This window comes from Pristiophorus japonicus, chromosome 3, assembly GCF_044704955.1.
Source record: "Pristiophorus japonicus isolate sPriJap1 chromosome 3, sPriJap1.hap1, whole genome shotgun sequence".
Lineage (NCBI taxonomy): Eukaryota > Metazoa > Chordata > Chondrichthyes > Pristiophoridae > Pristiophorus > Pristiophorus japonicus.
Genome location: NC_091979.1, coordinates 119,539,359 through 119,683,537, shown reverse-complemented (window position 1 = coordinate 119,683,537; position 144,179 = coordinate 119,539,359). Strand labels below are relative to the sequence as shown.

The 144,179-nt window shown below is 42.7% G+C and overlaps 1 protein-coding gene across 1 annotated transcript; it reads right to left on the bottom strand.

The window, feature by feature from the left end:
- Positions 1 to 35,994: 35,994 nt before the first annotated feature.
- Positions 35,995 to 131,751, bottom strand: mtx2 (metaxin 2). The gene is made up of 10 exons (XM_070875762.1): positions 131,580 to 131,751; positions 114,241 to 114,288; positions 113,445 to 113,491; positions 79,039 to 79,111; positions 64,516 to 64,592; positions 57,142 to 57,234; positions 56,909 to 56,947; positions 56,082 to 56,207; positions 37,204 to 37,280; positions 35,995 to 36,525 (listed from the first exon to the last, which is right to left on the bottom strand). Exons 1-10 carry the CDS (start codon positions 131,617 to 131,619, stop codon positions 36,315 to 36,317), a joined length of 831 nt encoding a protein of 276 aa, XP_070731863.1. The 5' UTR covers positions 131,620 to 131,751; the 3' UTR covers positions 35,995 to 36,314.
- Positions 131,752 to 144,179: the final 12,428 nt, after the last annotated feature.

The following is a 144,179-nucleotide window of genomic DNA, read 5'->3' as shown; positions in this document are numbered from 1 at the left end:
TCCCATAAAAGGTTATTGCACAAGATAAGGGCTCATGGGATTGGAGGTAATGTATTAGCATGGATAGGGGATTGGTTAACAGACAGAAAACAGAGAGTAGAGATAACCGAGTCTTTTTCAGGTTGGCAGGCTGTAACTAATGGTGTGCTGCAAGAATCAGTGCTGGGGCCTCAGTTATTTACCATCTATATTAATGACCCAGATGAAGGGACTGAGTTTGCTGATGATACAAAGCTGGGTGGGACAGTAAGCTGTGAGGAGAACAAAGCGTCTGCAAAGGGATATAGATAGAATAAGTGAGTGTGCAGTAAGGCGGCAGATGGAGTATAATGTTGGGAAATGTGAGGTTATTTACTTTGATAGGAAGAATAAAAAAACAAAATATTTTTTAAATGGTGAGAAACTTTTAAATGTTGGTGTTGAGAGAGATTTAGGTGTCCTTGTGTAAGAAACACAGAAAGCCAGCATGCAGGTACAGCAAGCAATAAGGAAGGCAAATGGCATGTTGTCCTTTATTGCAAGGGGGTTGGAGTATAAGAGTAAGAATGTCTTGTTACAGGGCCTTGGTGAGACCACACCTGAAGTACTGTGCACAGTTTTAGTCTCCTTATCTAAGGAAGGATATACTTGCCTTGGAGACGGTGCAACAAAAGTTCACTAGATTGATTCCTGGGATGAGAGGGCTGTCTTATGATAAGAGATTGTGTAGAATGGGCCTATACTTTCTGGAATTTAGAAGAATGCGAGGTGATCTCATTGAAACGTACAAGATTCTGAAGGGGATTGACAAGGTAGATGCTGAGAGGTTGTTTCCCCTGGCTGGAGTGTCTAGAACTAGGGGGCACAGTCTCAGGATAAGGAGTAAGCCATTTAAGACAGAGATGAGGAGGGATTTCTTCACTCAGAGGGCTGTGAATCTTTGGAATTCTCTGCCTCAGAGGGCTATGGCTGCTGAGTCTCTGAATATTTTCAAGGCTGAGATAGATAGGTTTTTGGAGTCTAGGGGAATCAAGGGATATGGAGAACGGGCGGGAAAGTGGAGTTGAGTTCGATGATCAGCCATGATACTATTGGATGGCGGAGCAGGCTCGAGTGGCCGTGAGGCCTACTCCTGCTCTTATTTCTTATGTTCTTATGTTCCATGGCCTCGCCGCTCCCTATTTCCGTAATCTCCTCCAGCCCCACAATCCCCTCAAGATGTCTGCACTCCTCTAATTCTGCTCTCTTGAGCATTCCTGATTATAATCGCTCAACCATTGGTGGCTGTGCCTTCTGTTGCCTAGGCTCTAATTTATGGAATTCCCTGCCTAAACCTCTCCACCTCTCTTTCCTCTTTCAAGACACTCCTTAAAACCTACCTCTTTGGCCAAGCTTTTGGTCACCTGCCCTAATTTCTCCTTATGCAGCTCGGTGTCAAATTTTTAAAATCTCATAACACCCCTGTGAAGCACCTTGGGATGTTTCACTATGTTAAAGGCACTATATAACTACAAATTGTTGTTGTTGTTGGGTGCATAAATGATATTATTTGATGTTTCTTACTCCCTGGTGCAGTGTGTTGTGTCTTCAATGTGCTACTCTAAGTATATAAACATATATATTCAAACACAAATGATGTTTCACTGCTGTCTTACTCTATTGAGACAGGGTAACAATAATTAGTAGGTTTGAGACTCCTGGGGCTTGCCTAATCAGCTGTGAAGGGTTGGAGAAGTATTTTTGCCTGAATTAACTAACCTACCGGCCTTTCTTTTGCCTCTCCTAGGAGATGGGGGTGGTGGTGGGGTGGTGGGGTGACGGTGAAGAGAGGAAGGACGTGTTGGTATTTGGGGATGGAATTAGTCATAGGATGGGGCGAGCACATAGAATCATAGAATAATAGAGCACTGAAGGAGGACATCTGGCTCACCATACCTGTGCCGGCTCATTGGTAGAGCTATCCAATTAATCCCACTCCCCTGCTCTTTCCCCATAGCTTTGTAATATTTTCCCTTCAAGTGATTATCCAATTCTCTTTTCAATTTTACTATTGAATCTGCTTCCACCACCCTTTCAGGCTGTGCATTCCAGATCACAACAACTCGCTGTGTAAAAAAATGTTTCCTCATGTCACCTCTGATTCTTTTGAAAATCACCTTAAATCTGTGTCCTCTGGTTACCGAGCCTTCTGCTGGAAACACTTTCTCCTTATTTACTCGATCTAAGCCGTTCATGATTTTGAACAGCTCTATCAAATCTCTGCTTAACCTTCTCGGCTCTAAGGAGAACAACCCCAGCTTCTCCAGTCTCTCCACGTAACTTAAATCACTCATCCCCAGTACCATTCGAGTAAATCTCTTCTGCACCCTAAGGCATTGACATCCTTCCTAAAGTGTGGTGCCAAGAATTGAACACAATACTCCAACTGAGGCCTAACCAGGTTTTTATAAAAGTTTAGCGTAACTTCCTTCCTTTTGTACTCCATTCCTCTATTAATAAAGCCAAGGATCCCATTTGCTTTTTTAAAAAAGCCTTCTCAACTTGTCCTGCCAGCTTCAAAGATTTTTTGTACATACACCCCCAGGTCTCTCTGTTCCTTGTGGGCTTGATGGCCTTTTCTCATCCTGGATACATAAAAATAAACAAACAATGAAATCTCCCAGTTAGCTAATGACACTAAGGTACAGGAAATAATAAGAAATTTGAAACTTATTAGTTTTTAGTTTGCTTTTAAATGATCTCAAGAAGCTTTGAAAAATGTTACTTACCCCTGTTCAGTGTTACATATGACAGGCATGGAACGAACTACCTTAGCAGCAGTACAATGTGATCCACCATACTTTTCAGGGTTGGCCTCATTAGATTCTGTGGCCGAGCTCCAGGTATTAAAAATAACTATGAGTGGGAGACTGCCCATTCCAGCCGTCATCTTCATCCAGGCTTTTCTGTGTCAGGAATTCCTCACTTTAGCCTTGATCAGCTGAACCTGGCAACTGCTGCACCTTTTGGACCTCAGTTCCAGAGCGCATTAGGAGTATAAAATCAGGAAGATGGGAGTGGCAGTGCTACTTGCCTTCACCATGACATATGCAAATGAGGTCAGTCGGAACTCGGCAGTCAGATCACAGAAGGCTCAAAAACTGCAAGACAACTTGGGAGAAGTGCTTTAATGGTGGAAATTGGGCAGAAACAGCTTGCACCCGATCTTCCGGCCAAAGCTTTTTTCCTGCGCTGTTTATCAACCGCAATGTGTTGAAAATGGTGAGTAAATTCAACCCCAACGAACTTAAGCACACCACAAATGCTTGTCTTTTTTTACCACTTCACCTTTCCATTCATTCCAGAGGTACAATTTACAGCATTTTTTTTGGCAATTTTCTCCCATCCTCCACTCCAAGAAGCATTGATTATTTCTGTGCTACAGTTCCATTGGAATCAGTCACTCTCCCAATTAATGAAGTCAGGCTTTTTTTGATTTGCCCACAACTCCAGCTTTGCGCTCCAAACTGCTCCTCTGACTGTCCCATGAAGTTTGGAGCGCGAGGCTGGAGCTGTGGGCAAATCAAAAAACGGCCGACTTCATGGGACAGTCAGAGGAGCAGTTTGAGAAAATCAAAAAAGCCAGCCACTGCAGCAGCAGAATCAACAATGCAGAGGTCGGAAGCGGCGAGCAGCGGAGGTCCGAAGCAGCGAGGAGCAGAGATCAGAAGCAGCGAGGAGTGGAGGTCGGGACCGGTGAGGTCCGGAGGTCGGTATTGTGTATGGAGAAAGAGTCAGACTGAACACTGTGAGCTCAAAGTAAGAGTGACCTTCGTCTTTTATTGCAGGTCTCCAGAGTGTCTCTCCAACCTGTGAAGCCTCCTTAAATACCTGTGCTCCCAAGGGATTATGGGGTCCCTTGGGACTCCAGGGGATGAGCCCTCTGGTGGCTGTAAATACAAGTATAGAGATATAACAACACTCCCCCCCTCGCCCACCCCCAAAATCAATAGTGTAACTATTTACAATGTGAGTCGATCTGGGGCCCTTCTTGCCCTGGTTGATCGTCTCGGTGTGAAAGTTGGTGTTGTTGAATCATTTGTTGGGCCCTCACTGGGCTGCTGTGCAGCTGGCCTTGCTGGACTGCCTGATGTGTTGGGCCCTGCTGGGCTGCTGAGGATGATGGGTTCTGCTTCGTGGTCGACCGTGGTGCCAGTTGCCACTGGTGTGTATGTTGGGACATCAAAAAAGGTAGGGTCCAAGGTGGGTTGCTCAGGATAGTCCATGAATTTGAGTTTGATTTGGTCCAAGTGTTTCCGGTAAATGAGTCCATTTGAAAGTTTGACCCGAAACACCCTGCTCCCCTCTTTGGCCACAGTGCCGGAAAGCCATTTGGGACCTTGTCCATAATTTAATACAAATACAGGATCATTGATTTCAATCTTGCGTGACACATTTGTGCTATCATTGCATGCACTTTGTTGAACCCGCTTGCTCTCTACCTGTTCATGTAGATCAGGGTGAACTAACAAGAGCCTTGTCTTAAGTGCTCTTTTCATGAGCAGTTCAGCAGGTGGGATCCCAGCGAGTGAGTGGGGTCTCCTGCGGTAGCTAAGCAGGACTCGGGATAGGCGAGTCTGCAGTGAGCCTTCAGTTACCCTCTTCAAGCCTTGCTTGATGGTTTGCACTGCTCTCTCTGCCTGACCATTGGACACTGGTTTAAACGGGGCAGATGTGGCATGTTTGATCCCGTAATGGGTCATGAATTCTTTGAACTCAGCACTGGTAAAACATGGCCCATTGTCGCTCACCAGGACATCGGGTAGGTCGTCTGTGGCAAATATGGCCCGAAAGCTTTCAGGAGTGGCAGCGGACATGCTAGCCGACATTATCTCACATTCAATCCACTTGGAGTACGCGTCTACAACCACAAGGAACATTTTACCCAAGAACAGGCCTGCATAGTCAACGTTTACTCTAGACCACGGTTTGGAGGGCCAAGACCATAAACTTAGCGGCGCCTCCCTGGGTACATTGCTTAACTGCGAGCATGTATTACATCTGTGAACGCAGGACTCTAAGTCCACATCGATACCGGACCACCACACATGGGATCTGGCTATCGCTTTCATCATTACGATGCCTGGGTGGGTACTGTGGAGGTCATTGATGAAGGTGTCTCTGCCCTTCTTGGGGACCACTACTCAATTGCCCCACAGAAGGCAGTCTGCCTGTACAGACATTTCATTTTTGCGCCGCTGGAACGGCTTTATCTCTTCCTGCATTTCCACTGGGACATTGGACCAGCTCCCGTGAAGCTCACAGCTTTTGACTAGAGATAATAAGGGGTCCTGGCTTGTCCAGGTTTTGATCTGCCGGGCAGTAACGAGTGATTGTTCACTCTCAAATGCTTCCATAACCATGGCTAGATCTGTGGGCTGCGCCATTTCCACCCCCGTGCTGGGAAATGGCAGCATACTGAGAGCATCGGCGCAGTTTTCTGTGCCTGGCCTGTGGCGGATGGCATAGTTGTATGTGGACAACGTGAGCACCCATCTCTGGATGCGGGCCGAACATTGGTATTTACTCTTGGAGAACAGGGATATAAGTGGCTTATGGTCAGTTTCCAATTCGAATTTTAGCCCAAATAGATATTGATGCACTTTCTTTACCCCATAGATACACGCTAACGCTTCTTTCTCAATCATGCTGTAGGCTCTCTCAGCCTTAGACAGACTCCTGGATGCATAAGCAACCAGTTGCAATTTCCCGAAATCGTTAGCTTGTTGCAATACACACCCGACACCATATGACAACGCATCACATGCTAGTACAAAACGCTTACATGGATCATACAACACAAGCAATTTGTTTGAGCATAACAATTTTCTCGCTTTTACAAAGGCATTTTCTTGGCTTTTGCCCCAAACCCATTCATCCCCTTTTCATAGTAAGACATGCAGTGATTCTAACAGTGTGCTGAGACCTGGTAAGAAGTTACCAAAGTAGTTCAGGAGTCCCAGAAATAACCGCAGCTCCGTCACGTTCTGTGGCCTCGGTGCGTTCTCGATTGCCTCCGTCTTCGCGTTGGTGGGCCTGATGCCGTCTGCCGCAATCCTCCTTCTCAGGAACTCCACTTCAGGTGCAAGGAAAATGCACTTCGAGTGTTTTAACCTGAGCCCCACGCGGTTGAGTCGACTAATAACCTCCTCCAGGTTCTGCAGACGCTCGACTGTGTTCCGACCTGTGACCAAGATTTTGTCCTGGAAGACTATGTTGTGTGGGACCGACTTCAGTAAGCTTTCCAAGTTTCTCTGGAATATCGCCGCCACCAATCAGATTCCAAATGGGCATCTGTTCTTAACAAAAAGATCTTTGTGCGTGTTGATGCAGGTGAGGGTCTTCGATGATTCCTCCAGTTCCTGCATCATGTAGGCTGAAGTCAGATCCAGCTTCGTGAATGTCTTTCCTCCCGCCAGCATTGCAAAGAAGTCGTTGGTCTTTGGTAGTGGGTATTGGTCCTGCAGGGAGAAACGATTGATAGTTACTTTGTAATCGCCACAGATTCTGACAGTGCCATCTCCCTTGAGGACTGGCCGACTCGTTGAACTTGATCAGGGAAATTATGCCCTCTCTTTGCAGCCGGTCTAGCTCAATCTCTACCCTTTTTCTCATCATGTACGGTACTGCTCTCATCTTGTGATGGATGGGTCGCACCCCCGGAATTAGGTGGATCTGCACTTTTGCTCCTTGGAATTTCCCAATGTCTGGTTCGAACAGCGAAGGAAATTTGTTTTAAGACCTGGGCACACAAAGTCTCGTCAGCAGGCGATAGCGCTCGGACGTCGTCCCAGTTCCAGCGTATCTTTCCCAGCCAGCTCCTGCTGAACCGCATGGACCATCGCCCGGTACCACCCAGAGTGGTAGCTTCTGCATCGCTCCATCGTAGGAGATCTTTACGGTTGCACTGTCGATTACAGGAATCAGTTCTTTCGTCTAAGTTCTTAGTTTCATGCAAACTGGAGTTAATAATGGCCTTGAGGCCTTCTTGAATCATAACCTTTCGAAAGTCTTTTCGCCCGTGTCCAGCTCCATTGACATCGGGAGTCCATTTAATTCAACAGTCAGCATTATCGGGAGACAATTCGTGGTGAATGTGTACATCCCATGTACCTCTGCCTCCTCGATCTGAGGCTCTGGTTCATTGTGATCCACCATGGATCTGTCCTCCTCGGCAACATGGTGGTTTGCAGGTTTAACAGGCTTTGCAGCTCGCCTGCACACTCGTTGGAGGTGTCCCATTGTTACCACAGCCCTTGCAAATGTACCCTTTGAATCAGCATGAATGGAAACGATGATCATCCCCGCAGCACCAACAAGGTGTTAATGGCCTTGCATTCATCACCCTTGATGGTGGACTCTGAAATATCTGCGGACGTGTAGCTGCAGGTATGTGTGACCTGCCCTGTATGTTACAATTCAAAAACATCATCACTTTCTTCACAGTACTTGTAGCAGCACTTGTGTGCTGAGAGATTTGCTTCGTATTGTCACTGGTGGCAATGAACGCCTGGGCTATCGCTATGGACTTACTCAAGGTTGGGGTCTCTACAGTCAAAAGTTTGCGAAGTATGGTTTCGTGGCCAATGACAAGTACGAAAAAGTCTCTGAGCATGTGCTCCAAATGTCCTTCAAATTCACAATGTCCTGCAAGGCGTCTTAACTCACGACAGAACTTGCCACTTCCTGGCCTTCAGACATTTTGTAAAACCGATACCTCGCCATCAGAACGCTTTCCTTCGGTTTCAAATGCTCTCGGACCAATGTGCACAAATCGTCGTACAATTTCTCCATGGGTTTCGCTGGAATGAGCAGATTCTTCATGAGGCCATACGTTGGTGCCCCACGGTGAGGAGGATCGCTCTACGTTTGGCAGCATTCTCGTCCCCATCTAGCTCGTTGGCCATGAAGTATTGGTTCCACAAAAGTTTTCCAATCATGTCCATCTGAGAATTTCTCCAGGATGCCCACTGTTCTCTGCATCTTTGGGTTCGCTATCTGTGTCTCATCGCCAGTTGTGTATGGAGAAAGAGTCAAGCTGAACACTGTGAGCTCAAAGTAAAGCGTGAACTTAGTCTTTTATTGCAGGTCTCCAGAGTGCCTCTCCAACCTGTGAAGCCTCCTTAAATACCTGTGCTCCCAAGGGATTATGGGATCCCTTCCAGGAGATGAGCCCTCTGGTGGCTGTACAGAGTAAATACAAGTATACATATATAACAGTCCGGACCAGCGAAGTCTGGAGGTCGGAACGGGCGAGGTCCGGAGGTCGGGATCGGCGAGGTCCGGAGATCAGAAGCAGAGAGGAGGGACGGACAAGGCACGGAGGAGCAGAGAGGTTCGGAGCCCAGAGGTGGAGCAGCGTGGACAAGACCAAGGGAAGGTGCAGCATGGGCCTATAGCGAGGCTGTGAGGTCGTGAGGCTCAAATTGCGTACTATGAATTCCACGTAGAGAGAGGTTCTGTGGGAAGGAAGAAGGAAGGAGGACAGTAGGAGTATGTTTGAGTTTGTGTGTATGTATTGGCACATGCAGCAGAGAAACTGGTCTCCAGTCGTCTTGAATCCCTTGCCGCTGGACCAAGACCTTGCTCCGTCAAGCCCGTGTGATGGCTGGTGTGCAACGGCTACCCCACATTAAAAGAATTCACACACAGACATCCTCCACCATTTAAAATTAGTTCATCAGTCACCTGAGTACTCATTTTTAATGTGGAAGCAAGACATCCTCGATCCCGAGGGACTGCCTGTGATGATGATAATTAATGGTGGGTATCACCATGGAGATTTGACTGTAAGTTATCACAGCCAAACTCTAGTCCACCTTCATACAACATCCACACATAAGCACTTTCCAGGAGGGGTTACTGAATAAGGATCGGGAACAGGAAGCTTTCATGAGCCCATGGATGCTGTGGGGTACTGTAGGATCCCTACTGCATTGCAGCTGTGATGAGTTAACACAGCGCTGTCCAGGAATCAAACTTGAGGCTTTCTGGTCTATATTGATGCCTTTACCATTTCGGGATTCTTTTCCTTTTTGAACACATTTTTCAAATGAAAGAAAGACTTGCATTTATATAGTGCCTTTCATGACCTCAGGATGTCCCTAAGCACTTTACAGCCAATAAAGTGTAGTCACTGTTGTAATGTAGGAAATGTAGCCATCAATTTGTGCACAGCAAGCTCCCACAAACACCAATGTGATAATGACCAGATAATCTGTTTTTGTTATGTTGATTGAGGGATAAATATTGGCCAGGACACTGGGGATAACTCCCTGCAAAATAATGCCATGAGATTTTTTACGACCGCCTGAGAGAGCAGACGAGACCTCAGTTTAATGACTTATTCAAAATTGGAGGAAGTAGGGAAATGTCCTTTGTACTTACCAGCACCCACTATGACCATTTTAACCCAGTCTGAAATACAGACTACACAGCAACACAGTTATCTAATTAAGAGCTAAGTTTTGCGTTGCTTTATACCTCAGTGGAAAAACTAGGAATGAATTCCAGTGCAATGTTAGAGTTTTGCAATCTTTCTCGTCGCCATGCTCCACCTCACAGGCAGCAAGCTCCCCGCTGGAGTGGAACTAAGCTACAGAACCAGTGGGAACCTGTTCAACCTGTGCCGTCTCCAGACCAGGTCCAAAACCACCCCAACCTCTGTCGTTGAGCTACAGTATGCTGATGACACCTGCGTCTGCGCACATACAGAGACTGAACTCCAGGACATAGTCGACGTATTTACTGAGGCATACGAAAGCATGGGCCTTACGCTAAACATCCGTAAGACAAAGGTCCTCCACCAGCCTGCCCTCACCGCACAGCACTGCCCCCCAGTCACCAAGATCCACGGCACAGCCATGGACCACTTCCCATATCTCGGGAGCCTCCTATCAACAAGAGCAGGTATTGCCGACGAGATTCAACACCGCCTCCAGTACGCCAGTGTAGCCTTCGGCCGCCTGAGGAAAAGAGTGTTTGAAGACCAGGCCCTCAAAACTGCCACCAAGCTCATGGTCTACAGGGCTGTAGTAATACCCACCCTCCTGTATGGCTCAGAGACATGGACCAGATACAGCAGACATCTCAAGTCGCTGGAGAAATATCACCAACGATGTCTCCGCAAGATCCTACAAATCCCCTGGGAGGGCAGACGCACCAACGCCAGCGTCTTCAGTCAGGCCAACATCCCCAGCATTGAAGCATTGACCACACTTGATCAACTCCGCTGGGCAGGCCACATTGTTCGCATGCCTGACAGAAGACTCCCAAAGCAAGTGCTCTACTTGGAGCTCCTTCACGGCAAACGAGACAAAGGTGGGCAGCGGAAACGTTTCAAGGACACCCTCAAAGTCTCCCTGATAAAGTGCGACATCTGGGAGTCCCTGGAGTCCCAAGACCGCCCTAAGTGGAGGAAGTGCATCCGAGGTGCTGAGCACCTCGAGTCTCAACTCCGAGAGCATGCAGAAATCAAGCGCAGGCAGCGGAAAGAGCGTGCGGCAAATGAGTCCCATCCTCATCATCATCATAGGCAGTCCCTCAGGATCGAGGATGACTTGCTTCCACACTAAAAATGAGTACGCAGGTGACCGATGAGCTCATTTTAAACAGTGGAAGATGCCTGTGCGTGAATTCTTTTAACATGGGGTAGCCATTGCACACCAGCCACCACACGGGCTTGACGGAGCAAGGTCTTGGTCCAGTGGCAAGGGGATCCAAGACGACGGGAGACCAGGCTCCGCCATCCCACCCAACCCTTCCCTCAATGACTATCTGTCCCACCTGTGTGGCTGAGTCTGTGGTTCTCTTATTGGACTGTTCAGCCACCAAATAACTCACTTCAGGAGTGGAAGCAAGTCTTCCTTGATTCCGAGGGACTGCCTATGATGATGAGAGTTTTGCAACTAGTTTTGCTCATGCCACTCCAGCATTTCTTATGGAGACTTAAGGATTTTTTTAAATGGCTTTTTCCTTGCTGTAAGTTCCTAGATATTTTTACAGCCTACATAGCCATGTTATAAATTCAATTGGAATCATCTAACAGCATCAGACTTGTGCATAACACTCTTCACTTTGCTTCAAAATATATTTTAATATTCTGCATTAGGTGCACAATAAAATAAAAACATTTTAACAATCATCCTCAGAGAGAATCAAGTGGTCAGTAGTGTAGGTTTACTTTTGACATAATAAATAGGAGCATTTTGAAGGTGAAGCCAATGTAAGTGAAAAGATGAAGAGAAGCTTGTAGTTTTTACAGTTGTAAAATATTGGCAAAGGTTAAAACATGATGGTTATAGAGCAGAAATGAGTCCTTACAATCCAGTATTATGCTTATGTTTTTCTATAGAGACTTTGTTCAATCCTATGCATGTTTGTAGCAGTAAAGAAATTCAAAGACCTAGAAGATTCTGAGACCAAGATATGAGCAACAGATGAGTTTGAATGCCGATAGTTTAAAATCCTTTCGATTTGAGCTTCATGAAAAGATATACTGGCCAGACTTTTCAATTATTCACGGTCAATAGTCAGGATAGGAACAGGAGTAGATCATTCAGCTTATTCCGCAACTCAATGAGATCATGGCTGATCTATATCCTAATTCTAGCTGCCCGCCTTGGCTCCATATTCCTTAATACCCTTGGCTCGCAAAAATGTACCTATCATATATTTAAAATTATTAATTGTGCTAGCATCTATTGCTTTTTGTGGGAGAGAGTTCCACACTTTAGCCCATTGCTTCCTAAAATTGAGCCAGTTTCTTAAAAGGGAGTGGAATGTCAGAATTGTTTTTATAGTATAAGATAAAAAAAATAAACCTTTCAGACTAAATTATCCAACTGTAAAACTTCTTTCAACTTTACTGTTGTATAAAAAGATCATTGCGATGACTCATTCCAAATAAAAAAAGGTGTTTAAGTTCTACACTTTGGTCACTACAGAGCCTAAGAGTTTGAATACTTTCTTAGTAAAGATAGTCAGAAGTCATTCCTTTGAGAAGACAGTAAAGAAGAAAAAGCCTTTTCCTTTGTGACCCATGATATCTCACAGACTTTACTGGAGCATGATAAATACTGGGTGAAACTGGCTATTCAGCACTGAAGCAGTACAGTCTGTCCCTTGGTACACAGGAGATGGAAACGCTTTGTTCTGAAACACCATTAGTCCAGCCAGGAGAGGCTCTTCCTCTGCATGAGTAATTGCCAAGTCAGTACAGTAGTAAGAAGTATTTATTGCTTGTAAGTAAATAAAGCTTTTTTTCACCACAGCAGAATTACTGTGGTTTTATCTTTTCCTAATGGATTTCATTGGAAATAAATTAATGATCAGCCCATTGATATTTTATAAAATAACTAGTTGTTATAAATTATAATAAAACAGATGTCTTGTCAAAGCATTGGAACTTTTATTTATATCAAGCACTGTTTGTGTTGAATTTCAGTAACCCGTTTGGCTTAAAGCACATTCTTTGGCTCTCACATCTCAGAAAAATGCTTTGTTTAATTTGCAAATACTGTATTTGTGAAAAATTCCAAAATTTGGATTCAAAATATCGCAGTTCAGGCAGAGACAAATTAAGGATTTGCGAAGTCCCGGGCACTCAGAATATTTGGGGCCCCTTCACATCTCTTGCACAACCCCCACTCCCGTCAACCCTCTATCCTTTATAACGCAAACATGTAGCAAAATACATGAAGAAATAATCTCATAAAATGTTTACACACTGCATTAATAATAAAGCAAATCAATATACAACACTTAAATGGAACTGATCTTGTAGTTGTCTGCAGTTTTACTGTGTATGGTGAGTTTTACCTGGGGCCTCATATATTGCTGGCACCCCTGGGTACAGGCCCCATAGGCCTATGCTTTAATCCGCACCTGAGTTCAGAACTGAGGGACCAGGGGGAAAAACCTAACCGTGCATCTACCAGGAACAATTCATAGTGCTTTGTTTATTGTTTCTTTAATTTAACTTAGCCTCAAACACCCTCAAAATAATGCCTAAAAGAGAGGATTGTGGAGACAGATATTTAATCAAGTATCTTTTTGATTGGGTTTCTACAAGGTGTCAATCTTCTTGTAATTATCCTATATTTGCAATCCTACTACAATATTGGTTAGTTTGAGGTTACTAATGGCTACAAATGTGATTCTGTGTCTCTGTCAAATTAGGAATTTATTCCTGCCTCCCACTGGCAAAAATCACCAGAAACATAAGAGTGACACCCTTTACCCAGAGGAAAAGGGGAAGGACACAGTCACATGATCATCTGGTTGGTGCTAATATTTTCTTATGTCACAAACAACACAGCTTGATATCTGTTTCTCTGATGAATTAACTGATAAACGATTTCATAGCAATAATTACCCAGGAAAGTGAATTTTTCATATCCATTTATTATTGTTTGCTTACATTCAATAATATTTATTGTTGTGTTATTTAGATCATTAAAATTGTTTACTGGTACTCTTGCTTGATCATAAATGACTTTTGCTCCCAGCTGGATTCTTAAACTGGATGCCATTTCTCAAATTGAATAGACTCCTGATATGTACTGTGCATGGGAATATATAAAGTAAAATAACTTTAAAAATGTTAAAATGAAATACTGCGAAGGATCGTGTACCATTGCAATCAGTTTGTTTGTGTCAGGCTATGAAACATTAGTCTACACAGAAATTAAAAACAAAACACTTTTTTTGTTTACCATTTTTTCAGCTCCCTTTCTCACTGACAGCACTGCCTCCTTACCAGAATATGGTTCCTCAGGTATGGGGCTCTCTGATATCCCACCCAACTGGCTATTATTCATGTGCGAGCCTTGACAGTAAATGTTGGCAGCCTATCTACTGTTGAACCTTCACTTGATATCTACATAAGTGAACTTCCAGTAGCGATTAATAGACAGTGATCAGGAGTGACGCTCTGGACAATTTTTCTCTCCTTAACCAAAGGATTCAGGGGCTATTTTTTGCACCCTAATTACTGTCCCAGCTGAAATGAGCTAACTCAGCACAAATTGGGAGTTGTATCTGGAATCTTTCTGGTCAATTTGCCTCAGCTAAAGTCATATTATCATTGGGGGAACATAGATCATTTTTTATTAAGTATTTGTGCTTCTTTAGACATTGTACTTAATTCCAAGAATATGTATGCAATCAGCAATTGCTGTCAGCACCTATCATACCTAAACACCCTTGTGGCAGCTCCATCACCACAAGAACTGCAGCAGTTCGAGGCCCACCACCATGTTCTCAGGCCAAAGAATGTAGACTTGCCAGCATCATCCGCATCCCACAGACAAATAAATGCCAGTTGGAAAAAGCAGATCAATCAAGAAATAAATAATTTTGGCAACATAGAAATTAAGAATAATACTTCATAACTCCATCAACAGTGGGGCCAATTATGCTGCTATACTTGTGATTCATTCTTAACTAGGCACCTGAGGACAACCGTGGAGGAATGCATCGTACTTTCATTTTATTCTATGTTCAGTATGCTGCTGTATTTAAGCACAGAGAGATAGTGACAAAATTGTGAGGGCATCTGCATTGAGCTGACTTGTATTGCCGGTCAGCAAAGTTCTTGAGATGAAAAAAGATCAAATTAGAATAACAGTTCTGATGTTCTTATATATAACTATCTACCAGAAGGTGTGCAATGGGCAAGACCAGTGTGGATGACTTGTCCTCTTCTGTTTCATTTCCAAGGAAGCATCTATATTGAGCTTCCCAGGTACCATAGGAAGTGCTGCTTAAAATTTGCTCAGCGACAAATCCTCCAGTCCAACTCAGGAGCAGTGGGCTGCACATGATCCAGAATGGTGTGCTTTTCCAATAAATTATCCTCCTATTACTTGGAGGAATGGTATCAAAACTGTACTGTTTCCATACATTTTTAGGTTATCTTTTTGACAGTACCCAAAGAGAGTACACAAAAGATGCTTAAAACCTCACAGAAGCAACTAGTCAAAACCCAATGCTGGGAGCTTTGACATCACCTCCATTCAGCAACTCCTAACAACTTGTCTTACATATGGAACTTACTGTGTAGGTAGCTGATGAGCTATGCTGGTAACTCATCATTCTGTAATATGGCCATTTAACTGGTCAGAAATTGTTTCATAATGGCTATTAACAGTGTGTAAAAACATGCTGTTTTATGCAGCATTTAGTAAGGGAAATATGTGAGGAATTGTTGCAATATGTAGTGGTTAATTAGCTGAAATTGTAAGATGTTTAATCTGGGCATAATTTAACCACATTATCTCTATGGTCCCTTGCCAAACCTTATTGATGTTATGTGAAAAGATAACATTGTTTTTTCCTGACCTGCCAGTGACTAGGGTTATACTGGAGGGAATATAAAAAGGCTCGGTAATTGTCTGATTTTATTCACAAGAGAGACTGATGTATTTCCTCTTTCTGAAATATTGTGATTCAAGTCACTGTGCAAAACCCACAGAATAACAAACCACACCCAAGCCACTTAGTTTCATCTGATCTTTGAAAGAATAAATCCATGAACTGGTACAACATAGGTTCATATCCATGATTCTCCAAATGGTGAGTTCCTGCTCTCAGCTGAGTTATCTGGAGGGAGACACAGAAAGGTATAATGTTAAAAACTGAAGAGTCAATCTGTCCCAGTTGTGAATACCTGCTGGGCACTGATTGAAATCCGCTGACTGAGGCCTGGGAGAAGGCAAAATTTGTGTGGAGGGGAGGGAAAAGAGATAAAGAATTTAACATTGGAGAGAAAAAAACTAAAGCTAACCCCTTGGTCTAATAGCTTTTTTGATATTAACTTTACTCCATAGTTCTATATTGTGGTCTTTTTGTCAACATTTTTGTTCCTGTAATTTAGATAACTTTTTCTTCCTGATATTTTTATAGCTCATGATTATACATATGAATTACATTTTTAAGAGCACTAATAAGACCAATAGGGAGACCATATCAAATTTGAACGCTTTGCTCTCCAGGTCAAAGCATTCCTTATCAAAAGTTATTTATTGAAAAGCATATTTCTTAGCAAATCGGAAACTTAAGCTCTTCTGAGTGTAGAAGTGTGCTCAGTAAGTCAAGGAAACCATTGGTCGCTAATGGGGTAAAAATGGTTGAGAAGATATATCCCAGTTTGAGGCTACTTTGACAGCACACCTGATGAAGCGATAGAAGGTTGATTTATTTCAAATCATGCAGAGCAGACATATTTAAAAACAAGTTTACTTGGAAGAATGTGAGGTAAAAAAAATGAAAGGAGAGTGTATAATTAAATAATGTAATTTGTTGATCTAATCTTTGATTAACTGTTTAATCAATGTAAAGAAGGATGTATGCAATCAGACATACTCACTAAAATGAAATCAGCTGTAGTTACAACACATCTGGAGTGTGTTCTCTCAATGAACATTAAATGGTTCTTTTAACTTGGTTGCTATAAAGCAGCTACTGGGCAATAATCATCAAGAGAAATAGCTTCAATGTTTTTTTATTGCATAAGCACATTTCGTAGTGTGCATTCTAAAAACATTATTGACCTGTATTTAATTAAGGATATTAAAGCCTTTGTTGCATCACTGGAGGCAACTGCACTCAGTTTTCCTGTGTGGCTTTGGTTGTACATTTTTATACAGGCTATTAGCCCATTTAGCCCAAAATATGTTTCACTAAATTGTATTCTGCTTTGCATATGCCTCTTGTTTTGTGTAACAAAAGTGATTTTCAGAAGTTAAAAGCTTTATGTAAGTTTGATCATTTCTGATTTTCTTTTCACATTGCAAAAAAAATCCACATAATTTTACAAGGAACACCAGTGATTTGTAAGTGGAGTACAATATGGAATTGATTTATGTTGCAAATTTTATGACTCTGGGACTACAGTGGTTATTAATATTGAAGTGTCATTAAGGGGCGTAGTCCTGCCTTTTACAACTGCATTAATATTTAGTTACAGAAGCACCCCTTTGATTTCCAAGTTCAAGGAAAATGCACTAAGAACACCAAGACCATTAAAAAGCAATACAGCTGTGAGGCTGTGATAATAGCTCATTTCCTGACCATTAATCTAGACATCATTTAATCACTCACAGAAATCCATTTTCTTCACTGCTATTTTGAGCTCGGTGCCCCATTGTCACAGGTGCAGGCGATCTGTGACTCAGTGGTATGAGCCTTTCTTTAAGTTAGGACAGTGCTGACATCCCTTTGGACACAACCGGTTTTCCTCTGAGAATCTGTCATGCAGTTCCAGTACACGAGCATCAGACTCTAAACAAAGAATCTTTCATATAAGGACAGCTGTTACAGAAAAGCAGTGCAAGGAAACAGAAGCTTATGGACCATAGGCAAATGGCTAAGTTCCTGTCTATGCAGCTCCTCATAGACTGGCACCATTTAGTTCATTCCCTTGTTTCCTGTCATTCTTTTGTTTCCTAACTCAGTACAATGAACATCTGACATATTCACACAACAAACTGAATGGTAACCGTTGAACGTTTTTGAGGCTCATCTACTAAAGCTATGTATAATTTTATATTTCAAATTTGTAGTGGTCTTTACATTTGTGAGCTTGCAGTTATTATTGTAATTATTAATTCCATTCAGAAAGACTTGCTTTTGTATATTAGTCAGATAATTCTCTCCTCTGTAAATCCACAAAATTCAGATTCTCTTTCAAAAATCCGATTTCAAAAGACTGCTTGATCATTGTTCCGAATCTGAAAAACAGAGAACTCGGGGAAATCTGTGGATATAGAAGCAGAGGTTGCCAAACTTATTTTCTGCCACCCGCCCCCTCCCCACCACTCATCTTGAGAGATTCATGCCCCATGCATACCACTCTCTTCTAAGAAACAGTATTTTTGTATAATTAATGTTAGTGTAGATGTAACTAGTAAACCAGAATACTTCAGCAGTTTTGTCACGTGAATTGTTCTAGTTCTGCTCCCTTTACAATTTTGGGTTTTAATATGAAGTCCAAGCCGATCATTAGTATTCCCTGGATGGAAAATTCCTCTGATCTGCTTCTGCTTCACTAGTGTTACTTTGCTGGAAATTCAGCAGAAACTCTGATAGAAGCAGAAACGGGGATTCCACTGCAAATCCAGCCAAGTAACAGCGCTAAAATAGGAGCAGATCTGAGGAATTTCCTGCCCACTTCATTTTGATTTTTGTTTGTATGCTTGACTTTCTATTGGATCTCTGTCTTGCTCTCCAGGACATGGAATAGCGGTGGACACAAAATCCGTAATAGCTTTTAAATGGGAAGTGGATGAATATTAGAAAGAGAGAAATGTAAAAGGGTATGGGGAAAGGCCAGGGGGATGGGAGTCATTGAATGTCTGTTTCACAGTACTAGCACGGTAAGCCAAATTGCCTCCTTCTGTGCCATAAAATTCTATGGCCCGGATTTCGCAGTGGGTAATGATGGCAAATTGTCAGCATTCGCTGTCATTATTCCTCTGAAACTGACCACAACTTCAGGATTTAGCACATGCACATCTAAATGTGGAAATCCTGAAATTGCAGTCAGTCATTCACTGCTCCGACAGTAGCTGCGATGTGGAACCCCACCCATAGCTGGCAATCAGTGAAATCAGTAGAACTGATGAAAACTTGGGCTTTTCCTTGCAAATATCGGTGTTAAATACCACTTCAAATGTTCAGCTTTGTTGGAATAGGTGTGACTAGGGTTTTAACAGTATATTGACTACTAAACAACCATTCTGACTCTGAAAAACAAATTTTTATATTTGTGGAGTGTTAAATCTTTCCATTGATAAAAATTTGACTTTTTTAATAAAACTTGATTTTTTTTTAAGTTTGATCTTGATAGTTCAGCTTCTACCTTATCCCCATATGAAAGTCCTAATCTTTATTTCGCTCTCTAACATTTTTAAAAAGTCTGGATAAAAGCTGATTTTCATTTCCTGTTTTGCTGTCTGTGAGAATTATTCAATGTGATTGGCTGCTTAGACAGCTTGTTGACATCATTGCAACTCTTCGCTGCAAACTCCCATCACCAAGCGCTAAAATCAATTGCACATTGAAAAAGTCAAACTCCTTGGCACAGAGATCACAAGGCCAGCGGCGAATGGCTTTGCTTCGCCACTGACCTCAAATTATGGGCCTATGAGTCTTTGATATCTGCAAAATCCCTTTTGTGTGGATGAAGTCTTAAATCCACTGAACTGTTTTGGTTGCACATGCTACTTCTTTCACAAGTGAGTTGACAATAATAACTTGCATTTATATAGCCTCTTTAATGCTGGAAAACATCCCAAGGCACTTCACATAAGAACGTAAGAACATAAGAAGTTGGAGTAGGAGGAGGACATTTGGCCCCTCGAGCCCGCTCCGCCATTTAATAAGATCATGGCCGATCTGATCTTGGCCTCAACTCCACTTCCCTGCCCGAACCCCATAACCCTTGACTTCCTTATCGTTCAAAGATCTGTCGATCTCCATCGTAAATATATTCAATAACCCAGCCTCCACAGCTCTCTGTGGATAGAGAATTCCAAAGATTCACGACCATCTGAGAGAAGAAATTCCTCCTCATTTCCGTTTAAAATGGGCGACCCCTTATTCTGAAACTATGCCCCAGAGTTCTAGAATTCCCCCCCCCCTCTGCCTGAGGGAAAACATCCTTTCTACATCTACCCTGTCAAGCACCCTCAGAATCTTATATGTTTCAATAAGATCACCTCTCATTCTTCTCAACTCCAATGAGTATGGATCCAATCTGCTCAACCTTTCTTCATAAGACAACTCCTTCATCTCAGGAATCAACCTTGTGAATCTACGCTATAAAGCCAACATTCCATTTGCCTTCCTAATTACTTATTGTACCTGAATGCTAGCTTTTTGTGTTCCATGTACAAGGACCTCCACATCCCTCTGTACCGCAGCATTTTGTAACTCTCCTCATTTAAATAATAATTTGCTTTTTTATTAATTTTCCTACAAGTGGATTAACCTCACATTTTCCCACATTATACTCCACCTGCCAAATTTTTGCCCACTCACTTAGCCTATCTATATCCCTTTGCAGATTTTTTGCATCCTCCTCACAACTTGCTTTCCCACCTATCCTTGTATCATCAGCAAATTTGGCTACATTAAACTTGGTCCCTTCATCCAAGTCATTAATATAGATTGCAAATAGTTGAGGCCCCAGCACTGATCCTTGTGGCACCCCACTAGTTACAGTTTGCCAACCTGAAAATGACCCATTGTTTTCTGTTAGTTAGACAATCCTCTATCCATGCTAATATATTACCCCCATTCCTGTGAGCTCTTATTTTGTACAGTAACCTTTTATGTGGCACCTTATCGAATGCCTTCTGAAAATCCAAATACACAACATCTACAGAGGAGGACTAAGGGTTTAATTAAGACGGGGAAATTGGGTACGATAGGAAGCTTGCAGGGAACATAAAAACTGACTGCAAAAGTTTCTATCGAGATGTGAAGAGAAAAAGATTAGTGAAGACAAATGTAGATCCCTTGCAGTTGGATGCAGGTGAATTTATAATGGGGAACAAAGAAATGGCAGACCAATTGAACAAATACTTCGGTTCTGTCTTCACGAAGGAAGACACGAATAACCTTCCAAATGTACTAGGGGACAGTGGGTCGAGTGAGAAGGAGGAACTGAGGGATATCCTCATTAGGCAGGAAATTGTGTTCGGGAAATTGATGGGATTGAAGGCTGATGAATACCCGGGGCCTGATAGTCTGCATCCCAGAGTACTTAAGGAAGTGGCTCTAGAAATAGTGGATGCATTGGTGATCATTTTCCAACAGTCTATCGACTCTGGATCAGTTCCTATGGATTGGAGGGTAACTAATGTAACACCACTTTTTAAAAAAGGAGGGAGAGAAAACGGGTAAATATAGACTGGTTAGCCTGACATCAGTAGTGGGGAAAATGTTGGACTCAATCATTAAGGATGAAATAGCAGTGCATTTGGAAAGAAGTGGCAGGATCGGTCCAAGTCAGCATGGATTTATGAAAGGGAAATCAGGCTTGACAAATCTTCTGGAATTTTTTGAGGATGTAACTAGCAGAGTGGACAAGGGAGAATCAGATGATGTGGTGTATTTGGACTTTCAAAAGGCTTTTGACAAGGTCCCGCACAAGAGATTGGTGTGCAAAGTCAAAGCGCATGGTATTGGGGGTAATGTACTGACGTAGATAGAGAACTGGTTGGCAGACAGGAAGCAGAGAGTCGGGATAAATGGGTCCTTTTCAGAATGGCAGGCAGTGACTAGTGGAGTGCCGCAGGGCTCAGTGCTGGGACCCCAGCTCTTTACAATATACATTAACGATTTGGATGAAGGAATTGAATGTAATATCTCCAAGTTTGCAGATGACACTAAACTGAGTGGTGGTGTGAGCTATGAGGGGGATGCTAAAAGGCTGCAGGGTGACTTTGTCAGGTTAGGTGAGTGGGCAAATGCATGGTAGATGCAGTATAATGTGGATAAATGTGAAAATGTGAGGATATCCATTTTGGGGGCAAAAACACGAAGGCAGAATATTATCTGAATGATGGCAGATTAGGAAAAGGGGAGGTGCAACGAGACCTGGGTGTCATGGTTCATCAGTCATTGAAGGTTGGCATGCAGGTACAGCAGGTGGTGAAGCTAGGGGATTTGAGTATAGGAGCAGGGAGGTCTTACTGCAGTTGTATGGGTTTTGTGAGGCCTCACCTGGAATATTGTGTTCAGTTTTGGTCTCCTAATCTGAGGAAGGACGTTCTTGCTATTGAGGTCGTGCAGCAAAGCTTCACCAGACTAATTCCAGAGATGGCTGGACTGTCATATGAGGAGAGACTGGATCAACTGAGCCTTTATTCACTGGAGTTTAGAAGGATGAGAGGGGATCTCATAGAAACGTATAAGATTCTGATGGGACTGGACAGGTTAGATGCGGGAAGAATGTTCCCGATGTTGGGGAGGTTCAGAACCAGGAGACATAGTCTTAGAATAAGGGGTAGGCCATTTAGGACTGAAATGAGGAGAAACTTCTTCACTCAGAGAGTTCTTAACCTGTGGAATTCCCTGCCGCAGAGAGTTGTTGATGCCAGTTCATTGGATATATTCAAGAGGGAGTTAGATATGGCCCTTACGGCTAAGGGGATCAAGGGGTATGGAGAGAAAGCAGGAAAGAGGCACTGAGGGAATGATCAGCCATGATCTTATTGAATGGTGGTGCAGGCTCGAAGGGCCGAATGCCCTACTCCTGCACCTATTTTCTATGTTTCTATGTTTCTACTGCTTTTCCTTTATCCACCCTGCCCGGTACATCCTCAAAGAACTCCAGAAAATTTGTCAAACATGATTTTCCTTTCATAAAACCATAATGACTCTGCTTGACTGTATTATGATTTTCTAAATGTCCTACTACTACTTCCTTAATAATGGACTCCAGCATTTTTCCAATGACAGATGTTAGACTAACTGGTCTATAGTTTCCTGCTTTCTGTATCCCTCTTTTCTTAAATAGAGGTGTTACATTTGCAGTTTTCCAATCCGCTGGGCCATCTCCAGAATCCAGGGAATTTTGGTAGTAACCTTTTTTGATAGCACAGAGATGTAATCAGACAAAAATGGACACAAACCAAAGGAGGAGATTTTAGGAGGGATGACCAAATGCTTGGTCAGAGGTGAGCTTTAAGGAGGGCCTTAAAGCCGGAGAGGTGGCAATGCGGATGGGTTTGAAAGCAATTTCAGTGCATGGGGCCTAAGCTGGCTGAATGTATGACCACCCAAGGTGTAGCAAAAGGAGGGAAAGCATAAGAGGCCAAAGTTGGAAGAAGAGAGATTTCTGGTGGTGGTGGGGAGGTGGGGGTGAATTGTAGCGCTAGAGGAGATAGGGAGGGGCAGGATTTGAAGGATTGAAATAAAAGGATGAGATTATTAAATTGGAGGCGTTGGGGGACCAGGAACCAATGTAGGTCAGCAAGAAGAGTGATGGTTGGGTTGCACTTGGTTAGGATAGATTACAGGCAGCAGAGTTTTGAACGCTCATATTTATTGAGGGTGGAGGGTGGGCAGGAGAGCATTGGTATATTCGAGTCTGGAGGTGACAAAGGCAAGCATGGATGAGGGTTTCAGCAGCAGGTGGACTGAGGTATGGATGGAGGTAGCAATGTTACAGAGATAGAAGTAGGGGGTGTTTATGATGGACTGGAAACTCAGCTTGAGTTCGAAAAGAACACCAAGGTTGTGAACAGTCTGGCTCAATCTGAAATAGAGGCTGGAATGGGGATGACATTGGTAATGAGGGTATGGAGTTTATGGTGGGGCCAACGACGATGGCTTCAGTTTTCCTAATGTTTAACTGGATGAAATTGTGGTTCATCCAAGACTGGATATTGAACAAGCAGTGGAGGAATTGAGTCTGGTGGTGCAAATGTAGAGCTGGTTTTATCAGTGCACATCTGGAAACTGATCCCATGACTTTGATGGTATCTCCAAGAGTCAGCATGTAGATGAGGAAGTGGAAGGAGCCAAGATCCTTGCGGGAGTCCAGAGGTAACAATGCGTGGGTGAGAAAGGAAGCTATTGCTGAGATGCTCTGGCTATGATTGGGTAGGTTAAGAGTGGAACCGAGCAAGGACAGACACATTGAGTTGATAGGCTATTGAGCTTCCTTCCAGAACTTGTATAAAAAAAAATTGTAATATGCTGGCCAAATTTGTTGCCGGATGCCACACAGGAAATTATTGTTCAAACTGAATAGAACAGGCCAGAAGTGTGACCACTGTAATATAGTAGATTTATAGCAGCAGTCAAGATGGAATAATTCTAATTGCAATATCATAAAGTGGGATAAATCATGTATCACACTAAAGTGCGATAACATTTATTTTGTTACCTTCTCCCCTACACTCATTTGATCTCCCAGCATCCCACGGCATTAATGGCTGAAAGACTTGATAAGAAACTTGCTCACATTCCCTGCCAAGGCTGCTTTGGAACCTATCAAAAGGAGGTGATTAAGGAGTTCCCTGGAATAACTTCCTCTAGGATTCCCCTTCGAAATGCTCAGTTGCTACTCAGGTCTTCCCGTGTAACACAGCTAAGATTGGGAATTCAGTGTTTTAGGGATCACAAACATAAACCTTCATTATATGTTCCTTCTAAGTTGTGCGACCACGCAGTAATGGGAAAGGTCCTGCGCAGGCCACTCCCCGGCTTTTACATTGTAAATACCGCGCGTGCGCAGAAATTTAAAGGGGCCTCACATTAAAAGAAACAGGCTGCGCAGAACCAAGTGCAGCTTCGAAGGAACATTGGACAGCACTATCATATCCAACAAGATTGTTTAAAATACCTTCCATATAATAAAAATATATTTATTCAAGTATTCAAGGTTTGGATTTGTGCAACGAACTTTAAGTAGCTTTCAACTCTTTTAATAGCCTTCAGGTACGTTCTAAGATGTTAGATCAAGGTCAAAAAAGATGTAAAGACATTCAAGATAGAAAAGGGGGAGATAATTGATAAACTAATCAAAATGAGAGAGGATAAAACCCCTGCTCTGGATGGATTGGATCCGCACATATTAAAAGAAGTTAACAAAGGATTAGCAGAGGCACTATTACATATATATAACTCATTAGAAACGGGAATAGTGCTCGAGAACTGGTGAACAGCTAATGTGATTCTTATGTTTAAAAAGATAGAACAAGTCCAGGGAACTATAGACCAATTAGCTTAGCGTCGGTGGTAGGAAATATAATGGAATCCTTACTCAACGATGTAACAGAAAAGGTCTAGAAGCTGTAAATATAATAAACCATAGTCAGCATGGAGTTTAAAAGGGAAGGTCGTGTTTAACCAACCTTATTGAATTCTTTGAAGAAGTAACAGAAAGGGTATACAAAAATAATGCAAGCGACATAGGGCTAGAAATTGGCTAGCCTTGTGCCCATTTTTCGGTGATATTTTGCCGTTTTTGGCAGACAAAGGTGATCAGGTAAATTGGCCAAAGTCTTGCGCCGGTGGTTTTTAAATACCGCTGAAAATTGGACCACCGGCGTGCAAGCCGAAAAAAAGCGGTATCACTTTAAATTAGCCATTCGGCACACCCTTATTCTAGGTGAAAAAAACGAGAAAAGCCTGCGATGCAGCCCCAAAAGTGGCGATATGCATGAAGACCTGCAAAAAAGGTAAGTTAAAGTTTTCATTTTTAAATTTTTTTGCAGTGATTGCTTAGTTAAGGGTTAAGGGTCTTGTAAATGTTTTGTGATATTTTATTTTTTGCTTTTTTTTTTGTGTGTTTTCCTCCTTCCCAGGACCTGTCTTTTAGCGGTAATCGGCCTCAGGCTAAAGTTGGCGAGGAGCACGGTTTTCACTGTGAATCCTTGTGCAATGCTGATTTTTACCACTGGGTAAGTATTTTTTTTGCCAATTTTAGGCATTTAAAAAATGACGGTGTGATTAACGGTATTTTTGCCGAAAAATGCTGAAAAAATACCGATCACCAAAAGACCAATTTGTAGCCCAAATTTAGATTTTCTAAAGGATCTTCGATAAGGTACTGCTTAGTAGACTCATGACTAAGTCAGAGCATTTTGAGACAGAGGAGTAGTGGTAGAATGGATAGCAAGCTAGCTTCATAACAGAAAACAGATAGTACTTAGTCGGTGCTGAGAACATTTGTTCAACTTTTACATAAACGATTTGGACTCGGGAATTGGAATCCAATTTCAAAAGTTGCAGACACCACCAAATTAGGGGCTATATAGTTAATTCAGAGGACTGTGACAAAATACAGGAAAACATATATAAACTTGCAGAATGGATGTGTAATTGGCAAATGAACCTCAATATAGATAAGTATGATGTGGTACATTTGATAGGAAGAATAAGGAGGTCACATACTCCTTGGAAAATAAGTGTATAAATGGGGTAGAGGAGCAGAGGAATCTGGTGGTACAGCTACACAAATCACGAAAAGCAGTGATGCAGGTTAATAAGGCCATAAAGTAAACAGCAAAGCACTAGGGTTCATTTCTGGAGGAACAGAATTGAAAAGCAAAGAAGTTATGTTAAACTTGTATAGAACTTTGGTTAAACCACACTTGGGGTACCGAACAGTTTGGTCTCCATATTATAAAAATAATATAGAGGCACTGGAGAAGGTGCAAGAAAGATTTACTAGAATGACACCAGCACAGAGGTTATACCCATTAGGAAAGATGAGACAGGCTGGGGCTCTTCTCTCTAGAAAAGAAAAGACTGAGGGGTGATCTGACAAAGGTCTTTTAAGGTTGTAAAAGGGTAGATGTAGAGAAGATGTTTCCACTTGTGCGGGAAAGCAGAACTAGGGGCTATAAACATAAGATATTTATAATACAAGATTCCCCAATAGGGAATTCAGGAAAAACTTCTTTACCCAGAGAGTGGTTAGAATGTGGAACTCGTTACCACAAGCAGTAGTTGAGGTGAGTAGCATTGATGCATTTAAGGGGAAGCTAGATAAACACATGAGGGAGAAATAAAAGGATATGTTGATGGGGTTAGATGAAGAAAGTTGGAAGGAGGCTCCTGTGGAGCATAAACACCGGCAGGACCTGTTGGGCCAAATGGTCTGTTTCTGTGCTGTAAATATTATGTAATACTATGTGATATACTTTTCAGAGAGTTGGGGCTCCCTGATGGCTCAGTAACTTTATCCAGTGAGTACCTGAATTATACAAATCATAAAAGTCTAAGGTTCAATTCCGGGTACAGTGCTGGGTTAAGTAATCTAAACTACAACAGAAATAGGGGTGCTATAATTTGCCTCAGTGCCTGGGTTAAGGAGAGTTTCCTGTGTGTCCAGACAGGAGCAAGCTAGGCTGTGAAATCCCCAGCCGTATAGTAGCCTGTTGACACTTAGACTTAGATTTTCCTCCTAAATACTGTTCAGATTCAGTTGAAAATCTCAGCAGGGAAGCCTTCTGCCTAATCCCCACCACCAGAATTTTCCTCCATTTCCTCCCCCACCCTAAATAAGAAATTTGGACTTCTTGGGCATGGAAATGCATGAAATGTGTTCCACCAAAGCTCATAATCTAGATCTAAGGTACAATCTAACCATCCATTTTAATTCGGACATGTTTCACATACATAAACGGTACATTCCAAACACCCAAAAGACTGGATTCATCTACTCTTCACCAATTTTAAAAAGTCCTTAAACATTACCTACATTTTCAAATTGTTAATTTAAACTTTTGCAATATTTTTATTGCACGAGGAAGTCAGTTAACATAATTGATTTTAAAAAAACATTCCAATGGCTCTAAATTGAATTCCAAAACAACTTCAGAAAGTCTAAAATAGGACTGTGTTCCAAATCAGTTTGTGTAGCTTTAGTATCAGAGAGCAGGGTAGAAAATGGCTGCTGTCATCTCAGTAAAAGCTCGACAGTATGCATCAACCACAACAGCAGTGAGGTGTGGTTGAGATTTTGTAGTAAAATGGAAGTAATTAGCAGGGTTGCTTGCTAAAGCACACCAAAGTATGACCTCGCATCACTCCGCCCAGGATGCAGGAATTAAAACGTACATTGAAACGGATACAGATGCTTTAATAAATTAAGAAAGCTTTTTATGATTATGCAATTAAAAGTGCATAAATTATTCTTATCGGTAATTGTTTTCTACATGAGTACACCATATGGATTCTGCTGATAATTTGGGTTTGTATATATTCAAATGCTTTTACTGGTTGTGCAGAAAGCTTTTTACTGCCCTTCCTCTACCTATGTCACTGGTAATCAGCTACTGCAATTAGAGAGCCTCGTCCAAGCGGACTTGTAATGCACCTTTTTATCAATACATGTGAGAATTCAATATTTTCTGGGGGAAAATATTTGCCAATTGATATTAGCATCAGCTTTTTTACTAAAAGAAGTTTTGTGTAGATTAAAACACTTTCAGTATAAAATACTTTTGTTCAAAAAGACTACTTTATCTTCCTTAACTTATTTTGTAAATGTGAACCTTTTAGAGGAAGGCTGCTTTTTACACAGACTAAATTCTAGAAGAGCAGATGTGCGTAGTTGGTATCAGCTATATAGACATCTGCTACACAGTATGGAAAAGTATAATTTTAGTTCATGGATGTAAATTGGGAGCTAGGATTAGTTTCCTAAACCAGTAAACCTAAGTTTTATTGCTGGCTAGCTGCAAATACATCAACATTGTGTGTGTATCTCTTGAGGAAATAAAGGCCTCGAAATTCAATTATTCAATGTCTGTTTTTCAGGCTCCGTATGGCGTGAGAACACTCAGTCTGCACTAGAAATGCACTACATACCACATTAGTTAGGGTGCTCTGTAATCGTCCAGGGCAATTGCCTGAAACTGGTCTTAGGCCCATAGCTTATGCAAATCAACAGCCCAACGTCTGTTTCTGGCCTCTGTAAAATGTGTTTGCCACTAACCATAGCATATGCTCTTAAGTCCTGCATGTTGCAGCCAGTTTCCTTAGGCATACAGCAACAAAACCACCGGTCCTTAAAGGGACCTCTGAAGGCTGCCTCCCAAAAGGTAAGTTTCAAGTTATTTACTTACCCAAATGTGGAGCCAGGAGCAGGAGTGCTCAGCCTGGCTCCACATTAAAACTATGGCCTGCTGCCAGCAATCACTTGCCCCCGACTCCCTGCACCCCACTGGATTTGCTCGACAACCATGGGCAGTGTCCCAAGAGGCCAATTTATCTCCTTCTCTGCACCTAGCAGCCTGCCTCGGACGCAATTCAATAAGCTTTTCCCACTGGATTTGTATTTAAATCCCTCCATGGATAATTCTGTATCTAGTTTTTTCTCTGGGTCTCAGTGGGTTTTATGAAGTTAGATTTGGTGATTGTTAGGGTTCACTCATCAGCCAGTAGATGCAGGAGGAGTCTCCCCCGATGTTAGAGATGACCAGAATGATTAGACGTTGAGTGTTTAAATTTATCCCATACAGCATACGGTGATATATTAACATATGCCCACACCTTCAGCACATTCTTGCAATTCATTTTAGTTTAACGACTTTACAGACTGCAAAATGTATCTGTGAATGTGTGAAAATGATTGAACCCATTCACATCAATAGTAGCCAACTGCTAGTTCAGTCTTGTGACTGGATCAATGGCATATAATGTTTGGATATTTACCAGAGATGCTGATAAAAGACACTGTCCAACTGACCCTGATCCTCTCCCTTGTTGGACAGTGCTCAGGAGTGGAACCCTTGGCTGATTTTCCCATCTATCCAAAGGCACTGTTGACATTAATACAATAGCCTATGGTGAACACCAAATCCAATCTCTAGAATATTCCACTGAGCACAACTTTTCAGGAGAACTACTACCAATGACTTTTAATTCCTACTATATAGCCAATTCATTATTCAATTTACAACGTACATCTTTATTCCCAAAGGTTTTCATGTTAGCTATGTGTGAGGGATCTTATCCACTAGTTTCTGAAAGTCATAACATGTGTTAACCATATGACCATCAATTAATTATTACTTTTTGTTTATAGCATTCAGATAGATTTGCTGGATACAAATACAAAAGCAAAATACTGCGGATGCGGGAATCTGAAATAAAAACAGAGAATGCTGGAAATCTCAGCGGGTCAGGCAGCATATGTGGAGAGAAAAAAGAGTTAACGTTTCGGGTCGATGACCCTTCGTCAGAACTGGCGAATGTTCAAAATGAACATCTGAAGTCGGCCCCTCATCTGTTTTGTCTCTTAAACCTCTCCTGTCGACCACCCGATCACAGACCTTCCCTTTTGTTCTTTCCTCCCCTTCCACTTTCAGTGCTCCTTAAGAGTTTGTTTATTTCGAACATTCGGCTGTTCTGATGAAGGGTCATCGACCCGAAACATTAACACTCTTTTTCTCTCCACAGATGCTGCCTGACCCGCTGAGATTTCCAGCATTGTTTTTATTTGCTGGATACTACCTACTTTAGAGCCAATGAAGGACTTTTGAAATGTAGCCACTAGTGTAAGTTTCCACAAACAGCAATGGATAAATGACCAACGAATCTGTTTTAGTTATGTGATCAAAACAGAAATAACTTGATTTTTTTTATAGCATCTTTCATGACCTCAGGGCATCTCAAAGCACTTTACAACCAATTTAAGTACATTTGAAGTGTAGTCACTGTTCTAATGTAGGAAACGCGGCAGCCAATTTGTGCACACCAAGGTTCCACAAACAACAATTAAATTAATGTTCAGATCATCCGTGTTGATCGAGGGATAAATGTTGGCCAGAACACCGGGAGAACTCCCCTACTGTTCTACGAACAATGCGATCTTCTACTTCCACCTTAGAGAGCAGATGGGGCCTCGGTTTAACGTCTCATCTGAATAACTGCACTTCTGACAGTGCAGCAATCCTTCGATACTGTCCTGAAGTGCCATCCTTGATTATGTGCTCAAGTCTCTAGAGGGGGTGTTTAAACCTACAACCTTCTGACTGAGAGGAAATACAGCCACTGAGCCAAGGCGGACATCTAAAACTGAAGGAAACTAGTAATCAATCCGACTTGGATATTTAAATGAATCATAATTGGATCCAAGTTTGATATTTATTTTCAAATTCACCTCTTTTGAGGACCAAATGCAAAGATATGGAATGGTACGAACATAAATCTGCTTTAATATGTTCTACAGAATGAGTTATTTTTGGTATTATTACAGTAAGATACTTTTTTTTTTTAAAGTTGCACATCAGGGTTTCCAAGGCACCTTAAACAGATCTTTTGAGGCAACAAGATGTCCGAATGATCAGGTGATGAGGTTGAATTCCAACTGTGGCAATATTAAAGTACCTGCTCCAATCTTACTAAATATTACTAACTAGAGTCAAGCTTTTCTGTTATATACTCCTTCAATTTAGTTCCAGTATAGATGATTTCTGAATAACAGATTGAGAAGACTCGTTCCACAAGGTTGATACCAATATTGTACACAAGAGGCATGAAAACACAATAAATACATTTTGGTGATTCATGTTTTTGTGTACAGTTAAGTAGATTAAAACCTCCTACAATCACAGCAAACAAAATGTGGTAAGGCTTAAGTTGCAATTTTCTTGCTGAGGTTTTCCTGTGATGTAGCCTTCAGAGGTGAAGACAAATAGTTAGGCAGCAATTAACTTATAAATGAAGCAGTTGTGTTCTTATTCTGGACCTACTGTGTACAAGACCAACATTTTAAGCTATCATCTCTCTAATGAATAACTAAGTCTTAACACCAAATATTTTTTCTCTGCTAACACAATCACATTTTCTTCTCCAAGCACCTCTGTGCGACCAATGTTTATCTTTTTATAACAAAGTAAGAGCACGGAAAGCTTTCACAGACAGAAGTAAAATCTACAAATGACAAGAGTTGAAGGGCTTTACCAAATTGTTGCAAACTGTAGTGGCACTGTCAATATCTTAAACTGACACATTGATACTTTGTGTGAATGATGCCCTGTAAATGTCAAACTATTTGCAAATTATTTATGTCACTTTTCCACTATTGTTTCAACACAGCACATAAACTGCCTCTCCAGTATAACACTGCCAACAAAAAAAGCTGAACTCAGCTTTTTCCTATAGTTGGGTGCTGAGCAATCTGCACAGGGATGAACGTACACAGGGCTGTCATTTGTCCAAGACTGTACATGATCTGAAGGTTTTTCACTTTAAACGCCAACCTATGTGGCAGATGATGTATGTGTTTCTTCAGTTCTGTGATTACCAGCTCAGAGCTGTGGTGCAACACTCTTCACCTCATCAGTTCCAGGAGCTGCGCTCCAATGTGGGTGAAATATTCGCAGCAAGATGGCTTCTGACATTCAGTGAGGAGGTGGCATTCTGCTGTAATTTTGGTTTATAGATTTTTGAACAAACCTGCTGCTGCTGGCCAACTAAAACAATGTGTCTGCTGGACTATTAGTATCCATACATTATATTTGTGGATTTATCTTTTCAAAAACATCTAACTTTTACAGAAAGTTACTATCACTGTCTGGAGGTAGCAACAGACACAATTCTTCAAGCGCATAACCCAGTTTGGATTTGCAAGACCAGATAATGAGCAGCAGTTTTTCTCTATGGTGAATCATTAATCAGAGAAATGATCCTTGCTGGTGTTTAGATGTTTTACTTAATTCCTTACCTCTGGCCTGCTGCCCCACTAGTGCCAAAATTATTATTTCTCACCCAGCAGGTGATAAATAACAACTTCAGCCATGATTAATACTGTGAATTTCTCAACCAGACTAATGTAAAAACCAAAACCTGCAGAACAAGTGGGTGATAATTGTTGTGAGGGCCATGGGAGCTGTGGTCTTGCTTGTAAAAGAAACTACAGGAAATGAAGCTCACACTAGTAGCCCAGCTGATCCTAAGAGGCATCATTAGAGGCACATCAACTAGCAGCCTCCATTTGGAACATCCTTTTTCTTTCTTCCCCCAATTGTATATTTGGTCAAAAATCAGTTTGTATTAGGTTTGATTTTTATATCTGGTTTAAGCTCAGTGAAAAGATTCACAAAATCATCTGGACAAAATTCTACATCTAAAGTGTTGCACTAACAATAACCTTTATGCCTTGTTATAGTCATGAACGTTGATTAGCAGACAGCTACACTGATCTATCACAGTCCAGCTATCTTTGAGATGTAGCTTCTTTCAGGATAACCATTTTATGACCTGAGGAATGAATTGCAATGGATCAAAAAGTTCTAGATGTTTCAAAAAGTTTAAAATATCTTTACATTCTCTGTATTGTTACAACTAATATAGATTTTTCATTATCTGCTTGGATTTGACGTTTAGGAATTTTATTCTTGGCCTTTGGGCTGCAGTTAAATTGTGTTTCAAGTTTATTGTTGCTATTTGCATTTGTGGCATGATCTGCAACATTAGATTATTGTAAATTTATTTCAATTCTGGCAGCAATGCAAATTATGCAGCAAAATACATTTTAATGCAGAACCAAGCAAATTGTGCTGCAAGCAGAATCAATATCTTGTTACATTAAAAAAACTGCATTTTCTTCAATTATTTTATACATTTCATAAAAGTTTACAGACCACACGGACTTTTGTTCACCCGTTCCTTTGTTTCTGCATTACATTGCACTATTTTTGTTCTTTGATCTTTTAGCTTTCTCTCTAAGCATTCAAAAACCCATCTCAATTTCCTGTGGTAGATTTGCAATGGGAATTCAAAACATACCAGTCACATCATTAGCAATTTAAATATCTGCAAACATTGAAATGAAGTGCTGAGGAAGATTAACATAATTCTATTTTGTATTTTGTTTATAAAAATCACACTGCAAGCAGTTTCCCACAAAAATATCAGCAAAATACAAATGCTTGAGAATTACTCTACTAAATTGCTAGAGTGCATAGTGAAACAAGTCCAAATTGACCAATCTTTGGATAAACTCCATTCAGACTTTTATGGATAGGCAAGTCTCCAAGATACAGGTATAAAGATGGATTATTAGTTTGTCATTGGGTCAGATTAATGATTACTATATACTGATGGGTTTTAAACAGACTGCAACAAAATTACATTTTCAGTTTTTTGGCAGCATCTAAAACTAAGAAATGAAGTATCATTGTTGTAAGATTAGTTTAGTTTTCAAATCATGTCTATTCCACACTGAAGCAGAGCTTTAGATTTTGTGTAGAAAACCTAATTTTGACTCATTAACTAAACCAAAGATATTAGCTTATCGCGTTATTATGCTTTTCATCAAAACAAGCATTTCTTTACACAATAAAAGCAATATGTATAACATTAAAGAAGAGGGTTCAGTAAAAACTAGGGCTCACAGCTCAAAGTGCATGAAATGAGGTGATGACAGAAGATCGTGAATTTTGGAGAACCTTCCAAGTTCAGAAACAAAAACTAAATGTCACACAAATCCTAACAATAAACCTTCCTCTGGAAATATTAGAGAAAAGGAATGACTGTCTCAATTTTGTACATCTCTAACTTTGTACTTAGAAGTGGTTCAGTGTCCCAGTAGATGTTTTCAGTTGAATCTCATGTTGTATTTCATTAAATATATGTTAGTTGTAGTTATACTATATTGCTGTTGAGAGACAGCCAACAGACCAGTAACCATCACTAACACTGCATACCTCTCCCTATAAAGTGCCATCCAATCGATCACCTAAGCAGTTTTTAAACCCAGCTTCACACTGGATTGTGGTTACACTCCACTCTATGTGAAACCTAAATGGTACGAGTCAGTTAACCTGGAGGGATCCTGCACTTTACTGGCTTAGAAATCAGACAGAAACTTGACCCTTATCTGCCACTTTGTTTTGAGGCAACCTTAGATTGCTCAATGTTTTGCCATTTCTTTTAAAATGTACAAATAAATGAGCAGAGGGGACACTGAAATGATGTCCCCGGTGAAAGGAAATATCATTTATATGGTTCACAACTGAAAATGCATATGAATATTCCATAAATATTCTGCAAGTTCAGATATTTAAAAGGCAGCAGTGATACCACTATTTGAACTAATCAGTAGTCTGCCTGCCATGAGCTGATGACGTACAACTGCACTTCCAGTAGTTTGACCTTTTCTGGTCTCATGTGACATATGCAAGTCTCAGCTATTTATTTCACAGCTCATTTATAAATATAACAGCCCAATTCACAAACTATTTGCACAAGCCAGATCTCTAAATGTCACTTTTAGTCCAACTGCAACAATAACACAAAGTACAGGTGCAGCGCCTAAAATCCAGAACCCTTGGGACTGAGGCCGTTCTGGATTCTGGGCTTTTCCATTGTTTCGATTTGCTTTCTGACGTCGCGAATCCGGAAATACCCAAGCCCAGGTTCGGCTATTTCCGATTTTGGAACGTCCGAGGTTGGGGAGGGGGGTGGGGGGTGGAGGATTCCTGCCGAGGAGGTTGGCGTCGGGCCGGCCCCGCCGAGGTGGTGTTCGGTCAGGCGGGCCCCCGCTGAGGTGGTGTTCGGGCCGGCCCCGCTGAGGTGGTGTTCGGTCGGGCGGGCCGGCCCCGCCGAGGTGGTGTTCGGGCCGGCCCCGCTGAGGTGGTGTTCGGTCGGGCGGGCCGGCCCCGCCGAGGTGGTGTTCGGGCGGGACCCCGCCGAGATGGTGTTCGGTCGGGCGGGCTGGCCCCGCCGAAGAGGTTGTCGGGCAGGCCCCGAGGTAAGAGCAGCAGCAGGGTGAGCAAGGCGAGACCCGAGGTTGGGCAGTGGCAGGGCGTTGGTCGGAATTCCGGAACATTTTACGGATTCCGGACGACCCTGCCACCGATTGGTTCGGAGACCGGAACATTCTGGAACTCCGGATTCTCGATGCTACACCAGTACTGCTGCTTTTGCGATTCTAGTGTCTTAGTTGAGTGAGCGAGCTAAACTACATCTGTAGGACAATTGATGCCACAACCAGTCAAACTGCCTGAAGGAAAATTGCATTACAGAAGATGCAATACATTTTAAACAGCTCACTAAAACTAATATTTTTGTTTATATCATGGACTTACTCAGATTTTATCCAGGCCAAGCAGACCGAATATGAATTTGTCATAAACAAAGGGAAATGTTGTCCAACTATAAAGGAACCAGCTAATAGGCAGGACTTTGACTGTTGACCACACTTGGACAAGCAAGCAAGCTGCTTTCAAGTGAGCTGACCCTCTGTCTGGCTCATTTCTGGAGGGAGCCAGCCTTTGAATGCTAATATGAAACAGGGACTAATCACCTTGTAAACACAAGGATCTTCTTGTTAAATCCCAAAGAGAGCAGATTACCGGTTTAGGGCTGTAACAGCTAACATGCTAATCCGCTAATATGCAATGCAAATTGTTTGCCCTTTTGTGCTTGTGGGGGGATAATCAGAAGTCACTGTGTTTACTACATATTTAAACGCACTAAGATCAAAGAAGACATGTATATTTTCTACATTATTCTTTAATGTATTTTAAGTAGATACAGCTCCATCAAATTTGTATTAAATAGAAAACAAAGCACTGGGTCATCATGCTAACAATTAGGGTCTGCAGTTCTATGTAGAGAGTGATACCCATACAACAACAACTTGTATTTAATGCTGAACAATGTTACAGGAGATTGGACTGTAATTATGTTAACCACACTAAACTTGGCAACCAGCTCCTTCAATATGCTTCAGTTTTGTTTTTTCGTAACTTGATGTAATATTAATTACTTTGTTTCCAACAATCGTTTCCTCTTTTTGCTTTGTCCTTTGTTAATTACTTTGTGGAAGAACCTCTTGAGCACCTGGATGCTGAACTCAAAGCACTCTCTCGATCATGCTCTTCAAAGTAGTGCTGCTCGATTCTTCTACAAAACTTGATGAGATTTTCATAATTTTTCACTTTTTCACCAAGTGCATCGTCAGTCAGCTGAGTTGTAAGGATTGTGAACAGATGACCAAACACCAGTGCATCCAGTTCTGTTGGCCTGCAGCATAAATAGTAAAAGGTTAGCTAACCATTATTTTAGAAAGTAACATTGAGGCCTGTAGCAATATTCTGTCACAAAGAACAGGTTAAGGAAAGGTCATTCCAATGGATATTAACGTAGCACTTCTGTTCCCCAATAAGCTATTGGCATTTCCTAACTAAATTAAGCCAATCTCTATAGGTTTCACAGACGCAGACCATCTTAATTTTTATTACTGTAATTTATTATACAGGTACTTCAGTCTTATGAAAAAACCGTCTGTCATTAACAGATTAATTACATTTTTCCCAATTGAACATAAATTAAATATACCAAAATAGTACACTTAAAAATGTATGTAGGATAATGTCTTGTGACCACTGACAGTTGCTCTTCATCTCTGTGAAAAAAAGCCAGGAGTCTGTCTCCCCTGCAGCTACTGTGCATAACAAAACCATCCTTAAAATAGAATGCTGCACTTCAAATAGCAAATACATTGCTTCTGGGCATTTCATCTGCCAAAGACTCTGACACTGTTAATAAAAGAAACTACATGGCAGTAACAGCATTCCTTTGTATTAATGGCTGAACAAATGAAAATAGGGAGGATATTAAAATAAAATGAATACAGCACTGGCCTAAAAAGACCATCTCTGTTCTCCACTATTGCACCTGTAAAATAACAATGCAACTTACTGTCGGGTAAAGAAATAGGGTTGGGTTCCCAGTCTTTGAGAGAGAGCCTGACAGCATCGATCTACATCCTCATGCACCTAATAGTCACCAAGGAGAAAATCAGAAGTTACATAGATAGTATATGCAACTAAAGCCTGGCATGAAATGTATGTGCACATGCATGCGCCTGTCTGTCTGTCACGTCTGTGCGTGTGTCTGCATAATATCATGACTAGAACAAGTCATCTCTAGTAATTCATCTACCCAATTCAGGTGTCATGGCTTTGTACTTAAGACTTGCTATTAGAATAAATTTAGCAGTCCATCCTTACTCTGACAAGTGGCAAATTTACAGGAAGGGAGGGAGGGATGTATTCACATATCAAGCCAAATACTGATATGAGCTCCTTGGTAAAACAGGAAAACATGAGACAGGCATAGCACAGATTTTTCAATATTGTAGTCAGTCATTTCCATAGTATAGAGGTAATTCCCATTATATAATAAGGTTCCTTCTGGACTTATAATCCCATTAGAACAACAGTAATTTGCTATTTTTATTTAAAAAGGAGAAATATATACCTACTTATATTGTCAGACAATAGAATCATTATTTGTGCAATTTCCAGATCTTCTTAACTCATTCATGGTCTAAACTGGATAAGCCAGTTTCTCAATTATGTATCTTCTACTTCAAAATGGCAATAAATTGCACATAAATGGCAGTAAGAAAAAAACACTTTTGAAAATTCTCCATTTCACGAATACACACTAATTATTAAAGCAATGCTTTTTATGCATTAAAGGAACAGACTGAGACATAGATGGAGCTAATGATTATGATCCTCAGCAGAGCAGTCTTGTTGCAAAGCGAATCATTGAGCTACTTAGAAGAGAACCATAAATTGATGATGCAGTATCAACATGTCAAAAATCAATGATACACTGAACTTCACATTTGAGGATAAACACATGGCAATTATTTAACTGCTGAAATTGCTCACAGAACGTTAAAAAAAAATTAAAACAGAAAATTATGAAAAAAAGCTAGTGATAGTGGCTCATTTATGTGTCTAGATAGCAGGGATTATTCCCTCAACAGTTTCAAAACATTTAAATTCCTAACTGTTGGAAGAGAACTTTACAATAACAACTTGCATTTAAATACAGCATAGCACCTTTAATGTAGAAAAACATCCCAAGGTGTCTCACAGAAGTGCAATCTACACACACTTGCATCCAGGTACATAGAGTAAACAGGACAGTTAAAGTTCAGGAAAGATGGAGCCAAAAAATGTAAAAAGCAGATCCTCTTGGTTAGAACCCAAACTAGCTCCAGCTTTTCCAAGATTCGGCAGGTGGCAGCCATGGCTCAGAATATCTGGCATGCCCAATTTTCCAATGCACAATTTTGTAGGGCTGAATGAGACTGCGATACAAATGTGTGCAAGCCTCGCATAAACTGTATATTTAGGGAAATAAAGAAATAAAGTCCCAAACTGAGGGCTCAATTTTCCCCAGTGATTTGCGCCGTTTTTCTGGAGCAGGATGCTTTTTTTGGCCTAAGTTTTTAAAAAAAAAACAGTTTCACTATTCAATTTGCTCTAGCATAACTCAGTTAGTTACAATTTTTTTTCAGGTAAGGTTTTTTTTCAGCCACAAGGGGCATAACCTGCCACCCGCACCAATTCTGGCCATTTCGGCAATTTTGGCCAGCTGAGAGTTAATCCAGTTCTCCATAGGTCAGCGTATGTGGCCTCTGCAGAAAAATCTTCCGGAGAGTTAAAGAAATTGGCGCAGGTAAATGCAGCAGATGCCCAGCCAGCAGCAGCAGGAAAGGTAAGGGCGGGGGGGGGAAAGCCTTTCGGGTGTAGTTAGGTACGGGGACCGGGAGGGAGGTGGACACTTGGCGCGGGCGGCTGCTCGGCCCGGGGCAGGGGTGGGGGAGCGGGCCGGGAGGCCACTCAGACTGGGGCAGGGACGGGGCCGGGAGGCCACTCGACCTGGGGCAGGTGTGCAGGCAGGGGAGCGGGCCGGGTGGCCACTCGACCTGGGGCAGGGACAGGGCCAAGGGACCTGGGGCAGGGGCGGGGTCGGGGGAGTGGGCCATGAGGCCACTCGGCCTGGAATAGGGGCGGGGGAGCGGACTGGGAAGCCACTCGGGGCTGGGGTTGCGGGAGCTGTAGCTGGACTGGCAGCAGCAAGGGTCTCGGGGGTGGGTGGAGAGCAGGACTGGCAAGTCCTTCGGCCAGGACCGGCAAGGCACGGGGGGGGGGGGGGGGTGGAGAAGAGAAGTGGGACCAGGAGACCACTTGGTCTGAGACGGGGGTGGGGGGCGGAGAAGCAAACCAGGATGCCACTCGGCCTGGGATAGGGGCAGGCACTCGGGGCTGGGGGGGGGGTGGCGGAGAGCTGTAGGTGGACCGGCATCAGGAAGGCACTCGGGTTGTTGGGGCGGGGAGGGGGCGCGGCGCCGTTCAGCACCGGGGGTCTTTCAAATATACTGCAGCAAGTTACCTCCAATTATTAATGTGTTTTTAAGTTGATGCAATGTGTTTTAATGTGTTGCGAGCTGGCTGTATGTTTCATGTTCCAGCCTCTGCTTGCATTGTGCCCCTGGTTACTGTGGAAACCCAATCTTTTTGGCGCAGATCAAGACTCCACCCCCAAAACTAAAGGGCAGGTTAGGCCTCGCCAAAATGAAGAAATCCAACATTTTTTTTGCCGTACTTGCGCCCCCAAAAAACGGGCGTAACTCTTCAAGTACATCAAAACAAAAGCTTTGGGAAAAATTGAGCCCAGAATTTCACTTCAGGCAAAGGTGTTTCCCCAGCACGAACCTCAGCTACAGAAAACGGGCATGTGACAGGGTAAATGGACATAGTATGCTTTGGAGTGCAGTTTCATTGAACGCTGAAGTCTATTTTTTGTGGTGAGGATTTTTCTACTTGTGCATTAAATATCTAGCTAAGCTTTTATTTCCTTCTTCATTTTTGACTTAAGAACATAAGGAATAAGAACAGGAGTAGGCCATACGGTCCCTCGAGCCTGCTCCGCCATTCAATAAGATCATGGCTGATCTGATCATGGACTCGACTCCACATCACCGCCCGCTCCCCATAACCCCTCATCCCCATATCGTTTAAGAACCTGTCTTAAATTTATTCAATGTCCCAGCTTCCACAGCTCTCTGAGGCAGCAAATTCCACAGATTTACAACCCTCATGGAAGAAATTTCTCCTCATCTCGGTTTTAAATGGGTGGCCCCTTATTTTAAGATCGTGCCCTCTAGTTCTAGTCTCCCCCATCAGTGGAAACATCCTCTCTACATCCACCTTGTCAAGCCCTCTTATAATCTTATATGTTTCAATAAGATCACCTCTCATTCTTCTGAATTTCAATGAGTAGAGGCCCAACCTACTCAACCTTTCCTCATAAGTCAACCCCCTCATCCCTGGAATCAACCCTAGTGAACCTTCTCTGAACTGCCTCCAAAGTATATCCTTTCGTAAATATGGAAACCAAAACTGCATGCAGTATATATTCCAGGTGTGGCCTCACCAATACCTTATATAGCTGTAGCAAGACTTCCCCGCTTTTATACTCCATCCCCTTTGCAATAAAGGCCAAGATACCATTGGCCTTCCTGATCACTTGCTGTATCTGCATACTATCCTTTTGCGTTTCATGCACAAGTGCCCCCAGATCCCGCTGTACTGCGGCACTTTGCAATCTTTCTCCATTTAAATAACTTGCTTTTTGATTTTTTTCAGCCCAAGTGCATGACCACACACTTTCCAACATTATACTCCATCTGCCAAATTTTTGTCAACTCGCTTAGCCTGTCTATGTCCTTTTGCAGATTTTTTGTGTCCTCCTCACACATTGCTTTTCCTCCCATCGTTGTATCGTCAGCAAACTTGGCTACGTTACACTTCTTCCAAGTCATTAATATAGATTGTAAATAGTTGGGGTCCCAGCACTGATTCCTGCGGCACCCCACTAGTGACTGGTTGCCAACCAGAGAATGAACCATTTATCCTGACTCTCTGTTTACTGTTATTTAGCTAATCCTCTATCTATGCTAATATATTACCCCCAACCCCATGCACCTTTATCTTGTGCAGTAACCTTTTATGTGGCAACTTGTTAAATGCCTTCTGGAAGTCCAAATACACTACATCCACTGGTTCCCCCTTATCCATCCTGTTCATTACATCCTCGAAGAACTCCAACAAATTTGTCAAACATGACTTCCCCATCATAAATCCATGCTGACTCTACATTTTGTGAAAGCCTTCAGTTTGTTAAGACACACATTTCTAACATCTTGGCAATTACTGTTGCAATACAACTTGTAGCTAACAATGTTGCGAGGATGGAAACCTCTTTGGCTGTTCCCATAGCACTGCATAAATTAGATGAGCAGAAACTCACTATCTGCAAGGTTGGAGGATGCAGAAACCCTCACATTTAAAATGTGGTTGGATGGGCACTTAAAGTGCCACCTTGAGCTGGTAATTGGGATAAGACTGGATAACCTCTTGTTGGCTGGCGCAGATATGATGGTAAGTACTGCAGGGAATCAAATACTGCCAGGGTGATCTCCTGGACTAGTTTCGATCGCCCAGATGGATCAGAGAGGAATTTTCCCAGATTTCTTTTCCCCCCCAAATTATCCTGGGTTTTTAAATCTGGTTTTTGCCTCTCCCAGGAGATCACATGGTTCCGGTTGAGGTGGACTGTAGAATGTTTCAGTGTAAGGGATATCACAGTTATGTGATGTACGTTTACTAATCTTCAGAAAAGCACAGAAGGAGACCATAAACTAAAAATTGATTAATCCAAGCTTTTGGAATTTAATACAAGCTTTTGGAATTAAGCTGAACAATTAAGGACACTATGTGGTCAGGAACCAAAACTGACTTCATGCATAACAACAATGGAGTTGTTACGTGAGGCCCTGAACTTGATTGACCAGGATGGGGAAAAATAAACCCACTGGAGACATCAAGTCTGTAAAAAGCCTGGACAACAAAGGAACCAACACCAGGTGCACATTTTTTGGGAATGAGATGTTAAGATGAGAATTCAACTTGAGCCTTGCAGACTGAGTGTGCAAATGGGAAAACTGAGAAGTCCATTATTGCAGTTAATCAACCAAGGGGACCACAAAACAATGTATCGATGCAAACACTATCAGAAACCGTAGTGGCGGGACATCACTCAAAACCTGGATATAAATTTGCGAGCTAGAAGTAGTTCAGCAGAAGATGGAAGGAGGACAGGAACAGACAGAAGCAGCAGCACACAGAAGGAGGACATGTGTACAGATGGACACAGGTTGAAAGAAAGATGAACGGACGGAAGGACATGTATACGGAATGTACACCAAAGGAACAGCACTGCAGAGAACCGCCAGAAGAACAACCAACCGGTCACGGAACCAATGACCATGAACCTACAAGGACGAGTGATTGTATGTTTTTCAGTCGATTTCTCTCAGAAGTCTAGTCCTGTAGTTTTAGTCGGTTTTTCTGCATAATAAAACTGACTTAAGCCTAAATTTTGTGCCACGTGTTGTCCTTTCCCACTATATTTCCGAGGTCTAAGAATCAGAGTAGAGTTATAAAGAAACATCCTACAGAAATTGGCGACCGCGGAAGAACCTCGGCATTGGGAATACGATCACGGACACAAAACCAGGGCAAGAACCCCAAGGGAGGCTTGGTTAAGTCTAAGGTCAGCTAAGGTCGTCGAAAGTTATCTTCTCAACGGTGGCTAGGGCGACCAGGGTAGCCACCGAGAAAAGAAGTCACAGGTAACCTGCGCAGGGATCTGAGAAAGACCAAAAGTTATCTTCTCAAGGGCAGCTAGAGCAGCCAGCAGAGAAAGAGAAACAGTCTTGGGTAGGCTGGAGTAATCCCGAGTTGACTAGGGTAGCCACTGAGAAAGCCATAGGTAATCTGCGATGGGGTCTCGGAGATCCAAGTACTCCCAAAGGCGACTAGGTTAGCCGAAGAGCTCCGGCTGACTAGGGCAGCCACTGGGAGAAGGAATCGCGGGTAGTCTGCGAAAGAAAAAGGGTTGCGGGGAGGTCAAGGGTGATCTCAAGGGCGACGAGGGGACCAGGAGAGAAACAGTCTCTGACAGGCCGAGTAGTCTTGGGTCGAATAGGGTAGCCACAGAGAAAAGCCTGAGTAACGGGAACCGAAGGTCACTCAGGAGAGGTGGTCTCAGGGGAGACCAAGGTAGTCAGGGAGAATTTCTCAGCCAGAGGTACTGGAAATGGACTCACCACAGTAAAACGCGGTAGATCCCGCAGCTAAGAACAGTCGCAGAAAGTCCACGGAGGCTAAGGTAACTGCAAATTTATGCAACAAATTGGACATTTCAGAGCCATGGGCACAGGAAATGCTGCACTCTGGGGATCCGCAGGAAAAAGGGCCAAAAGAGAAGGCGATTTGGCTCAGGCACATCTATTAAGAGAAAGGGTCGGAAAGCTGGCAGAGGAAAATAAAAAGTTAAAAGGCGAAGTAGCCAGTTTCGAGAAAGAAAGGCAGGACCACGGTATGAGGGAGGAAATGGCGCGGAATCACTTAGAGTATTTACAGTGCCAAGTGACAGAGTGTAAAAAGCAGCAGCAGACCTACAACGAGCAAAGTGAAAGGCACTTAGAAAAAGTCAAAGAGGCAGAGGAATAGCTCAGGAAAATTAAGATAGCCTATCAGGTAGCGCAGAAACAGGATTACAAGAGGGCAGATCACGGACCTTGTAAGGAAAAGATGAGCAAGCTAACGGCAGAGTTAGACGGGGCCAAAGGGATGGTTTGTCTCATGGCACCCGGAACAGGCGAGGAAGTTGGGATCCAGAGGGGAAAGAGTCAAACGATGGGCCCGAGTATAGCGAGCATCGGCCGACTCCCGAGGTACCGGGACCCCCGAAACCGATGTGTCCTTTGAGACAGCAGAAATTCGGCCCACCCCCACCAAATGGTAGTCCGGCATCATTACAGAGCGACTGTGTGATCCCATACACGCCGCTTCAGCTGCAGGAGATGCTGACGGGTGTAGTAAAGTTAAAGCAAGGAGGAGATGTCTCCGTTTATTTTGCTAATATAGAGCAGATAGTGGGTATAAATAACTGCAGTGAGGAGGAGAAAGTGAAGCGAACACTGCTCTCGCTAGAGGGGAAGCTTTATCAGAGCTTGTCGACATCCACCAAGTTAGGTGGAGGAACCCCACAGGGCTTAAAGGAGAAAATCTTGGCAGCGCTAGGGTACAGTCAGGGTAGTCCATTCTGGCAGGTAGAAGACTAGGCAGCAAGTAAACAAATCACCCAATAGATAAGACTGTGACTGACTTGTTTAAGGGCCACTGGAGGAAATCTAGTAACGGCAGACTTAATGGAGGAACCCAGAAACCATTGGCTGAGAAAAGTAATGGCTAACAGTTTGCCATGGCTCAATGCAAAGGTCGAAGACAATCTCCAGAATACAGAGGCAGGGTTGCTGAGAAGATTAACTCTAGCTTTTAAGTCCAGGCAAGGGGAGGAGGAGAAACTAAAAGGGAAGGTGCATGATTAAAGGAGAGGTTAGGCAAAAGAATGGAGACAAGAGGGAGGTAGTGCAGGTCGATCTAAAGGCAAGTTTTTTTAACTGTGGGAAGTTGGAACACTGCAGCAAGGATTGTAGGCTCTCAAAAGGAGGGAAGCCAGGGTACGAGGGTGCTGAGACAGGAATAAGAGAGAAGGAGATAGCCGATGACCCAGTACAGATTTTAGTAGCCGCATTACAGCAGGTTATAGGTACGGGTGGAGGAAAGCTGGGTGCAGCAGTGGGAGAAAAGGGACCCAATGCGTTGGCACCCCGGCTTTGACGTTGCGCCAAGCCAGAATACCTGTGTCCGCCCATATATGATGAGTGGGGCAGGCCATGTGTGGATGTGAAGGTGGAAACAGGGGAAGGTATTTAGTATATACAGAAGCCTCTAGCACGGTTGTCCACTCACCAAATCCGACCACTTCCCCATGGTCGAGCGGAGTCCCATTTACACTGGCGGGTTTTAAGGGTAATGAACAGGCTGGGGCAGTGTTGAAACCCGTAACCAGAGAGTTAGGACTTAACATAACAAAATGAGTGTGCATTTTAATGAAGCGGGAACAGCCCGGTTCGGGAGTTCTTGGGGCCAACTACATGTTGGCACACCACGCCATAGTGGATATGAAAAACAAACACCCTACAGTGGGGCGGACTGATTGCTCTTTACCTTTCTGCCATTGTTCATTGGTTTATATGTAACCTTCAGAGCTGCTGACCGAGAGCCATGCAGCTCTTTGTCAGCTGGCCCTGACACGATGGGCCAAAATGGTCTCCTTCTGCGTTGTATATTTCTATATTTCGCTATGTTTCTAATCAATTCACAAGGGCACATCATCTTCAGGTTCACACCTCAGGGGGTAGATTTGCTGCAGTCAATACCAGAGGGCCCTTACTTGCAGACTACATCACTTGTACTTCAGGATGTCAGATATACTTGGATACTTTGAATACTAATGCACTCGAGGGATATTGGGATAGTGCGGGAAGCTGGAGCTGAGGTAGATGACCAGCCAAGATCTCATTGAATAGCGGAACACGCTCCTACTCCTAACTCTTATGTTCTTACGTAGATCACTCTTCGGCACCTCCACCTGATTGTGGAAGTGGTGACTGAGCTATGCTGCCTGCTGCATGTGGATTGATAGACAAGTTTAAGGACGAGGTCAGCTCTTCCCGGTCAAGGTTGGCAACTATGCAACAGGACATATCCAAGCCACTGCAGGGAGACATCTGCCAATCAAGCCATATAAAGCAAATGATTGACACCATGGGTTTCACTTTCCAGAGAGTCCCTCAACACCCAATTGCCCGCCCAGATAAACCACTAACGTTTGGTAAGTAACGCTGGTGAAAATTTCCACTTTTAAGTAAAACTAATCGCCCGGTGAGAAAATGGATCTTGCACCATTATTCACGGCGGTTTTCGCAGCAGTTAAGGGGAAACTAAGTAAAACAGGCGTTTTGTTAAAAATTTAGTTCAAGGCTGCGGTTGGGCCTAGTGAGGGGGAGGGAGGGGGAAACTTAAAAAAAAATGTTCACTACAAAAAAAAACGTTCCCAAGGCACTTTTACACCTAATCGCTGTTTTAAAAAATTTTTTTTTAAAAAAAGAACCTTCAACTTACCTTTCTTTGCAGAGTACTCACCTACCACCCTGTTTAAGCAGCTTTTACAGGGCGGTTCCCTTGGCGCTCTGGACGAGCTTCCGTTGAGACAAAACTTACGCCTGCCGATTTTCTTGGCGGTGCACATCGGTGGTTTAGTCCCGGCAGGCGTTTTCAGATTTGGGCGATACCATTGAAAAACAAAAGGGAAAACATTCGCCGGGCAGAAAAACAGCTGTACTGCCGAGAAAATTGCAGAGAACCCGCTGAAAATGAAAGGAAAATTTAGTCCCATGGGGAAACTCCTTATCACTTTCCATCAATTGGAGGGCACAGAACTTTTAGCATCTGACAGGCTTCCCAAGAGTCGAGTGTTATTGGTGCATCCATTTGTCCATCAGGGCTGCACACTTCAACTCAAATCTATACATCAACAGGAAGGGATACTAATTCATACCACAGAAATATTATTTTGAATGTTAATTCCCATTATCCAGGACATATAGGTAATGCTTTTATTACTCAGCTTACATTATTTGACAGTCCCCAGAGAATGAGCAGATGACTGTTGGGACACCAGAACTACCTCTTGTAGAAACCCCACATTGCAGCAGAATGCAGATACAATGCGGAACATGCCACCCCCCCCCAACTCCCAGTTACTGTAATACACATCATAGGGATGCTGAAACAACAACTGCTTGGGTCACTTGGGTAGGGTACTGCTCTACAGTCTCGCCAAAGTCTCCAAAATCACAATTTTTTGCATGATGCATAATAGTGCCATCCAAAGAGTAGGCCTGGAGCAGGATAAGGAGCAGTCTCATGAGGCTTCAGGCACATAGTATGAGATTGAGGAGGACAGTGTCACATTGATGGAGATGATGCAGTGAGGAAGACCAATTCAGAGCTCTGATCAAAAAGAATAAATACCTCCAACCACTAAATAAGTGTTCTCGCAAAAGAATACCTACATACCACAGATAATCTCCAGAGTGAACTGCCATCTTTCAGCCTCGTCTTACTACTTATTGCCTTTCCATGCCAATACCCAAACACACACAGTCCTTCCAAAGTAAAATTAAAAACTATATTTATATTGTGATATTTACATCTAATTTCAACTCCTATGCTCATCCTTCATGACTCAATAACATATGCTTGCCCCACATCTTAACCCAAGGTTGTGTCTATGTGCTGCGTGCGTGTGATGGCAGGCTGAGGTCAAGTACAAAATTATGTTGTCTTCACTATATTGTCAGGGATTAACTGTGAACCAATTAGAGCATATTAAAATCACTGCATCTCAGATCTCCCGGCATGCTCTCCTCTCAGAGAGAGGTCATGTATTCGTGCCAACAGCGCCTCTCCGCCATACTTCAGTGCCTCAGTGGGGATCCAATCTGCTCCTCTAGCCTTGTTGTTTTTTTTAAGCTGTCTTATGGCTTTTTTTACCTCGTGCAATGTTGGGGTTTTGCCGAGCTGGTGGCGGGTGGCATGCTGCGGGATGGAGTCAAGAACATTCGGGTCAAAGGCAGAGTCTCAATTGAGGAGATCTTCAAAGTGCTCCTTTCAGCGGGCCCCAAGACCATCAGCGCGACCATCTTTAAAAAGGGGGGCGTCTGACTGTGGCAGCATTAGAGGAATCTCCCTATCAGCCACTGGGAAAGTCGTCGCTAGAGTCCTCCTCAACCGTCTTCTCCCTGTGGCCGAGGAGCTCCTCCTGGAGTCACAGTGCGGATTTCTTCCCCTACAGAGCACAACGACACGATCTTTGCAGAGCACCAGCCCTTATACATGGCCTTCTTCGACCTTACAAAGGCCTTTGACACTGTCAACCGCGAGGGTCTATGGAGCGTACTCCTCCGCTTCAGATGCCCCCAAAAGTTCGTCACCATCCTTCGCCTGCTCCACGACGACATGCAGGCTGTGATCCTTACCAACAGGTTCATTACAGACCCAATCCACGTCCGGACCAGTGTCAAACATGGCTGCGTCATCGCCCCAACCCTCTTCTCAATCTTCTTTGCTGCCTTGCTCCACCTCAGTCAACAAGCTCCCCGCTGGAGTGGAACTAAACTACAGAACCAGTGGGAACCTGTTCAACCTTCGCCGTCTCCAGGCCAGGTCCAAGACCACCCCATTCCTCTGTCGTCGAGCTACAGTACACAGTTGATGCCTGCGTCTGCACACATAGAGGCGGAACTCCAGAACATAGTCGACGTTTTTACTGAGGCATACGAAAGCATGGGCCTTATGCTAAACATCCGTAAGAAGGTAAAGGTTCTCCACCAACCTGTCCTCACCGCACAGCACTGCCCTTCCCCCCCCCCCCCCCCCCCCCGTCATCAATATCCACGGCGCAACCCTGGACAACGTGGACCATTTTTCATACCTCGGGAGCCTCATCAATAAGAGCAGGCATTGACGAGATTCAACACCGCCTCCAGAGCGCCAGTGCAGCCTTCGGCCACCTGAGGAAAAGAGTGTTTGAAGACCAGACCCTCAAAACTCTCCAAGCTCATGATCTACAGGACTGTAGTAATACCTGCCCTCCTGTATGGCTCAAAGACATGAACCATGTACAGCAGACACCTCAAGTCGCTGGAGAGATACCACCAACGATGTCTCTGCAAGATCCTACGAATCCCGAGAGGGCAGACGCACCAACATCAGCATCCTTGGCCAGGCCAACATCCCCAGCATTGAAGCACTGACCACACTTGATCAGCTCCGCTGGGCAGGCCACATTGTTCACATGCCTGACACAAGACTCCCAACGCAAGCGCTCTACTCGGAACTCCTTCATGGCAAACGAGCCAAAGGTGGGCAGAGGAAACATTACAAGAACACCCTCAGAGCCTCCCTGATAAAGTGCAACATTCGCACTGACACCTGGGAGTCTCTGGCCAGAGACTGCCCGAAGTGGAGGAAGAGCATCCGGGAGGGCGCTGAGCATCTCGAATCTCATCGCCCAGAGCATGCAGAAAACAAGAGTAGGCAGTCGAAAGAGCGTGCGGCAAACCAATCCCACCCCCCCTTCCTTCAACGACTACCTACCCCACCTGTGACAGAGACTGTGGTTCGCGTATTGGACTGTTCAGCTACCTTGAACAGTTCAAACTGCACTTTTACTGAAGTCACCTGGAACTAATGACTCACTTTCAACAATACATTATCCTATATGTAAAATCCCTTTGAAAGCCACCAGTTACAAGCTAAATACAGGGGAGGAAGGAAGCCTCTTAGCTCAACCTTTTAGAAAAAGCTACAATCATTCAATCATAAAATCCTACTGTCTCTTAAATGATTGCAAGGTTTTTCTCCAGAAGTCCATTCCAGATGTTGACCACTCTCTGTACATGAAGAATTTAATTTTAAGAATTTGCACTTGTACAGTACAAGCACAATTCACCACCTCAGGACATCCCAAAGCGCTTTACAGCCAATGAAGAACTCTTGAAGTATAGCCACTGTCGGTAATACAAGGAAACGCAGCAGCCAATTTGTGAAAAGCAAAATCCCACAAATAGCAATGAGATAAATGACCAAATAATCTGTTTTAGTGATGTTGGTTGAGGGATAAATATTAGCAAGGACACTGGGAAAACTCTCCTGCTCTTTTTCAAATCGTGCAGTGGTATATTTTACATCCACCCGAGAGAGGAGAAGGGGCGTCAATTTAACGTCTCATCTGAAAAAAAGTACCACTGATAGTGCAGCACAATCTCAGTACTCCACTGAAGTGTCAGCTTAGATTATGTGCTCAAGTCTGTGGAGTGGGGCTCAAATCCACAGCCTTGTGATTCAAAGGTGAGTGTGCTACTATCAAAAACTGACATCAAGGCTGGTTAGCAGTCTTAAGTATGCCTCTTGTTCCATCAGGTTACCTTGAAGAAGTGTTCTTACATTTACCTTTTCCATATTGTGTACGACCATACATACTTCAACAAGATTGCCTCTCAGGTGATTTCCTAGGAAGACTCATGAGCAAATGTTCCCTGTGAGCTGCCGTTTGTTCTGCACGGCCTGTTTCTTTTAATGTGCGGTCTCTTTAAATTTCTGCACATGTGCGGTATTTACAATGTAAAAACTGGTGAGCAGCCTGCGCTGGACCTTGCAGATGACTGTGCTCCGCTGTGCAGTGCACAACTTGGCAGGAACATTGCTCATGAACCCAAATCTCTCCAGTTTTTCCTCATAACTCAATTGTCTGACAGAAGGAATCAACGTTCATGGGTGTTCTCTGCATCAGTTCAGAACTTTAATGTGTCTTCTGTACGTTGGTGACCAAAACTAAACAGTACTATGGGTGCAGTCTGAATGATGTATTGGAAACTTTCAGCATGGCATCCTCCAATTTGAGACACTTCCTATAATTTCAAATTGTATTCAGAAACTCAATGCAAACTAGTCAAAATTACAGATGATACTAAATTGAGGTGGGTGGCAGTTAAGGCTGATGAGGCAGCCAAGTAACTAGATAATGAGCCAGATAAAATCTAACTGGGCAGAACACTGGCAGATGAAATTCAATATAGATAAATATATGGTATTACTCATTTAAAGATAAAAATGGATGACATACATACTCCATGAATGGTATTGAACTAGTTAAGGATGGAGCTGGAAGATCGAGGGAATACTTAAATGTCCTGTCACTGTTGAGCAACAATTAACAAACCAAATAAATGCTGAAATAAATTGCTAAAATCAATAGAGCACAAGTTAGAGGATGTCATGTTGAAACAGTACAGTGATGACTAATATTGTGAGGATCATGTTGCATATTTAAGTAATAAATTGTCAGAAGAAGTGTGTAGGCAATAAACAGCTTCACAGTAGATGAGCTGCCAAGGCCACAGGCTATGATGTTTAATCAAAGTGTGGGAGTAGTTTATTACTTTATAAAGTCAACATGAAGGAGTTTAAAATTGTAGTGTTCAATCTGCTTACATTTTTGTTGGTTGATCTTCTCGCGTCCTTGGGTGATGTTGACCAATAGTAGCATAATGTTGCCCAGTGTAAAACTTCTCTGAATTTTGATTGAATGGTGTATTTATGTAAAGCCATCGTATAGAAGTGAGTTTACATCAGTCACTTGATGTAGTGCTGGGCTCTGATTAATTTAATAATTTAGTCTAGTATTTTCATTTTCTATGTCTTACAAATGTAGATTTTGAAAGTGTGGGGGCAACAGCAACAACTTGCATTTATATAGAGAGTCATTACTGAGACATGGTTGAACGAAGGGCCGGTATGGCAGCAAAATTCGGTCAGGCAGAGTCAGCATGGATTTATGAAGGGGAAGTCATGTTTGACAAATTTGTTAGAATTCTTTGAGGATGTAATGAACAGGGTGTATAAAGGGGAACCAGTGGATGTGGTGTATTTGGACTTCCAGAAGGCAGTTGACAAGGTGCCACATAAAAGGTTACTGCACAAGATAAAGTTCATGGGGTTGGGGGCAATATATTAGCATGGTTAGAGGAATGGCAAACGAACAGAAAACAGAGAGTCGGGATAAATGGTTCATTCTCGGGTTGGCAATCAGTAACCAGTGGGGTGCCGTAGGGATCAGTGCTGGGACCCCAACTATTTACAATCTATATTAACAACATGGAGGAAGGGACGAGTGTAACGTAGCCAAGTTTGCCGATTATACAAAGATGGGAGAAAAAGCAATGTGTGAGGAGAACAAAAAAAATCTGCAAAAGGAAATAGACAGGCTAAGTGAGTGGGCAAAAATTTGGCAGATGGAGTATAATGTTGGAAAGTGTGAGGTTATGCACTTCAGCAAAAAAAAAATCAAAGAGCAAGTTATTATTTAAATGGAGAAAGATTGCAAAGTGCTGCAGTCCAGTGGGACCTGGGGGTACTTGTGCATGAAACACAAAAGGTTAGTATTCAGGTACAGCAAGTGATCAGGAAGGCCAATGGAATCTTGGCCTTTATTGCAAAGGGGATGGAGTATAAAAGCAGGGAAGTCTTGCTACAGTGGTACAGGGTTTTAGTGAGGCCACACCTGGAATACTGCATGCAGTTTTGGTTTCCATATTTACGAAAGGATATACTTGCATTGGAGGCAGTTCAGAGAAGGTTCACTAGGTTGATCCCGAGGATGAGGGGGTTGGTTTATGAGGAAAGGTTGAGTAGGTTGGGCCTCTACTCATTGAAATTCAGAAGAATGAGAGGTGATCTTAGCGAAACGTATAAGATTATGAGAGGGCTTGACAAGGTGGATGCAGAGAGGATGTTTTCACTGATGGGGGAGACTAGTACTAGAGGGCACGATCTTAAAATAAGGGGCCACCCATTTAAAACAGAGATGAGGAGAAATTTCTTCCATGAGGGTTGTAAATCTGTGGAATTTGCTGCCTCAGAGAGCTGTGGAAGCTGGGACACTGAATAAATTTAAGACAGGTTCTTAAACGATATGGGAATGAGGGGTTATGGCGAGCGGCTGGTGAAGTGGACCCGAGTCCATGGTCGGATCAGCCATGACCGTATTAAATGGCGGAGCAAGCTCGAGGGGCTGTATGGCCTGCTCCTATTTCTTATGTTTTTATGTTAAAAATTCCTGGTTACAGGGTTTTCAGACCGGATAGAGGGGGGGATTAAAAAAAAAAAGAGGGGCGGTCGCAGTATTGATTAAAGAAACAATTAAAGCTGTGAGGAGGGATGATATGTTAGAAGGATCATCAAATGAGGCCATATGGGTTGAATTGAAGAAGAAAAAAGGGGCGATCACACTGCTGGGAATGTATTATAGACCCCCAAACAGTCAAGAGTGAGATAGAAGAGCAAATATGTCGGCACATTTCTGAAAAGTGCGAAAACTATACTGCAGTAATAGTAGGGAATTTCAACTACCCTAATATTAATGGAGATAAAATTAGTGTGAAAGGTATAGAGGGTGCCGAATTCAGAAAATGCATTCAGGAGAACATTTTTAGCCAGTATGTAACAAGCGCAACAAGGGAGGGGGCCGTTCTGGACTTAGTTTTAGGGAATGAAGCTGGGCAGGTGGAAGGGGTATCAGTGAGAGCATTTTGGTGCTAGTGATCATAATTCAATTAGATTTAGGGTAGTTATGGAAAAGGACAAAGATAGACCAGGAATAAAAGTTCTCAATTGGAGAAAAGCCAATTTTGCTAAGCTGAGATGGGATTTCGCCAAAGTGGATTGGAAACAACTACTTGAAGATAAATCAGTCAGAGCAGTGGGAGGCATTCAAGGAGGTGATCCTGAGGGTTCAGAGCAAATCTGTTCCCTTAAAGAACAAGGGCAGGACTAACAAATCTAGAGCCCCCTGGATGTCGAGACACATACAGGGTAGAATAAAGGAAAAACAGGAAGCTTATAACAGATACCGAGGGCTCAATACTGCAGAAATTCTAGATGAGTATAGAAAGTGCAAGAGTGCAATTAAAAAGGAAATTAGGAAAGCAAAGAGAGAGCATGAAAAAGGTTTGGCAAGTAAAATCACGGAAAACCCAAAGATGTTTTCTAAATACATTAAAAGCAAGAGGATAACTACAGAAAGAGTAGTGCCTATTAGAGAGCACAAAGGTAATGTGTGTCTGGAGGCGGAAGATGTGGGTATGGTCCTTAATGAATATTTTGCATCTGTTTTCACAAAAGATAGGGGCGATGCAGACATTGCAATCAGGGAGTGTGAAATATTATATAAAATAAACATGGTGAAAGAGGAAATATTAAGGGGCTTAGCAGCTTTGAAAGGGGATAAATCCCCAAGCCCAGGTGAAATGTATCCCAGGCTGTTAAGAGAAACAAAGGAGGAAATAGCAGAGGCTCTGACCATTATTTTCCAATCCTCTCTGGCTACAGTTGTGGTGCCGGAGGACTGGAGGATTGGTAATGTTGTATCCTTGTTTAAAAAGGGAGAAAGGGATAGACCGAGCAATTGCAGGCCAGTCAGCGTACCCTCGATGGTGGGAAAATTATTGGAAAAAATTCTGAGGGACAGGATAAATCTTCATTTATAAAGACACAGATTAATTAAGGACAGTCAGCATAAGATTTGTTAAGGAAGGTCGTGTCTGACTAACTTGATTGAATTTTTTGAGGAGGTAACAAGGAGGGTTGATGAGGGTAGTGGGTTTGATGTAGTGTATATGGATTTTAGCAAGGCTTTTGATAAGGTCCCACATGGCAGACTGGTTACAAAAGTAAAAGCCCATGGGATCCAGGGCAAAGTGGCAAGTTGGATCCAAAATTGACTCAGAGGCAGGAAGCAAAGGGTAATGGTTGATGGGTATATTTATGACTGGAAGGCTGTTTCCAGTGGGGTCCCGCAGGGCTCAGTACTTGGTCCCTTGTTTTTTGTGGTATATAGATCAGTGATTTAAGACTTGAATGTAGGGGGTATGATTAAGAAGTTTGCAGATGACACTAAAATCGGCTGTGTGGTTGATAATGAAGAAGAAAGCTGTAGACTGCAGGAAGATATCAATGAACTAGTCAGGTGGGACAGTGGAAAATGGAATTCAATCCTAAAAAGTGTGAGATAATGCATTTGGGGAGGGCTAACAAGGTAAGTGCATACACATTAAATGGTACGACCTGAGAAGTGTGGAAGAACAAAGGGACCTTGGAGTGCATGTCCACAGATCCCTAAAGGTAGCAGGTCAAGTAGATAAGGTGGTCAAGAAGGCATATGGAATACTTGCCTTTATTAGCCGAGGCATTGATTACAAGAGCAGGGAGGCTATGTTTGAACTGAATAAAACACTAGTGAGGTCACAGCTAGAGTATTGCATGCAGTTCTGGTCACCACAGTACAGGAAAGATGTAATTGCACTAGAGAGGGTACAGAGGAGATTTACGAGGATGTTGCCTGGACTGGAGAATTTTAGTTATGAGGAAAGATTGGAATAGGCTGGGTTTGTTTTCTTTGGAACAGAGGAGGCTGAGGGGAGACCTTATTGCAGTGTATAAAATAATGAGGGGCCTTGATGGAGTGGATAGGAAGGACCTATTTCCCTTAGCAGAGAGGTCAATAACCAGGGGGCATAGATTTAAAGTAATTGGTAGGAGGTTTAGAGGGGATTTGAGGGGAAATTTCTTCACCCAGAGGGTGGTGGGAGTCTGGAACTCACTGCCTGAAAGGATAGCAGAGGCGAAAACCCTCATCGTATTTAAAAAGTACTTGGATGCGCACTTGAAGTGTCGTAACCTACAGGGCTACAGACCAAGAGCTGGAAAGTGGGATTAGGGTGGATAGCCCTGTCGGCCGGTGCGGACATGATGGGCCAAAATGGCTTCCTTCCATGCTGTAAATTTCTAGGATTCTACTATAGAAAAATGTCCCAAAGTCTTTACAGAGGCATAATCAGTCAAATATAGATGCCAAGCCAAAGAAGAGGTATTAAGAGGGGTGACCGAATGCTTGGTCAAACAAGCGGGTCTTAAAGGACGAGAGGGAGATGGAGATGTGATGGGTTTAGGGAGGGAATTCCATAGTGTGAATTGTATGGTAAATCTGCTATGATTTTAAATTTAAAAAGCACATCTTCCAAAAATATAAATTCTGTCTTGCTTAAAATAACTTATTTTAAAATAACGAATAGCTTCATGCAATACAAACTTTTATATTATAAATCAACATTGGGTTAGAGCTGGAAAACAAGTTATAAATGCAACAGTGGCAACATTGGAAAAATAATGACTGACCTGTTTAAGTGTTTTACCAGCCCATCCAATTGCCTTCATCTTGCGTCTCACTTCCCATTGCTTCTGATAGGCCAATATATGGTTTAGAGGCCAAGGATATGGTGAGCCATATCTAGAACGAGTTATCTTAAAACACAAAAAAGCTTGGACCATTAAAAGTTTATAATTTTACACAATCCATGAAATTTCATAAAGCTCCAGTTAATCCTTTAATTGGAGTGGTACACTATTTAAAATAAATAAAATTAACCAATATTGTGATCATTTTGATAGATACTTATAAATGAATGAGGCAGCACCAACTCAATCAGACCAGTCTTGACTTATCTGACTCTTTCTCCCCAAGATTGCATTACAGACTCTAATTTGCTATCATTTAAGTTTTATTTATTTATCAGTGTAAATTCTACATTCTGAATCACTTGCTGTCCTTAAAGCTGCCTTTTGACTGAGGTTAATGAAAGCATATTGTATTGTGGTGCAAACATGTGATATTGATCACATAAGTGAAAGGTTTTAAGTTTCTTGTTAAATTTACTTAACTACTAGCTTGTAAATATTGCGAGACACTTTGGGCTTGTAATCATTTTCCAAATTCTTATTCATAGAAAATGATTATTGAGATGCTGCAACTTTGCACTCCTTGATCTTGAAAAAATGTATCCATGAATATTTGGAATATTGCATAAAGTTACCCTATATTAGGATATTTGTGAAAGCAACTGCTTTTAAAGTGGAACAAAAGTATGCAATGTGTGTTGTGATATTAAAACTAACATCAATGTTGATGCATTTTTAAATGTCATAAATGCTGAAGGATTTCTCACCTTTGCTGAAGTGCTGTCATCACACCATTGTATGTAAAGCTGCAGGATAAAACATATTGCCAAAAGTTAGTCAAGAACTAATTGCACGTATGACTACAAATTGCAAAAATACATAAAACATGACAACTTTAGCTGCAATCATTAAAAACAGAAATAGTAAAAGACCAACTAGAGTGTTTGTCATGCTTTACAATATTAAAACAAGAATATAATAATCCTTTGGTCTGACATACCTCTGCTGTCAACAGCATATTATTCACCAGTTCTGTGTAGGCTTTCATCTCAGCCTTCTGAATTTCATCCAATCCATCACTGAGCGAGTGTCCCTAAAGGGACAGTTATGCAGATGTAAGAGCCAACAGTAGAACAACTCACAATGCAATCAAGTGATGATCACCAATACTGTACAGTCACAATTGATTTTCTTTTAATTAATCATATTACCAACCATACACAAGTTGTGAAAAAATGGAATTCAAAACCGTTCTAAAACCTGTAGATTGCACTGTAATTATTTAATGAAAAAGGTAAATTCTTTGTTCACGAAATTACATAAGAACATAAGTAATAGGAGGAGTAGGCCATTTGGCTCCTCGAGCCTGCTCCGCCATTCAATAAGATCATGGCTGATCTGATCTTAGCCTCAACTCCACTTCCCTGCCTGCTCCCCATAACCCTCGACTCCCTCATCATTCAAGAATCTATCTATACCTTAAATATATTCAATGACCCAGCCTCCACTGCTCTCTGGGGTAGAGCATTCCAAAGATTCACGACTCTCAGCAGAAATTCCTCCTCATTTCCATTTTGAAATGGCGACCCCTTATTCTGAAACTATGTCCCCTACTTCTAGATTTCTCCACGAGGAGAAACATCCTCTCTGCATCTACCCTGTCAAGCCCCCTCAGAATCTTATATGTTTTAATAAGATTACCTCTCATTCTTTTAAACTCCAATGAGTATAGGCCCAACCTGCTCAACCTTTCACAAGACAACCCTTCAGCTCAGGAATCAACCTCGTGAACCTTCTCTGAACTGCCTCCAATGCAAGTGTATCCTTCCATAAATAAGGAGACCAAAACCGAATGCAGTACTCCAGGTGTGCTCTCACCAACGCCTTGTACAGTTGTAGCAGGACTTCCCCACTTTTATACTCCATCCCTTCTAATCCGCTCCGTTATCTCCATCAACGTAACCTCAAAACGGCGGGGGCAACAGAAATGCTGCCGCAAAACGGTCAACGCTGAAGCACTCAAAGATCCTGCAAAGAAAGCCCTATTCAGCCAACGCCTCACAGCCAACCTGGCAACCTCCAATGAACCGAAGCTGCAGAGCATCTACAGTGCCGTGCCTGGCCTGCCCTCAAGTCCACCATAACTAGCACCTACAAAGAGACTCTTGGTTACTCTACCAGAAAATATCAAGACTGGTTTGATGAAAATGACCAGGAGATCCAGGAGCTAATAAACCGCAAACACAAGGCATTCCTGAATTAGAAACAACTCGACAACTCGAGTGAAAGAAAGCAGAACTACAAGCAACTGAAGGCCGATGTCCAACAAAATACTCGTGACCTAAAGAACAAATGGTGGGTAGAAAAAGTGCAAAAGATCCAGCATCTAGCTGACAATCACGACGTGCGCAGATTTTTTAGCGCAGTCAAGTCCACCTACGGCCCAAGCACTCAAGGTCCTATTCCATAGAGCCAAGAATGGAGAGGTGCTCATCAAGGACAGAGTGGCAGTCAGTGCCCGCTGGAAGGAGCACTTGGAGGATCTCCTCAACCAAGACTCTGTCTTTGACGTGAGTGTCCTTGACTCCATCCCACAGCACACTACCCATCACCACCTTGGCACAATCCCAACCCTGCATGAGGTTGTAAAGGCCATCCGACAAATGAAAAACAACAAGGCCTCAGGAGCAGATGGAATCCCCGCCGAAGTACTAAAGCACGGCAGAGAAGTACTCGATGAGAATCCATGACCTCATCTCTCTTATCTGGAATGAGGAGAGCATGCCAGGGGATTTCAGAGATGCCGTAATCGTGACCATCTTCAAGAAAGGAGACAAGTCCGACTGCGGTAATTACAGAGGAATTTCCCTGCTGTCTGCCGCAGGGAAAATCATTGCAAGAATCCTCCTCAATCGTCTCCTCCCAGTGTCTGAAGAGTTCCTGCCAGAGTCGAAATGCAGATTCTGCCACTACGGGGCACAACGGACATGATCTTCATAGAAACATAGAAAATAGGCGCAAGAGCAGGCCATTCAGTCCTTCGAGCCTGCACCGGCATTCAATATGATCATGGCTGATCATTTAACCTCAGTACCCCACCCTAGCCTTCTCTCCAGACCCCCTGATCCCTTTAGCCGCAAGGGCCATCTCACTCCCTTTTGAATATGTCCAACGAACTGGACTCAACAACTTTCTGTGGTAGAGAATTCTACAGGTTCACAACTCTCTGGGTGAAAAAGTTTCTCCTCATCTCGGTCCTATATGGCTTATCCCTTATCCTTAGACTGTGTCCCCTGGTTCTGGACTTCCCCAACATCGGGAACATTCTTCCTGTATCTAACCTGTCCAGTCCCGTCAGAATTTTATACGTTTCTATGAGATCCCTTCTCATTCTTCTAAATTCCAGTGAGTATAAGCCTAACCGATACAGTATTTCCTCTTTTGTCAGTCCTGCCATCCTGGGAATTAGTCTCGTGAACCTTCGCTGCACTCCCTCAATAGCAAGCACGTCCTTCCTCAGATTAGGAGACCAAAACTGCACACAATATTCAAGGTGTGGTCTCACCAAGGTCCTGTACAACTGCAGCAAGACATCACTGCTTCTATACTCAAATCCCCTCGCAATGAAGGCCAACATGCCATTTGCTTTCTTTACTGCCTGCTGTACCTGCATGCCTACCTTCAATGACTGATGTACCATGACACCCAGGTCTCGTTGCATCTCCCCTTTTACTAATCTGTCACCATTCAATAATAATCTGCCTTCCTGTTTTTGCCACCAAAGTGGATAACCTCACACTTATCCACATTATACTGCATCTGCCATGCATTTGCCCATTCACCTAACCTGTCCAAGTCCCCCTGCAGCCTCCTCGCAGCTTGCACTGCCACCCAGCTAAGTATCTTCTGCAAACTTGAAGATATTACATTCAATTTCTTCGTCTAAATCATTAATGTATATTGTAAATAGCTGGTGTCCCAGCACTGAACCCTGCGGCACATCCACTAGTCACTGCCTGCCATTCTGAAAAGGACCCATTTATTCCCACTCTTTGCTTCCTGTCTGCCAACCAGTTCTCTATCCACGTCAATTCAGTACCCCCCCAATACCATGTGCCTTAATTTTGCACACTAATCTCTTGTGTGGGACCTTGTCAAAAGCCTTTTGAAAGTCTAAATACACTAAATCTACTGGTTCTCCCTTATCCACTCTACTAGTTACATCCTCAAAAACTCTAGAAGATTTGTCAAGCATGATTTCCCTTTCATAAATCCTGTAACTGCTTTCCAAATGCGCTGCTATTGCATTTTTAATAAGTGACTCCAGCATTTGCCCCATCACCGATGTCAGGCTAATCAGTCTATAATTCCGGTTTCTCTCTCCCTCCTTTTTTAAAAAGTGGGGTTCCATTAGCTACCCTCCAATCCATTAGGAACTGATCCAGAGTCCATGAAATGTTGGAAAATGACCACCAATGCATCTACTATTTCTAGGGCCACTTCCTCAAGTACACTGGGATGCAGACTGTCAAGCCCTGGGGATTTATCGGCCTTCAGTCCTTTCAATTTCCCTAGCACCATTTCCTGACGAATAAGAATTTCCCTCAGTTCCCCCTTCTCGCTCGACCCTCGGTCCCCTAGTATTTTCGGGAGGTTATTCGTGTCTTCCTTAGTGAAGACAGAACCAAAGTATTTGTTCAATTGGTCTGCCATTTCCTTGTTCCCCATTATGAATTCACCTGATTCTGACTGCAAGGGATCTACATTAGTCTTCACTAATCTTTTTCTCTTCATATATCTATAAAAGCTTTTGCTTTTTATGTTTCCTGCAAGCTTACTCTCATACTCTATTTTCCGCTTCCTAATTAAACCCTTAGTCCTCCTCTGCTGAATTCTAAATTTCTGCCAGGTTTGCTGCTTTTTCTGGCCAATTTATATGCCTATTCCTTGGATTTAACACTTTCCCTAATTTCCCTTGTTAGCCACGGTTGAGCCATCTTCCATTTTTTATTTTTACATCACATAGGGATGTACAATTGTTGTAGTTCATCCATGTGATCTTTAAATATCTGCCATTGCCTATCCACCATCAACCCTTTAAGTATCATTCTCCAGTCTATCCTAGCCAATTCACATCTCATACCATCGAAGTTTCCTTTCTTTAAGTTCAGGACCCTAGTCTCTGAATTAACTGTCACTCTCCATCTTAAATGAAGAACTCTACCATATTATGGTCACTCTTCCAAGGGGCCTCGCACGACCAGATTGCTAATTAATCCTCTCTCGTTATACAAAACCCAGTCTAGGATGGCCAGCTCTCTAGTTGGTTCCTCGACATATTGGTCTAGAAAACCATCCCTTAAAAACTCCAGGAACAACTCCTCCACAGTATTGCTACTGTCACCCATGATAACTGCTGTACCTTTATTGCACGCGTCCCTAATTTCCTGTTTGATGCCTTCCCCAACCTCCTTACTACTGTTTGATGGTCTGTGCACAACTCCCACTAACGTTTTCTGCCCTTTGGTGTTTCGCAGCTCTACCCATATAAATTCCACATCATCCACGCTAATGTCTTTCCTTGCTATTGCGTTAATCTCCTCCTTAACCAGTAACGCTACCCCACCTCCTTTTCCTTCCTGTCTATCCACCGCACAAATCCAAAAAAAATGTAGGGAGCATCATCAACCTCTGTACATGGCTTTCTTTGACCTCACAAATGCATTTGACCATGTCAACCGCAAGAGATTATGGAGTGTCCTTCTCAAATTTGGCTGTGCTCAAAAATTAGTCACCATCCTCTGCCTGCTTCACAATGACATGCAAGCCATGATTCTTACCAACGTATCTACCACAGACCCACTACAAGTGCAGACCAGGGTCAAGCAAGGCTCTGTCATCACGCCACCACTCTTCTCAATCTTCCTCGCTGCAATGCTTCATCTCACCCTTAACAAGTGCCCCACTGGAGTGGAGTTAATCTACAAGGCAAGCGGGAAATTGTTAAACCTCCGATGCTGCCAGTCCAGATCCAAGGTTGCTCCAACCTCTGTCAGTGAATTACAATATGCAGGTGATGCTTACATTTGTGCGTACTCAGAGTTCGAATTCCAAACCATCGTTGACACCTTCACTGAAGCATACAAGAGTCTTGGCCTCACATTAAACATCAGTAAGACAAATGTCCTCTACCAATCAAACCCCCCCCCCCGCCCCCATCACATAGTACTGCTCTCCGGTTATCAAGATCCACGATGAGACCTTGAACAATGTGGACCACTTCCCATACCTTGAGAGCCTACTAAGAGCAAGGACAGACATCGATGATGAAGTCTAACACTGCTTTCAGTCACCTGAGGAAATGAGTTTGAAGTCCATGATCTCAAACCTGACACAAGCTCATGGTCTATAGAGCAATAGTAATACCCGCCCTCCTCTATACTTCAGAGACATGGACAATGTACAGTAGGCACCTCAAAGCACTGGAGAAGTACCACCAACGCTGCCTTCGTAAAATCCTGAAAATTCATTGGCAGGATAGACGCACCATCAGCTTTCTCTCTCAGGCCAACATCTCCAGCATCAAGGCATTGACCATGCTCGACCAACTCCGGTGGCGGGCCACATTATCCGCATGCCCGATGCTAGACTCCCGAAACAAGCACTCTACTCTAAGCTACGTCACGGCAGGCGAGTCCCAGGAGGGCAGAGAAAACATTTCAAGGATACCCTCAAAGCCTCCTTGAAAAAATGCATCATCCCCACCGACTCTTGGAAATCCCTGACCTAAGACCGTTCAAAGTGGAGGAGGTGCATTTGAGAAACCACCGAACACTTAGTCTGTTCGCCGAGAGCACGCGGAAGCCAAGTACAAACAGCGAAAGGAGCGTACGACAAATCAAGCACCCCATCCACCTATCCCTCCAACCACTGTCTGCCCCACCTGTGACAGAGACTGTAGATCCCTCATCGGTCTCATGTTACCTTAGATCTCATTTTAGTGTGGAAGCAAGTCATCCTCAACTCTGGGGGACTGCCTAAGAAAGACAGACTCCATCCTCCTGGCAATAAAGGCCAACATTCCATTTGCCTTCCTAATTACTTGCTGTACACCTGCATGCTAACTTTGTGTTTCATGTACAATGACTCCCAGATCCCTCTAACGCAGCATTGTGTAATGTCTCCCTATTTAAATAATAATTTGCTTTTTTATTTTTCCTACCAAAGTGGATAACTTCACATTTTCCCACATTATACGCCATCTGCCAAATTTTTGCCCACTCACTTAGCCTATCTATATCCCTTTGCATATTCTTTCCGTCCTCCTCACAGCTTGCTTTCCCACCTATCTTTGTATCATCAGCAAATTTAGCTACATTACACTCTATCCCTTCATCCAAATCATTAATAGATTGTAAATAGTTGAGGCCCCAGCACTGATCCCTGTGGCACCCCACTAGTTAGTTTTCCAACCTGAAAATGACCCATTTATCCCGAATCTCTGTTTTCTATTAGTTAGCCAATCCACTATCCATGCGAATATATTACCTCCAACCCCATTCGCTCTTATCTTGTGCAGCAATCTTTTATGTGGCACCTTATCGAATGCCTTCTGGAAATCCAAATACACGATATCTACTGGTTCCCCTTTATCCACCCTGCTGGTTACATCCTCAAAGAACTTCAGCAAATTTGTCAAACAGGATTTCCCTTTTATAAAACCATGCTGACTCTGCTTGACTGCATTATGATTTTCTAAATGTCTTGCTACTACTTCCTTAATTTTCCAAATGACAGACATTAAGCTAACTGGTCTATAATTTCCTGCTTTCTGTCTCGCTCCTTTCTTAAATAGGGGTGTTACATTTGCGGTTTTCCAATCCACTGGGACACCTCTAGAGTCCAGGGAATTCTGGTAGATTACAATCAATGCATCCACTATCTCTGCAGCCACTTCCTAGGATGCAGGCCATCAGATCCAGGGGACTTGTCAACCTTTAGTCCCATTAGTTTGCCTAGTACTTTTTCCTCCAGTGACACTTATTGTTTTAAGTTCCCCCCTCCCAATAGCCCCTTGATTATCAATATCCTTTGAACATAAACTTCAATATTAAATTAAATTGAACATAAAACTAGCTACAGAGGATTAGAGTGCCAAAAGTTAGCCATGCCCAATTAATTTGGAGATTATTATGGGATAGTATCACACATACTTGTTACACTGAAGAATCATTCGTATAAAATACTCCATTAAGAATGGCAATAAATGTAAGCATTTTATCCATTCATAATTTTTTTTTGCCTAAAAGTGACAGATGAAGTGACATTTATAGTTGCAGTAACAAATTATGCTTATAGCTGTAATTTTTCTTACCTTGGCTTTTGCAAACTGCACTATAGGGCCAAGTTCGGATACAACATGATTACCGACGTGTATAAAGGGAGCCTTGCCTAATGTAAAACAAGATCACTTGGGTTATTACAACAATTTTATAACGGAAATGGAAACACAGTTCTTAAAAATAACACCGATAAAATAGATTAAGGCTAAGAATATCACTCAAAAAGCCATCAAAATATCATAAGAACCACAGAGATGCACAAATATCATTGTAAACTAACAGTATATAGTTTTAAATTGAGCCTATCAGAAATATGTTCTCTGGGAAAAAGAATGTGGTGCCTCATTTGATTATTTGTTTGCTATTTGTAAAATGTACTTTGTGTTATGTATTTGGGCTTATTTGGCACTGCAAGTGTGTACACTTCTATATGGTCAAGCCCACTAGTACACAACTCTAATGTTGTAAACATGTTTTCTAGGACACGAGATCAGCTCACTCAGCATTGGTTACAACTTCACCCTTCTGGGTCCATATGGTTCAGTTAATTACTGAGCTAATGGAAAATCCCTCTAGTGGGAGAACACAAATTGGTTAGAAGGGCTTCCATTTTCTTCCTGTATCCAGAAAGTGTCATATAGGATGCTATAATCTATAATACCAGGCTCAGATTTATAAAATTTGTCATTCGAAGTCATCCATCTACTTCCTTTTCAAATAAATATCGGCAATGCTAATTCATTAGCCTAAAGGGGAAGGGTAAATATTGCCACCATTGGTGGAGGTGCTATTCATTATGAACAAGTGCAGAATTGGGAATCAGTCAAAAAATAGAGCTGAGGACGCATTATTGCATACATTCCTATTCACAAAATTCAGAAAAGTTGATGAGCAACATCAAAAAAGTAGTCACAGCCTCAAAAAAGCTGACAAATCAAAAAACAATGTATAACTGGAAAAAAAGCCTCGAATAAAGACCTGTAACCAAGGTCAGTGTCACATGGTGACTGAATAAATTTAATTCCTTTTCATTTAATTGAATTTCAGGAATTTTCTTAATGTTTTGGGATCACATTCCACAAGTTAGTATTGTTTCTGAAACCCAATATCCTCATGTATGACATACAAAAATGCAGTGATCTTGTTTAAAGCTATGACCTGTACACATTGCTTACAAGAGCAAAACGCTAACTATTCATTTCCGATTGCTGCTGTAGGCTTCCAAAGCATCTGATATTCAATCCAAAACAACCTGTCGAACCACTTTAAGAACCATTAATTTCAGAGATACTCTACATATACAAAATTTCCGGGCATTCTTGGATAACGGCGAGAAGTGCCAAAGGCAGTAAAAGTACTAATTTTCATCAGCAATGATCTGCAGAGAGCTTGAGAAACAGTGAATATCAGTGTAAAATCTGATGGCTGGCATGTATGAATAATGACAGCTTGGGTGTAATCCTAGAGAATGACCAGAGCTTGTGGAACCATATGACAATGAGGTATCAGTATTATTATGAAGGTGAAAAGAATTGTCAAAAAAAATATTTTTTCTCCACTTTAAACTTTTGAGGTTGTTGTAAGTTGAAGGTGTGAGGTCAATTTGTAAATGCTAATCAAAAAATAGTGAAGGTATTTAATAAATGATTTGCATTGGTCTTTACTAAAGAGATGGATATCGGAGAGGAGGTGAATCCTGAAGTGGTTGAGGGCGAGATGAGTGATGCAGGTTGAACCTCCCTTATCCAGAACTCTCGGGACCTGGCCTGTTCTGGATAATGGATTTTTCCGGACGAGGAGCGGTCACGTTAAATTAGATGGTACAGGTCATCATCATCATAGGCAGTTCCTCGAAGCGAGGATGACTTGCTTCCACGCCAAAAAGGGATGAATTCACAGGTGTTTCAAAGAAGGACCTCGTATTCCAGATCCCGAACTACATCCTGAAGGGTGGAAGATGTGCGTGAATTTTTTTAACGTGTGGTGGCCATTGCACACCACCTACCACACAAACTTGACAGAGCTAGGTCTTAGTCCAGTGGCAAGGATTAACCAAGATGACTTGAGACCAGCTATGCTGCACAGACCTAGTGTGCACACATATTGCGGTGTGGGCTGGCCCGTGCTGCCCCAGGGCCCTCGTCTCGAGCCCCAAACTCACGCCTCTCCTGGGCCCGAGGGAGCGCCGCACCGTCGAAGGGACAGTACTGAGGGAGCACTGCACAGGTACTGGTTCAGGTACTCAGCAAGGAGATATCGGGGCTGGCTGGCTTAGGGCTGGGAGTGCGGCAGAGAGATCATTGGTGGGGGAGGGGGGCGGGGAGCGATGGATTGCAGGGTCAGGGTGAGGCCAACAATTACGGGAGTTGGCAGCGAGGAAGGACTTCAATTTGTTCAAGTCGGAGTTCTGCGCATGCGCCATCCGGTGGTCGGGAATGGCTCTGGACGAGGGGTGGTTCTGGATAAGGGAGTTCTGGATAAGGGAGGTTCAACCTGTACTATGATGGCTAAAGTTTTTTGGATAAATTAGTTAGGCTAAAGGAAGGCAGAGCACCAGGGTCCAACGGGATACATCATAGGATCGCAAGGGACATGAGGGAGGAAATTGCCAAGGCCCCAGAAATTACAGCCCACATTTCCCTGGGGACTTGTGCCATTATAATAGTGCATCTACATCGCAGATACCTTAGAATGGTGCAAAAAAAAAAAAGTGGAAATTAGAGTAATGACTAACAACAACAACTTGTATTTATATAGCGTAGTGAAACGTCCCAAAGCGGCTTCATAGGGTATTATGCGCTAAAAATTTGAGATATAAAAATTACGCGATTAATTATGCCCTTCCATATTTTCCTGGGATTTTTTCGCCACTCCACTATTAGCCTCACCGAAAACAGTTAGAAGGTCATCGTCAGAGCTCCGCCCTGTAAAAATCAATAGCAATCGCAATTTTGCAGCATTTAAGCCAGTTTTCAACACCGCTGCCACTTAGACTTAAAAATAATGGTCTAAGTGGCCTGGCAGCGGCATGATTTATTGCACCAAGATTGAGTTTAAACTCCCAGTTGTTAAAAATAGATTACCGTTGCGAAGATTAAACTAGGATCTTTGAGTATCTACTTCCTGCACTTGGGATTTTCGATTTGAATATTGCCACACCATATGTCCGGAGGCCATTCAATTTATGAGATCATTTTCAGAATTTAAATGTCCACTTCTCCATTTTCCCCCACAGTGCTCAGCCTCACTAAAGCCACTAAACACAGCAAACATATTGTTTCTAATAACTAATTTGCTTAATAAGCACTATTGTTTCATTCAGTTATGAGTAAATTGGTGTACCTATATCTCAAAAACAGTTCAAGCCCATCTACTCAGAGGAAAGTCAGCATGTCATTATGTACATTTTTGCTGTCCACAAAGATTTGCAATCTTCAGTCTCATTCAAACCAGTATCAGAACTTTTCAATAAGCTTAAAATTCAAGGTTAGTTTGAATATGTAATCATCTTATGTCCTCATAATCCACGGAAATAAAGGTCAATAATTATTTTATTCCTAAATTCATCATTTATAATATAGCGACTTGGCCTGAATTCATAAATCACACACAGTAGTGAAACTGACAGAAATCTCAGAACTCGAAAAGGACATATTTAAGAAGCTAGACTTCCATTATATAGGGCCCTGGTGAGACCACACCTGGAGTATTGTGTAGTGTTGGTCTCGTTACCTAAGGAAGGATATACTTGCCACAATAAAGATTCACCAGTCTGATTCCTGGGATGGGGTGATTGTCCTATGAGGAGAGATTGATTATAGACTAGGCCTATATTCTCTAGAGTTTAGATAAATGAGGTGATCTCATTGAAACATACAAAATTCTTACAGGGTAGATGCAGGGAGGATGTTTCTCTTGGCTGGGGAATCTAGAACCAGGGGTCAGTCTCAGAATCAGGGGTCGGCCATTTAGGACTGAGAGGAGGAGAAATGTCTTCACTCAGAGGGTGGTGAATCTTTGAAATTCTCTATCCTGTAGGGTTGGAGGCCAAGTCGTTGAGTATATTCAAGACAGAGATCGATAGATTTTTGAATATTAAGGGAATCAAGGGATATGGAGATAGTGCAGACAAGTAGAATCGAGATAGAAGACCAGCCATGATCTTATTGAATAGTGGAGCAGGATCGAGGGGCTGAATGGCCTAATCCTGCTCCTATTTCTTAAGTTCATTCACTGACATCCTTCAGTGACTCTGAATGGTAAATGTGACAACACCTCAGATCTTACATCAGCTTTGAGCGACTGATTGCCTGCCAAATTCACTGTGGCGTATACCAATTATAAAACCAGCAAAATTTGCAGAACATTAGCAACAATGAGATCGGTGCACTAGACAGCAACGTTTACGGTGTAAGTCGACAGTCTCGCTTTTTCAAGAATATTGGAGCCTATATTTCAGGGCACTATTGAGTGTGGATGTGTACTAGAGGACTGGAAACTAGTCAATGCAGTACCCCTCTAAAAATGGAGGCACAGCTAATCCAGGTAATTACAGCCCAGATAGTCGAACATCTGTGGTATGGAAAATTTTAGAGTTTATGAAATTACCTTATATCTAGATAGAGAGAAAATAGAAGCAGCCAGTGTGGTTTTCAAAAGGGAATATCGTGCTTGACAAACCTCATCAAATTATTTGAGGCGGCAACAGACATGGTAGATGGGGTAAATATAGTGGATGTCGTGCACACGGACTTTGGGAAAGCCTTTGACAAGGTACCACACAGGAGATTACCAGAGAAGATTAAGGTGTATGGAATTCGGGCAGGATAGCAAACTGAATTAAAAACTAGTTAGAAGGGAGAAAGAGAGAGAGTAAAAAGCAGTTATTCAGAGTGGGTAGTGGTGTACCACAGAGTTCATGGTCTGGGAACACTTCTATTCATTGTGTACATCAATGATTTGGATATAGATCTAGAAAGAATGGTATCAAAATTTGTAGAATAGCAAAATAGAGGGCATTGACAATTCTTTAGATCAAAGGGATAAAGGAATGGGCTAAAAAGAGGCAGGTGGAACTTAGTGTCAGTAAGTGTGAGGGGTTGCATTAGGCTTGATGTTATGGAGCAGCAGAGGTATTTGTGGGTATAGGTTCACAGGCCATTAAAGGCAGAACCCTCAGGTTGATAAAGCTGTTAAAAAAAAGCTAATGGGATTCTTGTTTTTAATCGCAAAAGATACAGAATATTAGTCAAGAGGTAATGATGAGCCTATAAAAAACCTATGATGTTGAGTCAGGTGTTAAAACCGGCTATCGTAGTGACAATATGATAGTAGATGGTACTACCTGTGGCTGGTCAGAGTGCTGGGAATTGCCAACAGCATCAGGTGGATGAATGCCTAAGAGGAGGGTAGTGAGGCCCTTAATGGACAAATGCCATCAACGGATGGATGAGCTAATCCTTGAATTATTCAACAACATCCACAACCTGCAAGCTATGACTCAGCTTCAGTGCATTTAAAGTTAATAAAAGCGCAATCATAGACAGTTCAAAACACAACATCGGGGTTCAAGTCCCTGCGTCAAAGTGGAGGACCATCGCAGGAGTTTTGACAAGTTAGTGAAATGTTATGTGACGACCTCAGTTATAGTATTGTGTGCAGTATTGGCTCCACACTATTGAGGTTTTATAAGGTAAAATCGAGGTTCATTAGGATGCTGCCTGGTATGAGGAAATACAACGAAAAAGAAAGATTTGAAAAGTTCAGGCCTTTCTTGTTAGAAAAATGAAGATTACAGGAGAAATACTGTTGAAATGTTTAAAATTATGAAAGGATGAGACATGGTAGACAGCAGTTGAGTGGTATAAAATGAGGGGCCATAGATAGAAGATTTAATGCAAGTGATTTCGAACAAAGAGCGAGAGAACCGTTACAGCTATGAGGCTGTAGAATTCATTTCCAGTGTTTGTGGTTGAGGCAAAAACTATGGCCTAGAAATTGGACATCGCGTTGCCCATTTTTCAGGTGTAAAACAAGTGCAACTACAGCCAATTTTGAGGACCAACATTCTGCACCCAAAGGATGCCTGAAACATGCTCGACCGGATATTGGGTCATTTTTCAGGTGTCTGGGACAACTGCTCAAGACAGGCCTACATCCTTTACATATGCTAATGAGGGGCTTAACACCTGTTAATGAACCTCTCTGAGCAACTGAACTGCCCTGAATGGAGCAGACCCTGGGCCTTCTCCGCTCACATTTTCCTGGCTTGGATGTGACCTAGCAAGTGACCACTACCAAAAAAGTAAAAAAAACATTGTATTTGATGTGGAGTCAGAAGGAGCAGGAGTGTTCCTCCCAGCTCCATAGCACTCCTATGGGCCGCTGTCAGCCATGATGGCCCCCCCCCACCCCAACCATCATTGTACACAGCTCTTTACCCACCCCCCCGCAACAATTAGTGGTCCACAATTCATTTATACAGAAGAGTAAGCTGCCGGCACCTGTCACGCTTCCACAGGCGGTTAACCTTTCTAAATAAATAAATTTGTTTATGCAGATGAGGCCTGAGCCTCAAATTTGATCTGGCCTTCCGTTTCAGGCACGCGTTGCTGCTGCATCATAGAAACATAGAAAATAGGTGCAGGAGCAGGCCATTCAGCCCTTCTAGCCTGCACCGCCATTCAATGAGTTCATGGCTGAACATGAAACTTCAGTACCCCCTTCCTGCTTTCTCGCCATAACCCTTGATCCCCCGAGTAGTAAGGACTTCATCTAACTCCCTTTTGAATATATTTAGTGAATTGGCCTCAACTACTTTCTGTGGTAGAGAATTCCACAGGTTCACCACTCTCTGGGATTCTTGTTTTTAATCGCAAAAGATACATCTTCATGCCTGTAAAAGGGCCCCGAAACATTTATATCCCTTTCAACATTCAAGATTTGATTTGGATAGGTGGATGAAGGAAAAGGGGATGAAGGGATATGGGAAGGTAAATAAAAGTGATTACTCGACACGGACTAACTGACCTGTTTCCGTGTTATAACTTCTATGTATTTCTATTCCACATGCACCAAATTCCGAAGTTGTAGTCAGTTTCAAAGACAGAATGACAGCGAACGCTGCCAAATCGCCTTCATCCCAACTGCAAATTCCGGACCAATGTTTTCATCAAGAATGTGGCTTGGCTCTTTTTATTTTTAATATAAAAAAGACTTGAGGGGGTGGATTTGGCTTGTTTTCTTTGTTTGGGTGGCTGATTATTCTTTCCCCCATTTCCTTTATGCCTCAAAAAGAACAATTTAATACAGGAGCAAGACTACAACTAAATCCTACCAATCACCAAATGCAGGGCCGAGCCAGAGGGACACCCACAACATTTATGGAAGTGCTTGGCAATCTGTACATGCGCACAAAAGTTTTGAGGGTATTTTGAGATAATTTGCCTCTTAACCTTTGTGTACAACTGCTTAGGACTCCACACCTGCATTAAACTCTGTGCATGTACACAATAAAGCTGTCAAAACATTCTGGGTGACTCAGCTCAAGTGCTGGAGGCAATAAAAACGTGGATTTTCATCAGCAAATGTTGACAAAAGCTCCTCTGAAACGTTTACTGTCAGTGTGAAACACCGATGGTTGGAACATATTCAGTTGGGTATTACAGAACATGCTTACAGCAGTGTTGCTTCGTTCTACAGTAGTTTGTCATTGCTGACCTACATTAGCTCCCCATCGCCCAACACCTCCAATTTAAAATTTGCATCATGTTTAAATTCCTTCATCGCCTCACCTCTCCCTATCTCTGGAACCTTCCTTAGCTGTTAAATGGCCCCAGAATTCGGCGTCCCACCAATTTTGGCCTCTTGTGCAGCATTCTTCCCTTCACTCACTTTTGGTGGCTATGCATTCAGCTGTTTATGCCCTATGATCTGGAATTCCCTCCAATCCCCTCTGCCTCTCTACCTCCCTCTCCTTCTTTAAGATTCTCCTTAAAACTCATCTTTGTGTCACCCCTCCCAATATCTTTACCTTGGCCTCCATTTTTGTCTGATCATACTTCTGTGAAGCATCTTATAGATCGAAATCTAATGAAACGTCCCGAACCACAACTGCTGCCATTTCATCACCAACTCGGTCACATCATCTTACCTATGCAAGGTCAAGCACAGAGACACCCACTCAAGAGGAAATAGATATCGAGTCGGAATGGCACAATTTTAAAGAGATTGCAGGAATAGAGACACAAATCTTTGAAGCTGGCTGGTTAAGCTGATAAGGCCGTTAAGAAAGCACATAGGATTCTTGTCTTTATAAATACAGGCATAGAATACAAAAGCAAGAACGTTATGATATACTTTTATAAATCACTGGTTAAGCCTCAACTGGAGTATTGTGTCCAATTCTGGGCACCAGGGATGATGAACTTTTGTTATGTGGAGAGACAGGAGAATCTGAGATTGTTCTCTTTTGAGCAGAGCAAGTGAAGGGGAGATTTAATAGAGTCATTCAAAATTATGAGGAGTTTTGACAGAGTAGGATAGAGAGAGAAACAGTTTCCACTGGCAGGAGGGTCAATAACCAGAGGATACAGATTTACGATAATTGGCAAAAAAAAGATTGGGGAGTGGGAGGGAAATGGAGACTTTTTTTGAAAATGTAGCAAATGGTTATGATCTGAAATGCACTGCCTGAAAGTGTGGTGGAAGTAGAATAGTAACTTTCAAAGGGGATTGGATATATACTTGAAAAGGAAACATTTCCAGGTTTATGGCAGAAGAGCAGGCGAGTGGGAGCAACTGGATGTGTCTTTTAAAGGGCTGGGATGGGCACGAAAGGCCAAATGGCTTCAGTCTGTGCTGTATGATTCTATGGTCGCCACCCATTTCTTCGTGGCTCCCGGGCAGCACCTAGCTTTTTGGCGCCCGCTGCCGCCGGGTCCCATTGGGAGACCAGTTTCGGCTCCGTTGTGTGGGCAGCAGCGTCAGCGGCAGTCACCGGGTGGGAGCGAGAGTGAGCGGCCTGCATCAGTGTGTGGCAGTTGGAGCCCTCTCCACTTGGGGATCTTCGACGGGCCTCCAATGCACATGCGCGAAACTTCGAGATTTTTTGTTGTTGCAGTTTTTGTCTTCCAACGTGTCGTCATTTCGGGGCCGTTTGAGGCGGATTGCTATACTGCGCATGCGCATAAAAGGCACACCACTTTAATCCCCCAGTGGGTGTGAAAGGGGAGAGGGGGCAGTCGGAGTGTTGCAGACGGAGCAGTCGGAAGGTTGCAGATGGAGAAATTGAGACGCACAAACTGTTGAGCAGCCATTCGTTTCATCATTGACGATGAGTGGCCAGAAATCAGCAATGAAGACGGGCAAAACCAGGCCCAGAGCTCCATGGTTTAATGAGCAGGAAGTGGAGGAGCTCGTGACGGAGGTGGAGCGCAGGTATAAAGACCTCACCCAGGATGTTTGTGGCAAGCCTCCACCACCCCAATACCGACTTATTTGGAGGGAGATCGGTGAGATCTTGAGCGCAATGGGCAACGTTGAGCGGAATGGGGACCAATGCCGGAAACATTGGAACGATTTGCTGGTGGCAGCAAGAATGAATACAAATTTATTTACCCCCTCCTGTCCAACGCCAAAAAGGTTATGCACCAGATGTGTGTTTGTGTGGGAGTGTGTGTGGGGGGCATCAGCAAAGGGGCTAAAGGCTGCAAAGACCCCACGTCGACGTCGCCCCCCAGCCCATGACAGCGGCTCGCTCCCCCATCCCCCAGATTACCCATTTCCACCTCCGCCACACTGAGCCACGAAGAAGAGAGCAAGGAGGGAGAAGGGCCCATCTTTGAACCCCTTCAGCAGAAACAGGATGACAGCAGCCTCCTGCCATGTGAGCCAGGTGTCAGCAGAACCTCGGTGTCGGCCTCAGAGTTCTAGGGTTTGGAACGGACTCCACACTGGCAAGCTCAACCAAGCGCAGAGGCCTTGGCGCGAAGGCAAGCAAAGCACCAGAACCCACCAAGAGTGAACATCCACCTGAGGATTCACTATAGTGCTCTGCAATTCTGGAGCTGGTCCAGCTATCACAGTAAAATGTGCAGATAGGTCGCGATATGCTCCAGACCATGACTGGGATAGCTGCCAGCATGGCCACCTTCACCCAGCATCATGATGACAAGATGGACTGGTTCATCACTGTGTTGGAGCACACAACCGAGACCATTAGCCAAGAGATGGCTTCTGGACGCGCAGTTCAAGCCTCTGACACCACACTCTCCAGGCAGACAGGTCCGGAGGAGCAGGAGATCCCGGCGCCGTCGGCCGCGTCCCTGCCTTCTCACCAAGATGCACACGTCTGCAGACATCCCACTGCCATCCTGCACAACCTCGTCAACCAGAGGCAGAGAGGGGCAGGGGACCGTGGTGTAGGTGGGGCGAGGAAAAGGAGCTTGGGCATCGCTTCGGGGCGGGGTGGTGGGGGGGGGGGGGGGGGGGGGGGGAGAAAGAGAGGTGGTGGTGCCGGGTAGAGGGGCGGGTGTTGGCAGTGTAAATGTAATAATGTTATGTAACCTTTATTATTGTACACTTGTAAACAAACTCACATTGTTAACCCTCTCTCGGTAAGTGTCAATTTTTAACATTGTGTGGTGCCTTGAGAAACACACATCTGGCCCTCAGGTCATCTGCTTTATCAGGAATATCTTCCCATCCACATATGACGGCACTGTATAATGGGTGCGGTCATTAGGCCATCGCAACATGCTTTATGTGCTTTGAGGGCTATTCGATGTGTCAGATTAATTACATCTCAGAATAGACTTATGTCCATCACCACAACAAGGCATGTTGGATACAGGTCTTTTGTGATGAATCAGAACAGACTTTATGAAGTAGTTTCCTTGCAGTACAAAGAACACATTAACAAGGCGATAGTGACAGTTAGTCATTGAAACCTTAACGGTTGGCCACTGAGTCACCGCAGCGCTCGTCTCGTGCTGTGTTCCATTGACCGCAATCCTTCCTCAGTTTGGTCTGTAATCGCGCTGCTCCTAAAGTTGAATAGTTGTAACTTTATACTCTTTTCCTCCCATACAAATGTTGTCAGAGTTTGCAGCTGTAGATCATTCTAACCCTAACCCTCTGTGATATATAGTGCTTCCCTGAGAACTTCTTGAAGGACTGCGTCACAGAATTAATTAATCAGCTTGGATGGACAAAATATGACTTTTCACTTAATCATAATTATTTTGCCTTCGCCATTGAGCTTCTCAATGAAGGTCTTTCAGCAAGGTCAAAAAAAAAGTTTATCAGCCTAGATACATTTCAGTCGCTTTTATCACATCCAAATTAAACATGACCATCAACAATAAAGTAAAGCAACATCCACCTAACTTTTTTTCCAACAGTCCCATGATGGTCCAGCACCTGCACCATAACTGCAATGTGCAGCGGTGCAGCACTCGGAGCCCTTCTCCCTGCCGCCCGACTCACAGCCAGCTCAGACCTGCTTTTTGCGAGCGGTCCTTCTGGCGGGCAGCAGGTCGATCTGAGGCCAGCATCCCTCACCAAAATGGCAGATTTGCAGGTATGGGCGAGCGGCATGACATCACGCCAGCGGATCCCTCAGCTACCAATCTCACGCCGGGTGGCACCTGGATGGCAGATGGGTGGTTCCGGAGGAATTGCCCAGAAAACATACATTTCCAGCAGATCCTCGGCGGCAGCGTGCGCAACCTGCACCAAATTCGGCCCCATATCATTCCAAGAGTGTTCACTGGGTAGGCATTGAGCTCTTCCTCCAGAGGGTGGAGTGGTTGGAGTCTCCAACTCTGGGTTTATCAGTGAGCCTTTCAGGCACTGCGCTGGTGGTGCAAACAGACATCTAAAAAGCTGAGTGCTCCTAGTTAATGAATTTAACCTAAATTTTCCATTTATGGCTTGCTGAAAGTCCCTTTTTATTCAAAAATGAGTCGCACATGCATACATATATAAGGGTTGAATTTTTGCTTTTTATAACACATTGGGTAATGTATTTACAGAGAATTAATGAGTGTGCTGTTTTGACAGAGGCATTAATCAACAGCAACAAATTGCATTTACATCATTCCTTTAATGGAGAAAATATTCCAAAGCTCTTCATAGAGGCATGATCAAAAAATGGATACAGAGCCAAAGGTGGTGATATTAGGAGGGATGACCAAAAGCTTGATCAAAAGAAGTGTGTTTTCAGGAGGATCTTAAAAAGGGGGAGAGAAAGGTGTCAAGATTTAGGGTGTGGAGCCCCAGCAGCTGACAACACAGGTGGAGTTAATCACAGAAAAGGAAAGTATGGGTGGGGGATTGTAAGGCTAGAAGAGGTTACAGGGACGGCCAAAGCCATGAAAGGATGTAACCATAAGGGAATAAAGGGTTATGGGGAGCGGGCAGGGAAGTGGAGCCGAGTCCATGATCTTACTAAATGGCGGAGCAGGCTCGAGGGGCCAAATGGCCTACTCCTGCTTCTATTTCTTATGTTCTTATGGTAAGATATAAGGGTTTCATTTATTTTAATCATTCATTTCTTTCAAACAGCCTACGGAGGAATTTCAAATACATTTTTAAAAATCTGGTATCTCACTTGAACAATGCTCCAGGATGTCCAGCAACTTTGTTTGACACAATTTTTTCCTACTTTATCCCTCCACTCCATTAAGTCCTGATTCCTGCCCCCACCTGTGAACCATACATGCAGTTTCCAGCAGGGATCAATGGATAGTGATCAAGAGTAGGAACAGAGTTGTTTTTGCCCCTCCTTAACCCATGGTATTACGGCTAATTGTACTATCACACTGTACCTAGCTGAGACAAACTAACAACACAAATCGATCTTGGGGTTTTCCTGGTCACTATGACTCTAATACATGAGGCAATGGACACCCAATCAGCAATTGGGGGGGAGTCGTTTGTACTAATTCTATTTCTTTAAGATCTTCCGAAAGAGGATACCATTGCCTATTTGTGAGGATGGCTAGTTGGGCTATGCCAAGGCTTCTGTCAATGATGCTCTTGAACCAGTTAGAAGAAATGTGCGACGGCATCACCTTGTCCTCATGTTCTCCTTGAGGTTGGGGGAGGGAGCAGCAGAAAGAATTTCTTCTCAGAAAACAGCTGGGATTATAACATATTGTTGGGGACCCAATGAGCCATGGAATAACATGCTACCACAATAATGCATAGTGCCACCCTTTCTTCGAGCATTTATGAAATCTATATTTACATTAATTATTTAATTTATATCCAAAGCCACTGATATCAGTACTCAAACTCATTTATACAGTCATTGAAATAATTGTGGCTTAAAATATAAATGTCTAGTCAAAATAGATTTTAAAATTATTAAAACATTTAATGCCAATTGTCACACTGCCCAAAGTAATTTTCAAAGATAAAAATATCTGTAGTCTAATGTTCTCAACCACCTTTTTAGGGCCCCTTGTACAATGTAGTATTTCTCTGTTGAAGGGATTTGCTCTCAGCCTCTACCATTGCTATTCAATAACCAACTGCTAGGAGGTGCACATATGGTTAGGGTGACTTCATTTTCCATTTTCTCTCCCTGTTCCCAACACTTGCTGCTATGGAATTATGGGTGCACTCCAGTAAAATTCTTATCTTCTCTTGACAGCTCTAAGCAGTAAATGTTTAAAATAAAACGCTGAAGATTTTACTAATCAAACTTAACAGATCCGTTAAGCTTTTGCACAAACATACGCAAATTATATTTTGTTTCATATCTTGAAAAGAAAAAGATAAGGAAAAGTGTTTTACCCAAATGCATAAAACCTGCTGTTAAGACCAGTTCATATACAGTTCACACTAACAGCAGGCTCCGTCATGGTTCTTTTGAATAGCTTCATTCTTCATTGCCTTCACAGGCAGCCTTAGGGTAATAGATGAGGTGAAACGTATGAACAAAAGCCTCATCTGCATCCATACGATAAGTGTATCACAAAAGAATTGCAGGTCTCTTTGAACATCGTGATCTTTGAGCTTTTATTCATATGTGTTCAGGCACAAAGGAAACCCCAATAAAGGCCAAGAGCATCACATAGACACTGCTAAGATCCAAATGTCAGTCTTAGGAATTTTGAGTCTGTCCACCATCTAATCTCCTCTTTCCTGACTGGACTGTATAGATAACAACCAGCAGTGAACTCTGCTTTAAACAAAATAAAAAGTGTGATAGGTATGCATAGCATTTATGGCCATTTGCTTGAACAATCATTCACAGTGGAATAATCCACATGTAATATGCTCCTTTACATACAAGGTCATATCATCACAGAACAATCCTAGTTTACACACATCTCAGAATGAAAATTCCCAAACAACTGCAACCTTTACAGTCATTTATTCCTCAAATAAGCCATGCTGAGAATGAAGACTGGGGTACACAAAAGTATATGAAAAATATAGCCCATGACCAGAACAGTGCTGTTTATAGGCTACAGGATTAGATATGTTGCCATGGTATCACACAAAATAACCCCTCCAGGAATTTAAGTCAACTCTATACTTACCAGATGGGGACATGTACTCTGCATTTGCCCTACAAAGCACCTGGACTGGCAGATTGCACATCCGCAGAAATGCCTGAAATACAGCAAAATGTTATGAAACTAAAATTTAAAAAATATAGATTATATCAAGTCATGATCACACTTCAATATAGACAAATAAAAGAGTAGACATATATTTGGCCAGCAGAGGTGGGGCTTATCCAACTGAAAAATGATCCAAAATATCAAGATAGGATTTCTCCCCTTCCTCACCATATAGACATATATATAATAACTTTTATTGATATTGTGCCTTTAACGTAGTAAAACGTCCCAAGGTACTTCACAGGAGTGTGATAAGACAAAAATAAATTTGACACCAAGTCACATAAGAAATTACGACAGATGAGATAGGTTTTAAGGAGCGTCTTAAAGGAGGAAAGAGGGGTAAAGTGGTGGAGAGGTTTCGGGAGGGAGTTCCAGAGCTGAGGGCCCAGGCAGCTGAAGGCACAGCCACCTATGTTTGAGCAGTTATAATCAGGGATGTTCAAGAGGGCAGAATTTGGGGAGCGCAGATATCTCGGGGGTGGGGGATGGGGGTGGGGTGGGGAAGGTTGAGAGGCTGAAGGAGATTACAAAGAAAGAGAGGAGTGAGGCCATGGAGGGATTTGTAAACAAGGATAAGAATTTTGAAATTGAGGCGCTGCTTAATAAGTCTTGAAAATACTTCATTTGAGGGTTGTGTTAAATGCACATACTTAATTCTTATGGCATTAGTGGCTTAAATCTAAAAATGTAAACCATAAATAATGTGTTGTTAAATAAAATAAACAGATTAGTCAAAATAATAGAATTCTCTCAAAAATCTTTTCAGCTACTGTGGGAATAAAGAATCTTTGTAGATTTTGATTAATCTTATTTTTACAATTATAGTACAATACAAATGGCAGCCCATATTACATTAGGTTATCAAGGTCAGATTTCACTCAAAATGCTGCTTTGTGTTTAATTAATTTCACAATCATCGAGGTGGTGCCAATAATATTTTCTATTAAAAATACAAGTGTTGGGGCTACAAGCGGAACATCATTCTCTGATCATTAATTCTTCCTAATGCAATTCCAAACTAGTTCAGGCCAGAAGAAAGGAAAATCTGACTGTGAAATAACAGAAATTTGCAGGTTTGACGCACAGCAGATTTATCATTATTTTGTTTGGCACACATGCTGTGTGTGCCTCCCCAAAGACTTCCAGGAGCATAATGTTTGAGACAAACAATTTGCTGGCACTTTGCCTCAGCGTGCAATGCTGCCAACCTTCAACCATGTCTCAATTTTTCCACCAACCATTCTGTGCACTATGTGAAAGCGAAATGTATTCAAGGTAACTAGCCTGAGGTAATCTTTAAAATTGTGTCACCGGGTTGCTTGCTGATGCTAGGAGGAGCACTGTTTGAGCTGTGGTGTATTTGCGCTGCCAGCTCGCCAGCTGACTGCATTGGCCCCGAGTGGCACACTGAGGACGGGGTCTTGTGCTAACCTGATGACATGGATTTCTCAGGATATTTATATTGTTATAGGATAAATGCATTGTCAATTTGCTGTCTCTAAAGAGTAGGACGCAGATTATTTTGCTTCTCCAATGCAGTACAAGAAACGTCTTCATATTTCTTCTCAGAGCACGTGTTCGCATATCAGCAAATAAAAACAAAAAAGTAGGCTGTGCAACTTTACTTGCAATTGCAACTGGAACATGTGTTTAATTTCTCATGTTCTGTTCGTATAAGCTGGTAGGACAAGATCATTAATAACAAAGTACTGGAACATGCAAACAGCAGCACTAAGGCTGTGATATTCAATGCTCAGACTGGCTAGGCCAAACAATGTAAGGTTACTGAAGCAGGTGAGTTATGGAGAACTGGTGGAAAGCAAAGGAAAGCAGGGTAGATAGTAGAGGTGCTTCAAAGATACACTGAAGGTTCACATGATGCAGTGCAACGTGGCCGTTGACTCTTGGGAAATCCTGACCATCACCAACAATGGCAATGGTGTGCTTAAGTGAGAAGGAGTGAAGGGCTTTCAGCTACAACACCATGACAGTGTGGAGGCAAGACCAGAGACAGAAGGATTTACAAATTCACAGGAATCAACAGGAAAATTGCCAGAAATGTGGTTATGTGACACTTGTGTTAGACAGTATCGGTCACTTATAGGGCTTCATAGTCATCAACACACCCCTCTACCATGAACCTATGCTCCTTTCTTTATTGGCACTGTCATCCTCGAGTATGAGGGACACACTACTACTATTTCTATTATTATATACTATCGTACATGCGTCAATTTTTTTTTTAATTACAAGATAATTTGACAAAACATGCACTGAGGTTTCTAATGGAACTAATCTGTTTCACGATCTATTTATAGAGACAGAGCTAATTACTGACCCACCAGGGGTCAGCTAGACAGGAGCTATTATATATTTTGCTTTTTGATTGACAGCTCCATGCCCAGACAGATAAATTATTCTGCAGTACTTGGTGCTCAGCTCACCAGTTCTTCCTGTTCTATCAGCTTGGAAATGAACACATGAGGAGTCTGTGAGGTAAACCCAACCTCATAAGTTTGTGTTATGGTCGCAAGTCCAGGTTCAATGCGATTAGGAGAGTTAGTGAAGCAAAATGTGTTTTGTTGTTTTGTGACTGGGAACGGAGAGTATTATGGTGCAAGTTAATGAAATTTGCTGTTCCAATTTCTTGCTGTGTAACCTTTTACTTTTAATAAATCTGATTCATAGAGTATAGCCAAAGTCACACGGTCTAGCAGAGTGATTATTCTTCAGTTACGTGAAGACTAAGAGGATATGAGAGGTCTTGTGTCATTTGCAATGACCAAATTACAGTCACAAGGTTTCAATGTTTGACCCTGGGCAATTCTACATTTCTGGATATTGGACATTTGGCATGGATATTTACGGGGAGGAAGTGGAGGTGACTGTTAGCAGACAGGAAATCCTGAAATATGGGAAAGTGGAGGTCCTGCCGAATTTAATGGAAGGGCCTCATTAGAACATTTTTTTTCTGTTTCCCGCCCAGCAGCTGGTCAGATTGAGAGCTGGTAGGCTGTTGGGCGGGAAGGCCTGCGGTAGAACCGGAGAGAAGGGAGGAAGAGAGAGCATGGTGAGGGAGGGGGAGAAATCGGATCGCTGGGGTGGTCGGCATCAGATCGGGTGGAGGAAGGCAGTTCATGAAAGGTAGCTTGGGGGGCTGGAGGGAAGCACTCCTGCTCCTCTAGGCCCAAGAGCATTCAACTGATCAATCTGGCAGTTCTTGTCTTGCTTCAGCTGCTGGGTTGCAGGAGGTCTGGGAAACCCAGCTCACAGCCATTAAATATAAATCGCTGCTAAAATCTGAGGCATGCAGTCTCATTAATATTAAAATTACTTTCCCACCTCTCGAGAGCAGGTTATTCGCCTGCCCCCTTATCCTGCCCTGGTTAAAGCCGAAGTAGGCTCGTTTGCAGCAGGTTGGGGTAGGGTTTCCCATTTTTAATAACTAAGTTGGCATGGGCCGTTTCATTATCAGAGGAGTTATGAATGAAGCTGAACACTATGGAATTGACAGTGAACAGCCGCACTCCTAACATGACAGAGAGAAAGTCATTGAAGCAGCTGAAGATGACTGGGCCAAGACACCATGTTTACCTGTGGGATTGAAGGGGCAGTTGGAGGGGGGGGGGGGGAAAGAGAGAGAAAGAGGGGAGGAGGAAGGTGGAAAACTATATACAAAAATCAAAATAAACAAAAAAAGGAAGCCATTAGTACTAGTCAGAAAGAATAGCATATTATGCTTAAGGCATGTTACTAGTGGCAAGTGTAAAATACCAATGAATATGGTTTGCTGTTGTGCAGTGAATGTGTGATTTTGTACATATTTCCATCAACTCAATGAAACACATTGTAAATGATTTCACAGTACGAGTCATTTCAAAGTATATAGGGAGAGACTTTCAAAGAAAATAGGTGCAGGAGTAGGCCATTCAGCCCTTCGAGCCTGCACCACCATTCAATAAGATCATGGCTGCTCATTCACCTCAGTACCTCTTTCCTGCTTTCTCTCCATACCCCTTGATCCCTTTAGCCACAAGGGCCATATCTAACTCCCTCTTGAATATATCCAATGAACTGGCATCAACAACTCTCTGCGGTAGAGAATTCCACAGGTCAACAACTCTGAGTGAAGAAATTTCTCCTTATCTCGGTCCTAAATGGCTTACCCCTTGACCTTAGACTGTGTCCCCTGGTTCTGGACTTCCCCAACATCGGGAACATTCTTCCTGCATCTAACCTGTCCAGTCCTGTCAGAATTTTATATGTTTCTATGAGATCCCCTCTCATTCTTCTAAACTCCAATGAATACAGGCCCAGTCGATACAGTCTCTCCTCATATGTCAGTCCTGCCATCCCGGGAATCAGTCTGGTGTACCTTCGCTGCACTCCCTCAATAGCAAGAACGTCCTTCCTCAGATTAGGAGACCAAAACTGAACACAATATTCCAGGTGAGGCCTCACCAAGGCCCTGTATAACTGCAGTAAGACCTCCCTGCTCCTATACTCAAATCCCCTAGCTGTGAAGGCCCACATATCATTTGCCTTCTTTACCGCCTGCTGTACCTCCATGCCAACTTTCAATGACTGATGTACCATGACACCCAGGTCTCATTGCACCTCCCCTTTTCCTAATCTGCCGCCATTCAGATAATATTCTGTCTTTGTGTTTTTGCCCCCAAAGTGGATAACCTCACATTTATCCACATTATCTGCCATGCATTTGCCCACTCACCTAACCTGTCCAAGTCACCCTGCAACCTCTTAGCATCCTCCTCACAGCTCACATCGCCACCCAGCTTAGTGTCATCTGCAAATTTGGAGATATTACACTCAATTCCTTCATCTAAATCATTAATGTATATTATAAATGGCTGGGGTCCCAGCACCGAGCCCTGCGGCATCCCACTAGCCACTACCTGCCATTCTGAAAAGGACCCATTTATCCCGACTGTGCTTCCTATCTGCCAACCAGTTCTCTATCCACATCAGTACATTATCCCCAACACCATGTGTTTTAATTTTGCACACCAATCTCTTGTGTGGGACCTTGTCAAAAGCCTTTTGAAAGTCCAAATACACCACATCCACTGGTTCTCCCTTGTTCACTCTACTAGTTACATCCTCAAAAAATTCTAGAAGGTTTGTCAAGCATGATTTCCCTTTCATAAATCCATGCTGACTTGGACCGATCCTGTCACTGCTTTCCAAATGCGCTGCTATATCATCGTAATAGTTGATTCCAACATTTTCCCCACTACTGATGCCAGGCTAACCGGTCTATAATTACCCGTTTTCTCGCTCCATCCTTTTTTAAAAAGTGGTGCTACATTAACTACCCTGCAATTCATAGGAACTGATCCAGAGTTGATAGACTGTTGGAAAATGATCACCAATGCATCCACTATATGCATCCACTATTTCTAGGGCCACTTCCTTAAGTACTCTGGGATGCAGACCATCAGGCTCTGGGGATTTATCGGCCTTCAATCCCATCAATTTCCTGCCTAAATAAGGATTTCCTTCAGTTCCTCCTTCTCACTAGACTCTCGGTCCCCTAGTATTTCCGGAAGGTTATTTGTGTCTTCCTTCGTGAAGACAGAACCAAAGTATTTGTTCAACTGGTCTGCCATTTCTTTGTTCCCCATTACAAATTCACCTGAATCTTACTGCAAGGGACCTACGTTTGTCTTCACTAATCTTTTTCTCTTCAGATATCTATAGAAGCTTTTGCAGTCAGTTTTTATGTTCCCGGCAAGCTTCCTCTCATACTCTATTTTCCCCCTCCTAATTAAACCCTTCGTCCTCCTCTGCTGAATTCTAAATTTCTCCTAGTCCTCAGGTTTGCTGCTTTTTCTGGCCAATTTATATGCCTCTTCCTTGGATTTAATACTATCCTTAATTTCCCTTGTTAGCCACGGTTGAGCCACCTTCCCAGTTTTATTTTTACTCCAGACAGGGATGTACAATTGTTGAAGTTCATCCATGTGATCTTTAAATGTTTACCATTGCCTATCCACTGTCAACCCTTTAAGTATCATTTGCCAGTCTATTCTAGCCAATTCACGTCTCATACCATCGAAGTTACCTTTCCTTAAGTTCAGGACTCGAGTCTCATTTCTGGCGGTTTTCTTGGCGGTACAGCTATTTTTTTTTTTTAGAAGAACTGCCCACATTTCGAAAAGACCGCCAGGGAGCAAACCGCCCATGTGCACTTGGGTTCACCGCCGAGAAAAGCGCCAGGATCGAAGTTTGGCCTCAATGGAAGCCCGTACAGATCGTCGAGGAAACAGCCCACGGGAAGCACCCTGAAACAGGGCGGTCGTTGAGTACCCTGCAAAGAAAGGCAAGTTAAAGGGTTTAAAAAAATTTTAACATTCTAAACAGCAATTATATTTTTTTTGAATGAAAAAATTTTTTTTTTTAAGTTTTCTCCCCTCCCTAGGCCCAACCGCGGCCTCAGACTAAATTTTAAATACTTACCCGTCCATTCAGCTAAGAACTGCCCGTTTTCCCTAGTTTCAGCTTTAACTGCCGAGAATCCGCCAAGAATCTTGGTGCAAGGTCCATTTTCTCACCGGGCGGTATTTCTTACTCATTAATGGAAATTTTTGCTGCCGTTAATTGCAGAAGCTTAGTGGTCTTTTCTGGGCAGCAATCGGGCGGTGAGGGCTTTGAGGAAAGTCTAACACATAGTCCTTACATAAGATTCAGTGCTTAAATTGCATACAAGTTTTTCTGAACAGTAAATCCAATAGTTCTATTTAATGTGTTACTGACTTCTTCCTAAACTCGAGTGATCTGTACACTATTTTTTCTTTAAAAATTGATTTTATAATTTTTTTTTAAAGTAAAATTGCTTTCTTCAGTTAACACAGGTTAAGATATTGCAATTTATTTTTGAGTAAGTGCAAGAAAGAAATTACAATCATGCCTCGTATTCTATCATCCATCTATATAATTAAAAGACTGGCATCAAGTGCTTGTCGCATATTGAATGTGTTTGGCACTTTACATTTTGCTCGTAGCACAAAAAAAATGTCCATCACACTATTCAAACTGGCTCAAACATACAGGTACAAAAAATATCAAATCAGGTTCTCACAATCCACAGAAGGCAAGCAATACTCAGATTTTTTTGATTTTTTTTTAAGATCTACCAAAAATGAACTAACAACCACAATCATTCGATGCCAGAAAGAATTTTCTTCAAGTGTTCCGAGCAGCCATCTTGCTTCTCTATAAATCTCCACTTCTCAAAGTCAGTCATGTATGTTAGAAATGCTTCTCTCCAGAGCCTAGGGTTTAAATAGGGTTCTATTTTTAAAAATGTGTTCATGGGATGTGGGTGTCACTGGCAAGGCCAGTATTTATTACGCATCCCCAATTGCCCTCAAGAAGGTGGTGGTGAGCCGTCTTCTTGAACCGCTGCAGTCAGTGTGTTGAAGGTACTTCCACAGTGCTGTTAAGGAGAGAGATCCTGGATTTTGATTCAGTGACGATGAAGGAACGGTGATATATTCCTAAGTCAGCTTGGTGTGTGACTTACGAGGGGAAATTGGAGGTGATGGTGTTCCCATGCGTCTGCTGCATGGTCACAGGTTTGGGACTTGTCGAAGAAGTCTTGGCGAGTTGCTGCAGTCCATCTTGTAGATCGTACACACTGCAGCCACGGTGGAGGGAGTGAATATTTGGGGTGGTGGATAGGGTACCAATCAAGCAGGTTGCTTTGTCCTCAATGATGTCGAGCCTCAGGAGTGTTGTTGGAGCTGCACTCATCCAGGCAAGTGGAGAGTATTCCATTACACTCCTGACTTGTGCCTTGCAGATAGTGGAAAGGCTTTGGGGAGACGCGAGGTGAGACACTAACTGCAGAATAAGCCAGGCTCTGACCTGCTCTTGTAGCCACAGTATTTAGGTAGTTGGTCCAGTTAAATTTCTGGTCACTGGTGACCCCCAGGATGTTGATGGTGGGGGATTCGGTGGTGTTGTTGAATGTCATGGGGCGGTAGTTCGACTCTCTCTTGCCATTGCCTGACACTTGTGTAGCGCAAATGTTACTTGCCATTTATCAGCCCAAGCCTGAATGTCATCCAGGTCTTGCTGCTTGCAGGCATGGACTGCTCCATTATCTGAGGAATTGAAACATAGAAACATATGGAACTGAACACTGAACATCCCCAATTCTGACCTCATTATGGAGCAAACATAGAAACATAGAAAATAGGTGCAGGAGTAGGCCATTCGGCCCTTCTAGCCTGCACCACCATTCAATGAGTTCATGGCTGAACATGCAACTTCAGTACCCCATTCCTGCTTTCTCACCATACCCCTTGATCCCCCTAGTAGTAAGGACTTCATCTAACTCCTTTTTGAATATATTTAGTGAATTGGCCTCAACAACTTTCTGTGGTAGAGAATTCCACAGGTTCACCACTCTCTGGGTGAAGAAATTCCTCCTCATCTCGGTCCTAAATGGCTTACCCCTTATCCTTAGACTGTGACCCCTGGTTCTGGACTTCCCCAACATTGGGAACATTCTTCCTGCATCTAACCCGTCTAAACCCATCAGAATTTTAAACGTTTCTATGAGGTCCCCTCTCATTCTTCTGAACTCCAGTGAATACAAGCCCAGTTGATCCAGTCTTTCTTGATATGTCAGTCTCGTCATCCCGGGAATCAGTCTGGTGAACCTTCGCTGCACTCCCTCAATAGCAAGAATGTCCTTCCTCAGGTTAGGAGACCACAACTGTACACAATACTCCAGGTGTGGCCTCACCAAGGCCCTGTACAACTGTAGCAACACCTCCCTGCCCCTGTACTCAAATCCCCTCGCTATGAAGGCCAACATGCCATTTGCTTTCTTAACCGCCTGCTGTACCTGCATGCCAACCTTCAATGACTGATGTACCATGACACCCAGGTCTCGTTGCACCTCCCCTTTTCCTAATCTGTCACCATTCAGATAATAGTCTGTCTCTCTGTTTTTACCACCAAAGTGGATAACCTCACATTTATCCACATTATACTTCATCTGCCATGCATTTGCCCACTCACCTAACCTATCCAAGTCGTTCTGCAGCCTCATAGCATCCTCCTCGCAGCTCACACTGCCACCCAACTTAGTGTCATCGCAAATTTGGAGATACTACATTTAATCCCCTCGTCTAAATCATTAATGTACAGTGTAAACAGCTGGGGCCCCAGCACAGAACCTTGCGGTACCCCACTAGTCACTGCCTGCCATTCTGAAAAGTACCCATTTACTCCTACTCTTTGCTTCCTGTCTGACAACCAGTTCTCAATCCATGTCAGCACACTACCCCCAATACCATGTGCTTTAACTTTGCACATTAATCTCTTGCGTGGGACCTTGTCGAAAGCCTTCTGAAAGTCCACATCAACTGGTTATCCCTTGTCCACTCTACTGGAAACATCCTCAAAAAATTCCAGAAGATTTGTCAAGCATGATTTCCCCTTCATAAATCCATACTGGCTTGGACCCATCATGTCACCTCTTTCCAAATGCGCTGCTATGACATCCTTAATAATTGATTCCATCATTTTACCCACTACCGATGTCAGGCTGACCGGTCTATAATTCCCTGTTTTCTCTCTCCCTCCTTTTTTAAAAAGTGGGGTTACATTGGCTACCCTCCACTCCATAGGAACTGATCCAGAGTCAATGGAATGTTGGAAAATGACTGTCAATGCATCCGCTATTTCCAAGGCCACCTCCTTAAGTACTCTGGGATGGAGTCCATCAGGCCCTGGGGATTTATCGGCCTTCAATCCCATCAATTTCCCGACTAATAAGGATTTCCCTCAGTTCCTCCTCCTTACTAGACCCTCTGACCCCTTTTATATCCGGAAGGTTGTTTGTGTCCTCCTTAGTGAATACCGAACCAAAGTACTTGTTCAATTGGTCCGCCATTTCTTTGTTCCCCGTTATGACTTCCCCTGATTCTGACTGCAGGGGACCTACGTTTGTCTTTACTAACCTTTTTCTCTTTACATATCTATAGAAACTTTTGCAATCCGTCTTAATGTTCCCTGCAAGCTTCTTCTCGTACTCCATTTTCCCTGCCCTAATCAAACCTGCTGAGTTCTAAATTTCTCCCAGTCCCTGGGTTCGCTGCTATTTCTGGCCAATTTGTATGCCACTTCCTTGGCTTTAATACTATGCCTGATTTCCCTTGATAGCCACGGTTGAGCCACCTTCCCTTTTTTATTTTTACGCCAGACAGGAATGTACAATTGTTGTAGTTCATCCATGCGGTCTCTAAATGTTTGCCATTGCCCATCCACAGTCAACCCCTTAAGTATCATTCGCCAATCTATCCTAGCCAATTCACGCCTCATACCTTCAAAGTTAGCCTTCTTTAAGTTCTGGACCATGGTCTCTGAATTAACTGTTTCATTCTCCATCCTAATGCAGAATTCCACCATATTATGGTCACTCTTCCCCAAGGGGCCTCGCACGAGATTGCTAATTAATCCTCTCTCATTGCACAACACCCAGTCTAAGATGGCCTCCCCCCTAGTTGGTTCCTCGACATATTGGTCTAGAAAACCATCCCTTATGCACTCCAGGAAATCTTCCTCCACCGTATTGCTTCCAGTTTGGTTAGCCCGATCTATGTGCATATTAAAGTCACCCATTATAACTGCTGCACCTTTCCTGTTTGATGCCCTCCCCAACATCACTACTACTGTTTGGAGGTCTGTACACAACTCCCACTAGCGTTTTTTGCCCTTATAGATTCCACATCATCCAAGATAATGTCCTTCCTAACTATTGCATTAATCTCCTCCTTAACCAGCAATGCTACCCCACCTCCTTTTCCTTTTATTCTATCCTTCCTGAATGTTGAACATCCCTGGATGTTGAGTTCCCAGCCCTGATCATCCTGGAGCCACGTCTCCGTAATCCCAATCACATCATATTTGTTAACATCTATTTGCACAGTTAATTCATCCACCTTATTACGGATACTCCTTGCATTAAGACACAAAGCCTTCAGGCTTGTTTTTTTAACACCCTTTGTCCTTTTAGAATTTTGCTGTACAGTGGCTCTTTGCCTTGGGTTTCTCTGCCCTCTACTTTTCCTCATCTCCTTTCTGTCTTTTGCTTTTGTCTCCTTTTTGTTTCCCTCTGTCTCCCTGCATTGGTTCCCATCCCCCTGCCATATTAGTTTAACTCCTCCTCAACAGCACTAGCAAACACTCCCCCTAGGACATTGGTTCCGGTCCTGCCTAGGTGCAGACCATCCGGTTTGTACTGGTCCCATCTCCCCCAGAATACAAAGGTATTGATGAAGCAGCTGAAGATGGTTGGGCCCAGGATACTATCCTGAGGAACTCCTGCTGCGATGTCCTGGGGCAGAGATGATTGGCCTCCAACAACCACAACTATCTTCCTTTGTGCTATGTATGACTCCAGCCAGTAGAGTGTTTCCCCCAGATTCCCATTGACTTCAGTTTTACTCGGGCTCCTTGATCCCACACTCCGTCAAATGCTGCCTTGATGTTAAGGGCAGTCATTCTCACCTCATGTCTGGAATTCAGCTCTTTTTCCATGTTTGGACCAAGGCTGTAATGAGGTCTGGCGCTGAGTGGCCCTGGCGGAATCCAAACTAAGTTTGATCGCACTGTCTATGACACCTTTCATCACTTTGCTGATGATTGAGAGTAGACTGATGTGACAGTAATTGGCCAGATTGGCTTTGTTGTGCTTTTTGTGGACAGAACATACCTAGGCAGTTTTCCATATTGTTGTGTAAAAGCCAGTGTTGTAGCTGTACTGGAACAGCTTGGCTTGAGGCGCGACTAGTTCTGGAGCATAATTCTTCAGCATTGTGCACCTAGGCCTTGCCTGAATGGTGAGGTTCAGCCAAGTAGCAAACTCCCACAATTTATTTGCTGTGCATGACACTCTGATGGTCAACAACTTCAGCGCATGGCTGATACTTTCTACTGAGTCTAGTATAAACAGGAAATGTGCCACACTCTCGAGCAGTTTTGATGCCAGTCTTAAAAATAACTCTAGCTGTAAAGAACCCCAGTTTTCCAACTGGGCAAGCAAATAAAGTTCTCTCAAATCAACAAAAAAATACTTGGAACAGTGAACATCACAGTTTACCTTATTACTGTTTATGGAATATTGAACTATGTAAAATCTGTCGACATAAAAATTATTGCATTCAAAGCAGTTCATTGTAGGTGAAGTGCTATGAGACATTGCTCAGTTGCATGATAAAATGCGAGATAAATGTGTCTTTTCTTTCCCTGAACAAGCTGTATCTAGCCTACTAACATGGGTCCTGCTTTGTTGGGGTGGGGGGAGGGGGAGGAGAGGGGGCCATTGCAGCATTGAGTAGTAATGGAGGTTATGTGCAACTGGATTGAATAAATAAAAAAACTTTTTTTTTTTAAAAAACAGTTCTGGTGAGTTGCCAGAGCTATCATAGCAACCCCCCTTCTTCTCTTAAGGTCTAATAGTTTTAATTTTAAGAGTACCAGACCTCAATCCTTGATGTTTTTTGTCTCTTCTTCATGCATTAGTTACTACCCGCTGCCACTTCTCCCTCATTCAGAACAGTCCTGTACTAAACATCCAAGCATGTCATAAACAAATCAGAACATGAGAGTTGGAGTAGACCATTTGGCCCTTCGAGCCTGCTCTGCCATTCAACAAGATCATGGCTGATCTTCAATCTCAACTCCACCTTCCTGCATTATCCCCATATCCCTTAATTCCCCCAAATTATCAACCTCTGTCTTGAATATACTCAACAATAGAACATCCACAACTTTCTGGGGTAGAGAATTCCAAAGATTCACATCCTTTAAGTGAAGAAATTCCTCCTTATCTCAGTCCTAAATGGCCGACCACTTATTCTGAGACTGTGACCCCATGTTCTAGATTCCCCAGCCAGGGGAAACATTTTCTCAGCATTAACCCCGTCAAGAACCACTCAAGAATGTGAAATGTTTCAATTAGATCACTTCTCATTCTTCTGAACGCAACGCTTTATGCAGCATCCGTTGGGCAAAAAATATATGAGGCATGGAGGAAATGTTTGCCATATTTGTGGGACCAAAGCATTCTGATTGGCGAACCAATCCAGAAACACTTTAAAACACTTAACTGTTTATGCACAACTCTGGAAAAAAAAAAATTTCCAACTCCACTCCATTATTTATCCATAAAAATAAATTTCACAACACAACACAAAAAAATGCTAAATTTAGCAATAAACATTTCAATAATTTCGCCAGTTGTGCGTTCAGAGGCCCCTCCTTCAGAAGCCTCGTATTTCCCTTCAGATCCATTCCCCAGGCTACTAGGCTTGTTCTTGACATTCTTTCATATGCAAACCCTCAATATTACATTAAGTTGCCCTCTTGCATTTCAGGACTCTCTACCTTCTGTTTTTCTGCACATGCAACCTTTGGTGTTAGCTGTGGCTCAAGGCCAGCCAAATTGTGGCTAAAATATTCATCCTGGACTGCTGAAAAAGTAAGAATTTCAGCATTGTACCACTTTGTTATTAGGAAATAATTAGAATAATGAGAAATCTGCAGCCAGCTTAATTAATTGAAAGCTTGAGCTGGAAAATAGAGCCAATCCTACAAAAAAAAAATCAGAGCATATCTGGCAGTGGATGCTGACAACAATATGCAGGGACAGAGGTTTAATCAACCTAAAAATGATTCGGGGCCAAATAATCTCAAGGCAAGGACTTGCTACATTAACTTTGAGCACAGCATGTGGGGCGGTAATTCATGTGCAGAATGCCACATAGTATAGGAGTCTGGGAAGCATAAGCTGGCAACAACTGTCAGAAATTAAGCTGACTACACGAGGAGTCATGTGGAGGCAGGTGAACACTGACCTTGCTTTGCAGTCTGAGCTCATAGGGTCATTTCATCCCAAGAATACGTCATTAGTTCATTGGGGTGCCTGGTATGGCACAATAATGAATCAACACCACTTCAAGGTAGCCTTGTGTCTTACATGTTCAAGGGAAAGATATAGTGGTCACATAAACGACACATTAGCTGGGAGCAGAATGAGCTTGAGGAACTTGAAGTTTTCAGCCTCTCCCTGGCTATGTGAGGACATTTGTGCAAAGGACAAACATAGGCAATGTAATCAAGCAACACTAATGGCCTTTGCCACACAGAGTACAAAAGTGCGATGTGCTGGAGATGATCGTTACAGTGGGAATGCATCTTATCAAAAAGAACTCTCCACCTCTCATTGGAACTAATTGTCAGCATTATTCCATGTTGTTTAGCTGTGCCAAACAAATTAACAGTGCCACGTCAGTAGCACCAATGAGTAACATTCTTCCAGGGGGCGGGGAAGAGGTGTATGATGGAAGTAGAGACCCATCTTGTTTGAAACCGTAAAATCTTGATTATATTTGTTTCAAATGAAATAGTTTACAAATTTAGAATGAAATTCTATTACTTGTTTTCTGAAAGAAATTCTTTTGTTGTTGTGAAACAATATGCAATTCTATCTAGAAATAGGTATTAGCTTTGGGGGGGGGAGGGGGGTGGTGGGAAGAAGAACGAGAGCGCGCGCGAGAGCGAGAGTGTGTAATAGTCCCCCAGGAGTAAAGTCATCATGCTAGTTTTATTAAATATTCAATTCTGTTTTTGAATCATTGGTTGCAAATGACATTTACATAATAAAGAAAAACATAATAGTTGCTAAATGAGGATCTCAAGACCAAATGATTTGATATACAAGTCAGATGTTCTAAGATAATCTATCCCATCCATGTGCTAGAAATGTGCAGTTCACCTTCTATCTGCCTGCAAGCTAAACTTGATTAGACATTTTTGCATTTCTAACGTGAAAGGGCTTTGATTTGGCATAGCAAAAGCCTGCCTACAGAAGTACAAGTGCTGCTGGCTTTCCCTATGCAATACCTTTGCTTCAACCAATTGTTTCTGCACTGAATAGGTAGAACTCCATGGTTGGAAGTGCACTCACATTATGATTTTTTTAAAGACTCAGTCGAAACATTCTAAAGAGGACTAAGATTTCAGTCATGTTATTATTTTGATTTATGAAATAGTTTTAAGAATGCAAGTCAAATATTTTTGAATTATTGGCTGCATGTCTTTTATCTGTGTATTTAAATATTTAAAAAATAAATTTGATTAATTTCAGGCTGAACGACAGTCTGACAGCGTGGTATTTTCTTCCTTTCGGAAAGCACGAGAGTGCTTGTTGGGCAGCCTGTGTAACCTCTGACATGAAATATAATCGTTAATCTTGCAACACACTACTCCCATTCATGGCATGCATAAAGGTGTACGTTTAAGATAATAAAGGACACAGATTTCTCTATGGAAACTGCATTCTGCTGTGAACATGAATAAAGAAAATTGGGAGAAAGCCTGAATTGTGCTCCTCATTGTTTGGGGGGTGGGGGGGGTCAAATAAAACTTGTAATTTTTCTCATCCATTGTTAATGAAAAACAGTGTTTACAATGTTGAACACTCAGATGAGCTTATTTCCAAGAGCACTTTAATATAAAAGTACTATTTACATATACGTTTTCCTTTATTTTATATTAACATCTACACCACCAAAAAAATCTTGTAAAATAAAATAATCTACATCTTTAAATGTTGCTTTTTTGTTCCCTTGTCTTTATTAAAATGTATTTCATGCTTTCGAATAATTTTTAGTAAAATTAATAATGTACAGCTGTTTATTCTTCCTCCTTTCTGTTTTTTTTATTTTGAAAGAGCCCTTGTATAACTGCACAACTATAACCAATGTTAACAATGCAAGCTATGAAATGGGATATTTAGTTAGCATTGTACAACAATTGCAAAATAAAGATAAGGAACATTTAGAAAAACTGTATGCTCAGGCTCATCGAACAATGCTACAGGAGGTCCATGATGAATAATAATATATTTGATATGGTCAGAAACTCCACAAGGAGACATGAACTCAGAAGCTCAAAAGAGTAACGGTGAACAGGAAATTTAGATTTAATTACTTTACAGAGTTGGTGAATATGTGAAATGGACTGCACTGGGAGACAGTGGAGCCTGATTGTGTTGGTGAATCCAAGATGAAGCTGGATGCCTGTTCAGCAAGGAAAGCGGTCAACTGAAATAATAAATGGACTGCTCTACAATATTTTTCAGACTTTGAGATCAGCCTGATGGACCATTAGGGTCTTTTCTGATGCTGTACATTTTTAAACTTGGATTGACTGAAGAATGAGGAATTTAGCATTAGAAATACACAGCTTAATTAAAATGTCAATAGGTCCAAATCATTACATGTCTTTTATATTTTACAAGGAGATACTGAATAGTGGCCACTTGAAGGAAACAGTTCAAGTGGTATATTTAAAAAATTGCTACACTGTATTGCCCTTCACCTATATCTTCATCTAAACCCACATTAAACCTGACTTGGGGTGCATGATACTGGCACTGATTGAGGTATAGGAACATTTTCCATTCATCAGCAAAGATTTTTCTTATTTTGCTGAGTACAGAATATTTAAATTTCCTCCTTCCACTTTTTTCACCCTTCTTAATTCAGCTCTTAGCTCAGTAGCAGCAGTTCACCTCCCAGTTCTCAAGTAATACCATTCTCAAGTTAGCTATTCGGTATGTGTGTGAAATAAATCAAGGAGTACTCCAACTTTTCATCCTTCATGGTGAGAAAGCAACTGGACATCACTTACTATGTTTAGCCAAGTGCATGACCGAAATGAGGAACTCCTAAAGGAACTGTACATCCTATCATTCCATAGCATAGCAGAATGCAGTAACAGAAAAATGCTGCCTCCATTTACCCAGTATCTCTGTGGGATTTCTCCCTACTCCTTTGTCTTGTGCTAACAGCAAAGAGTTAGTTTCCATAAGCAGGTAAAGTCTCCTATGAACTGAAGCTTGTATCATTAAAAGAGCAATGAGAGGCCTTCAAAGAGATAGTCCGGGGACAGACTCGATACATTCCCATGAGGGGGAAAAAAAAGGCATCCAAAGCTCGAGCTCCCTAGATTACTAAAGAAATAGAGATTACACTGAAACAGAAAAAGGAAGCTTATGATAAACGTTGGGTTCATAATTCAGTGGAGAACCAAGTTGAATACAAAAAGTACAGGGGAAATTGAAAAGGGAAATAAGAGTGGCAAAGAGAGCGTATGCGACTTGATTAGCAGGTAACATAAAAGGGAACCCAAAGCCTTTTATAAACATATACATAGTAAAAAAGAGTAGTCAAAGGAAGGGTGGGGCATTTAGTGATCAAAAAGGAGATCTTCCAATGGAGGTAGAGTGCATGGCTGAGGTACTAAATGAGTACTTTGCATCAGTCTTCACTAAAGAAGAGGATGCTGCCAATGTCACTGTAAAGGAGGTGGCAGTAGAGAAACTGTATTGGATAAAAGTAAATAAAGAGGAAGTACGTAAAAGGATGGCAGCACTCAAAAGTAGAAAAGTCACCCAATCCAGATGGGATGCATCCTAGGGTGCTGAGGGAAGCAAGGGTGGCCACAATCTTCCAATCCTCCTTAGATATGGGAGTGGTGGCAGAGGACTGGAGGATTGCAAATGTTACACCCCTGTTCAAAAAAAAAGGGGCAAGGGATAAACTTGACAATTACAGGCCAATCAACTTAATGCCAGTGGTGGGGAAACATTGAGACACATTAATCCAGGAGAAAATGAATTGGAAAAATATGGGTTAATAAATGAAAGCCAGTATGGATGTTAAAGGAAAATCATGTTTGACTAACTTAAGTTCTTTGATGAAGTAACAGAGAGGGTAGCTGAGGGTACTGCAGTTGATGTTGTGTATATGGACTTTCAAAGGGCATCTGGTAAAGTACCACATAATAGACGGTTAGCAAAATTGAAGCCCATGGTATTAAAGGGGCAGTAACTCCATGCATATGAAATTGGTTAAAGGACAGAAAGCAGAGAGTAGTGGTGAACGGATGGTTTTCAGAGCAGAGGGAAGAGTGCAGTGGTGTTCCCCAGGGGTTGATGTTGGGACCACTGCTCTTTTTGATATATATTAATGACCTGGACTTGGGTATACAGGACATAATTTCAAAGTTTGCAGTTATCACAAAACTCAGAAATGTAGTAAACAGTGAGGAGGATAGCAACAGACTTCAGGAAGACCTAGACAGACTGGTGAAATGGGCAGAGACATGGCAGATGAAATTTAATGCAGAAGTGTGAAGTGATTCATTTTGGTAGGACCAATGAGGAGAGGGAATATAAACTAAATTGTACAATTAGAGGGGGTACAGGAAGAGAGAGATCTGGGGGTGTACGTACACATGACTTTGAAGGTGGCAAGACAAATTGAGTAGGCTGTTAAAAAGGCAGACAGGATATTTGGCTTTATAAATAGAGGCAGAGTGTACAAAAGGAAGGAATGAAGTTATGCTAAACCTTTATAAAACATTGGTTTGGCTCAAGCTGGAATTGTGGCCAATTCTGGGCTCCACACTATAGAAAGCCTGAGAGATGGTGCAGAAGAGATTTACTAGAATGGTACCAGGGATGAAAAGCTTCAGCTATGTGGAGAGACTAGAGAAACTAAGGTTGGTTTCCTTAAAGCAGAGAAGGTTAAGGAGAGATTTCATAGAGTAAATGAGAAATTGTTTCTAGTGGCAAAAGGGTCAGTACAAGAACACACAGATTTAAAGTAATTGGCAAAAGAACCAGAGGTGACATAAGGGGGAAAAAAGTGTCAGTTTCCTTAAGTACGCTGAAGACGTCCAGCTCGACCTCACCACCACTTTTCTCAGCCCCACCTCTGCCTCAAAATGGTCACACTGCTCGTCAGACATTCAGCATTAAATGAGCAGAAATTTCCTCCAACTAAAAAGCTAAAAAGTGGGGAGACCAAAGCCATCGTCTTCGGTCCTGGTTCAAACTGCATTCCCCAGCCACTGACTGTATTCTCTCCCTGGCAACTGTCTGGAGGCTGAACCAGACTGTTTGCAACCTTGGTGTCCTATTTGACCCCGAGATGAGCTTCTAATCACATATCTGTGCCAGCACAAAGACTGCATCTTTCCACCTCTAATATTGCCCGATTCCACCTGCCTTAGCTCATCTGCTGCTGAAACCTTCATCCATGCCTATGTTACCTCTCGACTGAAATATTCAAACACACACCTGGCTAGCCTCCCATCTTCCACTCTCCATAAACTTGGTCATCCAAAACTCTGCTTCCCGATCTTAACTCGCACCAAGTCCTGTTCACCCATCACCCCTGTGCTCACTGACCTACATTGGCTCCCGGTTAAGCAAAACCTCGATTTTAAAATTCTCATCCTGGTTTTCAAATTTCTCCATGGCCTCGGCCCTCCCTATCTCTGTAATGTCCTACAACCCTCCCAAGATATCTGCACTCCTCTAATTCTAGCCTCTTGAGCATCTCCAACTTTAATCGCACCACCATTGTCAAGGCCCTAAGCTCTGGTATTCCCTCCCTAAATCTCTTCGTCTTGCTACCTCACTTTCCTCCTTTATGACGCTCCTTAAAACCTACCACTTTGACCAAGCTTGCGTTGTTTGAGCGAGGCTAGAATTTACTTAAAGCTACATCAGCTTTATTTAAACCTTGCCTGCTACTATTAAAGACAGTCTGCACCTCTTAAAGGTGAGCTGCCTTCTACAGATGAAACATTTTAAAAGTGCCTCAACACTAGGCAGTGTGCACCTCCGGAAGGCGAGCTGCCTTCTGCTGATCAAAAATGGTGAAAGTGCTTCAGCACGAACACAAATGGCTCATCAGGCCAGGGAAAGGGCACCCAAGGTCTCTGATACTGCACTCGAGGGAGGGGGGCCGGTCAACACGAAGAGGGGTCCTCTACCCACGGGGAGGCCAGGTGGACCTCCAAAAAGAAGGATGTGGAACCAGATCACCAAGGTGGGCGCTGCCAGCAGTGTCGATCCCAGGACCTGGCTACAATTCCCAAAAGAAGTTTCACGAGTAGTAAGGTGGTCTTCAAAAGTCATCATCTACGAACTGCACAACTAGCCTCACACACTGCTCAATGCACGACCATCCCAGTCTTCCCCCCCCACCCACCGCATCACTCACCTACCACAATCTCTACCAAACATGAGGCACACCTCACATTCCTAGCTTCACCTCATCCCCTTGGAGGAAACGGTGTTGGCAATTCTTGGCAGGGGCATGGTTGAAACCTTGGCTAGCAGCAGGCCTAAAAGAGTACAAGATGCTGGTATGCTCATACGCTTTCCTCCTTCGCACATCCCACTTGCCTTTCATCCTCAAATACCTTGTGATTTACAAGCTGCACATGGTGTAAGCATACATCTCTTGCTTTACCACCCTTGTGCCTTCGTCATTTCGGGCACCCAAGAATTCCAGCCTGCGCAGCCAGTGGGTCAACAAGAAGAGGCAGAAGGTTGTGAAGGAGAAGAAACAACAGAGTCACTCGATTTGACGCTCCCAGCCACCAGCTCCTCAAGGTCGTCCTGCAAGGCCATCTGCCATGCCCCTCATTGAAAGTCAGCAGCCTTCCACCAGCCATGCTGCAGCCACTGGGGTGGTATTGCGCAAGAACACCAGGATAGGCAATTGCAAACGCAAGACACTCACTAAGGGAATGGCACAAGGGTGATTAGTTGATTTTTTTGATGTAATATTGGATGCAAATACGGATAGCGTTGGATTGAAAAGCTTGCTTTATGGAGGCTTTTATTTCAGCATTGTGGCCAAGAGGACACTGTGATGGTCTGTATCAGAGGGAAGGTAAGATGAGAGACAAATGTTGAAAGGGAAATTGGGGTTGCGTTCACTGATACCATAGGCAAATGATTCGATCCCAGATATCCCAGCCAGAAAGGGGCTGTTTGGGTTGCCTCCTTCCTTTCACTTCTGCTTCATCTTCCCGCTGCGAACAGCTTGACCCTTTGCTGCCTCTGCTCCATCTCCATGTCCACGAAAGTGGATAAGTCCCCAGGCTGTTGAGCGAGGCAAAAGAGAAAATAGCAGAGGCCTTGACCATCATTTTCCAGTCCTCTTGGTTTCAACATGGTGCTGAAGGACTGCTAATGTGGTACCCTTGTTTAGGAAGGGAGAAAGGGATAGCCTGTGTAATTATAGGTGGTGGAAAAATTATTGGAAAAAATCCTGAAGGACAGGATAAATCTACATTTAGAAAGGCAAGGATTAATCAGGGACAGGCAGCACAGATTTGTTATGGGAAGATCATGTTTGACTAACCTGATTGAACCTTTTGAGGAGGTAACCAGGAGGGTCGATGAGAGTAGTGCGTACGATGTAGTGTATATGGACTTTAGCAAAGCTTTTGATAATGTCCTGCGTGGCAGACTGGTCACGAAGTTAAAAGCCCATAGGATCCATGGCAAAATGGCAAGTTGGATCCAAAATTGGCTCAGAGGCAGGAAGCAAAGGGTAATGGTTGATGGATGTTTTTGTGACTGGAAGGATGAGGGGTTCCGCAAGGTTCAATACTGGGTCCCTTGCTTTTTGTGATATACATCAATGATCTAGATTTGAATATAGGGAGTATGATTAAGAAGTTTGCAGATGACACTAAAATTGACTGTGTGGTTGATAATAAAGAGGAAAGTCATGGACTGCAGGAGGATATCAGTCAGGTGGGCAGAACAGTGGTAAATGGAATTTAATTCAGAGATGTGCGAGATAATGCACTTGAAGAGGACAAATAAGGAAAGGGTATACACATTAAACGGTAGGCCACTTCGAAGTGTAGATAACAAAGGGACCTTGGACTGCTTGTCCACAGATTCCTGAAAGTAGATCAGGTGGATTAGGTAGTTAAGAAGGCATACGGAATGCTTGCCTTTATATGCCGAGGCATAGAGTACAAAAGCAGGGAGGTTATGCTTAAATTGTATAATACTATGGTTAGGCCACTGCTGGAATACTGCTTGCAGTTCTGGTCGCTGTATTATAGGAAGGACGTGATTGCACTGGAGAGGATGCAGAGGAGATTTATGAGGATGCTGCCTAGAATGGAGAATCTTAACTACGAGGACAGATTGGATAGGCTGGGTTTGTTCTCCTTGGAACAGAGGAGGCCGGGAGGAGACCTCATTGAAGTGTATGGATATAATGGATAGCAAGGGCCTATTTCCCTTGGTGGAGGAGTCAATACGAGGGGACATAGTTTTAAAGTGGTTGGTGGAAGGTTTAGTGGCGATTTGAGGGGAAGCATCTTCACGCAGAGGGTTGTGGAGGTCTGGAACTTACTGCCTGGAAGGGTGGTAGATGCAGAAACCCCCACCACATTGAAAAGGTGCTGGGGTGGGCACTTGAAATGCCGTAACCTGCAGGGTTACGTACCTAGAGCTGATAAGTGGGATTAGATTGGATAACCTCTTGTTGGCTGGCGCAGATAAGATGGTAAGTACTTCAGGGAATCGAATATGGCCAGAGTGATCTCCTCTGGGTTGGAGAGGATTTTTCCCAGATTTTTTCCCCCAATTGGCCTGGATTTTTAAATCTAGTTTTTTGCCTCTCCCAGGAGATCGCATGGCTCCGATTGGGGTGGAGCGTCAAATATTGCTATACATGAAGTATCACAGTTGTGTGGGCAGACTGGTTGGGCCAGATGCTCTTTACCTTTCCGCCATTGTTCATTGGTTTATATGTAACCTTCAGGGCTCCTGACCGAGGGCTGTGTGACTCTTTCTTGACCGGCGCTGTAGATTTCTATGTCATGCTGCAGCCCAAGGGGTTCTGCAACTAGAGCCCCAGGACTGGGAGCAAGCGGTGTTCTCAGAGGCCTTCCATTAAGGGCCAAAGCCTTGCAAGTGTCAAGCAACACCCCCATCATACTTTAACAACTTTTTAAGTATATTACACCCAGCTACCACTCAAATAAAATGTAAAGAAAGCAGTACAAAAGCACAATTCTAAGCTTAGCTGAAAGGAAGGACATTCTTGCTATTGAGGGTGTGCAGCGAAGGTTCACCAGACTGATTCCCAGGATAGCAAGACTGACATATGAAGAAAGACTGGATCGACTAGGCTTATATTCACTGGAATTTAGAAGAATGAGAGGGGATCTCATAGAAACATATAAAATTCTGACGGGATTGGACAAGTTAGATGCAGGAAGAATGTTCCCAATGTTGGGGATGTCCAGAACGAGGGGTCACAGTCTAAGGATAAAGGGTACATAAGAACATAAGAATTAGGAACAGGAGTAGGCCATCTAGCCCCTCGAGCCTGCTCCGCCATTCAATAAGATCATGGCTGATCTGGCCGTGGACTCAGCTCCACCTACCCGCCCGCTCCCCGTAACCCTTAATTCCCTTATTGGTTAAAAATCTATCTATCTGTGACTTGAATACATTCAATGAGCTAGCCTCAACTGCTTCCTTGGGCAGAGAATTCCACAGATTCACAACCCTCTGAGAGAAGAAATTCCTTCTCAACTCGGTTTTAAATTGGCTCCCCCGTATTTTGAGGCTGTGCCCCCTAGTTCTAGTCTCCCCTACCAGTGAAAACAACCTCTCTGCCTCTCTCTTGTCTATCCCTTTCATTATTTTAAATGTTTCTATAAGATCACCCCTCATCCTTCTGAACTCCAACGAGTAAAACCCAGTCTACTCAATCTATCATCATAAGGTAACCCCCTCATCTCCGGAATCAGCTGAGTGAATCGTCTCTGTACCCCCTCCAAAGCTAGTATATCCTTCCTTAAGTAAGGTGACCAAAACTGCACACAGTACTCCAGGTGCGGCGTCACCAATACCCTATACAGTTGCAGCAGGACCTCCCTGCTTTTGTACACCATCCCTCTCGCAATGAAGGCCAACATTCCATTCGCCTTCCTGATTACCTGCTGCACCTGCAAACTAACTTTTTGGGATTCATGCACAAAGACCCCCAGGTCCCTCTGCACCGCAGCATGTTGTAATTTCTCACCATTCAAATAATATTCCCTTTTACTGTTTTTTTTCCCCCCAAGGTGGATGACCTCACACTTTCCGACATTGTATTCCATCTGCCAAACCTTAGCCCATTCGCTTAACCTATCTAAATCTCTCTGCAGCCTCTGTGTCCTCTAACAACCCGTTTTCCCACTAATCTTTGTGTCATCTGCAAATTTTATTACACTACACTCTGTCCCCTCTTCCAGGTCATCTATGTATATTGTAAACAGTTGTGGTCCCAGCACCGATCCCTGTGGCACACCACTAACCACCGATTTCCAACCCGAAAAGGACCCATTTATCCCGACTCTCTGCTTTCTGTTCGCCAGCCAATTCTCCATCCATGCTAATACATTTCCTCTGACTCCGCGAACCTTTATCTTCGTCAGTAACCTTTTGTGTGGCACCTTATCGAATGCCTTTTGGAAATCTAAATATATCACATCCATCGGTACACCTCTATCCACCATGCTCGTTATATCCTCAAAGAATTTCAGTAAATTAGTTAAACATGATTTCCCTTTCATGAATCCATGTTGCGTCTGCTTGATTGCACTATTCCTATCTAGATGTCCCGCTATTTCTTCCTTCAGGATAGCTTCAAGCATTTTCCCCACTACAGATGTTAAACTAAGCAGCCTATAGTTACCTGCCTTTTGTCTGCCCCCTTTTTTTTTTTTTTAAACAGAGGCGTTACATTAGCTGCTTTCCAATCCGCTCCCAGAGTACCTCCCCAGAGTCCAGAGAATTTTGGTAGATTATAACAAATGCATCTGCTATAACTTCCGCCATCTCTTAATACCCTGGGATGCATTTCATCAGGACCAGGGGACTTGTCTACCTTCAGTCCCAATAGCCTGTCCAGCACTACCCCCCTAGTGATAGTGATTGTCTCAAGGTCCTCCCTTCCCACATTCCTGTGACCAGCAATTTAGGACCGAGATGAGGAGAAACTTCTTCACTCAGAGAATTGTGAACCTGTGGAATTCTCTACCACAGAAAGCTGCTGAAGCCAGTTCGTTAAGATATATTCAAAAGAGAGTTAGATGTGGCACTTACGGCTAAAGGGATCAAGGATTATGGACAAAAAGCAGGAATGGGGTACTGAAGTTGAATGATCAGCTAGATCATACTGAATGGTGGTGCAGGCTCCAAGGGCCGAATGGCCTACTCCTGCACCTATTTTCTATGTTGCATGTATCCCTTTAAGAAGTGCTGGTAGCAAGCCCATCATTCTGCCATGCATACTTTAGATAGTGCATTGTTGGGAGCGACAACATCCAAAATACTAGATCGTGCGTCAATTTAGCGTTGCACGCCAATTGACATCACAATCTGGCTCATCTAAATATCTGGAGCAAGCACAGGCAACAGCAGTGCTGCCGACCTGCCCAAAATGGCAGCCGCTGCATTCCGCTATTTTTTTCTTCCAAACTGGCCTTAACTGCAGGTGCAAACGGGTTAAATTTCCCAGCCTGCGTCTATGTTAATTCTTAGAGTTATTTCAAAACTGTATGAAATAAAATGTTGACATTTTTCAAATTTGACTCGGGATAAAAACTCTGATTTTGTCATAATTACTCCAAATTAATGAAGAGAAAATGGAAAAAAAGACATCTTGGAAAATAATTATTCTTATTATAATGAGGAATTAGCATCTTTCCCTATTCCCACGCAACTACAATTCATTTGACCTGTGAAATTACCAAAGATGTTCTCCGCACAGCAGTTATTACAAGTCACAATTTAGTTTCACACTCCGGCTATGTAGTTACTGTTACCAGTTAGAGACCTCTTGGTAAACGGTTACGGTCAAAGGTGGGGAGCATACTGAATATCCAAAGTTCTTTTAACATGCATCTCTAGCCCAATGATGGTCACTATTTTCTACAATCACACAAGTTTAATATAATGACAGAAAAAGGAAAGGTACTTTACTGAAAAAATTGATAGTTCTATTAAAACATTAGCATTGCTCAGCATAACAGAAAATGAGTATTTAAAAGTATTAGAAATTAGGTTAGACTGAGTACCACAATGTAAAATTGGCAGGTATTCATAGTTTAGACTGATTTTAACATTTCCTCTGCAACAGTAATTAGGGGTATATGTATAGAATCTATTTTAGCTAGTTACCTGCTTTAGATAAAATAAATTCCCAGTTTATGCTAGGATCAAATTGCTATCAGCAATGAAGTAAACTCCTTGAAGGTCAGTGAGAAGTATGTACTTTGATTTCTTTAATTAATTTCCAATGTTAGAGTCATTTGTTTACTTTATTCATTTTCCCCAGATGCATTGAAAAGAAAATATTGAACATTATAAATATTAAAATAGAAATTCAACTATCCATGGGCCGAGCACTTTGAGATCAACCACTTTATGAAGAAGTGCCTGCTGACTATAGCAAAAACATGTAAAATATCCACTAGGGACTGCACTGTAGCACTGTAATTTGGAGGCCCAACAAAGGGACTCAATGAGTAGTATGACACCAGTACGGTGCCATGCTTTAATGAGCTTTTGACCTCACCTGTGCTGCTGTCAAAGTCCAGGCAGCATTCCCCATTTGGAGGAGGGGAAGGCATGGAGGAGGATGAAAGATCACCAAATTGGCAGGTATTCATAGTTTAGACTGATTTTAACATTTCCTCTGCAACAGTAATTAGGGGCATATGTATAGAATCTATATAAACAACTTGGAAGAAGGGACTGAGTGTAACGTAGCCAAGTTTGCTGACGATACAAAGATGGGAGGAAAAGCAATGTGTGAGGACACAAAAAATCTGCAAAAAGACATCGACAGGCTAAGTGAGTGGGCAAAAATTTGGCAGATGGAGTATCATGTTGAAAAAAAAATCAAAGAGCAAGTTATTATTTAAATGGAGAAAGATTGCAAAGTGCCGCAGTACAGCAGGACCTGGGGGTACTTGTGCATGAAACACAAAAGGATAGTATGCAGTTACAGCAAATGATCAGGAAGGCCAATAGTATCTTGGCCTTTATTGCAAAGGGGATGGAGTATAAAAGCAAGGAAGTCTTGCTACAGTTATACAGGGTATTGGTGAGGCCACACCTGGAATACTGTGTGCAGTTATGGTTTCCATATTTAAGAAAGGATATACTTGCTTTGGAGGCAGTTCAGAGAAGGTTCACTAGGTTGATTCCAGGGATGAGGGGGTGGACTTATGAGGAAAGGTTGAGTAGGTTGGGCCTCTACTCATTGGAATTCAGAAGAATGAGAGATGATCTTATCGAAACGTATAAGATTATGAGGGGGCTTGACAAGCTGGATGCAGAGAGGGCGTTTCCACTGATGAGGGAGATTAGAACTAGAAGGCATGATCTTAGAATAAGTGACCGCCCATTTAAAACAGAGATGAGGAGAAATTTTTTCTCTGAGGGTTGTTAATCTGTGGAATTCGCTGCCTCAGAGAGCTGTGGAAGCTGGACATTGAATATATTTAAGACAGAAATAGACAGTTTCTTAAACAATAAGGGGATAAGAGGTTATGGGGAGCGGGCAGGGAAGTGGAGCGGAGTCCATGATCAGATCAACCATGATCTTATTAAATGGCGGAGCAGGCTCGAGAGGCCGTATGGCCTACTCCTGTTCCTATTTCGTATGTTCTTATGAATGTTCACTGGGTAGGTGGCTAAGTAAATGATGCCTGGGAGCTCTCTTGAATGCAGGCAATGGGGGTTAATGAAATGGGACAAAGTAAGCCAAGAAAATCTAGAGGAAACTCAGAGGTATGCCTCAAAACAAATTTAAATACTTTCATATAATTTTGTACTGTAAACTGGTCGATACTGTAGGATGGAAAAAGTAATTATTTCACATTATGTTCATCTGCAAGTTTAATTTATGCACAAATATAAAGGTTAATCAAATTCAATAAAATAAAACTGTTTTCTAAAATATTTTCCTTTGCAGCTTCAGGTTACCAAAACTAAGTGTAGTTTGCTGCTCTCCAAAGCTTATTTCAGACTTTACAGTTTTACAGTCCATAATTGAACTAATATGTCTGTGGTTACAAATGAAAACCACACTGCACCATTCTTCATTTCCGAGTCAGAATAAATTCCTAATCTAGTTAGTCTAATGGCTCTATTTGCAGTTTAACACAAATTAAGATGATAATTATATTAAATACTATTTTAAACAATGTAACAGATTTCCTCAATCCTTTGAATGTAATTTACCATCTAGCTACAATCATTTTCAAAATCAATCTATTTTACACTGCTATGGACTGTACAAATGGTGTAACATAATCTTATTGTTATTCTGCATTAGCACAAATGAGGTCTACAAATGATAAATTAAGACACTGTATATTCACCAGTAATTTTAGGATTGTTATATTTGTTTTCTCATCACTCGTAGTACAAATTTACAGACTATGGTTTCTTAAGCATAAACACACTGAATTAGTCAAAGCAGATTTTTAAATTCAATTTAATTTCTGCATATAACACTGCAGGGAATGCAGCATGGTATAAATAGATTCTGTCCTTTTGAGGATTCAATGGGGAAATCTTCCAATGTATACAATTTAACACTAAAGTAAACATTTTGTTTTCTTCTGTCTATGCCACCTTAATGTTGGTAAAATGGAAGGCATCCTCTTTCAACTGACCAGCATCTGCATGCCTCTGGCCTTGACTCCATCAACCTCCCCAGCTGCCATGTCAAGCTAAATCTGCAGGGGTAGAATTTTGGCATATTGCTTAATCCAAAACTGGATTCCGTTCTCCAGTTTGTTGTGTCACCAAGTGCTTTCTTGCACTTCCACCCTTACCTCCACCAATAATACCTCTTCCCTGCTGACACCCTAATCCACATCTTTTATCACTTCAAGGTGCACTTCTGTAATGTTGTTGGAGCTGGAACCCCACCCCACCCCTTCCCCACAAATAATAATGTTTTCACAATAGCACAGCCACATTCCCATACAAAGTGACACACACCCATCACCCTCCCCCCCCCCACTCTGGCTCCCAGTGAACCAACTAAATTTCAACCTCATCCACAGCTTCATCTCACTATATCTTGGCAATCTCCAACTCTACACACAGCCTCCACTCCCGACACCAGATTATACCACGTATTCCATTCTTTCCACTTCACCATTGCTGGCTGCTCTTGATGTCTCTGCCTTCAGACTCTCCCCACCCCCACCCCCCTTTAATCCCTCCAGCTTGCTACCTCCTTCCTTTCAAAATCCTTATCTTTGAATGTGCATTAATTCTCCAACATTTCTGCTTTTTCCTCCTTTCTAGCATTCACTATTTTCCCCCTGTTTTGTAAAGTATTTTGAGATGTTGAGAAACACGAATCATTATATGCATAAAGAATCCAAACCTAAAGCATAAAGTTATAGATTTATTTCAATCAGATTTGGTTACTTTTAACTCTGTTATAAGCAGTTTTTGTTGGTCGTTCTGGGTATATGTTTAGGATTAAAAGTAGGGAGAGAGGTGGTTGTTTTATACATGAAACATCCTCCTTCCATCAGGTTTCCCTCTTAGTAAAGTAATTTTGCCAAGCCAGTGAACACTGTAGCACCATCATATTAGTGCATTTCTATCAGCTAAAAGGAAAGAACGCGCATTTATATAGCCCCTTTCACAATCTCAGGACATCCCAAAGAGCTTTACAGCCAATGAAGTACTTTTTGAAATGTAATCTGTTGTTACTGTTCTAATTACTCCACTATACTTTCAGCACCGTGATATTTAAATGGCAACTTTTCCTCACAACTTTAGTCCAAGCTCCTGTTACTGATTAAAATCAGAAATAGACTAGCAGGAAAGGAGTTTTAAGACCAGCAGCAGGAGCCTGGAGTGAAGTCAGAAGAGACTGCTGCCATTTAAATATCATAACACTGGAGAACTAGAGCAACAGCTGATAAGAAGATGTTGGTTGAAATGAGAATCGGCAGTGAGGAATCAGTGAGAAAATGGATTTCTGGATGCCAGCAACGTGAAGATGAGAATCTTGGTAGGCAGATAATTTGAATGTCAACCCTTGTCTCATACAAGAGTCATTGTTCCCAATATTTAAGGGGAGGCAGGGAGTGAGCGGGGGAACGCAGGAGGGGGAAATCAGGGGACACAGATACCGTACATCATGCAACCCACAACTTCAAAAAATGGTGGCAGGTACATAGAGGGTTCGCGTCGTGTTTCGCGTTTTTTTTTAAACCCCCGACCCTCTCCCACCTGCTGTGGGGGAAGGGGAAGGCAGTTAATGTTTTTTAGATGGAACTTTGGAGAGAGAGAAGAGGTCATCTTATACAGAGGCATGGATGATGCTTGCTTACAAACTAAAACTACAATTTTAGATTTTAAATAATATTTAACTGTTCAGTATTTTACACAAAATTCACTTTAATTCTATGGGAACAATGTGAATCACATGCCAGACCAGAGGTTGCATTTTTACACCATTGCTGGTATCTTGTGACAAATTAAATTGCCTTTGAGTGATTTCTGTAGGAAAATGACAAAGGCATCACGATTCTACCCTTTTAAAATGTGTTTCAAAAGGACTACGTTTTTGCTGTAGGCTACATATATATTTCACACTGAAGGAAAAACTCGCATTTATATAGTACCTTTCACGACCACCGGACATCTCAGTGCTTTACAGCCAATGATGAGTTTTTGGAGTGTAATGTGGGAAACGTGGCAGCCAATTTACACACGGCAAACTCCCACAAACATCAATGTGATACTCACCAGATAATCTGTTTTTGTTATGTTGATTGAGGGGTAAAATTTGGCCAGGACATCGGGGATAACTCCCCTGCTCTTCTTCAAAATAGTGCCATAGGATAATTTACGTTCACCCGAGAGAACAGACGGGGCCTCGATGTCTCATCTGAAAGACGCACCTCCAACAATGCAGCACTCCCTTAGCACTGCACTGGAGTGTCAGCCTAGATTTATGTGCTCAAGTTCCTGGACTGGGACTTGAACCTACAACCACTGAGCCACAGCTAACATTGCTGCTGCCGTAACAAAAATTAGATTTATTTTGAATTAAAAGTGTTACTGCATGCAGTATCTTTCTATATAGTAAACATCAACTGAAAGGTTAACAGTTAAACATAAAGGTAGTGCAAGGTTGTGCATTTTGGTAGGTGGCCACCTACTCCTTGGAAAATAATGTTCATAATAATATAATACTAATTTTTATTTATAGCGCCTTTAACGTAGTAAAACATCCCAAGGAGCTTCACGAAAAAATGAGAGATTAAGGGGTGAAATTGGTTGTCTGCCCATTTCTCAGCGGTATGTCCTTTCATACTGCTGGGTACCGCTGGGGCGGAGTGTGCGCGATTTGTGTCTCTTTTTTCTCAGCGGTATGCCGGGCGGAGCAGAGTGCAGCCGGCGGTATGGGGGCGGTGAATCATTTTCACTTGGGAATCTTTGCATTCCGAGTTGTGCGCACGCACATGGTGCTGTGAAGCTCTGACTTGCTGCCCCCTCCCCCCCCCCCCGCCAGCCTGAGAGAGATGTGCAGGTATGTTTGGGGAGGGGGGGGCAGGGAAAGAGAGGTCGCTGCTAGAGGCCAGGGAAAATAGAGGTCGCAGTTTGGGGAGGGGGGGGTAAAGAGAGGTTGCTGTTAGGGGCGGGGGGGGGGGATAGAAGTCGCAGCTGGGGGGGGAGCGAGATCGCTAATGGGGGGGGGGGGAAAAAGAGAGACATCGTTGCTGGAGGAGATGGCCGGGGGGGGGGAAGAGAGATCGCTGCTGCGGGGTGAGAGGAGATCTGTTCTCCCCCTCCCCCAACAGCGATCAGTTTCCTCCTGTGCCCCCGCCAAGGCGATCTGTTTTACCCAACCCCACACCCTCAGCGATCTGTTCTCCCCCCAACTCCCCACCCCAAACCCCCCAGCAGCAATTCCCCCCCTCCTGGCAGCCTTGGGGGAGGAGGGGGGCGGAGGGAAGAGATCCCCGCCACCGGGCGGGGTGGGGGCACTGTTCGCTGTAGGGGGATGGGGGAAAAGAGATTTTGTAAAAAATTTGCAGGTAAAGATGCACACCACCAACTGAAGATCGACTTAAAACCACCTTTTCAAGAGTGGTCTGCAGGGTCGGCGGTATGTCAGTGATCAATTTGCCAACTTTGGCCGGTAGGAGGTTGGTGGTGTGCATGGGCGGACCCGGCGGTACGTCGCTGATGAATTTTCCGCTGGGCTGCATGAGGTATAGGAGCAAAGCAATCTTGGAGTATAGATTCACAAATTATCAGTACAAAGCACATTAACAAAGCCAATTAAAATGCAAACATAGCACTGGGGTTCATTTCGGGAGGAATAAAATTCAAAAATAGAAAGGTTATGTTAAACTGATACGAAACCTTGGTTAGACCACACTTACGAGTACGGTGCTCAATTCTGGTCTCCTTATTACAAAAAGGATATAGAGGCACTGGAGAAGGTGCAAAAAAAGATTTACAAGGATGATACCAGAACTGAGGTTAGAACTATCAGGAAAGACTGAACAGGCGGAGACTCTTTTCTCCAGAATGTGACCTCATAGAAGTTTTTAAATTATGAAGAGGTTTAATAGGGTAGATACTAGGAAAGCTAGGGGACATAAATAGAATATAGTCACTAATAAATACAATAAGGAATTCAGGAAAAACTTATTTAATCACAGAGTGGTTAGAATGCAGAATTTGCTACACATGGAGTAGTTGAGGCGAATAATAGATACATTTATGGGGAAGCTAGGTAAGTATATGAGGGAGAAAGGAATAGAAGGATATGTTGATAGGGTTAGATGAAGCAAGATGGGATGAGGCTCGTGTGGAGCACAAACATTGGCATGGGCCTGTTGGGCCGAATGTCCTGTTTCTGTGCTGTAAATACTATGTAGTAGTTACAACTCACTATACTTTACGTGCAGTCTGAGAAGCAAATCAACATTCTAGCTCCTTTTATGTTGTTCTGTGTTTTACTCCCTGGGTTTTCATTTGTTTTAAAAAGATCCCTAGTGAAGAACTATAGTACCATCTAAAATGCATGGGCACTTTGAATTTTTCATAAGCACATAAATAAAACAAGCTGTAGCTCTTGAAGAATATTTGCAAAAATTGAAGGCTTTTGCTAAAGCCCAGAATACACTGAACAAGTTAATATATTTTTAATTAAAGGAATGCTAAAGGTGTAATTTGTAGTCGGGTATTATAACATCCTACTGATGGGAGTAATTTCTGAGGATCTTTTAGTTTGGGGGTCCTTTAACATTTTAGATTTTTATTGTAAAATTGTAACCTTGTGAAAATGTCATATGCTTAAGGAATAAGAGTACTTCTTGTCCAAGTCCAGGCTATTAGAAAAATATGCAAGAATTCATATATTTGAAATGTATGAATTAAAAAATCATGCTAATTTATAGAAGGGAAACAAATTTAGAGGCAAGTGCTATGACTGAACTTAAGCAGAAATCCCAACCAAAAACATAAGCAACTGTATGAATAATTGTACTAATACAAATTTTATAAATAAGCAACAATAAGAGGTGCAAAATAAAGTGGTATATTTAGAATCATACAGCACAGGAGGAGGCTATTTGGCCCATTGTATCTGTGCCGGCTCTTTGAAAGAGCTACCGAATTAGTCAACTCCCCGGCTCTTTCCCTATAGTCCTGCAAGTGTTTCCTTTTCAAGTATTTATCCAATTCTCTTTTGAAAGTTATTATTGAATCTGCTTCCACAGCCCTTTCAGGCAGTGAATTACAGATCATCATAATGCGCTGCATAAAAAGAAAATCTCTTCATCTTCCCTCTGGTTCATTTAATTAAGCTAATACAAAAAAAATGGTAAAGTTGCCAAAATATTAAATGTGTCAGATCTGCCAAATAAATAACCTATCCCAAAAGATTCAGCACAATTGTACCACAATTCGATACCCCACAATACTTTGTTAAAAATGACACTACAGTCATCTAGCAATGACCATCAATACCATATGAACCTTCCTTTTTATAAATGAAAAGTTATGCCACAACTTTTAGAGACCAACAATATTTAATGAACAAGAAATAGCTGCGATATGCAATACAATGTTCAAATTTGAGATCATCTTTCTTTCCGATTGATCTCCAGGTCACCACTTACTGGCATGCATTCATTTTCTCAGACATGCCTCTGAAAATTGAACAAATTTTTCAATGCAAACAAGCTTTAATGAGTTTCGTAAGTTATCATATTAGGTATTATTTTTAAAATGCATTTGGTTTTCTTTCAAACTGATAAAAGATTTTGCATCAAATCTGGTTAGTTGATCTTTAATACCAAGAACACCGTGCTTATATTCCTACCTGAACAGCAAGACACGAAGCATTGTCTGACAGCAAAATCTGTTGCCCTGCATAATGAGAAGACAAAAGTCATTTGGAAGGTAATTTTATCACCTGAATCAGACCATTAGTATACCACAATCGTTTTGCATTGCTTATTTAAAGTTAAAAAAATCTCCCAATATTGTTCTAAAAAGCTGTTTGAAGCTAATATTATAAAACATTTCAGTCTGTCAGAAGAAAGAAAGATGACAAGTTCACTGCAATAAAAATTCCTTGGTTTAGAGGACTGGGGCAGCAACCCATTAGTCTTCATTACTTTGCAGTCTTTTGACAACTGGAGCAGGCTGCTGTGCCCCAAATGGGGGCCATAACATGAGCTGATGATATATGAAGAGCTGCTAAAGGAAATCTGAACTGTCTCTGCCAATATGAAGCATTTTAAGTTATTTTTTAATGAGAGCCATGTTTGCCATAATATTTAAATATCTGATTGATCTACAAATCATTTCCCAACTGTTGGTAAACCTATCAATAGGATCTCCAAACACATCATTTTACACCTAGATGCTTACACCAGCTGATATAATGGCTCAATAATAAATCATGAAGATTAGATTTCATGAATGTCTTGTTTATGTTGACAGACAGATGTCAGTAAAAACTCTTATTATGAAATAGTGCCAAAGATTAAAACTTTCCACTACATGTTTTTATTGAATACAGTTAATTGCAAAAAAAAAGGTGACAGTCATTTACTGTGCTTGTATTGCAATACGAATTATTATACGATTTAATTCCAAAATGTAATGCCTACCCTTTAATGGTTGATATAGTGTTGCATTTTCTGGCCAAGGTTCTGCAGCTGTGAAAACATAACACATTAAATAAATACACTCATACAGGCATGGAGACCCCTTTCTGAATTTAAATGGCAAAGCTAATTTCTGAAGACAATTGTCTCCATCTGTTTGATACAATAGCATGCCACAAACTGCATCTACTTTGCTCCTGAATCCTAATTTTACACTATATTGTATGACTGAAAAGGTCACCTGATAAGGCTAAATGATGATTTCCTATAGTAACAATTATTTTATTTTTGTCATAGCACCTCCTATTTGATGTTTTCTAGCAATTAGCTTACTCATTTGACATAATACTAACTGTTTCATATCAACAATGAAAAAAGTTAATCCATTCACATGAGGACAGGTTGCAGACTAGGCTTGTATTCCCTTCCAGCATCTCTCTTTAGACCCTTAACCCATTCTGCACAGCTACAAAGTGAAGCAATCAGCCACATTCTGAGATGAGAATTGTTAGTTGGTGGATAAATCAAGAGGGGCCTTTAATAATTTTAATGTAATATTTGATTTAGATGAAGGAAGAGAGAGCTCTATATCTAAGTTTGCTGGCACAGTAAATAGTGTAGATAGGAGCAGAAAATTGCAAAGAGACATTGATAGATTAAGTGAGTTGGCAAAACTGTGACAGATGGAGTTCAATGTGGGAAAGTGTGACTTTGGACTTAAGAAAGATAGATCAGAGTATTTTCTAAATGGCGAAAAGCTCGGAACTATTGATGGGCAGAGAGATTTAGCGGTCCAAGTACAGAAAACACTATACGCTCGTAGACAGGTACAAATAATTTAAAAGGCTAATGGAATGTTGGCCTTTATCTAAAGAGGGCTGGAAAAAGGTGTGAAAGTTATGTTACAGCTGTACAGGTTAGACACCCATCTGGAGTACTGCATTCAGTCTAGACGCTGCACATCAGTAGTATAAATTGGTCTTGTTGTGGGTGCTTCACAGATTCACCAGAATGATAGCAGGGGTAAAAGGGTTAAATTATGAGGACAGGTTGCACAGACTAGGCTTGTATTCCCTTGAATATAGAGAGATTAAAAGATTTGATAGGATAGATAGAAACTATTTCATCTGGTGGAACAGTCCAGAACAAGGGTTCATAGCCATAAAATTAGAGCTAGACCATTCAGGGGTGATGTCTGAAACCGCTTCTTCACACAAAACGGTAGTGGAAATCTGTAGCGCTCTCTCCCAAAAAGCTGTTGAGGCTTGGCCAACTGACAATTTCAAAACGGATACTGTTAGAATTTTGTTAGGCAAGAGTATTAAGGGCTACGGAACCAAGATGGGTAGATGGAGCTATGATACAGATCAGCCATGATTTAATTGAAATGGTGAAATAGGTTCGCAGGACTGAATGGAATATTCTTGTTCCTTTGTAAGCAGATCTCCCATGGTACTATTCATGATATATTGAATGCTATCCTGTTTTGTAATGGCAGGAGTATTATGCCTTGTAATATTCAATGTATTATTTTTCAATTAAGGTTAAGGGGTGTTTAAGCCGGCTGTCTATTAAAAGCGAGAAAGTTTGGCTGTAAGTAAATATTCAAAGTTAGAAGTTTGGTCAAGGAAATTTGGAGATTATAATGTGATGATTAGTTTTGGGTTAGAGCAGCAAAGCTTCCAGAATTTTAAAATTGTTTTTAAAAAGTGTAACACCGGACGTGTAATGTTTGTGCGTGCTAATGCACCAGTTTTAATATATTATTAGCGGACCTCCCATGTTTTGCATCTGTAATAATGTGATACCTTCAGCAACTAACTTGTGCTGTAATTTCTAAGTGCAAAAGAATGTCATACAGCTCTCTTACCATTGAAAAGATGCTTTATAGATTGGATAAATTAAAATGGAAACAGAGGGGAAAGAATAGCTCGAATGTATTTAAGGTACAGAGCCAAAAAGCAGCTGAACTGAAAAGTCTTCAGTAGGCCTTTGAAAGCAGGAAGAGAAAGAACAAGGCGAGAAGATTTTTGAAGAAAATTTGATTGTAGGGACAAGATGGTTAAAACAGTGACAGGCAGCAGTGGAGCAAAGAGAATGGGGAACGAGAAGTGGACCAATGACAGAAAAGCAGAGGATGCCAAACCAGTGCGAGAGAACAGAAGGATAAAGGGGGTCACTAAAATAGAGAAGGGCCATGTAAACGGAGAATAAAGATCTTGAAAATTATTCAGTGGAGCACAGGGAGCTAATGGGTCCTGATGAGCACCAAGATAATGGAAATACAAGGCCTTAAGCAGCAAGAACATGAGCACTGGTGTTCTGGAGGAACTGCAACTTGGCGCATGGAAGATGTGAGGCCTGCTAGGAGAGCATTTGAGTAATCATGCAGTGAGTTAGTTAAAACATGAATAAAAGTCTCAGTGACAATAAGAATAAATCGACAGAGACTTACAAACTAAAAGGTGGAAGAAGGCAGTATGCAGTGTGATGGATATATGCGCAAATGTAATGTTATTATGGCAGTGTGGCTCTGTGGTCGTGACAGAGTACATTAGACTTGTACAATATACAAACAGTTTCATCATAAGAAGCCATACAAAATCCAAGGGAGTTCTCCTGGCGTCCTGGCCAACATTTATCCCTCAACTAACACCATAAACAGTTTGCCTGGTCATTTATCTGAATACTATTTGAGGACCTTGCTATATGCAAATTGACTGCTACATGTCCCTACATTACAGCAGTGACGACAGTTCAGAAGTACTTCATTGGCTGTGAAGTGCTTTTGGACATCCTGAGGTCACAAAAGACACTATATAAATAAACGTTACTCTTTTCTTACTTTTTATAATTCTTTTCACTAACTTATGACTGCATCTCTGATGAATGTTATGTGGAGACATTCAAGTCCTTGCATGAAGCCCAGTAGCCTCTCATATAATTCAGGTAGTGAAGCAGGGAATGGGAACCATGTTGTTCCACAATTATGCGGCTTCCTTTAATTTGATGTTAAAGCAAATCTTTTTGATGGTCAAATGATTTCTTCTCAATGGTCAGGCAATTAAAATATTAACGATTTTTAACACTTAGGATGTGAACTGTACTTCCATGGCCATCTAATTGTATGTTTTTGTCCTTCGACCAATATTTTGATTAGCTGGGTTCAAAGGCTACAAGGAATGAGATCCAGATTCAATCTTTTTGCTACAGATATGAGTTTCCCTAACAATACCACTGGCTGAAGCCAATTTTTAAAAACACATTTCCCCTGTTTGTCTAAAGTCATAAAAATATTTCCCAAATCATTACAGGACAGAAAACCTCTACTTGCTGTATTTATCATATTTGCAATTTGCTTTTCCAATCTGAGGAAAAACACCTATATTTAAAATTTACTTTATACAAATAAAAATTAATGTCAAAAAGGTTCTGACACATTCAACATAATGGGCCCAAGTTTTCACATGATTTGCGCCTGATTTTTAGGAGCAACTGGTGGAGAACGGACTATCTTAGAAATCGCAATTCTCCACATTTTTTTTTTTCTGCAGTTCTGGTCAGTTAGAACAGTTTCACCTTGGAACAGAATTCTTTCTTCAAAAGGGGGCGTGTCCAGCCACTGACGCCTGATTTCAAAGTTCCCACAGTGAAAATGTACTCCAAACTAACTTAGAATGGAGCAAGTGAAGATTTTTGTAGAACTGAAAAAACCTTGTCTACACATTAAAAAATCAGGCGCAGGTTACAAATTAGGCGTCCAGAACGAGGTGGGGGGGGGGGGGGGGGAAGGGAAGTCATTAAATTCTATAATAAATCCTTATTTATACTTATATAAATAAATCCAACTTGAATAAAAATTTATAAGCAAAGAAAAGATTAAATAAACCATCTTCCTACCTGTGTGAAAGTGCTTCAGCCAGGGAGAATGCTGCAGGAAGCCTCACAAAACGAGGGAGCCGTTCGTTCCCGCAAGGGGGGGGGGGGGGGGAAAGAGAGAGGGGGGAAAGAGAAGGCAGCCGTTCGTTCCCGGGGGGGGGGGGGGGGGGGGGGGAGGAAGCCGTTCCAGACGGCGGGCAGGGGGGGAAGGAGACAGTGAGAAGGCTGCAGGAAGCCTCAAGTTCAGCAGCCATTTCCCGACAGCAGTGGGGGGGGGGGGGAAAGAGGCCCTCGGGAAACAGCTGCCTCAACTTTGTGGCTTCCTGCAGCCTTCTCACTGCTGCAAGAAGCCTCAGTGCTGATGGCAATGTGCTTTTATTAAAAAATGTTCAAAAATTAAACAGCTACAAAGAACTACAAAAATGTCCGAGTGCCAATGTTTCCTTCACACTGCGCGTGCGCAAACGCTCCAACGCACACGCGCAGGGTTGCCGGCAGGAAAAAAAACTAATTTAAATGGTACTCGCCCCCTCCCACTTACAAAATCGTCGCGAGTGATAGGCTCCACCCCCCCTGGGCGCCGCGCCAAGCAGACATGGAGCTGCAGGGCGCTCCAGAATCACACGTTTTTTTTCCGGCGCCCGTTTTTTATCGTGTGGAAACTTGGGGCCAATAAAGCGCATAAATAAATAAAGACACAATACTTCTAGATAACACCCCCACCCTTACAACAGTGAACAATAAAAAATGGGGAAATACTTTCCAAGGAAGGTTAGAATTCCAGAATTTAGTAGAATAATTGCCTTGTACAAATTTGCGATTAGCAATGCAAAAATTTCTATAATACATAAGTGATAAATATTGTGAGCTTCTACATTTCAAAGCATATAAACAAAATTAGGATCACTAAAAACTTTCATTACGCACTCTTTCAACAGCAATAGAAAACGAGAAACAGCAACAAAATACATTTTGTCTAAAAAAATTATTATTTTTTTAAATGCTGGATTAATGCTAAATGTAATTCAGTAATCCATGATCTGCTAGACTTAAAAACAATTCTAAAAACAGTATGGCTTACATTTTAATGACCACTACACAATGCTATTCACATTATCTTTCAGGTAAAGAATAAAGCAAAACCATGCCTCTATTTATTGTAATGCCTTTAGATGTTATATTTGCAGAAGAATTTCAAATATAGATTTTGTAAAACCTAAAAGTAAAGCTTTAATTCAAAAAGAGTTCCAAGTTTTAACATCAGCCAGTAATCTTCTGCTGTATTTGAACCTTCTGTCTGACAGACTGTTCAGGGCCAATAAATAATAGAACAGTAAATATCACAGTTGACAGCTACAGCTGCGGTTTTCAGGCTAAAATAACAGTCTTATACAGAACATACATTTAAAAAATACTGAACACGATGCAAAATTTCTTATATCACCAAACACTAAAATTACATGTAGCTTAACAACACACGCCTGTTTTCTTCTATCAGTGATTTATGATTCAAAAATCTCCACTAAAATCAAACCTAGTTTATCCTTGGGCTACACATTTCCGTAGCATATGGATTACAGTTTGCAGCTGACCACATCTACCATCAGAGCATAAAAAGAGATTTCCCCAAGGTCTTCTGCTCACCAACAGAGGTCTCTATAACATTTCAAGATCTGATTTTGTAATGTATAATTTAAGTCTTTGTTTTTGCCCACTATAGCATTAAAAAAAAGTTAATTTCCCTTACAGTCTCCCATTCTGTAAAGAAGGCACTGCGCTCAGGCATAGTTCCACATAAGCAGAGGCAGCCCTCCACTACTTTACCAATGTGCCTATTCTTCATACGTGAGCCCAGACAGTGAATTTCAGCAGGCTATTCAGCTGCATAGAGTATCACAGCCAAGACAGATATCCATACATGCCCATTTTCCAGCATACGGGCTCACTGGATAGCGACAAGGGCCTGGCTGATTTGCTAGGTATATATAAACATTTAACATGGTCACTCACACATGTACATACATGCACTGAATTATGCAAGACTCCTGTTCATCTGTTCCCTTTGCTATTTGATTAATAATAGGGAGCTAAATAACTAATCAAAGTAATAATGCCAATAGCCAGAACATCTTACAAGGCCTATAATTCCTTTTGGGTACAACTTATTCTTTGTAACTTCCTCAGTGGGTAAGCACACTGCCTGAATCGCTGCTCTGTCCCTAGGGTTGTCAATCTCAGTTCAGGGGACAAGTGGAACCTATTTGTGCCATATAAGCGTTGCTGCTTTCACATGAGTAGCCACTGTTGGAGAACTGAAAATAAAAAGATACATCTACAAAAAAAAAACTGGCCTAGCCGGTTAAGCTAATGGGCAGCCGAGATATATAAAGCAACAAAGTCTCAGATTTTATCTTCAATCTTTGCCGAGTTAGCTGATCTTTGATGTAATGGAGTGGCAGTAGGGATGCTACAACTCATCGAGCACCCTAGATTAGGGAGGGGAGGAAAAATAAACTCACATCAGTGTTATTGCTTCTGCTCCATATGCAGCAACCATTGCAGGAAGTCTATGTGTATGGACATTGGGCAAGGACAGGAATGGTTGGGGTGATTCCTCCGGTGGTGGACACTTAGATTCAGACATGTAGAGCAGCTACGTGGTTGTGATACCAGAGGATAACATGGAACTGTATACGGGCAAGAACTGATACCTTCATGGGAAAAGGAAAGTACAGATTTAAAAGTTTGAAAAAGGAGAAAATGCTAAAGCAAACTATTTGATAAGATTTATTTTTTCCAGCAACATATTTTATGCACAGATGACAACTGGCAATCACTGATGCTATGCAAATCTTTGTAACTTTCAGCAATCACAGATTACATTAACAGCCCTTGAAACTTCAGGGAGATCAATAAATAAACTATTGGAACGCATCTGTTGTAACACCACTTTTTAAAAAGGGAGGGAGAGAGAAAGCGGGTAATTATAGACCAGTTAGCCTGACATCAGTAGTGGGGAAAATGTTGGAATCAATTATTAAGGATGAAATAGCAGCACATTTGGAAAGCAGTGACAGGATCAGTCCAAGTCAGCATGGATTTATGAAGGGGAAATCATGCTTGACAAATCTTCTGGAATTTTTTTGAGGATGTAACTAGTAGAGTTGTCAAGGGAGAACCAGTGGATGTGGTGTATTTGGACTTTCGACAAGGTCCCACACAAGAGATTGGTGTGCAAAATCAAAGCACATGGTATTGGGGGTAATGTACTGATGTGGATAGAAAACTGGTTGGCAGACAGGAAGCAGAGAGTCAGGATAAACGGGTCCTTTTTAGAGTGGCAGGTGCTGGGACCCCAGCTCTTTACAATATACATCAATGATTTAGATGAAGGAATTGAGGGTAATATCTCCAAGTTTGCAGATGACAATAAACTAGGTGGCAGTGAGGGGGACGCTAAGAGGCTGCAGGGTGACTTGGACAGGTTAGGTGAGTGGGCAAATGCATGGCAGATGCAGTATAATGTGGATAAATGTGAGGTTATCCACTTTGGGGGCAAAAACGCAAAGACAGAATATTATCTGAATGGCAGCAGATTAGGAAAAGGGGAGGTGCAACGAGACCTGGGTGTCATGGTGCATCAGTCATTGAAAGGCGGCAAATGATATGTTGGCCTTCATAGCTAGGGGAATTGAGCATAGAAGCAGGGAGATCTTACTGCAGTTGTACAGAGCCTTGGTGAGGCCTCACCTGGAATATTGTGTTCAGTTTTGGTCTCCTAATCTGAGGAAGGACGTTCTTGCAATTGAGGGAGTGCAGCGAAGGTTCACCAGACTGATTCTAGGGATGACTGGACTGACATATGAGGAGAGACTGGATCAACTGGGCCTTTATACACTGGAATTTAGAAGGATGAGAGGGGATCTCATAGAAACGTATAAGATTCTGACGGGACTGGACAGGTTAGATGTGTCCAGAACCAGGGGACACAGTCTTAGGATAAGCGGTAGGCCATTTAGGACTGAGAAGAGGAGAAATTTCTTCACTCAGAGTTGTTAATCTGTGGAATTCCCTGCCGCAGAGAGTTGTTGATGCCAGTTCATTGGATATATTCAAGAGGGAGTTAGATATGGCCCTTACGGCTAAGGGGATCAAGGGATATGGAGAGAAAGCAGGAAAGGGGTACTGAGGGAATGATCAGCCATGATCTTATTGAATGGTGGTGCACGCTCGATGGGCCGAATGGCCTACTCCTGCACCTATTTTCTATGTTTCTATGTTCCCTGGTCACAGAAGCTGGAGTTACTCAAGACATCAGAAAACAGATAGTGCATGCAGTGGGCCTTCTCAAACTGAGTTTGAATCTATCTCAAAATCCCAGTCCAATGGGATGAAAATCTCCTACAAGATTCCCAAGTTAAATTAGTTAAGGGAGCGACAACCTAGTTCCTAGTATGCATTGTTCACAGCATAAAACTATCCATATCGAGTGTAATGTAGCCAAGTTTGCTGACGATATAAAGATGCGAGAGAAAAAAAATCTGCAAAGGGACATAGACAGGCTAAATGAGTGAGCAAAAATTTGGCAGATGGAGTATAATGTTGGAAAGTGTGAGGTTATGCACTTCGGCAGAAAAAAAATCAAAGAGCAAGTTATTATTTAAATGGAGAAAGATTGCAAAGTGCCGCAGTATAGCAGGACCTGGGGGTACTTGTGCATGAAACACAAAAGGATAGTATGCAGTTACAGCAAATGATCAGGAAGGTCAATGGAATCTTGGCCTTTATTGCAAAGGGGATGGCGTATAAAAGCAGGGAAGTCTTACCACAGCTATATAAGGCAGTGAATACTGCGTGCAGGTTTGGTTTCCATATTTACGAAAGGATATACTTGCTTTGGAGGCAGTTCAGAGAAGGTTCATTGGGTTGATTCCAGAGATGAGGGGGTTGACTTATGAGGAAAGGTTGAGTAGGTTGGGCCTCTACTCATTGGAATTCAGAAGAATGAGAGGTGATCTTATCGAAACGTATAAGATTATGAGAGGGGTTGACAAGGTGGATGCAGAGAGGATGTTTCCACTGATTTCAAAGAGCCGGTACAGGCACGATGGGCCTCCTTCTATGCTGTAAGCTTCTATGATTCTACAGGAGATTGATAATTACATTCTATGCATGGGCAACAAGTGGGTTGCATAACGTCATGCATTGCACAGAAATGCTGCTATCACCGAGTTGGCACTGCCAATAGATTGCAGCAGTGAACTGTGATGAAGTGTTTCTTTTAAGGGACTGAAGTGATTATTTTACATGCAGCCCAGAATTAAAGGTACAATCAATCCATGGCTTCAGTTCCCTTGGGTTGGGAAGGGAAGTCAACGGCTGGGAATTTCCTTGGAGCTGCTTCCACTCTGCTGGTGTAACTTTGCCAGAAGAGCAGTGAAAACATTATTTACACACGGAGCGGGACACGCTGTAAGGAAATTCTTGGACAAAGACAGAAAAAATCGTCTCTCGTCTTTACTCAGCAATCCCTGCTGGAACTATGCTTGTGTGGGCATCAAGTGACAACAAAACCTGGCTGGGCAGCAAACCCTACCTCCTTCAGTTAAATAGCCTGTTGAGAATCATTGTTTAGGCTTACACAAGATTGGTTCCTGGACAAACGTACTAGGTGACTGGCACACATGGAATGGAGGCCAACTTCTATATCATCACTCACGTCCCCTACATTCTGCAATTTCTCCCTGTACTGTTCCTTAGTTGCCCTCCATGAAGCTGACCACCTAATCCCTTTGATTACTCTTGATGCAGCTCTAATTATTCAACTTCTTCTTGGGCCTATTTTTGGTGTGATGGAAGCAGAGCTTTCATTCTGTGTCAATTATATATATATATATATATTTTAACCTGATTTTACATATGCGTGGTAAAGATTTTAAAAATTATGGGCTCAAAATTGGCCCCTGCAGATTTTTGCCACACTCACTAGAGTTGCGCCGCTTTTGTAGGATGAAAAGGACGCCGAAAAAATGTCCTCCGATTCTGACCGCTGTGTTGCCTCTCCCAGGGCTTGCCGCATTGTGGCCAGTCGATTGGGGGCGGGGGGAGGGGGTGCTGAGCTAGGGCCCTGCGCCAGAAACAGACTGGAGTGTGCGCACATGCGCGGTAGCTCCTGCCCCCAGCCTCTCAGTGTGCGTGCTGCAGCGTGGGTCCCAATGCGTCCCGCCCCTATCCCAGGCCGAGTGGCCTACCACACAGGCCAGCCCGCTGCAGGAGAAAATGCCTCGTTCGGACCTGACATCGAGATTGTGTGGCTGCAATGGCATGTTGTAGTAAGTTTATAATTAAGTACATAACTTCCTAAGTATTGCAGAATACAGGAAGCAGTTAGTTGGTGTTTGGTTATTTTAAAATGCAATTTTAATTACGACTGGCACTATGCAGCTCTCCACTTTGAAGCCAGCTTGAAAGCTCCAGTTCAGTATTTTATCTTTTGGGCTTTCTTTGAATAGCATTGCTGTTTGCTGCTCATTATGTTAATGTTTGCTAAGATTTGTTGTGGCAAGTAATGATTTGTTGGCACAAGCAATGATGTGCTGCCACCAAGAAACGGTCATATCCTCTCCATTTGGGACTTTTTGCAGAATTATAGTAGTGGGGCAGAAATCACACTGCACACGGTAAAGGCTGAAGTCCATGGGGGCTTGCTGCGGGATCATCATTATGCCGAATCAATTTCTTTAATTAGTTTTGAGATTAGGGCAATTTAATTCAACTATCTTTTACTTATTTTTGTAGTTTAAGCTCCCATGAATGCTTCTGTTGTATAGTAAATTAACTTTGCAAAGTTTGTCATATGATGTTCTGTACAGCTGTTTGATCCTATTCACATTCTTTAATCAAGTCATTAACTTCTGCTGGCCTCCGATGTACATACCTGCGCTGATTTCTTAGCTCTCCGCAAGGGTTTTCTGTGCGGCCACAAGTTAGTTTGGAGTCATTATTAGCTATCCAAAGTGGCCAAAATGGGCGAAGGTGGCTGGTAACGCCCCCCTTTGAAAAAAAAACATTAAAAATTCTAACTAACTCACTTACACTGGCGCAAATGTGAAAAATGGGGATTTTTAAGATACTCCAGAAAAATCAAGTTGCTCCAAAAAAAAAAAAGTGCAACTCCTGGCCGATTTTGAGTCCAATGAGTTCAACTGGAAGATGCCTTTCTTATTAAACTTCAAAATGGATACCTGTAAGGCTGGTTGCAGGAAAACTGGTCTGAGACCCAGAAAGTGTGTGCCAAAATGGTCAACAGTATGCCATGCAAGTTCTTTGCATAATGTCTTTGGTCTTGGATGATGAAACACGACTTCCAAGACCAGACAATTGTACAACAGTTGAAGGTTTTTTCTATATTTAGTTCAGTTTCAAGTGAGTCTAATGTGACTCGTAGGATGTGGATGTTGCTGGTAAGGTCAGTATTTATTACCCATCCCTAGTTGCTGCAATTGTAGCAGTTCGGTACAGCTGAGTGATTTTCTCGGTAAGGATGGAAAGTTTCCTTCCCTAAAAAAGAACATTAATGAACCAGCTGGATTTTTTTAATAACAATCCAACAGCTTCATGGTCACTTTTACTGATATCAGCTTTTTATTGCCAGATAGTTTTTATATAAACTGAATTCAAATTCTCAAATTGCCATTTGAACTCATGTTCTCTGGATTATTAGTCCAAACATCTGATTATTGGATTGTGTGACAATTACATTCTAAAGAAGCTATTTTAAATTCTTCTGATTTACTATCAGTACCTTGTGTTTTTCTGCTTCAGTACAACTATCTTTCTTGTAAATAAATGTGATTGAGTTTTGGCCTGAACCAAATAGTCTGACAGAATGATAATTACCTTTTGGGGTAAAAAGGGAAATGCGGTGAACTCAATTAACAGATCGAGCCACTTAAGTACCCTTTTATTGGTTGCCATGGCTTGTTACGATAGTCAGATTCAAAATGATGAGCTGTCATGCACGTATCTTAACAAAGCATACTAACTGTGTATTCAGTTAGTTTGACTCAAGCCACAGTTTGAAAGGTTGTTTGACCCACCATGCAACATGTGTATCAAAATAAAACTTGCCACAGGAATCTGAACTGCAGTTTCTTTTTTTAATTGCTTTTATGTAGTCACTAGATTAAAAAGGAACAGCCACCAACTAAAATAGAAAAATTACATGATTTTTCACACATTACTCTCCCCTACTGAACATGATACGCATGTGTACTGTCAAAGCATTACTTGAGGATTGAAACTGCAATTATTCCTGATGTGACAGTAAGCTGGCCTTCCAAAATGACAATCATATTGTATCCTTGTAGGACAATGTTTCATCACAACAGACATGTGTTTTTGTCATGAGTCAACTGTAACTGCACTAAGGGACCATGATCAGAACATCCTATAATTCCCTAACCCTAAATGCAGTTTGATACAAATATGATTGTAGCATCTGCAGCACCCAAACAGCATAAATAATCTTTGTCAATTAGAATATAATCCATTTCTCATGATAACAGCTTACAACTTGGATAAATGATGAGTTGCTCTTCCCCAAGATCATTTATTTGATTCAGTACAACATCACTGCATCTGTCTGAATCATCAGTATGAACTATGTAGGCATGAGAATGATCAGGACAAGCTAGTATGGGGTTTGCACACAGGGCATCTTTCAGTCTTTCAAAAGCAAGTTATGCCTCAACAGGCAAGATCACTTGATTTGGCTCTTCTTTTCAGATTAAGTCATTTAATACCATGGCTACAATTGTGATACCAGCTGGACAACCCGAGTTATGCCCATTGTTGTTTCTTGGCAATGGCATGGACCGAATATGCAACAACTTGCATTTATACAAGCGCAGTTAACAGAGTAAAACATACCAAGGCGCTTCACAGGAGTGTTCTAACAAAAAGACAGCGAATCACATAAGGAGGTACAAGGACAGATAACCAAAAGCTTGGTCAAAGAGATAGGTTTTAAGGAGCGTCTTAAAAGGAGGTGTGAGGTAATGCATTCGGGAAGGGCTAACAAGGCAAGGGAATAGACAATAAATGGTAGGATACTGAGAAGTGTAAAGAAACAGAGGGACCTTGTAGTGCATGTCCACAGATCCCTGAAGGTAGTTGGACAGGTAGACAAGGTGGCTAAGGCGGCATAGAAACATAGGAACATAGAAAATAGGTGCAGGAGTAGGCCATTTGGCCCATCGAGCCTGTACCGCCATTCAATAAGATCATGGCTGAACATTCCCTCAGTACCCCATTCCTGCTTTCTCTCCATACCCCTTGATCCCCTTAACCGCAAGGACCATATCTAACTCCCTCTTGAATATATCCAATGAACTGGCATCAACAATTCTCTGCGGCAAGGAATTCCATAGGTTAACAATTCTGAGTGAAGAAGTTTCTCCTCATTTCAGTCCTAAATGGCCTACCCCTTATCCTAAGACTATGTCCCCTGATTCTGGACTTTCCCAACATCGGGAACATTCTTCCCGCATCTAACCGGTCCAGTCCTGTCAGAATCTTATACGTTTCTATAAGATCCCCTCTCATCCTTCTAAACTCCAGTGAATAAAGGCCCAGTTGATACAGTCTCTCCTCATATGACAGTTCAGCCATCCCTGGAATCAGTCTGGTGAACCTTTGCTGCACTCCCTCAATAGCAAGAACGTCCTTTCTCAGATTAGGAGACCAAAACTGAACACAATATTCCAGGTGAGGCCTCACCAAGGCTCTGTACAATTGCAGTAAGACCTCCCTGCTCCTATACTCCAATCCCCTAGTTATAAAGGCCAATATACCATTTGCCTTCTTCACCGCCTGCTGTGCCCGCATGCCCACTTTCAGTGACTGATGAACCATGACACCCAGGTCTCGTTGCACCTCCCCTTTTCCTAATCTGCCACTATTCAGATAATATTCTGCCTTCGAGTTTTTGCCCCCAAATGTACAACCTCACATTTATCCACATTATACTGCATCTGCCATGCATTTGCCCACTCACCTAACCTGTTCAAGTCACCCTGCAGCCTCTTAGCTTCCCCCTCACAGCTCACACCGCCACCCAGTTTAGTGTCATCCGCAAACTTGGAGATATTACACTCAATTCCTTCATCTAAATTGTTAATGTATATTGTAAAGAGCTAGGGTCCCAACACTGAGCCCCGCGGCACTCCACTAGTCACTGCCTGCCCTTCTGAAAAGGACCCGTTTAGCCCGACTCTCTTGCTTCCTGTCTGCCAACCAGTTCTCTATCCACGTCAGTGCATTACCCCCAATACTTTTGATTTTTGCACACCAATTTCTTGTGCGGGACCTTGTCAAAAGCCTTTTGAAAGTCCAAATACACCACATCCACTGGTTCTCCCTGGTCCACTCTGCTAGTTGCATCCTCAAAAAATTCCAGAAGATTCGTCAAGCATGATTTCCCTTTCATGCTGACTTGGTCCGATCCTGTCACTGCTTTCCAAATGCGCTGCTATTTCATCCTTAATAACTGATTCCAACATTTTCCCCACTACTGATGTCAGGCTAACCGGTGGTCTATATTTACCCGTTTTCTCTCTCCCTCTTTTTTTTTAAAAAAGTGGTGTTTCATTAGCTACCCTCCAGTCCAATGGAACTGATCCAGAGTCGATAGAATGTTGGAAAATGATCACCAATGCATCCACTATTTCTAGAGCCACTTCCTTAAGTACGCTGGGATGTATACTATCCGGCCCCGGGGATTTATCGGCCTTCAATCCCATCAATTTCCCCAACACAATTTCCCACCTAATAAGGATATCCTTCAGTTCCTCCTGCTCACTAGATCCACTGTCCCCTAGTACATTCGGAAGGTTATTTGTGTCTTCCTTCGTGAAGACAGAACCGAAGTATTTGTTCAATTGGTCTGCCATTTCTTTGCTCCCCATTATAAATTCACCTGAATCCGACTGCAAGGGACCTACGTTTGTCTTCACTAATCTTTTTCGCTTCACATATTTATAGAAGCTTTTGCAGTCAGTTTTTATGTCCTGTATACAGGATATAGTCCTTTATTAGCTTAAGCATAAAATATAACAGCAGGGAGGTTATGCTTGAACTGTATAAAATACTAGTTAGACCACAGCTAGAGTACTGCATACAGTTCTGGCCACCACATTACAGGAAAGATGTGATTGCACTAGTGAGGGTATGGAGGAGCTTTACAAGGATGTTGCCAGGACTGGAGAATGAGGAAAGATTGGACAGGCTGGGGTTGTTTTCTTTGGAACAGAGGAAGCTGAGGGGAGACTTGATTGAGGTGTTTAAAATTACAAGGAGCCTAGATAGAGTGGACAGGAAGTACCTATTTCCCCTAGCAGAGAGATCAATAACCAGGGGCATAGATTTAAAGTAATTGGTAGAAGCATTAGAGGGGAGTTGAGGAGAACTTTTTTCACCCAGAGGGTGCTGCAGGTCTGGACCTCACTGGCTGAAAGGGTGGTAGAGGCAGAAATGCATACAAGTGTAGCAGACAAGCCAGAGTGTCATTTCTACCATCCCATTCATCTGAAGAATATATGTTCTTTAATTTGGCACTGTTGCCATCACTAAGTAAGGCAGCAAATTAGCCCCTTGATCGGGCAAAATCTCCTGTCATAACCCAACTCAAGTGAACATTTCTAGCAATGCTTTAGCCACAATGGCTGCTTCCATGAATGAGAGCGCTACCAAATTAGTTATTATAGAAGCATAGAAATTTACAGCACAGAAGGAGGCCATTCAGCCCATCGTGTCTGAGCCAGCCGGAAGCGCTATCCAGTCTAATCCCACTTTGCAGCGCTTGTGCCAAAGTCCTGTAGATTATAGCACATCAAGTGCATAGCTGAGTACGAGGTTACGACACTTCAAGTGCATAGCAAAGTACTTTTTAAATGCAATGAGGGTTTCTGCCTCTACCACCCTTTCAGCCAGTGAGTTTAAAACCCCCACCACCCGAAGGACAAAAAAAGTTTTTAATTCTCCTCTAATCCTTCTACCAATTACTTTAAATCTTTGCCTCTGCTTATTGACCACTCTTCCAACAAAAATAGGTCCTTCCTATCCACTCTATTTAGGCCCCTCATACTTTTATATACTTCAATTGTTGGCAGGGATTCAGAGAGATAAACAAAAAGCACACTTTATTGTAGAGATCAGTTTATTAGCATACAAATTTGATAGCTAGGGCCAAACACAAAAACCTTGTCAAAATATCAACACCTATAATGTTCACAAATACAGATGAATAATGAAACTTTAATTACATTTTTAAAAAACTTAGATTGCAACTAAAATTTCATATTAAAATGTGATTTAAAAAATTTCCATAAATCTGATGTAAGGCAATTGATCTGAAATGTTAACTCCTCTCCACAGATGCTGCCTGACCTGCTGCATATTTCCAGCATTTTCTATTTTTATTTTAGATTTCTAGCAACTGCAGTATTTTGCTTTTGTTCTATAATTCTACATCTTCATCAATACATTAATCAGATCATTACAATGCATGTCCTCATGATTAACTATTTGCGCATGTAAAGGAAGCAGCAGCCAAAAAAGCAGCAACTGCACAGGAAATTCTGAAATTTATGGAGCAGCTGTGCAATTACTGATAATTTAAAGTAATTTTAGCACGAAAAATGATTTATCCATTAATTTGAATTAAACACTGAAAATTGGGAATTTAAAATGAGTTATCAGATAATTTGAATCATGTGACTGAGTTAAGAGGGGTAGATTCGTGTTATGTGTTGCTGCAAAATAACTTTAATGTTACAGCAATGCAAGTGAAGTCACGTAACTGCAGCCCAACTAGGATCAGTTCAGTATTTTGATTTGGGTGCGAGATCACTGGAAGTATTCTCACAACCGTTTACTTTGAAATTGGTTTCAGTACAACTAGAATCAGTGCAGCGCCAATTTTTTTTAAAACATTAAAATCCAAGATTACCAAGAATCTCGGTCACTTGCTCAATCATTTTAACATTTTTAATTTGGGAAAAAACCTACCTCTCGGCAATCTTCAAACAATAGAAATGTCAGTGGCAGTTGGAGACCGATGTACACACATACTGTACACACATTGATAAATACATAAAAAGCTGCGCTTTTGTTCGACAGAGCATATATGCGTAACTATAGAATCCAATGCGAGTGTGTAAAAGAAAATAGATGCGCTAACTAACCCAAATTAAGATTCTGGCAGCCTCACAAAATCCTTAAAAGACAGAACGAATTGAGAATCGTACTCGGTAACCACAGTCTACAGCAGCTTCCAGCTGCACCCGGGAGAGCTGCTGCCGCCCCCCATGTTCACCTGTTGCTCCCTCGATCTGGGCCCAAGCTAACCCCGTTACCCTCTGACTCTCCGCAGGCGATGTTTGGGGCGGCTCTGCAGTCATTACCTGCCATCTGGGAAACAAACACGTCTGTTGCGAGTGACATGGCGGAACACTGCTGTAGACGGAGTGTCCAAACTCGGCACCACGCTCGCTGCCGCGGCCTGGAAACACTGCAGGACCTTTCCCACACAATGTCAAGTCCACAACACCGCGCTTCCGCCAGATAGTACGTCACTTCCGTTCGGGCGCAGGCAACGGGTGCCGCGCGTGCGCCGTGTCTGTAGTGCTTTTGTTGGTGTGGCGATTTATTCACTTTAAAAAGTAGCAAAGAACTACTTGCATTTGTGTAGTGCCTTTCACGACCACCGGACGGCACAAAGTGCTTTACAGCCAATGCATTACTTTTTGAAGTGTAGTCACTGTTGTAATCTATAGTCTTGGCCAATATTTATCCCTCAATCAACATAAGAAATAGCGAGTAGGCCATTTGGCCCCTCGAGCCTGTTCTGCCATTCAATAAAATCATGAGTGATCTTATCATGGACTCAGCTCCATCATCATCATAGGCAGTCCCTCAGAATCGAGGAAGACTTGCTTCCACTCTAAAAATGAGTTCTTAGCTGACTGAATAGTCCAATACAAGAACTACAGTCCCTGTCACAGGTTGGACAGTCGTTGAGGGAAGGGATGGGTTGGACAGGTTTGCCGCTGTCTCCTGCCTGCGCTCTTTCCGCTGCCTGCGCTTGATTTCTGTACGCTCTTGTCCATGAGACTCGAGGTGCTCAGCGCCCTCCCGGATGCACTTTCTCCACTGAGAGCAGTCTTTGGCCAGGGACTCCCAGTTGTCGGTGGGGATGTTGCACTTTATCAAGAAGGCTTTGAGGGTGTCCTTGAAACATTTCCTCTGCCCACCTTTGGCTCCTTTGCCGTGAAGGAGTTCCGAGTAGAGCGCTTGCTTTGGGAGTTTTGTGTCAGGCATGCAAATATTTCCCTGCCCACTCCCCATAACCCTTTTTTCCTTTATCACTCAAAAATCTGTCGATGTCCACCTTAAATATATTAAATAACCCAGCCTCCACAGCTCTCTGGGGCAGAGAATTCCATAGATTTACAACCCTCTGAGAGAAGAAATTCCCCCTCATCTCAGTTTTAAATGGACGGCCTCTTATTCTGAGATTATATCCCCTAGTTTTAGTTTCCCCTATGAGTGGAAATAATCTCACTGCATCCACCTTGTCGAGCCCCTCATTATCTTACATGTTTCAATAAGATCCCCTCTCATTCTTCTGAACTCCAATGCGTATAGGCCCAACCTACTCAACCTATCTTCATAAGTCAACCCTCTTATCTCCGGAATCAACCTAGTGAACCTTCTCTGAACAGCCTCCAATGCAAGTATATCCTTCCTTAAATACGGAGACCAAAACTGTACGCAGTTCAAAAAGACATTATCTAGCCATTATCACATTGCTGTTTGTGTGCAAATTGGCTGCCACATTTCCCACATTACAACAGTGACTACACTCCAAAAGTACTTCATTGGCTGTAAAGCACAGGTGGTCATGAAAGCACTATATAAATCCAAGTCTTTAATGTAGGTAGCACAGCAAGCTCCCACAAACAACAACATGTTAATGACTAAATCTGTTTTTGTGATGTTGAATGAGGACATATTGGACAAATCATCAAGGGTAACTTCCCTGCTCTTCTTCCAAATAGTGCCATCAGATCTTTAACATCTACTTGAGAGGGTTTAATGTCTCATCTTTCAACATTACATCAGTCCCTCAGTACTGCATTGGAGTGTCAATCTAGATTTTTATGCTCAAGTCTCTGGAGTGGGCATTGAACCCACAACCCTCTGGCTCAAAGGCAAGAGTGCTACCCACTGAGCCACAGCTGACACTTTAGTTTCAATGGAGCCAGTGCCTTGAGCTTGGTAGGTGACGCAGATAGAAGTTATATTCTGTGGTGATAAACAGCAGGTATAACATTGCCTTCCAGCGATTTCAGACGATAAGGTGCGTTCTGTAGAATGTCTTCATCAGAAGTTAGAACAACAAAAACTTGCATTTACATCGCGCCTTTAATGTCCCAAGGAAAATGTCCAAGGTACTTCACAGCAGCATAATTCCGAACCAAAGAACATTAGGATGGGTGACTAAAAGCTTGGTCAAAGTGGTAAGTTTTAAGGAGGAGAGGAAGAATTTTCGGGAAGGAATTTCAGAGCTGGGGGCCAGTATAACTGAAGGCATGGCCACCAGCGATGGAACAAAAGAAATGGGGAAACGCAAGAGACCAGAGTTGGAGGAACGCAGAATTCTTGTAGCGTTGTAGGGCTAGAGGATCTTACAGAAATAGGGAAGGGTGAAGCCATGATTTCAACACGAGGATGAGAATTTTAAAATCAAGCATTGGTGAATCAGGTATTCAATATTTTGTCAGTATCATTCCTAACTCAATTCGATGTTGGTAGTTCTATGCAAATTTTTGTCAGCAATTTTTGTCAGCAAATCCACACATCCACCATCAGCTTTTGCCTCAAGTCCAAAGTGCTAGTGGTTTATCTGCCTCTTGATGTTAAGGGGATAAAAGCAAGAAAACGTAAAATAAAATATATAGAAGTTAGCCTAATTGTTAATTTGCCTAATAGATTAAAAACTTCAGGGCTTATAAAGTGGCTGGGAAGTAATAGTGATACTCCTAAAGTACTGTTCTGCTATGCGATTAAATTGGCTTTTTCTCTCCACACTTCTTTGAATTAACTGATAAGATAAAATAGGTAGTTGGGTTTATATCTGTCACAATCCTTTGCTCCCTGGTAAATTGCATAACTACACATGTAAACAGGCTGTTTGGCCCAATTCATCTGTGTTGGTGTTGAATCTCCATACTAGCAGTACTCGTAATCTCATATGCCTACCGTGCCTATGCCAGGAGCGAAGAGGCCCAGAGCCATTTAGAGGCCTGGGCCTCATTAAATAGAATTGGTGAGCTGTCCAACCAAACAGACCCCTGGATGCAGCTCGCTGGATTCAGACCACAATATCAGCAGACCTAGAGGGGTCACCAGCAAACCATAAATCCCAGTATTCGATTAGCATTTTTGTTTACCTTATTCTACTTGAGTGTCTGCTTTTAATATCTTGTGAACCAGAGTCCCAAAATCCCCCTGCTCTTCCACATTATCCAGCTTTAACCCATATAGAGTATAATACAAAAAGAATTAAACCAAAATGTATCTCCTGACACTTACTGACATTGAATTCCATCTGCCATATTTTTGCCCATCTTATCAATTTCCCCCGCAGCTTCCTTTGGTTCTCAGCATTATTTACTATGCCTCTGATTTTAGTATAGTGTTCAAATACGGATGCCACACCCTTTAGCTACCGATTTCTAACCAGTCTGACAAACTGCCATTAACTCCGGCTATCTGCTTCTTCCCTTCTAACTAGTTTTTAAATCCATTTTGTTACCCTTCCACTAATTCCATGCTCCTTAATCTTTTCCAATAGTGTCCAATGCAGTACCGTTTCAAAGGCTTTCTGAAAGTCCATGTACACTGGAGAAATGTATGTTGGACATTTGGTGAGTTAAGGGTTAACAGTCAAACCACTTTGTATCTTGTGTCAGCTGTGGCTCAGTGGATAGCACTCTTGATTTGAGTCAGAAGGTTGTGTGTTGAAATCCCACTCCAGGGACCTGAGCACAAAAAAATCTAGGCTGACACTCCAGTGAAGTGCTGAGGGAGCACTGCACTATCGGAGGTGCTGTCTTTCAGATGAGACATTCAACGAAGGCCCCATCTGCTCCTGCAAGTGGACACGAAAGATCCCATTGCACTATTTTGACGAAGAGCAGGGGAGCTATCCCCGGTGTCCTGGCCAATATTTATCCCTCAATCAACATAACAAAAAAAAAGATTATCTGGTCATTATCACATTGCTTTTTGTGGGAGCTTGCTTGTGCGCAAATTGGCTGCCACGTTTCCCACATTACAACAGTGACAATACTCCAAAAGTACTTCATTGGCTGTGAAGTGCTTTGAGACATCCGGTGGTACTGAAAGGCGCTATATAAATCCAAGTCTTTCTTTCTTTCCTTCTTTTTTGGAACAACGGACTTTCCAATATAAACAAGATGACTTTGAAGTGTCTGAGGAGAAAGCATGGCTTGTCTTCTGATACGAAAAGTGCCTGAGTCCATGAGATTTTGAGGGGGCTTGACAAGATGGATGCAGAGAGGATGTTTCCACTGATGGGGCAGACTAGAACTAGAGGGCACAATCTTAGAATAAGGGGCCGCCCATTTAAAACAGAGATGAGGAGAAATTTATTCTCTCAGAGGATTGTAAATCTGTGGAATTCGCTGCCTCAGAGAGCTGTGGAAGCTGGAACATTGAATAAATTTAAGACAGTAATAGACAGTTTCTTAAATGATAAGGGGTTATGGGGAGTGGCCGGGAAAGTGGAGCTGAGTCCATGAGCAGGTCAGCCATGATCTTATTGAATGGCGGAGCAGGCTCGAGGGGCCGTATGGCCCACTCATGTTCCTATTTCTTATGTTCTTATGTTCTTATGTAAGGAAATACATGACAGTAATGACGTCAGCCATGAGTTGTTATGATTTAAGTTTAGGGTAATAAAACATAGAATCCATTAGCTATATTATGGAAAGATAACAGTTGTTAAAAAAATTTCTTCAAAGAGTTTATGAACGGTTAGTTTATGAAGTCTTGTTTGAGGAAGTAGCTTTTGAATAAACAACTACAAGTGTTTACATGAATAGTCTGCCTTCAAAAGATTTGGGAGTGAATACGTCATGCAGTATTATTTATGACATTTTCCTTTGATGTAGCCAAAATATCATGCATATAGGAGCGGGTTTCAATAGTAATTCAGAGGGCTTGAAAGATAGAACTTGGAAACAAAAAGCCACTCTCCGTGTGCAGTTAGGCTGATCACCCGTACTATGTCTCAATAAAGTCTGTTCCGTATACTCCACTACGAATTGTTTCGTGCTTACTCAAAGTGTGTTGTTCTGAACCAGAGGGAGAAGGAGGTTGACTGCTAACAGACACCACAACCATTGCATTTACTTCACCACCATATCTGTCACCTTCTCAAAGAACAAGCATCTGAACATACGAATGCATCATCATCATAGGCAGTCCCTTGGAATCGAGGAAGACTTGCAACCACTCTAAAAATTAGTCCTTAGGGGCTGAACAGTCCTTGTGACAGGTGGGACAGATAGTCGTTGAGGGAAAGGGTGGGTGGGACTGGTTTTCCGCATGCTCTTTCCGCTGCCTGCGCTTGATTTCTGCATGCTCTCGGCGACGAGACTCGAGGTGCTCAGCACCCTCCCGGATGCACTTCCTCCACTTAGGGCGGTCTTTGGCCAGGGTCTCCCAGGTGTCAGTGGGGATGTTGCACTTTATCAGGGAGACTTTGAGGGTGTCCTTCTAACGTTTCCTCTGCACACCTTTGGCTCATTTGCCTTGAAAGAGTTCTGAGTAGAGCACTTGCTTTGGGAGTCTCGTGTCTGGCATGCAAACAATGTGGCCTGCCCAGCGGAGCTGATCAAGTGTGGTCAGTGCTTCAATGCTGGGGAGATTGGCCTGGTTGAGGATGCTAATGTTGGTGCGTCTGTCCTCCCAGGGGATTTGCAGGATCTTCCAGAGACATCGTTGGTGGCATTTCTCCAGCGACTTGAGGTGCCTACTGTACATGTTTCATGTCTCTGAGCCATACAGGAAGGCGGGTATTCCTACAGCCCTGTAGACCAAGAGCTTGGTGGCAGGTTTGAGGGCCTGGTCTTCGAACACTCTTTTCCTCAGGTAGCTGAAGGCTGCACTGGTGCACTGGAGGCGGTGTTGAATCTCGTTGTCAATGTCTGCTCTTGTTGATAAGAGGCTCCCAAGATATGGGAAGTGGTCCACGTTGTCCAGTGCCACGCCGTGGAGCTTGATGACTGGGGGACAGTGCTGTGCGGTGGGGAAAGGTTGATGGAGTACCTTTGTCTTACAGATGTTTAGCGTAAGGCCCATGCTTTCGTACACCTCAGTAAATACGTTGACTATGACTTGGAGTTTAGCCTCTGCATGTGCGCAGGCGCAGGCGCAGGCATCGTCCGCATACTGTAGCTCGACAACAGAGGTTGGGGTGGTCTAGGATCTGGCCTGGAGGCAACGAAGGTTGAACAGGTTCCCACTGGTTCTGTAGTTTAGTTCCACTCCAGCGGGGAGCTTGTTAACTGTGAGGTGGAGCATGGCAACGAGGAAGATTGAGAAGAGGGTTGGGTGATGACACAGCCCTGCTTGACCCTGGTCCAGACGTGGATTGGGTCTGTAATGGATCCGTTGGTAAGGATCACGGCCTGCATGTCGTCATGGAGCAGGCGGAGGATGGTGCTGAACGTTTGGGGGCATTAGTTACGGAGGAGGACTCTCCATAGACCCTTGCGGTTGACAGTGTCAAAGGCCTTTGTAAGGTTGAAGAAGGCCATGTATAAGGACTGGTGCTGATCCCTGCATTTTTTCTGCATCTGTCGCGCTGTAAAAATTATGTCCGTTATGCCCCATAGGGAACGAAATCCGCACTGTGACTCCGGGAGGAGCTCCTCAGCCACAGGGAGAAGACGATTGAGGAGGACTCTAGCGAGGACTTTGCCAGTGGCTGATAACAGGGAGCTTCCTCTGTAGTTGCCGCAGTCGGACTTGTTCACTTTTTTAAAGATGGTCACGATCACTGCATCTCTGAGATCTCCCGGCATGTTCTCCTCCCTCTAGATGAAAGAGATGAGGTCATGTATTCGCGCCAACAGTGCCTCAGCTCGGATTCCAGTCGCTCCCATAGTCTTGTTGTTCTTAAGCTGCCATGTGGCTTTTTAAAAGGGCAAAGTATGCTAAAAAGACAAGCCTAAAGGCTCTGTGCCTCAATGCGAGGAGTATTCATAATAAGGTGGACGAATTAACTGCACAGACAGCAATTAATGAATATATTAAATCGGCATCACAGAGACATGGCTCCAGGGTGACCAAGGCTGGGAACTCAACATCCAGGGGTATTCAACATTCAAGAAGGATAGACAGAAAGGAAAAGGAGGTGGTGTAGCGTTGCTGTTTAAAGAGGAAATTAACGCAATAGTAAAGAAGGACATTAGCTTGGATGATGTGGAATCTGTATGGGTGGAGCTGCAGAATACCAAAGGGCAGAAAACGATAGTGGGAGTTGTGTACAGACCACCAAATGGTAGTAGTGAGGTTGGGGACAGCAACAAACAAGAAATAAGGGATGTGTGCAGTAAAGGTACAGCAGTTATCATGGGCGACTTTAATCTACATATTGACTGCACTAACCACACTGGTAGCAATGCGGTGGAGGAGGATTTCCTGGAGTGTATTAGGGATGGTTTTCTTGACCAATGTGTCGAGGAACCAACTAGAGGGATGGCCATCCTAGACTGGGTGATGTGTAATGAGAAAGGACTAATTAGCAATCTTGTTGTTCGAGGCCCCTTGGGGACCATAATATGGTAGAATTCTTTATTAAGATGGAGAGTGACACAGTTAATTCAGAGACTAGGGTCCTGAACTTAAGGAAAGGTAACTTCGATGGCCTGAGAAGTGAATTGGCTAGAATAGACTGGCAAATGATACTTAAAGGGTTGACAGTGGATAGGCAATGGCAAACATTTAAAGATCACATGGTTGAACTTCAACAATTGTACATCCCTGTCTGGAGTAAAAATAAAACGGGGAAGGTGGCTCAACCGTGGCTATCAAGGGAAATTAAGGATAGTGTTAAATCCAAGGAAGAGGTATATAAATTGGCCAGAAAAAGCAGTAAACCTGAGGGCTGGGAGAAATTTACAATTCAGCAGAGGAGGACAAAGGGTTTAATTAGGAGAGGGAAAATAGAGTATGAAAGGAAGCTTGCCGTGAACATAAAAACTGACTGCAAAAGCTTCTCTAGATATGTGAAGAGAAAAAGATTACTGAAGACGAACGTGGGTCCCTTGCAGTCAGATTCAGGTGAATTTATAATGGGGAACAAAGAAATAGCAGACCAGTTGAACAAATACTTTGGTTCTGTCTTCACGAAGGAAGACACAAATAACCTTCCGGAAGTACTAGGGGACCGAGGGTCGAATGAGAAGGAGGAACTGAAGGATATCCTTATTAGGTGGGAAATTGTGTTGGGGAAATTGATGGGATTGAAGGCCGATAAATCCCAGGGGCCAGATAGTCTGCATCCCAGAGTAATTAGGGAAGTGGCCCGAGAAATAGTGGATGCGTTGGTGATCATTTTCCAACAGTCTATCAACTCTGGATCAGTTCCTATGGAGGGTAGCTAATGTAACACCACTTTTTTTAAAAGGAGGGAGAGAAAAAACGGGTAATTATACACCAGTTAGCCTGACATCAGTAGTGCGGAAAGTGTTGGAATCAATTATTAAAGATGAAATAGCAACGCATTTGGAAAGCAGTGACAGGATCGGTCCAAGTCAGCATGGATTTATGAAAGGGAAATCATGCTTGACAAATCTTTGGAATTTTTTGAGGATGTAACGAGTAAAGTGGACAAGGGAGAACCAGTGGATGTGGTGTATTTGGACTTTCAAAGGCTTTTGACAAGGTTCCACACAAGAGATTGGTGTGCAAAATTAAAGCACATGGTATTGGGGGTAATGTACTGACATGGATAGAGAACTGGTTGGCAGGCAGGAAGTAGAGAGTCGGGATAAACGGGTCCTTTTCAGAATGGCAGGCAGTGACTAGTGGGGTGCTGCAAGGCTCAGTGCTGGGACCCCAGCTATTTACAATATACATTAATGATTTAGATGAAGGAATTGAGTGTAATATCTCCAGGTTTGCAGAAGACACTAAATTGGGTGGCGGTGTGAGCTGTGAGGAGGAAGCTAAGAGGCTGTAGATTGACTTGGTTAGATTCGGTGAATGGGCAAATTCATAGCAGATGCAGTATAATGTGGATAAATGTAAGGTTATCCACTTTGGGGATAAAAACACAAAGGCAGAATATTATCTGAATGGTGGCAGATTCGGAAAAGGTGCAACGAGACCTGGGTATCATGGTACATCAGCCATTGAAAGTTGGCATGCAGGTACAGCAGGCGGTGAAGAAGGCAAATAGTTTGTTGCCTTCATAACTAGGGGATTTGAGTATAGGAGCAGGGAGGTCTTACTGCAATTGTACAGGGCCTTGGTGAGGCATCACCTGGAATATTGTGTTCAGTTTTGGTCTCCTAATCTGAGGAAGGACGTTCTTGCTATTGAGGGAGTGCAGCGAAGGTTCACCAGACTGATTCCCAGGAAGGCAGGACTGACATATGAGGAGAGACTGGATCGACTGGGCCTTTATTCACTGGAGTTTAGAAGGATGAGAGGGGATCTCATAGAAACGTATAACATTTTGACGGGACTGGATAGGTTAGATGCAGGAAGAATGTTCCCGATGTTAGGGAAGTCCAGAACCAGGGGACACAGTCGAAGGATAAGGGGTAAGCCATTTAGGACTGAGATGAGGAGAAACATCTTCACTCAGAGAGTTGTTAACCTGTGGAATTCCCTGCCGCAGAGAGTTGTTGATGCCAGTTCATTGGACATATTGAAGAGGGAGTTAGATACGGCCCTTACGGCTAAAGGGATCAAGGGGTATGGAGAGAAATCAGGAGAGGGGTACTGAGGTGGATGATCAGCCATGATCTTATTGAATGGTGGTGCAGGCTCGATGGGCCGAATGGCCTACTCCTGCATCAATTTTCTATGTTTCTATGTTTCTATGTTTCTACCTCATGCAGTGCTGGGGTTTTACTGAGGTGGTGGCGGGTAGCATGCTGCGGGATAGAGTCGAGAACACTTGAGTCAAAGGCAGAGTCTCGATTGAGGAAAGCATTGTATTGGAAACTATAAAGTCCTGACCCTGCAGTACAGACTTACACAAGGCACATGCTGAAGTCAAGGTCACTCTGGACCTGCACCTTTATTTCACAGCTCTCGAGTCCCACACTTGCCTGAGACCTGCCTTTAATATACCTGTGTAGAACAGGTATGCAGTGTCTCCTGCAAGTGCACCCCTGGTGGTAAAGTATGATTGTGGTTATAGGTCATATCTAGTTACAGTCATGTATAGCATGGTAAGATACAGTTATATAGAGTAGTGTGAGATACATGACATCACCCTCCCCCAAGGTTTATTGTCTTTATAGATTCAATCTCTCAGGTGGTCTACACTCTCGCGTGGAGCGTCTTAGTTGTGGTTCAGTTGTTTGCCTTGGTGCCTGTTTTTCTTTCGGTGTGATTGCTAGTATCTTGCCTGGGCTGTCTGTTTCATTCAGTATGATTGCTGGTATCTCGCCTGGGCTGTCTGTTGAGACTGCCCTTTCCTCAGGTTGTTCCCTCTGTCTGTCCACCAGGTGTGGTGTGAGTTCCACATTGTAGTCTGCCTCTGGTTCTGCTGTGTTGTTGGTGAATCTACTATTTACTCGGTCTACATGCCTCCGGCAGGTTTGGCCATTATCCATTTGTACAACCAGCAGCTTGTTTCCTTCCTTGCCTGTTACTGTCCATGCAAGCCATTTGGGACCCCTGCCATGGTTTAGCACAAATACTTTGTCCCCTAGCTCATTCCACCTCCCCCTCAAATTTCGGTCATGGTACTCAGTTAGCTTCCGGCGCTTTGCCTCAACAATTTCATGCATGTCTGGGAGGATTAACGAGAGCCTAGTCTTTAAGGTCCGTTTCATCAATAGTTGCACGGGGGGAACCCCAGTCAACGAATGCGGATGAGATCTGTATGCCAGCAGCAGTCGCGACAGGCGGCTCTGCAGCGTGGGACCTTGGATTTTTAGCATGCCTTGTTTAACGATTTGCACTGCTCGCTCCGCCTGGCCATTGGAGGCCGGCTTGAACGGTGCCGTCTTAGCATGATTTATGCCGTGGACAACTATAAAATCTTGAAATCCTGCGCTGGTGAAGCACGGACCATTATCACTGATCAATATGTCAGGAATTCCGTGCGTTGCAAACATGGTTCTAAGGCTCTCCACAGTGGTGGAGGTTGTGCTCGAGTTTAAAATGGTGTACTCAATCCACTTTGAAAATGCATCGATGACTACAAGGAACATTTTGCCCATGAATGGGCCTGCATAGTCTACATGCACCACAGTTTGGTAGGCCAGGGCCAGGGGCTTAGGGGGGGCCTCCCTGGGGGCATTACTGAGTTGGGCACAAATGGTGCACCGCCGGACGCAGAGCTCCAAGTCCGCGTCAATGTCAGGCCACCAGACATGGGATCTGGCTATGGCCTTCATGAGGACGATCCCTGGGTGCTCGCGGTGGAGCTCCCGGACAAACGCCTCTCTGCCTCGCAAGGGCATAACTACTCGGCTGCCCCACATCAGGCAGTCTGCCTGTAGTGATAGTTCATCCATGCGCCTATGGAAAGGTTTGACCTCCTCGGGGCAGCCATTGCGAGCCTCTGCCCAGTCACCAGTTAAAACGCATCTTTTGACTGAGGATAACATGGGTCGCTGGTCGTCCAGGCTCTGATTTGGCGTGCCGTCATGGGCGAACCTGTGGTTTCAAAGGCATTGATTGCCCTGACCATCGCACAGTCCTGTTCGTCGGACCCTTCCGTGGTCGCCAGGGGTGGCCTGCTAAGCGCGTCGGTACAGTTGTCTGTGCCTGGTCTGTGCCTTATTGTGTAGTCGTAAGACGCCAGCATAAGTGCCCACTGCTGAATGCGCGCTGAGGCGTTGGCGTTTATTGCCTTGCACTCGGATAGCATGGACGTGAGGGGTTTGTGGTCGGTTTCTAACGCGAACTTGGCCCCGAAAAGGTATTGGTGCATCTTTTTGACACCGTACACGCACGCGAACGCCTCCTTCTCAACCATACAGTACCCGCGCTCCGCCCGCGAAAGTGACCTGGAGGCATAAGCAATGGGTTGTAATTTACCCACATCATTGACATGCTGTAAAATGCACCCGACCCCATATGCTGACGCATCACATGTAAAAACTAGCTTTTTACCTGGGTCAAAAAAGGCTAAAACAGTGTTGGAACGTAGAAGGTTGCGTGCTTTATTGAAGGCGCGTTCTTGGGCGTCCCCCCAAAACCAATCACACCCCTTTCTGAGTAGCACGTGGAGAGGCTCCAGCAGCGTGCTCAAGTTCTGCATAAAGTTCCCAAAGTAATTGAGTAGCCCGAGAAAGGCGCGCAGTTCCGAGACATTCCGGGGCCTGGGTGCCAGACAAATTGCTTCGGTTTTGGATTCTGTTGGGCGGATTCCATCAGCGGCAATCCTTCTGCCCAAAAATTCAACCTCGGTCGTGAGAAACAGACACTTGGATTTCTTAACTCTTAGGCCTACCCGATCCAATCAACTTAGTACTTCCTCCAAATTGCGGAGATGGGAGTCGATGTCCCTGCCCGTGATGAGTATGGCATCTTGAAACACAACCGTCCCCGGGATGGACTTGAGCAGACTCTCCATGTTGCGCTGGAATATAGCAGCTGCCGACCTGATGCCGAATGGGCATCGATTGTACATAAAAAGGCCTCGATGTGTGTTGATGGTGGTGAGTAGCTTAGATTCTTCGGTCAGTTCTTGCGTCATATTCGCAGATGTGAGATCT

Bases quoted from the DNA above. Each gene is read 5' to 3' on its own strand.
- mtx2 (XM_070875762.1), bottom strand. From the start codon at position 131,619: ATGTCACTCGCAACAGACGTGTTTGTTTCCCAGATGGCAG. The intron at 79,112-113,444 runs GTAGGAATATAA...GCTGTATTTCAG, and splicing joins CTTCGTGTCTTGCTGTTCAG to GCATTTCTGCGGATGTGCAA. The intron at 37,281-56,081 runs GTCAGTCATTAT...GGTGACTATTAG, and splicing joins CTGGTAAAACACTTAAACAG to GTGCATGAGGATGTAGATCG.